This window comes from Pholis gunnellus, assembly GCF_910591455.1.
Source record: "Pholis gunnellus genome assembly, chromosome: 3".
NCBI classification, from domain to species: domain Eukaryota; kingdom Metazoa; phylum Chordata; class Actinopteri; order Perciformes; family Pholidae; genus Pholis; species Pholis gunnellus.
Genome location: NC_136529.1, coordinates 18,728,191 through 18,872,369, shown reverse-complemented (window position 1 = coordinate 18,872,369; position 144,179 = coordinate 18,728,191). Strand labels below are relative to the sequence as shown.

Below are 144,179 nucleotides of genomic sequence, written 5' to 3'. Positions count from 1 at the left end.
AATACATGTCTATTCGTCTGCTTTGATGGTTTATTTGTTGTATGCTTGACACTTCAAAACAATGTGGGCTCGTAAAATGCAATGTGTTTTTGAACTTTTTGCATTGTTGGTACTTTTTCAGATCATTTCCTTTCCCTCCCACTAGGTCTTTCAGATTATCCTGTAAATCACAGACTACAGCTTTATGTCTGGCTTCACTATCCTGGTGGAATTACTTTTAGGGGGCCAGGCACAAAATGTGCAATTGACTGCCCGTCTTTCTTGTATCTTTGTTTGATAGGAATCTTAATATTCTTGATTACAAAAGACGAAACTGAATAAACCAGTTTGTCAACTTCTCTGACTATCCAAGCCGAGGCTGCACTTGAATGCTCTCCTGTTGAGACTGTTACTCTGTTCTAAGAGGGAACATTACCGGTTTTCTGAGATATATTGTCTGAAACAGAAAAAAGGTTGAAATGTCGAACAATAAGATCAGTGATTCTTTTCAAGGACAACCTGTCAGTAGAGCATACTATCATCAACACTTTGTGGTGTCAAGGCCAGTACATTTCCATTCATCTGATCCTCCCAATGTTACAGCTTTAACTGTGCTCAGTTACAGATGAATATTAAGTACTGCCTCTTACTCTATCAAGGGCGTCTTTGTTGACCAGATCGTTACAAGCATCAATATTGACAGTAATGCTAGTGCACAACCCAGGACTACAACAACAGGTCGACATGCCTTGTACTAGTGATAATAGGTTGGAGTTTGAAACTGCTGGTTTGTCAGTGAGGATTGATGCTGGATTTGTAATTACAGGAGTAATTTCCTTTCCCAGGGAAAAAAAGATGCATCACCCGTAATTGCCCTCATGGTGATGTAACTGCTTTTGAATGGTTACAACTTCAGAATGTGGTATGTGCGTATTATGACTCCACATTAATTCCTGTGGGACCAATTTCCACAATTAAATGAATGATGACCTCACACACTCGTAGCCTTAGGTGACGATGAAGAAAAGATCTTGTTTGTTAACCTGCCAATTTAAAAACCCACCACTGTGTGTGTTGAAAACGTAGTTTTTTCAGTTCAATCAAAATGTTTTTTGTACCAGAAGACACGTGTGATCAAAGAACAAAAGCATATGGTGCTATTTTTAGACACTTACCTGACTGAGAGTATAATTCTATGTGTCTTCCTGGCACAAGGAACAAGTTAACGTCAATTACGTTGTTATCCTACTAACTAAGTGGTTTTGTTGCCTAAACCTAACCTGTGAAGACATAAGTTCATTCCGAAAAGACAGTATGCGTGCACCATGCTTAAATTAATAAGCCGTCCTTGACAAATCCAAAACTGAGGCTAGAGGGGTACCTAGAGCCTCACAGTTCGCAGCTTGGGGCCATCTATCTTTCCATGGCGGCTCTATGAGTTTACAGAGCTGCTTGTGCCTCTGCTGGCCCGTCTAATGGTGGAATTATGAAGAGTTAATGCTAAATTCAGAGATGAAGCTAATGCTGCATCTATAAAACAACATTAAGTAACAAAGTTTATCGCACCTACTCTCCTCTCCTTCCATCAGTTTCCTGTTGGTGGCGGTTTCGATGTCAGCCAGCTTGACATTCATCAGCTCCTGGTATTCATTGTACATGTCCTGCTTGGCTCTATGCTGGCCACCTTTCAACAAATCATGATTTTCACACTAGAAATGACAGTATAGAGCTCTCACCCAGCAGGTCAAAGTTGATTCACGGGTCAATCAACATCGTGGATCAAGGTTGAATTACTGTCTTACTTTTTATGAGTGTATTAACATGTTGAATTCATGTTTACTGATTCTGAAACCGAATCAACATTGAAATTGCAACATCGTACTTTTCAACATTAAATAAACTATGGATTGAGTAACCATTTCATTCTACGCTCTACACGTTTGTGCATTCAATTATATTAGAACCAAGTTTGAAATTGCATCAACATATGACATTAATACTGACTGAATCAGTGATTTATAAATTCCATGTTTTCAAAATGTTACACAAAAATGAATACCTGTAAGTAACTCAGTGGTAAAGTTTGAATGTGATCAAATGAGACTCCTTGGGGAAAGATATGATGAAACCTTCATGAATAAATATAAGAAAAGCAGCTGTAAAAATGTATCTTCAAGAGAGATATGTATAGAGAGAGACGTAGAAAGAGAAAGAGAAAGAGAGAGAGAGAGGGACAAGTAGCAAATAGTTTGATGCAAAATGTAAGATTTAAACTTACTTAGGCACTTAAAATATAATTGTAATGACCGTGGGTCTTTAAGAGATCTGCACATGCATATCTGTTGGACAGCTATTCCAAACAGGAAGTGAGGAGTAGAAAAGTGGCACAGCACTGCCCTCATGTGAAATCTCAAAGTGGAAATTACAATAGACATGTTTATTGTAAGTGAAAACCTCCTGAGCTTTTTCTTTTTTTAACCACAACAATATTGAGAGTGATCCTTTTAGTTCTCAAATTTGCTGCAACATTCATCAGTCATGTTGGTAGGAAGGCTTTTACAAAATATATCTGGTTTCAACATGATTTTATCTTGAAGGAAGGGAAATGCAAAACTAAACATGGAAGCATTTGACAGAATGGTAAGAAGAAAAAACCAGTAGCCAATCAATTCAAAGTGAAACTGTTATCATATAAAGTCAAACCATTTTTTTTAAATATTTCTCTGGTGATCAGATCTTGTCAGTGACTTGCTCCCCTTACCTATATCAACACTTACATGTAGGAATGACGACTTCAACCGAAGTCATTAGCATTAGTCATCCTGAACATGTCAAAACAGGATTTTATTTCAGTAAAACCTACAGTAAAAAAACATCGAAGTAGACAAGATTCACGAGATTCGCTACTACATATTTTTCTTATTTGTTACATGTCAGAGCAGAAAGAGCTGACCTGGCCCATGCTTGTCTAAGGCCATGTTTACCTTCAGAAACTCTTGTTGAATGATGTCAGGAAGGAGTAGGATCTTTGAAACACAACTGGTAGCAGTGTAACACAATTTATTAAGTTGTATCATTGGTCATGCTGAACAGTATTGCATAGCACCACGAGCGGGTAAAGATTTAGATGAAACTCAAGGGTTTTCTGAAGGAGATGGCTCTCCTTTTTAATAGGCTCTCCTGGAACTGGTTGATGAGACTGTGGACTTGGTAACAGTACCACCATAACCGCCAGACAAGCCGCTGCCACCGTAGCTGCTGCCGCTACTGAAGCTGTTGCTGCCACCGTAGCTGTTGCTGCCACCGTAGCCGAATCCACCGCCGGAGCTGGAGCTGGAGAATCCTGAAGCAAAACAAATATGTAAGTGTTATTTAATCAATCCATCTGTCAGTGAGGTCTGTTGACTCAGGTATCACTTATGATGATGATGTATGAAATCTGAAACTTACCACCACCTCCAGAGGTCTGCTGCACATGGATGGTGGCGGTTGAACCTCCGCTGTTCAGTCTAATGGTGGAATAGTGACAAGTTAGTGCTTAATTCAGAGTTAAATCTAATGCTGCAGCCATTGAAATACATTAAATATTCAAGTTCATCCCACCTGCTCTCCTCTCCTTCCAGCAGTTTCCTGTAGGTGGCAATTTCGATGTCCAGGGCCAGCTTGACGTTCATCAGCTCCTGGTACTCGCGTACCTGGCGGGCCATGTCCTGCTTGGCTCTCTGCAGAGCATCCTCCAGGTCCCTGATGCGGAGCTTGGCATCCTTCACTGCCAGCTCACCACGCTCCTCAGCCTCTGCGATCTGAGCCTCAAGATTAGCCCTCTGTGGAAAGGTATGTTGATGGATTAATGACTGCAAATCCACTGAAATAATGAAGAGTATAAATATTAGGGCATCATTCATGTGAAGGTCTTGAAATGTACCTGTCCCTTGACAGACTCAATTTCATTCTGAAGGCGGGAAATCATGCGGTTCAGCTCAGAAATCTCAGTCTTGGTTGAGCGCAGGTCGTCACCATACTGTCCAGCAGAGCTCTGCATCTCCTCATACTATTATGAAAAATAAGATAATAAGAAATCAAGAGCATGATCCACACAGTTGGAAGAAGTGTTGAAAGTGTTAAAAAACCGAAATGTTTCACTTCACACACCTTCTGTTTGTACCAGGTCTCTGCTTCAGTCTTGCTGCGGTTGGCAATGTCTTCATACTGAGCACGCACTTCAGCCACAATAGAGTCCATGTCCAGGTGACGGCTGTTGTCCATTTCCACGACGACGGAGGTGTCCTTGATCTGGCCCTGCAGTTCACGGAGCTCCTACAGAACCAATGGTTGTTGCACATCAGTTAACTCTTTGTCCTTTATAGCTAATTTACACGAGGAGTGGATGATAATCAGCTTGAACTGAAATGGTGATTATAGAATCATGAAGTATTAGACATTATAGATACATACAGCCTCATAGACGGCCCTGAGGAAGTTGATCTCATCCTGAAGAGCATCAGCTTTGGCCTCCAGCTCCACCTTGTTCATGTAGGCACCATCAACATCCTGGGAAGAAAATCAAATAGAAACATGAAGTTTAACAGCTGGCCAGATTGTCTTAGATGCCAGGATAAAAGAGAAGCACTTCTTAATGTTTTCACACCTTCTTAAGGAGCACAAACTCATTCTCTGCAGCTGCACGTTTGTTGATTTCATCTTCATACCTGTTCGGACAAAAGCCAAAGTGTTAGAACACCTGCTTCCTTCTGAACATCTGCTCACTATATCAAGGTATATATTATAACTAGTGACCATGTAATGCAAGCACTCACTTATTCTTGAAGTCCTCAACCAGGCCCTGCATGTTCCTCATCTCTCCCTCCAGCTTGACCTTCTCGTTGCCCAGCCCGTCGAGCTGTCTGCGCAGGTTGGCAATGTAAGCCTCGAACATGCCATCGATGTTGGAGCGGGTGGTGGTCTGGTCCTGTAGGAGGCTCCATTTGGTCTCCAGCATCTTGTTCTGCTGCTCCAGGAAACGAACCTGTGGAGACACAAAACCAAGGAAGATTGTCAGATGTTGTTTCACAAAGCATTTATCATGTATTAATTTGATTTGACTGCTGCTTGAATTGATTGATTCTCTCTGACGTTTCTGGGCTCAGTACTGATTTAAATAGTAATCAGTGCAAAAAGGTTGCGTCATTATGGTATTAGACTTTAACAGGCCTGAGTGCTTTGTTTCATGAGTTTCAACTAATAGTGTTCAGAGAGTCTCAGTCTTCATAAAGGACCTCCCCCTTTTTGGATTGCACACAAACATGAACACAGTTGTATCTTCGTTGCATAAAAGACAAATGAAAGTGGATTTACTGTTGTGCACTAAGCATTCTTGTTGCCCATAACAACCAGGTGAAAGGTGTAATATGCAAAGGAAAGACTTTGGACTCTGGGGGCATAGTGTAGATAGATCCCTATTGTTTCTCCCGCTTTGGTTACTGCATAATAAACCTCACCCATGTTTAGATAGAGGGCAGAAAGGCTGCCACTGGCTCAGAAAAGGACTTGAGGCTAACTGATTAAAAGTAGAATTAGGATGGAGTTGCCAGTGGGGTCACAATCCTTTGACAGACTTTGATATCTTTGTAAGCTTTCTAATCTCAGAGGCTGTAACTCATTGAGTGATTCAACATTACACAGATAAGATTCACAGCTTTCTTGCTTCATCAGCTTTGCATCTAGTGGGCAGATTGTCTTTAACTCAACAGTACTATCTACTAAAGTTTTGAAAGCTACTAGAAGTAAGTGGAGCCCAGGGAGGGTATACGGGTCGTCAGCACAAAAATAAGGAGGCCTAGAGTAAATTGTACATAAGAAAGTCACACAGAAGGCACAGGAACCAACCTTGTCGATGAAAGAGGCGAAGCGGTTGTTGAGGGTCTTGATCTGCTCTTTCTCCTGGGTGCGGACAACCTGGATGGATGGGTCAATATCCACATTCATTGGAGCCAGCAAGCTCTGGTTGACCTGGACAGCGGTGATCAGTGGAGGAATGCAGCCGCCTGCTTGGCTCGAAGAAAAGCCATAACTACCACCATAACCTCCACCATAACCACCACCACCACCACCACCACCGCCACCAAAACCACCACCACCACCCATTGAAGACATACCAAAACTAAGACCACCAGCCCCAGCTCCACCACCAACACCATAACTGGATCTTTGTACGGAGTAGCTGCTAGTTGGTGCAAGGGACCTCCTGGTGCTGCTGCCATAGCCAGAGACTGAGTATGCCTTCTTCATTATGTTTGCGGTGGTTGTCAACTAACTGAGAAGAGAAAAACAGAAGAGGAGCAGTCTTCAAAAGGAAAGCGAAGTCCCTCTGAGTGTCTGACTGTAGACACTGTCGGCTTTTATGACTGTGTGGAGCAAGGGGGAGGATCCTCTTCAGTCATTTCAAACTGGACTCTCATGTTGCTGTCCAGCCTCCCTTTCTACCTCAGGCTGCATGCCTCTAGAGCTGAATGACAGGAGTGGCCTGTAAAACAGGTAGGGAGGGATTGTCAGAAGATAAGACGTGTCACACCCTGCAGTTGGACAGGCTAAAGGGGAAGAGAGCGAGAGATAAAGAAGTTGAGTGAAAGTGTGAGTATGTAAGGAAAATAACGCCTTTTCAAGAATGTAACCCCATAGCCTGCTTACTGGTCACAGTGCAGTGAAATTAATATTGGAGGCTAGTAGGGAGGGGTTGGATGAGTAAAGGACAAAAAGGTAAAAATGTATTAAAAAAAAGAACATATTACAACATAAGACAACATTAACAACTTTCAAAAACAAAACTAGAAAGGTGCACTCAATAGAGTGCCGATCTCCTCCAAGTTTCTGCAATCAGTACTGCTGAATTTTGTGATTAAATAAATACAACTCACAATTGGTTAACCCCTTTTTTGAGTCTTTGTTTGAGAGGAATCTCAACATTCTTTATCATTAGGAAACAGGTAGTCACCAAAGACAAAACAGAATAAACCAGTTTATCAACTTACCTGACTGTTCAAGCTGAAGCTGTACGTCTAAAGTTTTGCTTAAACATTTTCACTACATTGTTTGTTCCTAAACATCCAACATATAGTTTTGTTTGTGGTCACACAATAAGCTAGCAGAGACAACAGGAATGCGGAGTCCATACAAGTTTTCTGGCAGCAACAGCAACAAAGAAGTACATACTTGACCAATGACAAAACTATTTAAACAATTTGGCCATAACAAAACTAACACATTCAACAGAAATAAACTATCCTGGGTTTATTCTGAAGCAAGCTTCTTTTCTGACAGCTGTATTCTCAGTCCTGTCAGTTTTCAGCTGCTCCTCAGCAAGGATTTGTTTCGCCGCCCTCTCAGTCTCCATGTTCAGCAGGTTTTCGAAGGAGTCGTCATTGTCTGCATGCCGCTTCTGGCGCTGTTGCTTTGACCCAAGCACTTCTTCCAATGTTGTAGTCGTACCGATGCTTGCACATGGCTCAGCCTCCCTATGATCAACCTCCACAGTTGTGAGGAGCACAAATGTGCCACTTAAGGAGAGGTCAAGAGGCTGGGACGTCTGATTGTTTGCCTCATTGATCTGTTCCCCAAGACAGGCCAAATCCCATGGAGTGCCTGGGAACTCTCTTGTCCAACAAAATTGAGGACTTCCTTTGAGAACTCACCCATCTTGAAGGGTTTGTTCTCATTTTTGAGGTTCCTCGTTTCCCCATGCTCCCTTGTATCCTTCAAGTTCTTGCACCAAAGTCGATTTATTTGTTCATTCTTAATTGGCCACTGCCAGTTGCTTCACTTTCTCTGTTATGTCAGCTCAAATGTTATTATTGACGTTGGCTGACAGGTTGCCCCAGCCAGGGCCACTAAAAGTTTCAAGCAATTGCTGATAATTAAGACGCACACCTCCCAGTTGTGTACACGTCTCAGCACTGCTGAAGTCCATAACCTTTCTATTTTGGGCCTCCTTGTTTTTTGCAGGTTGGTGAACAGTTTACCCTGCCATCACAGTTGAATTCAGGTGTGACAGTAGCCAAGACTGATTGTGAGTACCTTAAATTGGGTTCTCTAAGCAGGAATTGTTTTTTAAAAAGGCCTTGGTACACCGTATGTTACACCGAAGGAGAAGAAACAAGACAAAACAGCATGCTGAATGCCTACTTGAGCATTACTCCGATAGTATTTATGCACAATCAAAATTTGGGCAAGAGGGCATCGCTGTCATCTGCAATATTATTTTTCAACATTTGGAATGTGCCACTTTCAGGATCAATGTCAAGACTGTGGAGGAGTAGGTGCTGATTGCATTGCTTTGTGGATCGTTTTATGAAGTGATTGTGGATAGACTGTCAATGATTAAATCCACATTGGGCTGTGTATTGCATAAATAACACAGACTTAACGTGATAGCGGGTGAGTTTACGACTGAGGAAGAGGAATTTGTTCTCATTGGGCAGGATGTCCAACACCATTGGCACCATCTATTGAACACATACAGGCACCTGATGCAAGAGAATGAGAGAAAATGTGAATAGAAAGGGCCACCACAGCATCAATCTACAGCTTGTCATGTATCCCCTTCTTCTGCTCCTCCAGTTGTGCTGCAAAGCACAAAGTTACAGATGTCACTGTGCTCAGTTACAGATAAATATTGATTACTGCCTCTTATTCTGTAACATGGGCATCTTTGTTGACCAGATCGGTACAAGCGTCAGTACTGACAGTAATGCTGGTGCAAAACCCAGGACAACAGGTCGACATGCCTTGTAGATCGTGATTATAGGTTGGAGTTTGAAACTGCTGGTTTGTCAGCGAGGATTGATGCTGGATTTGTAACAACAGGAGTTCAATCAGGAGAGACAAGTCAGATAAAGAAAAGATAATTGGTTATTATTAACATAAGTGATGATAAAGTCTTGACAGAGTCTTTGGTGCTTGGACTCAACAGGGAGATTTGCCCTGAGCAGCACCAAGATAAATCCCCCTGTGGAGTCCAGACACTGGTGGTGGTGGGTGATGAGGCTGATAGAATGATGAGTTGATGAAGCAGATGATGCTGATGAATCTGCAAAGACTGGGCGGCGATGGAGAGGTGGGGAGGGGCGCGTAACAGCAGCCAGCTTGAACGTACTGAAGGTAGACAATCATATTTAAAAGAGACAGCAGCAGGATGATAGGCTAATGATTTAATTGTTTCGTTATGCTATTGGATAGAGGAGACCAGCTGATCAGAACAGCTGGTATCATGATTGACAGCCCTGAGCAATGACAGCAAGGAAATTATGACTGAGCATGCATGAGGAGTGATTGGCAGATGTATGAGAAATAAACTACAAGCCTAAGCATGCAAAAGTATAGTTTTCCGAAACTGAATTTATGCTATAACTTCATTAATCTCTCTCCGGGAGAAAAGATGCACTACCCATAATTGCTCTAATGGTGATGTAACTGGTATTGTGGAAACATGAATGGTTACAACTTCAGAATGTGGTATGTGTCTTGTAATAATATCATGACTCAACTTTGGGACCAAGTTCAACAATTAAATAAACGATCACTGCCAGCACTCGTAGCCTTAGGCGAAGATGAAGAAAGGATTGTGTTTGGTAGACTGCCAATACAAACTTTGAGTGCCCAGGGCAAATTTTTAAATACACCATTGAGTGAGCAGAAAATGATGAAGTTCTATAAACAAAGTCAATTTTTTTTTACCGTAGACGTGATACAGGTCTAAGCACAAAAGCATACATTATGCTTTTTATAAACACTATCTCTGATCTTATTAAGCATATTAGGGGGCTTTTAGTTTGAAAGAATAAGCGTCATTGTTAATTGGGTTTCTTTCTCTATATTGTGAGCGGAGCAGTGTGGACTAGTGCTTACTCTGTGTGTCCTCCTGGCTGTGTTTGTCCACCTGTGCATGGGCAGTATCCTGTCTGCTTGCAGCAACAGTACGCACTTGGCTTGTCTCTGAATGTGAAGCAGGTAGGGCTACGAATTATCTTTAAGCTTAACCACGTTGATATCTGTTTGACAGTCAAATGAGTTTCTGACTGACTCAGGAAGTTGCTCTCAGTTTGTTGTAGTCATGATGAAGATTGTACGTCCTCAGCCCATGTCCCTCCCTCTTCCCAGTCACTTTGCATGTCAGCCATGTGATTAGAGATCCAGTCAAAACTCACCTGCCCAACAGGGTGTGAAAGATTTCCACAACAATTTTTTACTATTTTATATCACCATATGGTACACATTTTCAGCCAACTGAGAAAGCGGTTGTTGTGTGGCAAAAGCCTCATTCAGCATTTCCCTGCTATCATACTTACTTCTCTTGTGCTCCTCTTCTATAAGTGTCCTGTGCTCATCAGCTGTTTTGCATACAGTACATTTAGGATAGAGAATGACATCTCTCAATGGCTGTTCTGAGAGTTTAAAGAGCTGTCAACATTTGCTGTTTGAACTGCAAAAGCTCTTAAGAACAACAATGAATATACTGTCAAAGTTTATTTTTCCATTTTTTGTGTGATCTCTGAGTAATCTAGTAGTGAGTAAGGTGTTGTGGATACAAGACCTTTATCATGTTAACTGGAGAGTTGTCATGCTGTACATGCATATCAGGTGGAAAACAGTTGAGTAGTAGAAAACTGGGACCGCCCTCACGTGAAATCTCAGAATGAAAATTACATAAAAACTTTTTATTGTAAGTAAAAAAATCCTATGCTTTCTCTTTCATTTATCACAACAATATTGAGACTTAGACGCAATCATTTAAATTGTCAGATTTATTTTATTTTCATTCATTTGATGTAATTTGCTGCAACATTCATCAGTCATGTTGGTAGGAAGGCTGAAACAAAATAAATCTGGTTTCTACATAGTTTTATCTTGAAGGAAGGGAAATGCAAAACTCAACATGGAAGCATTTGACAAAACAGTAAGAGGAACAAGCCAGTAGCCAATCAGTTCAAAGTGAAACTGTTAACATATAAAGTCACACCATTATTATTTTTTATATTTCTCTGGTGATCGGATCTGGTCAGTGACTTGCTCCCCTTACCTATATCAGCACTCAAATGTAGGAATGACGACTTCAACTGAAATTTGGTTAGTCATCCTGAACATGTCACTACAGGATTTTATTTCAGAGGAGTTCATCAGTGCACTACAGTAATAAAAACATCTGAGATTGAGTACATATTTTCAAATGTCTCTTGCTTAGTTTTAACACTTCATCAAAACCTTTGTGTTTTTTTTCTTATTTGTTACATGTCAGTGAAGAAAGAACTGACCTGGCCCATGTTTGTCTAAGGCCATGTTTACCTTCAGAAACTCTTGTTGAATGATGTTAAACAGAACAGAGTAAGAAAGCCACCAAGGATCTTTGAAACACAACTTGTAGCAGTGTAACACAATTTATTAAGCTGTACTGTTGATCATGCTTAACAGTATTGCATAGCACCATGAGCCTGTACAGATTTAAATCAAACTCAAGGGTTTCTGAGGGGGAAGAGGGATGGCTCTCCTTTTTAATAGGCTCTCCTGGAACTGGTTGATGAGACTGAGGACTTGGTAACAGTATTACTACCATAACCGCCACCGTAGCCGCTGCTTCCACCGAAGTTGCTGCCACCGCCGTAGTTGCTGCTGCCACCGCCGTAGTTGCCGCTGCCACCGCTGTAGCCGAATCCACTGTTGGAGCTGGACAATCCTGAAGCAAAAAAAATATGCAAGTGTTATTATTCAACCATCCATCTGTCAGTGAGGTCTGTTGACTCAGGTATCACTTATGATTATGATGATGTACGAAATCTGAAACTTACCACCACCTCCAGAGGTCTGCTGCACATGGATGGTGGCGGTTGAACCTCCGCTGTTCAGTCTAATGGTGGAATAGTGACAAGTTAGCGCTTAATTCAGAGTTAAATCTAATGCTGCAGCCATTGAAATACATTAAATATTCAAGTTCATCCCACCTGTCCTCCTCTCCTTCCAGCAGTTTCCTGTAGGTGGCAATTTCGATGTCCAAGGCCAGCTTGACGTTCATCAGCTCCTGGTACTCGCGTACCTGGCGGGCCATGTCCTGCTTGGCTCTCTGCAGAGCATCCTCCAGGTCCCTGATGCGGAGCTTGGCATCCTTCACTGCCAGCTCACCACGCTCCTCAGCCTCTGCGATCTGAGCCTCAAGGTTGGCCCTCTGTGGAAAAGTATATTGATGGTTTAATAACTGCAAATCTACTAAAATAATGAAGTGTATAAATATTAAGGCATCATTCATGTGAAGGTCTTAAAATGTACCTGTCCCTTGACAGACTCAATTTCATTCTGAAGGCGGGAAATCATGCGGTTCAGCTCAGAAATCTCAGTCTTGGTTGAGCGCAGGTCGTCACCATACTGTCCAGCAGAGCTCTGCATCTCCTCATACTATTATGAAAAATAAGTTGCATCAAGAGCATGATCCACACAGTTGGAAGTGTTGAAAGTGTTAAAAGAACAAAATGTTTCACTTCACACACCTTCTGTTTGTACCAGGTCTCTGCTTCATTCTTGCTGCGGTTGGCAATGTCTTCATACTGAGCACGCACTTCAGCCACAATAGAGTCCATGTCCAGGTTACGGCTGTTGTCCATTTCCACGACGACGGAGGTGTCCTTGATCTGGCCCTGCAGTTCACGGAGCTCCTACAGAACCAATGGTTGTTGCACATCAGTTAACTCTTTGTCCTTTATAGCTGATTTACACGAGGAGTGGATGATAATCAGCTTGAACTGAAATGGTGATTATAGAATCATGAAGTATTAGACATTATAGATACATACAGCCTCATAGACGGCCCTGAGGAAGTTGATCTCATCCTGAAGAGCATCAGCTTTGGCCTCCAGCTCCACCTTGTTCATGTAGGCACCATCAACATCCTGGGAAGAAAATCATACAGAAACATGAAGTTTAACAGCTGGCCAGATTTTCTTAAACCCCAGGATTACAGAAAAGTATTTCATGGCCATCTTGATGTTTTCGCACCTTCTTAAGGAGCACAAACTCATTCTCTGCAGCTGCACGTTTGTTGATTTCATCTTCATACCTGTTCGGACAAAAGCAAACGTTTTTGTACATCTGCTCCCTTCTGAACATCTGATCACTATATCAAGGTATATATTATGACTAGTGACCATGTAATGCAAGCACTCACTTATTCTTGAAGTCCTCAACCAGGCCCTGCATGTTCCTCAGCTCTCCCTCCAGCTTGACCTTCTCATTGCCCAGCCCGTCGAGCTGTCTGCGCAGGTTGGCAATGTAAGCCTCGAACATGCCATCGATGTTGGAGCGGGTGGTGGTCTGGTCCTGCAGGAGGCTCCATTTGGTCTCCAGCATCTTGTTCTGCTGCTCCAGGAAACGAACCTGTGGAGACACAAAACCAAGGAAGATTGTCAGATGTTGTTTCAAAATGATGAATTGTTTTTGAGCTTTATATAGATATTTCTTTTTTTAAAGTGTAGGATCAGAGCAGTTGGGCCACAAAGGGTGTGCAATTGTGGTCTCACCTTTATCTACATGGCTCCGTTGATAGCTACATATCCAAATTGCCACACCCATTTCACAACAACTGTAACTCATGATGGCATATCTTTGCTTGCTTGTTCAAGCTATTTTAATACTAAAAGGTGTAAAAGGGAAAACCTTTCTTTCTTCAAACTAAATATATATAGTATGTTCAATCAAGATGCTTCCTATGTGTGTTTCACCTATCGTAACTCTTCCTTGCCCATGACTCATCTATGCTCTGTTGGGCAATGGAGGCCGCACAGTCACTCTTGCCAAAAGAAAAAAACTAGGCGTGGCAGATAAAGAAGACAAAGCAGAGCAGTGTTGTAGAATGAGTGTTTTGTTACGCAGGTTTTTGTCAGAGTGCCAACTTATAGCGTTCAGAGAGTCTGACTCTTCATAAAGGACCTGTCCTTATATAGCTTGCACACAACCATTAACACAGTCGTGTGATCGTTGCGTAAAAGACAATTAAATGATGATTTACTGTTGTGCACTAAGCATTCCTGTTGCCGATAACAACCAGGTGATAGGTGCACTGTGCAAAGGAAAGACTTTGGACTCTGTGGGCATAGCGTAAATAGATCCCTATTTCTTTCTGCCAGTCTCCCAGTTAAGGCACTGCAATATAATCCACACCCATGTTTAGATAGTGGGGAGAAAGGCTGCCACTGGCTCAGAAAAGGGCTACAGGCTAACTGTTACCGTAGGTAGATTTTGTAGATGGAGTTGCCAGTGGGGTCACAATCAGTGACAGATTCAACATTACACAGATGATATTCCCAGCTGTCTTGCTTTATCAGATTTGCAACTAGTGGGCAGATTGTCTTTAACTAAACAGTGCTACAAAATACAATTCCATTTTGACAGCTGCTAGCAGTAAGTGTAGCCCAGGGAGGGCATACAGGACGTCAGCACTAAGATAATGAGGCCTACACTAAATTGTACGTAAGAAAGTCACACAGAAGGCACAGGAACCAACCTTGTCGATGAAGGAGGCGAAGCGGTTGTTGAGGGTCTTGATCTGCTCTTTCTCCTGGGTGCGGACAACCTGGATGGATGGGTCAATATCCACGTTCATTGGAGCCAGCAAGCTGTGGTTGACTTGGACAGCGGTGATCGGTGGAGGAATGCAGCCGCCTCCTTGGCCCGAAGAAAAGCCATAACTACCACCATAACCGCCACCATAACCACCACCACCACTGCTTCCAAAACCACCACTGCCACCAAAACCACCACCACCACCCATTGAAGACATCAAAGAACCAGCTCTAGCTCCACCACCACCACCACCACTGCTATAGCTGGATCTTTGTACGGAGTAGGTAGTTGGTGCAAGGGACCTCCTGGTACTGCTGCCATAGCCAGAGACTGAGTATGCCTTCTTCATTATGTTTGCGGTGGTTGTCAACTCTCTGAGAAGAGAAAAACAGAAGAGGAGCAGTCTTCAAAAGGAGAGCCAAGTCCCTCTGAGTGTCTGACTGTAGACACTGTCGGCTTTTATGACTGTGTGGAAAAAGGGGGAGGATCATTTCAACCTGGACTCTCATGTTGCTGTCCAGCCTCCCTTTCTACCTCAGGCTACACGCCTATAGCACAGAATGACAGGAGTGGCCTGTAAAACAGGTAGGGAGGGATTGTTAGAAGATAAGACGTGTCACACCCTGCACTTGGACAGGCTAAAGGAGAAGAGAGCGAGAGGTAAAAAAGTGGAGTGAAAGTATGATTATAAGGAAAAAACGCCTTTTCAAGAGTATAACCCCAGTAGCCTACTGGTCACAGTGCAGTGGAATTAATATTGGAGACTTGTAGGGAGGGGTTAGATGAGCAAAGGACAAAAAGGTAAAAACGTATTCAAAACAAGCACAACAACATAAGCCAGCATTAGTACCTTTCAAAAACCAAACAAAGGTCTTATTCAGAGAACTCAAAGGAGTACTGAATTAGCAGCCAAATTGAAAGAAATGAGATACAATTTACATTTAGTATTTTTCCATTTAAACAGTACAAAAAAAGGCAGAGTAACATCTCACAGCAGTATGTGACAGCCACAGGGCCTCTGCCAGGACTTGTGTGTGTAGTGTTGCTGTGCTGTGTGTCTGTCTTTTAGTGTTCCTGGTTCCTGGTTGGTTGGAGCTTGAGGTCATCAAGGGATTGCAGTCAGCTGGGCACTATACTTCCAGTCTATAAGACCCGCCCCATCCTGTTGGAATGTGGGCTTCTTTTCCCCTGGCACACCTTGTGCTATGTGGGACATTTTAGTTTAGTGTATACTTTAGTTTAACATTACCTCCGTTGACTTGGCAGTATGTTTTCCTGCCAGCATCAGAATTCTCATTTTGGTTTATATTTTGGTAAACTAATTTCAATCTTTCTTGAATAAAAATCTTTTTTTAGTTAATCCCCTGTGTGTGCTTTCATTATTTGCTATGGTCTTAGAGCCGGACCATGACAAGAACAAATGAAACAGTTTTAGTTCACAGTTTGTACCAAATGTTGGCTGTCACACACTGACCTTACTGTTTCTTCTCCTGCTGTCCTCGCTACAATCGGTCATCATGGTATCAACTGAATCTCAGCTAAAAGTTTCCACCAACATAACTTGCCATTTAAAATTTCTCACAGCAGTTGTATTTATCCGGTGCCCACGCTGGTCTTTGCTTCACCTCTTTTTAGTCAAAATGTTCACGTTTCAAAATGTTTCTTAAATTCTTACATCTCTTTCAGTGTAATTGATTTTTCAATTAGTTGGAGGGCCTAATTTTACCTTTTACATGGGATAAAAAGGCATTCTATGATGCAATTTTTTTTTGAAGAGACCCATACCAGACAGAGGTCTAGCTCTACCAGATTTCAACTTATATTATTGGGCTGCTAATCATTCTGTACTGGCTACAAGGTAGTGAGATATCCCCATCCCCAATTTGGTTCGAGATGGAAGCTGCCTCATCTATACCTGTATAATTGTCCTCCCTCTCAGGAACCAATCAGGAACCAAGATCAGGAACCAATTCAGACACCACTTTGGGTTTCAGACAACCTCTTTTTCTGTTCCGGTCTCAAACCTCAAACCCTCTATCTATGTTTGATAGTGTTTTGTCATTATGCTCTTGGCTCAGGATTAAACCATTCAGAGATCTCTAAATATCCCATACATTTGGCACGTTTGAGCAACTAGCAGTTAAATATGCTCTCCCCTGACATAGTTTTTAGTTTTTTGCTGATCTAGAGCTATGTCCGCAGCATAGACCCCCTATTGCCCACCCTCCCCAGTGAAACACTTTTCATACTCAAATTCCTACACCGAAAGGTACCTTGACAATAATCTATTGACAAATCTGTTCTTTACAAGCCATCTCAAGAAGCAAAAATAGATTATCATGTGAGGAGGAACTGGGTGTGGAAATATCTGATCAAATTTGGGAAGGGGTGCTCAAAAGGGTGTGCACTCCACATGGTCTCCTCCATTGTAAACTCATTATAGGGATCATTGGACCAAGGCAATCAAAGTTACTAGGATGTTAAACTGTAACTTGTCTCCTCGAAACCCCCTCCCATACTCTTTGGATTGAAGCTGTTTGAAATTGTGCAAGGTTGGCAACATTTAGACACCCTCATAAAGGGTCTAAGAACAAATTTTGCGCAATGTTGACCCCCTTCTTTTCTTATGTTAAGCAACTACATTTCCCTGCAGTTCTTGAGTGATTTAAATTTATTGTCATATATTGTTTTCATTAGATAGAGAGGCGAGGGCATGACACATTGAGACTACCCTGTTCTGTACTTTGTAAATGTTGATTATGTTAAAATTCCAAATATATCTAAAAAAAAAAAATATATATATATATATATATATATATATATAAATACTACCTAATAATATATAAAGTAGTTTAAGTTGGCTACACAGTAACCAGCTACAACAATAAAATGCTGCTTACGTCTTAATGCATAAATAATAATAATAATCTGCTCAACTGACTTGCTCACCAGTCAAGCCACACTACAGCCAACAAAATGTATGTCCAAACTTGAAAGGGTGTTTAGAGCAGTTCCAAAAAACATTTTAAGCAATTTGCAGCAGTAGTATTGTAGACAACATGTAACAGCCAAGCATGGATTATTAACAATCAAATAATTAAATTACAAGCATAAAGGATTATTAAGGATTATCCAACCAATTGCCTTCGGCAAAATAATGACTCATTCGATTTTTATTTTAACAGACATTTAAAAAAAATTGTTATTGCTGCCAGAAGGTTGCGACACCAATAACATGCTTCAGGCTTACAGTAGACTGAATTGGTATGGAGCGTCCTTGTTCTGGTGAAAACAATCCTGCACATACATCAATTGAGGGCTTGTTTTCTCACTTGATGCATTTCACCACACCAAGTTGTTCCATACTCAGACACTACCTTACTTCTTTTTTTTCCTCTGTAGCTTTGGCATAGATGAGGCCTGCATTCTTTTTCATTCTTCCCCAACTTTTCACATGCACATGCCTTTAATTTCTACCACGGTGTGGAACTTTACTCCAAAGCTCAAATATCTGCTCTCCGACAGCTACTGTATGTGGAGAAAAATGATGTGCTAGTCTTGCCACTGATTAACTTTGAAGAGATGCGCCAAACTAAATGATAATCTGAGAATTGTGTGACCTTTTGCTTATAAATAACCACCCACACACCTACATGCAGATACCTGTACAGCATCTCTCACACTGCTTTCTCATAATCTGCCAGACTTAAACACCAGTAAAGTGGCTCCAAGAGTCCCATTATCCATTATTGAGAATTTTCACTTGAGCAACAAAGATGAAAATCCAGAAAAAACCTTGTTGCTAATGCAATCTGAAGAAAAGGTTGACGCAGATCACAATCGTTATGAGCTTTGTCTGTGCTTGTCTGAAAAGTCATCGGTCACAGCTGTCATCAATCGAGAACTCAAGCCTTGTCAAGTCTGGATTATCTGAAGCAACGCAATATGAAAAACCTCATTCACCAAGTCAAAAGTTCATGTGTTAAAATGTATGAGATGATGGTGTGCATGCTTTTGCATATATGTTTATGAACCTCCAGTAATAAATTGAAATGAGGCCATGTGTGTCAGTAGGAGGGGCAGGGTGAGGGTAATTAGTTCATGCTGAAACAATGCTGCGTCCATGTGTTTGCATTATTTCTTATGGGAATGTGAATTCTCTTAAAACGTTTGTCAAGCATGTAAAAAATAAGTAATTGGCCTCATCATGATTTGATTTGAGATAAAAATATTGGAACAAACAATGGGCATAAACATATGCAAAAACACAAAAGGCTCACACACACACACAAAATATGAATGAAAAATGTAATTTCTGTGAATCCCATCAAAGAAAGTCAATCCATAACTTGAAATAAAAAGCTGCAGATCAAATTGTAGCATTTACTTTTTTTAACTTTTCTATCTCCCTTTTTGAAGTTTAAATCTACATTTACTTGACCGATCATTTCTATCAACCTTTTCAGTTGATTCTCCTAGTTATTGTATTGATATTTAAGCCCAAAGAAAGTGTCCTCATCTCCACCTTCTATGAACACACTACTGCTTTCTTCATACCAAATCACTTGGTGTAACCTACTTACACTTTCCTTTTGTACCTCAGCAGTATATGTAAACTGGGTGTGGGCCCTCTACAATGTCTGAGGTGTAGTTTACAGGCCATGCTTCTTTATACCAACTATGTGAATGAGTAGCCATTCAGAAAACTGAAACAATACAGACTGATTCAGTGAATGCACGAAGGCAGAGTTTGCAGTGTGAATAAAAGCGATGTTCAATCTGTGAATGGATCAAAAAACTGCCGTGACGCATTTCTGTATTTTATGTAGTCTGACATTCCTTTCCTCACAGTTTTACAGTGCGGAAACAAATTAAAGGATTACGTTCAGCCTTGAGGAGTTTATTTTAAAAGTTAGGTCAGATCAAAGGTCAAAGAGGTGTAGCTAGCACCTCCATGTCATATTCATGTGACATAATGCACATTTACATTCGTGTTGCAGGAGACTAGTATACTACTTTTAACAGTGAAATGCATTTTTATCGGGTGCAGATGAAGAGACTGAGTTTGTCTACGTTGAGTTACGTGGAAGCATTACCAAACACAGAAACACACACACCTTTCACAATCTAGCTCCCGTAATCCGTCCACACCTGCTCATAGTACACACTATTGACTAGAGATGACAAAAAAATCCAGTTAAATAAGGATGTTGGAAATATAAAGATTATTTTGTTGCTCTTAAAAGTAAGCGGTGCATATTGCGAAGCATGACTTCAAATATATTAGTATTTCGGAAAGCAATGTACATGATGGATTTTGTTACAGCACTTAGATTAATCCAAACAAACAGCTGAATATAGTTACACACTCACATACTCCTTAATATTCATTCATTTATTCCTTTTTATTGGCAGATTCAAAGTCAAATTATTCAGCGTTTTTCATGAAACATGAAACCAAGGCTCCTCTCTAGTCAATTATGTTGTTTTACAGTGCACATTTCTTGACACCCAAAGGCTACTGACTGACAATGATTGCACATGTCAAGTGTTAAATGGCTTTCTGTCTTTGGCTTTAGGTGCTGTCATCTTAACTTTATTGTGCTGATTGAACAGCTTTGCCTCTGGCTCCTAAAACCTGTAGCTCCAGCCTCATGTTGCGGGGTAATTCACTTTTCTTTCTTGTTTGTTTAAATTCAGTTGTTCAGTAGTTAACACACATAACATAAAACATACTCCGTTGTTGTTCTTGCAGCAGTCTGGTAACACATGAGTGGCCTTTGGTTACTGTTCAAAGCTATTTCCATTGCTAATTAATATACCACTACCTCTGGTGCTACACATTTCTTATCACAAGTGCAGATACATACTGTAAGTGCATCATTTTAACATTTCTTGAGAACAGCTTTTGCAAATCCTCTTAGATTGTTGATCCAGTCACCTTCATATTTGATGTGCATCATCTCTGGGTGGAGCACTATCTTGTCAAGATAAGCCACAGGTTGTGAAAGCCTGAAAGTCATGAATTTTTTAAACACCATGGGACAGTGACTCTCGCTTCTGAAAAAGTTGAGACATACTTGAACCCTGTAAAAGAGTAGACCAATCCTAGTGAACATGACATGCTTTTTTATTATCATTTTCATAATTAATTAGCTAATAGCAACACTTACATTTGGGCTTGAAACATTGGGTGGAAAAAAAATATTATTTGGAAGCACTTTACCGATATATAAATGAAAGTATACAAGCATGTTTATTAGTATAAGCATATATGCATGAATACACTTTTCATAGTTATGTACAGTATAATCAGCTACTTACTAAACTTTAACTATGAAAACATTACATCCCTTGATTCTTAATGGAATGTTAGGAATTCCTTTGAAAACAAGCTCAGATTGACTGGTTAAACTGGTAACTGTGGTGCATTGCTAGAACCTTTTGCTGCTTGACTGTGGTATAATAGTCATATATACACACATATATTTACAAAATTGTTTGTTGATGGGAGGTATCATTTGCACGGACACTTTTACTCAGCATTGACAATCAGACCCAGATCTGGAGGAGGATCAAGTTACTTCACGCCTACCTCCAACTTCTTTTCGATCCTGCGTATGTTCAGCATACACATTAAAGCACACTTTAGCCATGCCGTGTGCTGCCATAAGTGTTTGTATTTTCCCTGTAACATCAAAGACAGCAAAGTTCAGGAGGTTAAGAAGGCCAACATTTTTATCAGATCTGAATGAGTACAATCAAACTATTCAATGACCATAAGAATAATAGCATACACAAAAGAGAAAATGTGAAGCCTTTGGACACACAACCACACCCCTCCATGTTTGTTTTGGCGTCCTCTCAAGGTTGTGGGTGTGTTCATCATGAGGGAGTGTTGTTGGATTGGATTTTAATCTGAGCCTCTCAGTTTCACCACCTACAAAAAGGTACACGCCCTGACAACACAGCAGCTGCAAGTCAAGCATGGAAATATCTTGCAGAGGCCAAGTGAAGAGAATGTGGTTAAAAGAGGGAAACAATGAGTATGTCATGAAAGTCTCTCAGAGAATGTCTCACTAACAAGCTAAGCTGCATTGCAGAGTTGCCAGTATTTACTGGTTTTACACAGGGTTGTAAAGTCAATAGTTTGTTGGCAGGCTAACACATTTCCAAACACATCCAAACTGTTTCCTTGAAAATTGTCATGAGAGATATTACTTTACAATTCTGGACTTTAACACCTTGCTTATAGACCACACACACCGCCTTCCTGTAATTATGGGAAGATATCAGGCATGGGAACTCTGGCACACAATTGCATGACTCATTCTACAACAGACAGGGAAGATCATGCAAGTTGTCTAGCCAAATGAAAACCTAGCAACAGAGTCATGCTCTTGCTTGTGTGAGTGGGCATTAGACATTAAGTCATACACAGTATGTAGCTCTGATTCAACAGTTTATTTGTGGTTTTGTGTTATTGTTCGTTTAACAGTTGAGCTACATTAATCATCAACAATTTTGTCTATGCTGACAAAGAAGTATTCGGTCAGTTTCAAGGATTGGCTAATATCAAACTGATTCTTATTGACTGATCGCATTTATAAAACCAGCAGATTTACTTGTTTGTTAGTTTTTAGTTGTGCTAGCGATGTGGCTCTTTGTTTGAAAATGTTGGTCCAATAAATAATAAAAAAAAAATGTTGGTCCAAACTGAAATCTCATAAACTGTTGGATGGATTGCTATGATGTTTGTACAGGTACTCAAGGTCACCAGTGGATACAATCAATGATCTGGTCATTCCCTAATTTTTTTTTTTTTATAGAGCACAATCATCTGGTCAAAGTTTCAATTTGCACAATACTTTACGACCAAATACCCACCAAACTAATGGCACTCCCGTCAGCCTCAACTGTATCTTTTGTTTAATGCTTATTAGCATAATAGCTAACAGGCTAAACTAAGATAATGAAACTGCTAAATATTACCTTCTAAATATGAGCATGTAAGAGTCAGCATTGGCCAATCCAATGCATGAAAGCTTATGTTCCTGGTGGATTATTTTGTAAGTTATAGTTCGGGTGGCTGTTACTCAGGAGGAAGAGCTGGTCGTCCCACATCAGCGGTTCGATCCCTGACTCATCCAGTCCTTGGGCAAGGTACTAAACTCTAAATTGATGTTAGTTACTGTAAATTCCTGATGAGCAGATGGCACCTTGTAGGGCAGCCTCTGCCATAAGTGTGACTACAAAGCATAGACTGTATATAAAAGGGGGGCGTCACCATCACATGGACTGCCGTTTTGAAGTCTCAAGCATTTTGGCCGTCGCCATCTTGGTTTTTTGCACAAGACAAGAAAGGGTGGTTCCATGCTGAATAAGACATTTTAGGCAACCACAAAGGTTACAATTGAAACTGAAAACACACTGTGAAATGGTTGAAGTTGTAAGACGAAAACACGGTCCTGGTAGCAACCTGTCAATCACAAGGTAGCCTGTCCTAAAGCACTAAATGAACATCATGGTGTATTGAAGAAGACTTGAAACTAGCAATTAAGACCAAAACTCTTGTTTAAAATATGTACGGAGGCCCTAAATCAAGTGAGAAGTATTATCCCATAGACTTCTATACAAGCAGATGTCTTTTTGCTTTCAGAGGAGTGGCAACCTGATGGCCATTAGAAACAATGCAAGTTAAAGGCACTTCTGCATTGGCTTCACTTTTCAGAACCTGAGTTTACCCTCTGCTAGAAAGGCTCTATATAAATGCAAATTAATTTACTATTTACTTCTGCTGAAACTTTCCATAGTTTTTAAACTCCAGTCTCTCATTATTAACAGCTTTGGAGTGTGTTGCCATCTGATAACCCTTTAATAAACTTGATATCTGTCCAACGGGACTTCCTTGATAATATTTTACTGTCACACCAGTACCTCAAGCTACATGTCCCCATCATTGTTTTAACGCAGGGCTGGTTTTGGTCTGATTTCTTGCTTAGTCTTTTTGGAACAAAAGTGGCACAGAAACTGTCAGTACAATATTCTTTTATTATTTTTAGTAATGTAAGTCATTCTGATTTCCATTCTTTGAGTGTGCTGTGGTCCTGGGCAGTCATAACACACAGACAACTTGTCTAAGCAGGTCTGCAGTGAATGCATTCCCTCAGACACCATCCACCCCCCATCAGTCACAGCAGCACTAACTGGCCTTACAGTGACACAATACAGCATACAGAGGAAGTCATCAACTTGCCTCGGTCCACACATCCATCACTAGTTTCAATGTAAATTAGTGGACTTTTACTGCTATATGCTGTTTACATGCAAAACAATCCTAGAGGATCTGTTTTATGATAAAGTCATAAAAGGGTGTGACTACTCAGGATGCTCAGTCAACACAGTCATGGGTTGAAGGCCCCTAAGCTGTGAAACCTGTTTGTAACTCAACCTCCCATTCATAAGACCTCAGAGAGTTTTATACATGACACTGTGACTGTATCGCAATGACATGGAGGCTGTTTGTAGGCATTTGCATTTCAAAGCTTTCACCGAAACATGTTGTCTCATTGTAACTGTACTGAGTTGTATCTTAATATTCAGTTCAATGTTTGCATTCAAACAGGCATTTTTGGGGTCAAGCTGATTAAATGTGAACTATCTTAATATCCTAAAACAGAAGAGTATATAGAGATGTGTAGTCACCTTTTGTTATTGTTCCTACAGTGCCTAGCAATCAATTTCTTGCCATTACATACTTATTACCTCCATAACTCCCTTTATTGTGGTTGTGTGTGTGTGTGTGTGTGTGTGTGTGTGTGTGTGTGTGTGTGTGTGTGTGTGTGTGTGTGTGTGTGTGTGTGTGTGTGTGTGTGTGTGTGTGTGTGTGTGTGTAGCAGTGTCCTTTTTGTGAGAATTTCTGAAAGGTTTGCCAATTATTATTTAGTTTACTCATGTAAATATTGTGTAAAGGATCATGTTAAACAATAGTGCCTCTGCAGACTACTTGGCACATACGTACAGTACCTGCATACTTGCAAGCTTGAACAGATGAAAGAAAAGTAAGAATGTGTCATCAAACCACCGCACCCTTTTAGTCTCCAGGACGCCACCTATTTAATAGGAAATTATTAACTTGTACTCAAAAAACAAACTCTGCCAAGAGGAAGCAAAAGCTTTGCTGCTGACTGATTTTCAATACAGTAACACTTGATTGACACAATGTTAAGTCAAAGATAATTAAGGAACAAAGTATGACTTCTAAAGAAACGGCACGGTTGTTAGAGAGAAGAAGAGTGACAACCCTCTCCGCCCTGTCGGCCTTTTATCGTACTTGGTATGTGTGGCTGATTTCTTTGGAGGCACTGGAGGGGGGGCGTGGCAGAGGGTCATCAGTAAAATGGCAACACCTACGCTCATCAGCAAACACCTGCGTCCTGTGTGCCAGTGATCTTTCAAAAACCCTCATGGAGCTCAGTTGTTGGTTCTCTCTCTCCCCTGAGACACCAATTGAATGATTGGTTGATTATAATTTGTGTCGCTGCACCATACAACATTGCACTTACATACTTTTCCACTCATGCACTTACTTTACAATACTTACTGATTCCACATGCCACTGTTAGTTCTTCTCTTATTTTGTTTTTTATATTAATAAATAATTGGTTAGTTGGCTTAGTTGGTTGCATCTCCCTCTTTTGTCATGCTCTGTGGCCCAGTACCTGACAATTACGGTATGCAAGGGTTAGCATAGACATTTATACGCTTTTCTTTTTAACGTGTATTTCAACAAGGGAATAATTGAACCATGTTAAACTTCATCTAATAACCCACTGAAACTTGTTATAAAGTTTCTCCCCAAATAAAAAAATTGACTTTGATGATGCCTGACTTGAACACTAATTATTTGTGTTGAACATGGATCGGCGTGGACTAGGATTAAGACACAATGAAAAATATGCAATGCAATAGTAAAGCTCTGCAAGCTTCCCCAGAGAGGGTAATTCCCTTTATAATGAAAATGTTTTGGATGGATGGTCAAAAAATCAAGACGAGTACAATATCTTCATCCACACATTCATTTAGGGAGCTGACATCAAAGTGCACCCTGTTTATATAATATTTTCAGCAAGTATTTTGTTTGTGCAAATAATATAACTTTGTAACAACATATTTTAAAACATTTGAATTATACTTGGATTTTAGTCTAAAAAGGTAATAATGAAAATGAAAATCTTGCAAGGAAACAGCATTTTCTTTTATTTCAACTAAAATGTTTCTGCTGGACCAAAAGAATTCAGTCTGACACACCCAAACATTTTCCAGGGAAAGTAATGTGTGAGAAAACGAGAGAGAGATTGTTTGTGTTGTTTGTGCACACCCATAAGAACGTCCATCATTTTGACAACGGTGATTAAGTCTGCAGGACAGACCCACACCTCAAATATCTCACTATGAGTGTTTTGATGACAGATCACAAAATGACAGAAACACACCTTTTAATACAAGTTGAGCCGACAACACCCATGACCGCTTGTTCTCACCTCATTGTATTAATGCCACTTTTCGGCCATATATATAGAATATAAATAAATGTGTACCTCTATTGGAATAGGTGAGCAATTAGGAAGGAAAGCATAAGATCTTTAGTTGTGCAGATAAGCTTGTCTTTTATAATGACTCATTCGGATGGAACAAACAGGATTCCTCTTGCTATCTTGCCCAGAACAAGCAAAAAACAATCTAAAAGTAATATATTTAAAAACAACCAAAACCCAGACACAAAGACATAAATTCAAGAGTGAAAATTTCTTCAGAAGAGCTTTTAAGAATTTGTCTTATATTAGATTTAAATGAGTGCAAGATCGACAGAGAGGATTGGCGAAGGAAGCATGGTGCGTTAGAAGTTGTTGGATGATAAAGACAAAACAAAGACAGAGTCTGACAAAATGAGCTGAATATATGGCTTCAGTGAGCCTTTTTTTGTGAAGGGAGATGTGGATCTGAAAAAAAATAATCAGGTAACATGTTGAATTTAATGATAGCTTTCGATATACACTCACTCGCCACTTTATTAGCTACACCTGTACAACAACAACTCTGCCATAAATTCTATTTTTACAAAGCCTATACATGTTCTTTTTTGTTGAAATACATTTCTCTTGATACTGTCAGAGAGGTGATAATTTAACTTTTTGTTAATTATTGGAGTTGTAGTGGTTTTCTACTAAAGTGTGTCATTTTGAGCTTCTAATGTTTAAGACATCTTATACTATATTTTAGATTAACTTGAACTCTCAAATGCTACTATATTGTGAATTGTATTTGATGTAATCAATGCTTTATGTCTGTTGTTATTTCACTGGTGGTCCACCATATCCTGTACTTTATTTTATTGCATCTAAAATGCAATTTTCGTGTATAGCCTATAACCTAAAATGTCTCACTTCTTCATAATTCAACAGCGGTTTTGTTGTTGCATGCTTTGGTTTTAACACAAGAAAAGTGGCACACCTCAATCAGGCATCAACGATGGTAAACACTCTTCCTTACTACTGTTGATCCTCTATCTGTCAGCAGCCTACGCCCCAAGCCTGCAGAGGAATTCAGACCTGTTACTCAAGCATAGAACATAGCATCATTCACACCTCATTGTATTGCCCCTTTTTGTCATTTTGACACGAAGCATTTCGGCTGGAGTGTTTCTGTTGACATCAATCTGAGCTGAAACATATTTGACATTTCAAAGAGTAGACAGTTAACAGTAGTTTAATCCTGCTGCAAGCAGAAATTATTGACGACTACCCAAGAATAGGCCTTTGCACAGCAATACAATAGAAACAAATGTGTATCTCTATTTGAATAGGTATTATGCATAAGATCTTTTTTTTTTGTTGCGCATAAAGCTTCTTTGGATTCAGATCTCATCACAGCACAGAAACCGCCCTAATCAAAGTCACCAACGACCTCCTCCTCTCCTCAGATGACCACTCCCTCAACATCCTAATACTACTGGACCTCAGTGCAGCCTTTGAAACCATCCACCGCTTCATCCTCCCCTCCCGTCTTGAGTCCTCCCTCTTTATCACTGGCTCAGCCCTTTCCTGGTTCAAATCATACCTCTCCGACCGTCAACAGTTCATTGGCATCAATAAGTTCAACTCTAACACAGTCTCTCAAGGTGTCCCCCAAGGTTCGGTACTCAGCTCCCTCCTCTTCATGCCTCAAAGACTTAAACACCTGGATGCAAGCCAACTTTCTCAAACTCAACAGTGACAAATCGGAAATCCTCATTATCTGCTCCAAATCACGAAACAAATCCCACCACAACTTCTCCCTCTGCATTGATGGCACCACTGTTCCTGCATCCACACATATCCATAAGCTTGGTATCATTTTTGATCAAACCCTCTCCTTCAAACGCCACGTCAATCACAACACAAAGAACGCCTTCTTTCATCTAAAAAACATTGCCCATCTACGCCTCTCCGTCTTCCCTTCCTCAGCCGCTGAAACACTCATCCACGCCTTCATCACCTCTCGACTAGACTACTGCAACAGCATCCTGTACGGCACTTCCACCAAAATCATCAACAAACTACAATACATCCAAAACTCAGCTGCCCGTCTGCTCTCCTACACCAGAGATCACATCACCCCAGTCCTTCAAAACCTCCACTGGCTCCCCATACAGCAAAGAATACAGTTCAAGAATACAGCTCTTCACAACCTAGCCCCTACCTTAACTCTGGGACCTCCTGCACCGACACACTCCCACCTGCAACCTCAGATCCACCGACGCCAATCTCCTTACCCCCCTCTGTCCAAGCACCAAACCTGGGGGGACAGGGCCTTCTTCATTGCTGCCCCTCCCTCTGGACCTCTTGTTTCTTTCTTTACCATGCAAAGTGCCTTTGAGTCTCTTTTAAAGCGTTATACAAATAAAATGTATGTTTGCTATTAGTATCATTCTCTTTTATAATGACTCACTCAGACAGAACAAACAGGGTTATGCAACTTTGCCGCTGTTTTTTTTATCGTATCTGTTGAGTAAAAGGACTGTTGGTCTTAAAATGTGTGATTGGCACACTGTTGAGTTGTGACTCTAAGTAACTCTGTAAACATCTCCCGAGGTTGGATACCATCAATCATTTAGAGCTACACACCCTCGAGGCAGGGCAGCTTAGTTCTGTCAGATCATAACTTAGATACGTACACGTACCAACCAGACTGGTTGGTCCAGCTGTCAGGTTCCCCTGACTTAAGCAGTAATTTCATCAAAGGTTCCCATTTTCTCCCTCAAGAGATGCCCTGCTGTACCTGTCAATCAGTTTTAATGGAAGATTGAAAGGTCAAACAAAAGGTTGTTTGGAATTCTTGAGAGGTATGCAGCACTGAAGTTGTGAATAACATACCAGTTTGTACATACATACAAGGTTTGTCCCATTAACCTTCATTTGTTCGAATCATTTTTCCAAACCATTTTGTATCTGCTATGGCCAAAATAATCTGTATAACTGCATCTTGTCACCTGCAAGTTGCTATTAAGTACAGTGCGCAGGACAGACAGCACATGGCAGGATCATCACCAACCAGTACTCCTATGATGGAAAACATGGCCACAGGTTTTCTGTTTGTCAACTAGATTATTAATTCTTTTTTTACACAAAGTTAGTGAGCCTGCCAACTAAGGCAGGTTGCTCAAGTTGCATTGCTGCATTATGACATTTTACAATGCACTGTTACAACCTGGCAGTCTATTCAAGCTTTTGAAAATGCCCGGCTCTTCTCCCTCTGCCACTTCTCTTCCGCTCCATTATTGCTGCTAATCTTTAATCAGGACCAACCTTACTTGCATTAAATGCAAACATTTTTGGATGGTGAAGATAAAATGAAGACTGAAATTATGATTCAAACCTGTGTTACAGTCAGACAGAATGAGCTGAATATATGGCTTCAGTGATCCTTTTTATTGTGAAGGGAGATGTGGATCTGAAAATAGATAATCAGGGAACATGTTGAATTTAATAGCTTTGGATATACACTGACTGGCCACTTTATTGGGTACACCTGTACAACAACAACTCTGCCATACATTCTATTTTTACAATGCCTATACATGTTCTTTTTTTTTTTAAATGTCAAAGAGGTGATAATTTAACTTTTTGGTTCATTATTAGGGCTGTTGTGTCATATTGAGCTTCTAATATTTAAGTCAACATTTTACTTTATTTTAGATTAACTTTACGTCTCAAATGCTACTATATTGTGAATTTTATTTCATTCTTCAGAAAGCAACAGCTGTTGTAAAAAGAAAAGTGGTGCACCTCAACCAGGCATCCAGAACGTTAAATGCTCTTCCTTACTACAGATTTGTATCCTCTATCTGTCAGCAGCTTACGCCCCAAGCCTGCAGAGGAATTCAGACCTGTTGCTCGAGCTTAGAACATTTTTCATGCTTGAAAACACTTGTCAGTCTTGTACTTTTGACATCAACGTGTAAATCCTGCATGAGACACATTGACAAGAGGATAAAATGTATTGCCGCTGGTGTAGTTTTAATGCATTGAGACAATTAAATCTGACAGTTTACATGACTAAATCATAAAACCCTGGAAGGATATCAAACATTAATGGTTTTTTAACAAGTTAGTCATCATGTTTCTTCATTTGAATTTAGTAGAAAGTGAAAACTGATGTGTCTTGTTATTTGATGAGCTCACGGACTGCCTCACAGACAACTCACCTGTTCTTTTGTAATTACACTGTATGTGTGAGTGTTGTGGGCCAGGTCCTTGAATACAGATCTAAGCTAAGACATGAATGAAAATAGTAAGCATTATTAAAATAAAGCTCCTTAAACAATAGAAAATATATTATTATTAATAATATTGAACAAATAAAAGAGCAGATTAACAAAAAACATGCCAGTAAAGATAACCTCTATAAAGGACAAAGGGCTTAATGTTAAGTGTCCAACATCTGCCTGCAGGCAGTTGGATGAAGGGATAAGAAGAGCATTCCATTGATTTTCTTTTCTCATTGAGGTGTGTACTCTGGACTCTAACCTACTGCACAGGGATGTATTGTTTAGATTAAATTCTGAGGAATGAGGAATGTGATGCTCATAAATCAGTCACAGTAATGCAGCCAAGGTTCTTTCAATGTTCTTGTTTTATTGTTTCGGTGTTTATTTGTTATGTATGGCTTATTTTTTTTTATTCTGTACTTGCCACTTCGACAAAGGTTTTATTCATAAGTGCAGATTTGGAAATGGTGCAACCAGCGAACACCGAGGTGGGCTTTTGACAGGTTTAGTTCAACACAGTGACCTGCAGCATTGACAATTCTGCCTGCTCCAACAAGAACAGTGCACATTAGTTCAGCAGCACTGCAGAGAGGGGAAGGCTGTGTGATCAAGGTGTGTCATCTCTAGAGTAGTAGTAGAGTAGCTCCATGCCTCCTAGGGGCAGTTCGGACAACAACTTGAATGAATAAAGGTTGAAATGTGTTTAATAAATGCATTTTAATGAATGAAATAAGATTCTGGATCCAGCAATTGGTTTGTTTATATTGTAACCAGCAGACCTTCATGCAGAACCACCGGCAGCTGCAGCAGCATAGATAGGTCTGTGTTACAGACCAGTATGTTTGTGTAGCAGAAGCTGTCAGAGCAGATTCCTCTGCAGGGCAAACAGACCGGCTCCCAAAAGACACTCAAAGGTCTAAGTCAATAACATACAGATAAGAAGAAGTTAAGAGGTTACTGCAGGGTGTACACCTCATGCCAAACTATACATTTTTATTTGTACCATCGTAAAGCGAATCTGTGGACACCGATTGCAACCATGCATTTTATAGCCTTTGAACTAAATATTATTTCCATGGAATGATCAGTACTGTTCATCTGCTGACCATGAAGAGCAGCTCAAAGTTTGAATGGGATTGAGCAAATTGACTTCATTACACAAAATTAGTCAGAACTGCAATCTGAACAATGGCTTCGAGGTAATCTTTGCTTTTACTTGTAGAATCTACACTTTGCTTTTAATTACTCTTAATTTTGAGTTTGGACTAGTACTCTTTGTTCCACTACATTTATTGTCTCTGATAGCTGTAGTTACTTCAGTTACAATTTCTTGCTATGGCTTGGATGCAGCTCCTTCAACGTTGAAATACTGAAGACACATAGTAGCGTTTTTCAGAATTATTATTTCTACTTTTGATACCTTTAGTTTTGCACCCTTACTGTCTTAAAGCACAAGCTCACTGATTAACACATTATATCTTGTTTGTTTTATCCAAAAGTGTAAAAGAATTAGTATAATGTGCTGGACTTATTGATTGGAACTAAACTGAGCTATCTAGCCTTATATTTAACAGACACATTTTAACAGACACAGTTTTCCCCATTCTTAACTAAGCTAAAAAGCTGACTAAGCTAAGCTCAAAGCACTGCAACTTAAGAAAACATAAGTAAATGAAGAAAAAATCAGTTTGACAACATTTTGAAAGAAAGCATGGCAAAGTGAGAGAACACAAGCAAATACAGAAACATGCTACAAAAACAGAAAACAACTAGAAGGGTGCTTTCAGTAGAGTGCAGATCTCCATCAGGTGAGTCTGCAAGGACAACTGCTGTATTGTGCGACTGAATGAATTCAACCAACTCAATGGGAAACAGAGAAACATAAAAACACACCCGGTATGTGTTGCCATTGTTTGTGGCTCATGAAGCAAAGTTGTATCCGTTTTAACATTCTGATTGCATGATTCAGATATTATAGCAGATATTTGCTATTAATCAAGTGCTGATTAGAGGCCTATGAAATCAAATAATGGTAGCCTAAATATTATCTGAATCATGCAATCAGAATATTTGATCTTAAACGAAATGCAATAACGTTAGCTTATTTTTAGTTCATTTCTATTAAGTTAATCATGTCACGTGTATTCAAACACAATGAAATGCTTGCGCAATGTGGCACTCTCTGCAGTACGCAATGTGCACACATTCCCAGACAACAGCAACAACAAAAACACATCACAACAGTATATATTATAGAGTGATACAGTGAGGGCATTGCATTTGCGGTGCGTATGGGTGCGCCAACTGCTTAGCAACCTGACTGCTTGAGGTGAGAAGGAATGAGAACAAAGCGGGGTGGCTGGTGTCTTTGTAAATTATTTTGCCATTTTGCTCTGTGCCACACTGTGATGTTGCTTTTAGCTTGTGCATCATTTTGTATGAGTCCTTCTTTTAGCTCTGATGCCAACACATGCTCTATTTCCTTCAGTAAAAGCAGAGTCAGTATGAACCACCACAGATTTGAATACAGGCACAGTTTGTGTTTTGAGCAGGTGATTTTTAAGCACGATAATACTCGAGGTGGGGGTTTTCTTATTAGGTCATCTCTTACAGCTATTGCTGTGAACATATTTGTGTTCAGAGAATAATCTCCATTCTGCCTGAGTGTATGTCAGCAGCCACAGTTCTGTGAGGAGCGATGAACGGTGGGTGGTATTGTGGGATTTGTGCAGTTTTTTGTCTTAAACTTCATGAAAGGGCCTTGGGTGCGGCACCACCACCCAATTCATGTTCAAACCTGTTCTTCCAGGGCTGCAAAGGCCTCTTAAGTAAGCATTTGCTGAGTGAGAAAAATACCTTTTACCTCAAATAAATCACATGTTACTTTAGCCAACACACACACAGAGACTCTAGTCACAGTTTGCATGAATTGCTATTGCTATATTCCTTGATACAACTCTTGTCGTATTTTAATTAGACTGCATGTTGGATTCGTTTGTTTTGCATGTGCTTTGTTTGAACTTAACATTCATACTTTTTTACAGAAAGGTCCTAAAGGGGTTTGGACCATTTGCTGACATTTTAAAGGAATACATGACCCTCAATTTTGTGAAAGAGAAACCTGTGGAATTAGCCTGTACCAGGACTGAGGCAGGCGGGGACTCGTCAGAAAATTGTTTAGACTATCATATAAGATTTCATTTTTGAAAGCTGTTAAAAGTACAACTTACTTGTGTATGTGTGTGTAGGTGTGTGCGTATGTGAGTGTGTGCGTTTGTGTGTTTTTGTGTGTGTTGACACACCAGAATGTCCCTTCAGGACACTTTTAAATGTGTTTGCCAACACACTGTCTTTCATTGTGTCTTTAAGTGATTCTTTTAATATTTTTGTAAATATTCTCCTCATTTTGTGAGGTTTGTCATGTTGTAGTGCAACTACATCAAACTTACATGGAACCTTCCAATTCAACAAAACACACAAACACCATGTACAATATAATTTGAAGAACATTTATTGTCGGGCAAACAGGACTCCAGGTGTTGCCAACACTAGCACCAAAAAATGTTTTTTTGCGAAGCAGAAGTCATGAAAGCTTTTGTGACAGATTTTGAACTGTTTAACTACAGCAGGTTTAGCATAACAAGTCCAGCACGGCGATGGTTTATTTCCCCAAATTACTCCTATCAGCAGTATTGACGTGACAGCAGTGCTCAATCGAGATAAAAGAGCAGCAGACAAGATAGAGCAGCAGAGGAAAGCACATACAACAGCGCCACTTGCTGGCCAAACAAGTGTGGTGCAGTAATCTCTGAACCAGCGCAGTGGCGGGCTGCAGTTGACAGTAAATACAACCTGAACAAATACTCATCCAGTGTAACCTCTTCATTAAGGATATCTGTAGGTAAGTTGCTTACAGAAGAAACATTATTTGGTGAAGGCACATCAGTAAAGAATTGAATCTGTGTGCTTTTTCTTAACTTCCAAGACCAAAATCATTAATCATAAATCTGACAAAACAGGAATAAACACATCACTCCTCAGCCACAGCTTCAGCCTCCCCCTGCTCCTGCTCCTGCTCCTGCTCCTGCTCCTGCTCCTCCTTCTTCTCCACGGCCGCTGGCTCCTCGGTTGGTACCTGCTGGTTCTCCTCCTCCTCCTTCTTCTCCTCGGTCTTGACCACCACGGTTTCTGTCTTGGTGACTGTGGTGCTCTTCACTGTTGCGCCGCTGAGGGCGTCGACAGAACCGCTGCTGGCCCTGACTCCACCGAAGGAGCAGCTGACGTAGGAAGGTGTTCGAGAGCTCTCCAGGCCGTAGGCATTGTAGTTCATAGCTGCACATTCAGAAGTAAAATGCAATCATTAACACAGACATGCAGTTGTTGCGGAAAGGGATGTCAATGAGGAGATATTTGGATGAACACATATGTTTGTGTCTGCAAAGGTTTGGTAGGAGTGCTTCTTTTGCATTGAGAGCTTGCATGTGGTTTAAGTTATCATTTTACTTTTCACACACCCATCACATTGAAACACGATTTGCCGAACGTATATCATAAGTTTTGCAGGTGTAATGAAGTGATGTGTGGTTGAAAGTTGTGGAAAATATGTAAGATGTGATGTGGATGACCTGATGTCACCCTTTTAGATACCAGTATGCAATGTTGATGATTGTATAAAGAGTTTTGATGAGTAGTTTTAATAGTTTATTAATAGTTTTTCATGTGTTGTACTGTAACATGGCTAAACCACTTTAAATGTTTGCACCAAGGTAGAACATGAACTCACAAGTCTGCTTGGATATAGTGGTCTTGATTCCAGTTGCTAACCTGTAGAGAAAAAAGAAAAAGAAAGGAGCAAGAGGAATATCATGAGATATACACAACGATATTCATGCAAAAAGGTATTTCTCATCAGCTCCACAAGGTGGTGCTTTCACAGCAACATCTTACCTGTACTCCTCTCCTTCCAGCAGCTTCCTGTAGGTGGCAATCTCAATGTCCAGAGCCAGCTTCACATTCATTAGTTCCTGGTACTGGCGGACTTGAAGGGCCATGTCCTGCTTGGCTCTCTGGAGTGCTTCCTCCAGATCTCTGATGCGAAGTTTAGCGTCCTTCACTGCCAACTCACCACGCTCCTCAGCCTCTGCGATTTGAGCTTCCAAACCGTTTCGCTACGGAAAAGGCAGAGAGTGAAGTGTAGTTCAAACACCCTATAGTCTTAATAAGACCAAGGAGTTATCAAATCAAAGACATTAAAGACTAAATCATACTACAGTCAAATGTGTATAAAAACACAAAATTGAAATGTGTAGCTCTTACCTGTGATTTAACCATGTCAATTTCAGACTGCAGCCTCATTATCCTGCGGTTCATGTCAGCGATCTCAGCTTTGGTTGACTTCAGGTCATCACCATGTTTACCTGCTGACTGCTGCATCTCTGCATACTGGTACAGACAGGGACAAGTCAAGAGTGACACATCAAAATGCACCGGGTATGGTTTAGTTGTTGATGTTTGATTTTATCCACATTCTTAGGAAGGTTTTGTTTTGACATGAATAGTGGTCTCACCTTAGTCTGGTACCATGACTCAGCCTCGGCTCTGCTACGGTTGGCGATGTCTTCATACTGGGCACGCACTTCTGCAACGATGGCGTCCATGTCAAGGTTACGGCTGTTGTCCATCTCCACCACAACAGATGTGTCCTTGATCTGGCTCTGCAGCTCATGGATTTCCTACTCAGGATAATACAAAAAAACACGAGCAGAGAAAAAAATGGACATGGGACAACATGAAAATGCTCTTTGTTTTAAGGTGACATATGGCTAAATCAATGAATCATTTGTGTGCCACTGAAAAGTGAAATAAAGTCATTACTGTTTCATAGATCTGCCTCAAGAACTCAATCTCATCAGAGAGCCCATCCAGCTTGGCTTCCAGCTCCACTTTGATCATATAGGCTGCATCAGTGTCCTGCACAGAAAAGGCTACACTGAGAATATTCAGCGTTCCATGCGGCCCCGGCCTTTAGGTACAAATGACTATTGTGTGGGCTCGTTCTGCCCAAAAGCTTATTGCAGATTCAAGATCAAGAATATGTTGGACCTAAACTGACCTTCTTTATGAGGACAAAGCTGTTCTCACACTCATTGCGCTTGTTGATCTCATCCTCATACCTGGAAAAAAAAGATCAGAAAGAATTCAAATTATTTACAGAATTGTATTCTAATCTTTTCAGTCTCCTTATCTGATCCACATGTAGCACATCTATGTATATGCACAAGGTGAAAAAAGGTTTAATCTGCATTTACTAAAACCTGCAATAACAGTAGTTGTCCCTTGGGGGTAGCTTAAACAAGCTGTAAACTCAGACACTCAAACACTCAGGATATGAAGAGCAACAATATAATTAATTAGGAGTGATTCTGATCACCTGATGAATCACTTCATAGCTCTCCTTTTAGCTCTGGTCACTGCTGAGGGAATTATCTCTTTATCTGCTATATGCTCCATGTTAACCAGCTAGCGGCTAATTTAGTTTTGTCGTTTGATGCTGGGAAGTTTGCGTACAGTGAGTTTCTATAGGTTCTTCGCTGAAAACTGCTGCAGAAAATGTCACTGATGAAAGCGGCGAGAGTAAATTAAGCCATAAAGTTGCGGAATCAAAGCAAAGAACTGAAAAACACTAAAATTCTCGGTCAAGCTGAGAGGTACACATTTCACAAGTATTTTTTTCCAAATAATTTTGTCTTGGAATAGAAAAAAAATACATATAACAGTTTTGATTAGTGCAGTTTCAAAAGAAAAATGGAATCAAATAGATGTGGTTTCCTCCAAAGCTAAAGGAACAGATGGAAACAAGTTGAAAGAAAACAATTTGAGTGAGTGTACAGATAGTTGTTTGTTAAAAACATCTGCCTGCTGCGACCGAAAAGAGAGCTGTGAGTGTGGGGTGTGTCTGGGGTGTGTCACGATGAGCAGCTACTGTACTGTACAAGTAGTCATTCAATCCATTGTTAACAATATTGATTATAGCCACATTAAGGAAAAGTGTAACACTGAAGGTTGAAATCCTCTACCCCACTCACTTGTTTTTGAAGTCCTCAACCAGGCCCGTCATGTGATGCAGGTCGGACTCAAGTTTGAATTTTTCGTGACCTAAGTTGTCTAGCTGCTTACGCAGGTTGGCAATGTAGGCTTCGAACATGGCATCCACGTTTGAGCGAGACGTGGTCTGTTCCTGCACAAGTTTCCACTTGGTCTCGAGCATTTTGTTCTGCTGTTCTAGAAAGCGTACCTGCAGACAGACGACAATGAATGATCAATAAAGAAGAGGTAAATATTCAGAAATGACTTGTCTTGATGGTTAAATAATGGGGAGCTGGTAATGCACTACTTGTTTTCTAACGGCAAAACAAAATACATAACTTTGTATAACGTATTAATGTACAGCGATCACGTGTGTGTGTGTGTGGACAGAGAAAGAATGCATGTAAAAAGAAGGTGGGCAATACATGTGAATGGATTCACTTTGTTGTTTACTGATGGACAAAGAACCACATAAAGTTTGACTGAATAAAAATGACTAATTGAGCTTCTCTCTAAATGTCACATCAATTAGTCCTCACTCACTTCTCACCCATGGTGCCACTTTTCGACACAAAGAGGCACTGTGTCCCAGTTTCCCATTTACAACTCTGCTATTGAGCGTCTAGTGCAGGGTGGGGTCCCGCTACCACTTGGCAAACATGATGAGAGACACAGAGGTCTGCGTGAGTGTGTGCAATATCACGATGGTATGCAAGCTTTGTTTTACAATGTGAATAATTAGTTTCAGCGTGATTGATTTACAGCTTAACTTCTATGCTCCCGAAACAAGAATGTCTCAATGAGCGATTAAAGAATCTGCTCAATCTCAGGGGGTTAAGATTGCCCACCTCTGTTAAAATAACTAATAATCATATATATATATATATATATATACTGTATATATACATATAATCATATATAATCAGTAAACAAATGTATAGTGAGTGCATAACAAGGATTTATGCTACTTTCAAGAAAATTGCTTTAAATTATACAGCCTCATTAAGAGGGCATTATTGAGATAACTGATGGTGTTCTGTTGAAATGTCTTTCTTCAGTGATCTACTTCACTCGATAAGCTTCTCTCTCGGCCACGCCCACTCTTTTTTTCTTCTGTAAGTGTTTGTACAGGCTGTACAAACACTATTATTCAGTAAGTTTAATTTAAAAATAACACAACAAATATGACTTTGCAAAAGAGCACACCTGGCATTATTTTCACAACCACTAAATCTCTTTTTATTCAGGATATTGCTCATATTGGAATGCACCCCTTCAAGCTAAATTTGTTCTGCACTTCATCCCAGCCCAATGCACTCTGTGTCCAGGTTGATCCTCTTATTAAAGCCCTATGATCTCACCTGAGAGTGAAAACATGTGAGGAAGCTATGGCATTACTCCAAACAGTTGGTATCCTCCACATCACCACACATGGCTTTTAGCAGACGTTATTTTGTTACACAGTTTTCACTGGATGATAAATCAGGCCTCTTTCACGTTGAGCTATTTCTGCTTGCAATACACTGATTTCCTCAGAAGTTCATGAGTTTTTTTTCTACTCTGTGTGGAATTTAATAGCTTTATCCAAACAGTCCAAAACCCTAGAAAGCGACAAACTGTATGTGCCGTTTATTGCTATTGTTGCAAGGACAATGGTGTTTATCTTTAATATATCATCTCAGTCCTGAGCTGACTGACCTTGTCAATGAAGGAAGCAAAGCGGTTGTTGAGGTTCTTGATCTGCTCCTTCTCCTGGGTGCGCACCACCTGGATGTTGGGGTCAATCTCCAGGTTCAGGGGGGCCAGCAGGCTCCTGTTCACAGTCACTGCAGTGATGGGGGCCACCACTTCATTGGCCATTCCACCTCCCATACCGCCACCGAAGCCCATGTAGCCAAACTCTACTCCACCGCCTCTTTGTGCAGACCCCCCGGCAATATACCCACCGGCCACTTTAAACCCCCCAGCGCCCGCAGCAGCACCACTGCTGCCCAATCCCCCATAGGAGCTGCGGGCAGCGTAGCTCTGCCTGCCAGCACCCTGACCACCGTAGCCGGAGAAGGAGCGGCTGCTGTAGCCCTGGGATGGGCACCCGGAGGTGGACCGAGTGGAGTAGGTGGTGGTCTTCATGGCTCTCATAGACATGGTCACAGAGGGAGTCTGAAGCAATGAGGTGGCGTGAGAGGAGAGACTCTGCAGAGGGAAGGAGAGCCAGGCAGATAGACCCTCCCTGATCCCCAGTGCTATTTATCGGAGCAGGGGAGGGACCCAGCTGAGGTGCGATTGGCTGGTGTCCTCGGCAGGGGAGTGAAGGATGAGGGAATGTTAGGGAAGAAAATCTCATTTGTAGTGTGTTGGAGAGAGCACAAGAATGACATAATAGTCACTATGCCAGTTTCTATAAAGCTACTGCAGAAAGACCTTTTTATATCAAACTGAAAACATTGTAGTCACGTAACAAACACTGCCAACCTATTTTTGATTCATGAAATTATACTGTACTGTCCTGTACATGTTAGTTGTATCATCTGTACAAAACCACACGAACACACACACACACACATATACAGACTCATGCAATCAAACCCTGGGTATAATGAACAGGCACATCATTTTATGACCTCCTCTTTACTTTACAACAGTTCTCATGGATGTGACATATTGCAAAGTAAATTGTGGGTGTCCAGTGTGATGTGCTTTGTGGGCTATGTGTATGTCTCATAATTGTGGGAGAACCAGATTTACCCACTGAATATATTCCACTATCTATATGTGTAAAGTGTTTTTGAGCAGACTTGTTGCATCCAATTCTTGCAAGAAACATTTATTACTTTAACAGAAGATAATGAAATCGAAAAAGGTTAACCATAGACTTTTACAGGTTCCATCTCAAACTTCAAAGTGAAAAAGCTTGTGTCTAAGCCTGTGTGCTAAGGTGCAGCTGGATGTTTCCACTATCAGCTGTGATCGATGGACAGGCAACACACACACACACACACACACACACACACACACACACACACACACACAGGGACTGTTGGTGAACATTCCTTTCATATCAGCCAAGTGAAGAGTAAACAGAGGTTTTTTTTTTATTTTATTCTGAACCCCACCTTAGTCCCATAAAACACACCATAAAGTACTGGATCGATGGATGGAGCAAGATAGATAGATAGATAGATAGATAGATAGATAGATAGATAGATAGATAGATAGATAGATAGATAGATGGATAGATGGATAGATAGATAGATAGATAGATAGATAGATAGATAGATAGATAGATAGATTGTATTGATTAGGGATTTTGTGTGTCTCTGTTTCCATGGTTGCACATATTAAAGATCAAAACACAAATTTTTGCTAAGGCCTTATCATTTCATAACAGTTGTATTGAAAACATGAACCCCAACCACCATCTCGAACTGTAGAAATCATGATTCATTTGTCACGTATAGCAGATTTATGACTCATGATCTTTTCTGAGCGGTTTGATGACCGTTGCCTAATTTTTACCAGAATAAACCCATGGCTCTCTCAATGAACATTTTCACCACAACCCTTCTCTTTTGTTTTTATGGTTATATATAGTTATGAAAAGACTTCGCCAGCCATTCCCGTGGTGGAAATTACAACTTAACAACCTGAAAGGGACTTTCAGGCTTTGGACCGATCAGAAAAATGCATGTTTTGCTTGGCTTGTCTCAAACAGTGACGTGACTCTCTACAATGGAGCTGCTGTGCTAAACTTGGAGGCAACCATATATGTACAAGTCAACCAGTTTTTGTCGCTTCATTAACTCAGCCTCTCCGGCATCGACACCAACCGGTGAGCTGTGTTTATTTCATGTTTGATGACATAAACCTGATTGAATAAAATCTCCTGCCTCCAGATAAGATCGTTTATTCTGCATTAAGAAGGCAATTTACGAAGCTAACCCTCTGACCTTAAAGTCTCTTGAGAGGTCAGTGATGTTTTGGTTTGTACGAAGCTGCTATATGACACACCAAGTCAGGAATGTGCTGATAGAAACACGTACATGCTACAAGACAGAGAGGATGGGTGGGGGTGTGTGTGTGGGGGGGGGGGGGGGATGAGCAAGTGGGGGGGTATGAGAAGACAATTAGCAAAGAAAAAGAAACAAACTATTCCACACATATGATAGATTGGTTGAGATGTTCCGTGAGAATGGGGCCGGGACGGTGTACAGTAATCTTAAGCAGGCTGGAGATGCATGCATCACTATCATCCAATGTAGTTAAAATAAACGTAATATATGCAGTGCTTTATGAGCAATATAAACAATACAAAATTAGACTCAAGTTACGGGCTGGAATTGAGGAAAACGTATAGAGCAGGGTTATGCAGGAACTGAATTCAAAGGCAAAGAAGACAAGTACTATAAAATTCTGAATGTCTTTTAAGAGTCAGTTTCTGGCTGCGGTCTTAAAGTTGGACTTTGCTGTAAAGAATTATCAGTAAAAGCAGTTATAAAACTCCCTTCCTGCCTCGCCCTGTCATTCCTGTTCAAACAGAGAGTCTCCAGCGCAGACGTGAAGCTAAATCTACACCAAGGCATAGTGCATGGAGTTGAACAATGTGAGCACACATGTGCTCATTGTATGCAGGGAGGAACAGAACATGCTGTTCCATGAGCTTCTTTGCTTTTCTCTCACTTGGTTTGTTTTCCATGGGACTCATGCCCCCTAGTGACTGAAGGATGGAAGTGTGGATTTTAAGGCCAGGAATTGCACAGGAGGTGTGGCGTGGTGTAGTCACATGTTAAAGTCACTGTTCCTCATTGACCATGTGCTTATTTGCTGCATGAAACTTGATCCATGGGTCGGGTGTGGCTGATTTGTTAACTATAGTAGAGGCAGAACACTCAACACAGACATCAATGTTAGTCTGTCTGCCACCACTTTGATCCAGATGGAAAACTCCCAGATAATTTCAAATGGATTAACAGCAAAATATGCAACAAACATTTATAGTCCCAATGAAATTTACTGACTTTAGTGACTCCCTGATTTTTCCTCTAGCGCCACCTTGAGGTTGATAGTTTATCTTCACAACTATTGCTTTCCATAAAATTTGCTCCAGTTATTCGAAGTCCCAAGAGCCTAATTTAAAGAAAATGTGGTGATCGCTTAACTTTTCATCTATACAATGTAAAATGTCATTCCCATCATCCTCAGCTGTAATTTATTTTTACTGTTAATTAACAATAATTATGATCAAATGATGAGTTATTTTACTTTTCATACTTGAAGTATATTTTGGTGGTAATACTTTTGTAACACAGGACTTTTACTTGTAACAGAGTATTTCCACACTGTGGTATTACTACTTTTACTTAAGCAAAAGATCGAAGTATTTTTCTATCCACTGGTTTAGCCTGTTGCATGCTGACATTTGTTAAATAATGTGTTTGATGGGGTTAATTTCAACTACTTCATATTGAGACTTCCTCTCCTCATCTTATCTTATACAATAATACATCACAATTTATTTGTTGTCTTAATATAAAAAGCAACTATTTAACGTGGAGCATAAATGGAAATACTTAAGTAAAATACAAGTAGCCTACCTCAAACTTTACGATTTACAAAAGACAGATCATCTCTTTCCTCAAATGAAATTACTCATTTGTGCCCATATGAGGAATGGAAACATAGGTGACTCACCACTGTGACAGTCGTATCACTGCTCTTTCTATGTCTACCTGTGAAATGTCTATGCGCTAGAAATGGACATGACATCCCACAGAGAAAATGTCTCTTAGTCGACACATTTCGCTAATCTCTGATGTGTGACCCCTGCACTTTGATAACAATCCTGGCCATAAAACTGGAATATAGATATCCATAAAAAAGATAAACTCATTTCCTCTTTTGGTGTCTTTTGATCATCTTGTGCGAATTAACAAAGAAGTGATCAAGAGAGGAGGGAAGGATGTGAGAAAGGGAGTGTGTCACACTCTCGTGTACGTCCGCATTCCTTCATGCATCTTTCAGGGTGCACACACACACGTATGCATATGCATCTATGTAAATACACGTTTTGGACTTTGTATATAAGCATGTGAGAGCTCTCATTCTGCACTGCAGCTTGGGTAAAGGAAACCAAAGAACAAGGGAAGCGAAGGTCATTTAAGGCTGCACTAAACTGAGAGCAGTAATAATCGGAGACTTGTCCAAGATTCTTGAAGCACATAAACTCCTGGAGTAGTTTCCGGATTCCTGCTGTGTGTTAGTATGACTCACACACTCCGGCTTCTCCTCTTTCCCTCTGCTTTTTTCCTGTCTTATCTGGGAAAGAAGTATCCAATTCAGATCAGATTGTTGCATGTGGGAAAATGAAATCTCTGGAGTTATCATTCACGGAAAAAAAATCCTCATACGGACACATGATCCAAGCAGAATATGTGCCATAAATATCCATTATACTAGATATTTCATACAAAACTATTGATTAAGGTATGTTCTTGTTTTTATTTGTTTGTGCCTTGGACGAGGCAAATTGTTGCCAACACACACATTCAAACAAACAAGATAGTGGAGACACTGTCACGAGGTATGACTCATGCTGATTTAATTCATAGTTCCTCTTTATATCTGCCTGTCCTCGTCACAGGGCACACTCATCAGTGTTACCTCTGCTTTTTTTATGCTTTTACTTCTCTCTTTATGCTGCTTTTCCCCATTCTCATTGAGTACTGCTAAAAGAAATTAGTAGATAAATGAACAGCAAGGGGCTGAAGTGAAGTGTGAGAAACACTGAAACTTGATCAACCATGACGGTGAGGTAAGATCGGGAAAGAAAAGAACTGGGTTGTATGAAGCTCAGGAGGGTGTTTGAGTCTCCCCCGGGGTGGTTCAAGGTTTTATTATCCAGTTCTCTGGGGCCCAGTGTGATATCCGCTCTGAACAGAACTTTAGCCCATATGAACATTTCCAAGGTCCTGCCAAAACAATGCACATTGCAGCTTGTTTTTTCGTAAAATGATCCAGTTTCTTTCCTGTTTTTTTGATAGTTTCACGACAATTGTGTAGTTCCCAGGGACGGTATAGGCTCTATGGCATTTAGTCACTTTGATGCAAAAAAAGGATTTTTCCCCCCTGTGGTAAGGATATATCTTACTCAGATATCAAATGCAGTTCTCATGACACACCATGCTTCAAAGATAATTGTTCAATACTCTCAATAGAGCTGATTTGAGCAGATAATCGCCTACTGAGGGCATCTTTTCTTTCCTTTTGATTGTATTCTGAACAATGTGCCATTAGCTTACTTTCATTCTATAGTCGTCTGATCTCTTCTCGGGTATTCTGGGTATAATTGAAGCTTGGGTGTCCTTAGGTTTCTTCTTACTGTGTGGCGTGTCAATACTGTTCACCCTATTGTTTGTATTGAAATGTGATTGTTATAGGAACTGTGTTTATCAGTAAATCAGTTCAGTTTTCATTAGTAGGAGATTTCTGACGGCAGTTACTCTGACAAACATTCCAATGCCACCACTTCATTTTGTACTTTAAAAGTAAAATAAGAGGTAAATAAGTATTCCCCCCCCCCCCCCCCCCCCTTCTGTTAAAGATACAAGAAGCAGCACTGCAGCTGTTACACAGTATCTCACTTTATGTTTAGTCTAGATAAGAAGGTAGTCAAAATATATTTATTTTGGGGCCAAGGCTGACCACAAACTTAGAAACTATGCAGCGAATGGTAGACAGTATGCCTTTTATGGGCAAACCAAAGGAATTTGGTTGCATGCTTCCAGAGTAAACTTCATTTTGAAAAGAATATTCTACCCTTTAACTTTTAGCTTTAACTGTGTTAAAGTACTTTACCCATGGACAACATGTCTAGTACTTCTTTCTATCGTTTATTGTGAACTGTGGTTTATCTCTTTTAAATACATTTGCTCTAGTTGTTCAAATGTGCATGTGTGTTTTGCAAAATGCCTCGGACATTGCCATGGAGACAGAAACTACTGTCGGTTCAAAAAGGGGAAGATGTGGGTGAATGAGAGCACAAAGCAGGGAGGGGGGAGCAGGAAAGGAAAACTAGGGTGATGTTAAAGTGGGCAGGGTCTGAGAGACCAGCTGTGATTGAGGGAGAAAAGCAGGAGTATAAGTTCCCAACTTCCTACTGCCAGCGTCTCTTTCTAAGCCGGCCAGCGGTGATTCTCCACATCTCATTTTCCACTTCAATCTCTGCAGTGTCTAAACTTCTCCAAAATGAGCTTCAGAAGATCTACCGTGCAGTCCCGATCCACACCTAAGTACAGTTCTGCCAGCATTTATGGCGGTGCTGGTGGAATAGGCTCCCGCATTTCCTCTGCCTCCGTGTCTTCCCTGCGTTCTGGTGCCCCAATGACCTCTTCTTCCTCTGCCTACAAGCTGAGCAGTGGAATGGGTGGTGGTATGGGCTCAGGTTTTGGAGGATCCGGTGGATCCTTTTCGGCTGGTGGTGGTGCCGGTGCTGGGATCATGGGCAACGAGAGGGGAGCCATGCAGAACCTGAACGACCGCCTGGCCAACTACCTGGAGACGGTGAGGAACCTGGAACAGGCCAACCAGGACCTGGAGATGAGGATCATGGAGGCTTTGGAGAAGGGAGGGCCCAACATGAGAGACTACAGCAAGTATCAACCCATCATAGATGACCTACGCAATCAAGTAAGCATGACACTGAACGCTGACCTCTAGAATTAACAGGGGGAGGTTGAGTATGAATTGTTGAATACTATGAAACAGTCGTTGTTGGATGATTACTTTGATACAGCTAGGTGAGACAGACAACGACGGAGGAGACTGAGAATAAATGTTGAAATGCTTAAGAAGTGCTTAATGTGGCCTCTACTATAAGATTCAATGAGTGCATGTGATGGCACGATTCAAACCTACTTGTGTCAGTAACTATTATCAGTGTGTTTCTTCTTCATCTTATTCCTAATGTTACAAATTAAGATTGAGAATATTCATGGTGAGACTGGCAGCATTTTCTTTGTAGGTTATCACATTTCTCGCAAGAGAATGAAGGGTGTGGTTGCTGAGCTCTGACCCTCCCCCAAAAACTTGTTTGTGCCACAAAATTGTCCAGAACTTCCTCTGATGACTCACCAACACGAGGGCATCGTCATGAGAGACAGACTGAAAAGCTCTCAAACAAACCTTCAGCAGAAAAAAGCATTTCCAAATGGTCCCGCTTGTAAATGGTGATTCTACAAGCATTCTCTGGTGTAGGAGGGCCTCAATGTGAAACAGATGTGTGGTAATGACACACACACAAAGGCACTCGGACTGCCAGCGTGGGTGTGTGTATGTGCATACAGATGAGTGTGAGTGCACTAGCTTTACAACAATCAGCTTCAGTCTGCAGAGTCAAATGTCACATTCTTGTACAGACTCACAGTCTTCAATGGTACAAAATGACACATTGATGGTGGCACTTTTTCTTTCTTTACACATAAAGGCACAAGTATTCCCCCTTTTCCTCTGAGGCAGTTTAGAGTATAAACTCCAAAACATTCACGCATAAAGAATTTTGCAATCTCTGCACACATTAACACACAGAGATACAAAGAAAATGACAGACAGAGAAAGTGCATCTGGGTGAGAATTGGAGAGAAAGAAAATCCTCTCTGTATGAGTTATCCAGACAGGAAACCCATGTTTCCAACAATGCTAAAACAAACCAGATTCTGTTCTGGCACGGGAACATCCTCTTTTCCTGTCCTTCAGTTTGTGGTTCCTCTTTTCTCTGAATGTTGCTATGGATTCAATCATGTTGTGTTTAATCGGACTCTGGGGTTTTTATTGTTTCTGAAGGGGAAATAGTGATTCAAATCACATCTTTAATAGAGCAGCTGGGCATCGTATTGCATCTCATGACTGGCGCGTTGAAGGGAGGGGCTTCTGGTTAAACAATTGTGTTCTTTTATAAAAAGCAAAAACACTTAAAAAAACACTTTATTCATTTTTCCTTTCCAGATCTTCGATAAGATTGGAGAGAACGCTCGTTTTGTGCTCCAGATCGACAACGCCCGTCTTGCTGCTGACGACTTCAAAGTAAAGTATGTTGATATTCGTGTTGTTTAATTACTTAAGCTCATATATCCTGCTCGAAGGCAGAAATGCTTTGGCGTCAAGAGTTATAGACTTTACAAATGGAAACAAGTGCAGAGTTTGTACAGTGCATATAGAATATCTGAGAAAAGGATTTCAGCAACTGCAGCTTTGAGTCTGAAACACTTCTTTGAAACTACAGTCATACCGTTTCGTAACTTTATACGATACACCACGATGTGAATAACAGCTGATATAACAGCTGATATCTGTGACAGGGTTTGTTTGTGTGAACCCCTACAGGTTCGACAATGAGATGTCAATCCGCCAGTCTGTGGAGGCCGACATCGCTGGGCTGAAGAAACTCATAGATGACACCAACATGACCAGGATCAACATCGAGAGCGAGATTGAAGCTGTCACGGAGGAGCTTTCCTTCCTGAAGAAGAACCACGAGAATGTGAGTTCACAGTACATCCAGTTCAACCATAACACTTGGGGCAGTGGCTCACGAGTCACACACCTTTTGAATGCGTTGCTTAATTTCTCTCTTGCTGTTGGTTCTATAGGAGGTGATGGAGCTGAGGAGTCAGATCTCCCAGTCAGGCGTGCAAGTGGACGTAGACGCTCCCAAAGGTCAGGACCTGGCCCAGGTCATGGCGGACGTGAGGGGCAACTATGAGAAGATTGCTGTAAAGAACGCGGAAGATCTCAAGCGGTGGCATGAAAATCAGGTGATGCAACGCTTTACAAGGGAGACAATACTCTTACAACTCTCTTGTTTGTTGGCTCACAACCTTTCTCCATCTATCTCCCTTTCAGATTGCGGATGTGCAGGTGGAGGTATCACAGAACACAGAAGCCCTCCAGGGAGCCCAAATGGAGAGGAGTGACTCAAGCAGACAGATACAAACCCTGGAAATTGAACTTGCATCTCAACAGAGCTTGGTAAGCTACAAAAATGTGTTTTATATCCTGTTTTCATTCATTTTCATTTTAATGACAAGCATGAAATAATCAAATTCTATCATCAGATTATAAAGTCTTGTTGCAATATTCTTCTTTAAAATACCATGACCGTTACTTAACACCCTCTTTTTCTAAAAGGTTGGAACTTTCCCATGTTTTCCTATATTAGATTTGCTGGCACACTTTTGATTTCTCTTTTTCAATCCTTTATCAGAAAGCCTCCTTAGAGGACACATTACGCAACACAGAGCAGCGAAACAACAATGAAATGGAGAGATACAACGGAATTATTATTCGTCTGGAGGAGGAGCTGACCAACTTGCGTGCAAATATCCAGCATCAGACCCAGGAGTATGAGCAGCTGCTCAACATGAAGATGAAACTGGAGGCCGAGATTGGCACTTACAAGAATCTAATGGATGGTGGAGACTTCAAGTAAGAATTAGGTGGTGGAGAAAAAACAGATCCAGAGAAGGTGTTGATGGTGGTGGAGGTGAATACTAAAATCACTTATCATGGTTTGCATGATCAAGTACAACCACATCATGAATCAAGGCAATAGTTCCAGTCAGTTATAGTTCAACATGAATCTTTTGAAAGTCAAAATGTTTCCTTTGTGTTTTCCACAGGCTCCAGGATGCACTGGAGGAGCTGGCGGCTGCAAGCTAATTTGGAACAAAGAATCTGGGACCATCCCAACAATGAAAGCAGAAAAACCCACAACTATGCATTATGAAAAAAAAATACATGCTGGTCCAATTATCTAAAGCCAAGTTTAAACCAAGAACACATTCTGTGTAAACCATAAAAGATTTAAGCAGTTCTGAATAAAGGCATTTGACCACACCACTGTGAAACAGGCAGGGCTATTTGAAAAGCAGCTAAAGCAAATAAAAATAAAAAGGAATAAAACCACTTGTTGACCAACAGTCATGTCTCTTGTGCATTTGCTATATTTACATGATGTAATAACATGCATGTAATGTTTTGTGATAGGTTTTGTGATATGTTGTTATATGATTTAAGTTGAAAGATATTTATAAAAGTTCTGTTCACAAAACAACCACACCCCAAAAGACAAACGGCTGACAAATTACATATTAATGTATTTCTGGCTTAATTATGAAAAATAATCTGGGTGCTTAAAGCTGCCGTAATCGATGTTTGGCCACTGGAGGGCAGAGGAACTTTAAAACAAGCCAGGGGACACATCTGTTTTAGTATTAATGTGCAAACACATCCAGCACACATGGAGCTTTCCATTAGAGTTACGTTTCTGGTTGAATAACAAATGCACATTATTAAATGGCCTTTTAGCTTTGCTTTGGTCTCAATCCACTATTCTTGTCTACAGCTTGTTTATAATATGAATAGTGCAATTTGAATTAAAATTTTAAATCCTGTTCTTATTCAGTTGTTGAATAAAGAAAAGCAGAACAGACAAACTCCTCAGTGGATGTCCATGTAATGCTACTTGTGTTTCATAGGAAGAACTATATATTTTTACTCCATTACATTCAGTTGAGAACTACATGCTAATAGTTTCCAGATAAAGATTGTACATAGAAAACATATGATGAATTTATAAAACATAATGCATTGTTCTAGATTAACAATGCAACAGTACTCTTTTGTTGTAGACTTAGCATTACCTTTAGCAGCTTTAACAGAATGCTGCTCACAAATAAATGCATGCAGTCCAACATAGATACCATCAGGGAAAAAGACCCAGCAGAGAATGTACATTCTGCATCAGCTCAGGAAGTTCAACCTGCCTCAGGATCTGCTGATCCCATTCTACACCGCAACAATCCAGTCTGTTCTCTACACATCCATCACTGTGTGGTCTGGATCCGCCACCAAACAGGACAGGAACCGACTACAGCTGGCAGAACTGCAGAGGAAATCATTGATGTCAGGTAGGAATCATCACTGCAGACCCTTCACACCCTGGACACAAGCTGTTCCAACTTCTCCCCTCTGGTTGACGCTGCAGAACACTGGATGCCAAAACAACCAGACACAAGAACAGTTTCTTCCCGCAGGGCATCACTCAAATGAACAGTCAGCATCACTCATATACTGTCAATAACAATGTAACACCATAACATCCTTGCTACCATTATAAACGACATTTTCACAGTTTGCAATGCACGTTTTTTTCACTGTTGATATAAATCTTGTGTGTATAAACTATATTTTAACACGTACATTCAGTAGTTATTTTTTTGCATTATTTGTACGGTTTACAACATAAACACTTGACTTGTGTGTAGACATTTTATCTTATTTTTGTTGTTGGTCATTTGTGCCTTTTATATTCCTTTATTTATACGCATTGTGTACTGAACAGTCTTTCTTTTTCTTCAGCTTTATTTGCTCAGCTCTGGTGGTCCCTGTTCTTAGCTGTTAGGTCTATTTCTCCCTGAGTGTCATGACAAAAAGTCAATTATTTATTTTTTATTCCTTGTATGTGTACACATCGTTGGCCAATAAAACTGATTCTGATGAATATGAAATATTTAACTCTCATAGCAACATATTTAACATACAGGACTATACCTACTGACTATATGCTGACCCCAAGAATAAAGTAAGAAACAGCCATTTTCTTCTCCAAACATTATTAATTATGTAATTAATGTAATCTGTAGAAAAAAAAAAGATCATGTTACTTTGAATATTGGGTAAAACAAGAATAGACTGAGAGGAAATCTGTGTCTGTCTACTTCAAAATGACTGACAGAGTGCCCTTACCCCTGATAGTGTGTGATTCCTTAAATTAGGACTCATAGCAAACATTTTATCTACCCTATTGTATCTATTAAAACATCATAGGCTGCAATCTGGTGCTTTATGGTGTTCGGCAACCAATACATTCATATTAAGATTATTATTTAAAAAGCATCAATTATAACAAAAAACAATTATACAAAGTCATCAGAAACACATTTATTGACAAATTCATGAACATTTTGAATGATGGATTAAAGCACCTATGACATATGACAGATATAAAAGTAGGCTTCCTCTTGGGAATCTGTGGGGACCGAAGTTAGTAGAATGAGGATTAAAGCTGCATTGAGAGCTTTGGGCCATGGATTTGAAGACTGCTATAAAAGAGAAATAAATGAAAAACCGTGAAAGTTACAGCCAGAATGAGTTGTCTAGTAGGCAAACAAGAGAGGACACATGCCCGTGAACGGCGATGCGCGCTCCCGACAATAAACCTCTGACGCCTTCATCCGGGAACTACTACGAACTCGTTCTCCAACATGGCGGCGTCAGGTGAGGCTTACGAGGGTGAACGATCTGGGCCGGTTGGGTGGAATTTAAGAGGGTTTTACCGCGATAAAATAAAATATGTTTAGTTTTGGGATTGTATAAGTGTCGTCTCGTTGATTGGCGTCGTTGTCCCGCGTGTATAAATCGGTTCGTCGGTTGTTTTGGCCCGGTAAATACGTAACTGCTGGAGGAAGGCGAACGAACGATACAACGATTTGCACATTTTAACCTCATGTTACAGACCACATGTGGTATTTTCCTATGGAAAAAATGTTATTTCGATGTGTGGGCTATCCTCTCTCGGGTCTACATCGTATTACACGTATTGGGCATTGTGTGACCTGTTAGGAAATGTTGCTAACTGCGTGCAGAGCTGGCACATTGTATGCTCGTAGCGGAGCTCGCCGTGGCGCTCACAGCAGATAACCATCGGGCGCAAGCGCGTTTCCGTGGAGGAGGAGTTGGGCCGAGAAGTCCGTGCAGCCCGAGGAGTCTCCCCACGTGTGCAGCCTGGCTCCCTGCTATCGGTGTTTGATGAAACGGGGCAGCTGGGCCTGTCGGATCGACTCCTAAATACTTCCCTGGCAGCTTCGCAACTTTAGCCGTCCCACCCGACCGACATAGTCTTGCTCCGACGATGGCGCACTTGGATCCTGGCGCTGCGACGTGCACTAGGCCCTAAAACCTAGCCTGCTTAACAGGGACACTTCCCTCGTCGGCACTCCTTTGCTGACTAAGCCCGTAAAGACAAAAGCGATCTGCGTATATGGCAAACTAACAACCTGTGTGTTGGCCCTCGTAACTGTTATGCTATTGTTGCGTTAGCTGAAGTCAATGCTGCCCAAAGTTAACGTTACGCAGCTCCCATGTGGCTAATGTCACAGTAGTGAGGAGCACACAAAAAAAAAAATCTATTTTGCAGTCAGGGTATTACTATTCAGTTCTAGTGGGTGTAAGCAGTCGAGGCCAGTTGGGCCCGTGGATTGTAAACAATGACTTAGCATTATGTACTGGGGAAGAGTTGGTAACAGTGTGTATGTGAGCAGGTTTTGTAAAGATGTGTGTGAAGAATGTCCTGACAGCTGGGATTTTCACAATAAAGCTCACAGACAGCTTTATTGTATCTCCCCTTTTTTTTTAAAAATCAGACCAAAACAAGCCAGACCTGCTCTGAGCTGTGTGGAGCCCCCATGTGCAACAGGAAACTGTTTGCTATTCAAACACACTATGCAAGACTCCAAGGTGTATTCCCTAAAAAAAATAAAAATGCAGCAAACATGCGGTCCTGTGGTCACAATTATTGATCCTCGCATTGCATTATTAGGGTGGAACCAGCAGAGACAAACCTTTTGCGATCTGTTGACAGACCACTCCCTGTGTGTTTACTTTCCCGTAGGAAAATAAGTCAGACATTGTCTCAGCAGCTGTCCACATGAATGGAGACGCACACAAACCCAGACCGATGTTGTGTTGGTGTTTAAAAGATTTAATGTCACAGCATTGCATTTCACTGCTTTAATGAGTATTTTGTCTATTGAAAGCCAGTGAAGCAGTCTGACGTCCCTGTTCTTACGACTAATTATCATAAATGTACCATTTAGCCATCTTTAAATTTATGAAGTGAAGGCGAATTTAGGCTTTAAAGACTTCTTTTGACAGATATACGTATAGACGACCAACCCATGGCTGACTATGTACTCTTGTGTTCATCTCCCCTTCAGCTAAGAAGAAGAATAAGAAGGGGAAGACCCTCACTCTGACCGACTTCCTGGCAGATGACAAGGGAACCAGCAACGCGCCCCCCAGCTACCCAGCCAAGTCCACTAGCTGGGCCGATGAGACTGATGACTTAGACGGAGATGGTGAGCAGCGCACACTGAAATGCACACAGGAAGTTTTTATCTGGCAAACCTTGGATCTGTCTTGCATTTTTCCATCTAGCGAAAGAAAGATCAATATGAGAATGCAGACACTGAATGTAATATGATGTGTTGTTGCAGAGCGTTGTTGGTCTTTTTAAAGCTATACAGCAGTGAAGAACAGGTTGGGCAAGTTGGCGAATCGTGTATAATCACGATCATGTCGAGATGGTTTAAGTTTTCCGTTCAATTACTGCAACATCGAGTGTCTGAGCTCTTAAATTGTACACGGTAGCTATAAAAATGAATATATTGTTACATTATTTAAGACTTATAATACTTCTAGATGAAAACATAACTCTGCAGGTTATGAAACTGTTCAGCCTGCAGTGCTGCTTTTTTAATGTTTAACTTGAATCTTTACAGTTTTCTGTCAGATCTAATAATGAGATTTTGAAAGGAATCCACTAACTCTGTGATAGACATTCAATTTATCATTAAAACTTCATCTGATCACAAACACAATAGGGTTGATCAAGTACATTAATTAATCTCTCTATGATCTATTAGCTATGAACTATCGTTCTCTGGATAGTTTCTTGTGCACCCCCGCTCATATTCCATTGTGGCTTTTATAACATCGTCATATTTCCTTTGCATGATGCATTTAAGTGTTTTTTTACATTATTTTCCGAAACGCCAGAGGACGTAAAAACAAAATGTACTGTGATGAATCAAAAACACGACGAGTGTAACCCATGGATGTCCCCATAGACTGACTGTAGGTGTAGCTGGCAAAAGCCATAAACCAACCTTCATAATGCCGAGGCGGGATTGTAATTATCCGTAAACTAATATCTCATGGTCGTGGACTACTTCATGGCCTTTGTACAAGCCCTGTAAAGAAAGAAGTCAAGTATAACATGCATTATAAGGAAACAAAGGTTGAATATCCTGTAAACAATTTGATTTGGCTGAGAAAATAATCAGTTGTTGGTCAGTAACTGAAAGTAAGTTTTGTGTTATTTGTTTCTCACCCTTCCAGTTTCGACCTCGTGGCACACGGAGGAGGATTCATTCCGGGCACCGGCCATTGACCGGTCCATCCTGCCCACAGCACCTCGCTCGGCTCGTGAACCCAATGTTGACCGGTCCCGACTGCCCCGCAGCCCACCGTACACGGCCTTCCTGGGCAACCTGCCCTATGATGTCTCTGAGGATTCGATCAAAGACTTCTTCCGCGGCTTGGCAGTAGGTGTAGCACACACACACACACACGCACACGCACGCTGCAGGGCATATAACACATAACACATAGCACTTTCGGGGGTCTATTTTTGCCGTCTGAAAATATGGAAAGAACACGTACTGATATTCTACTATAAACAATATGAATTATATATATATATATATATCAGTGTTTCCTATTAATAACCTAGACTTTGGTGGACGGCAGACTGTCCTCAGTGCTGATCTGCAGCAAACTCGTTAACCCAACCGACACGTCTTGAAAGAAAAACCCCGTCTCGTTTGTAATGCTTTGTGAGTGTGACTCTTTTGCTGTGTCATCACCATTCATGTTGATACAACCAATGTGTTTCACATTCCATTTTTTTTACAAAAGCACAGTGTAGAAATTGTCAGTTACAAGTAAAAGTCTTGCATTCATTATGTTACTTAAGTAAAAGTATCAACATCAAAATCTAATTAAAGTACCAGAAGTGAAAGTACTTTTTATGCAGAATGGTCCATTTAATATATTTGCCGTAAGTCTATATCATTGAATGATAATCACTGATTACTTTACTTTACTTAGGCTAAGTACTACTTAATATTACATCATTATTTATTAGTTGATTTATATTTTGTATTAAGAATCTGAATCTAAATTGTCACATGTGAAGCTAAAAGTACCATATTTTCCTCTGAGATGTAGTGGACCAAAAGTAAAAGAATCGAAATGCTTCCACGCGTCAGCCTTTAATCTATGGGGTGCCGGTCGGATCGTATCCTTATTCGGCTGCTCAAGCTCAATCCGCCCACCAAAACGCCGCTAGTATTTAGCCAAGTTTAGACCGTAAACAAGACGCGCGTGTACTACGTCTGTTGCGGTAGGGAATAGACAGCCCGGTGTTGACAATTCAAGTTTGAAATTTCCGATTGAGTTTTCTGCATCGAGTCATAATCGTTAATGAGAGAATAGCGATGCATCTAAGAATCACATTTCTTTTCCCGTCACGCCTACTACTGTCTGTCTCCTATTCGTAAATGGGTGAACTGTACAGTGCTGGGCCCAGATCAGTGCATTCTCTGTTTTTATATGTTATTCTGTCACCATCTTCACCAGATCAGTGCAGTGCGTCTGCCTAGAGAGCCCAGTAACCCAGAGAGGCTGAAGGGCTTCGGCTATGCTGAATTTGATGATGTGGACTCCCTCCTGAGGGCCCTGAGTCTCAACGAGGAGGTGAGAGGATGCAACAAAAACTTGGTTTTATAGTAGTTGCATTTTTATTTGAACTAAACATGAGTGACAAAGATCCATAGTTGTACCAAAGATGCATACGGGACAATGACTACCTACTCAATTTGTTCATGCCAACAGAACCTGGGAAACCGAAGGATCCGTGTAGATATTGCAGACCAGTCGAATGATAAAGGTACATCGCTCACTTTTTTTTTTTTTTTTTTGCTGCAATGTCTTCTGGTCACTAGGTTGGGAATATGTCCTTTAACCTTCATTCTATGATTAAACTTAATATCTCCTCTTCTCCACTCAGAGAGAGACAATGGTATGGGAGGCCGAGACAGGGGTGGACGGATGTCGGACATGGGGCCCGACAAGACGGACAGTGACTGGAGGGCTCGTCCCAGTTCAGATGCCGACGATGGACCTCCCAAGAGAGAGGAAGCCTTTGGAGAGAGTGAGTCACAATTGTTGTTGTGCGTGCTTTGACATGAATACATGCGTTTGTGGTTTTGGACAGAAGGGACCTATGTAACGGCAAAATTCACTATTCGGAACATAGTTGCTCATTGTCCATAATTCTTCCTGGTCACATATTCGCAGCGATACTCTCTTGCGTTAGCTACTTAGGCTGCTGAATCTGCAGTGGGAGGCTGTCTGAACGACGCGGAGAGGAGGAGACTCCCTGTCCACTCCGGGTTTTTTTGCGACACATTCTGGTGATACCGATGTAAATTAAATGTTTGATATGAAATATTCAACGCTTTAGTTAAATTGTCTGCATACAGCTACTGAACTGGACGTCCTGTACTGAACTGGACGTCCTGTACCGAACGGCACACACACCGTTACACCCCTAGTGGTAAACCAATCAACTATTCCAAAGTGTTCAAATTCACTCTCCTTGAAAAAGGTTTTCCCTGATTTTGCTTCAGAGTTGTGATAACAGCTTTATATTCTTTTTTTATAGTGCTATGTATATAGTTTTTGCTAAATGTTGACTTGAAAATAAGTGTGTGTGTGTATATATAAGTGAAATGTCATCGTTCTGTTACAATTCTTGCAGGATCACGGGACCGCTTTGGTGAGTCGGATCGTTTCAAAGATGGGCCACGGCGGGACAATGACCGCTTCCGAGATCGCTATGATGACCGGGACCGTAGAGACTTCGATAGAGGAGGTGTGTCTTAGTGCTTGTTGGGATTCAGTGCTACCTGGCTGTATAAGCAGCTCTTTGGCTTCCTAATCATAAATGCCCTTCCTAATGAAGTAATTGGCTCACACGACTCCCTGATTGCTCTGCTGCAATCTTGGCTGTTGTTAAATTTGTCTTTTCGATGCAACGTCTGTCATCCAATCATGGCAGGACGCATTAACCGTCAATGCTCAGAGATAAGATATTGCTCGCATTGGGATCCAATCTGCCACTATGTGGTTCAGAGTTCGGGTCTAGTTGAGATGTGGACCGCTTGTGGGCACAATCCGAACAATTTATGAAACATAGGTCTCGAATCATCTTCTCCTCACACCGAGAGGAGGGGAGGAAAGCCGGGGCTTGAGACCCACTGGATGAAAACCCAACGTTTCCTGATTTTGCTGCTTCAAAATAAAAGCTTTTAAATAACAACGTAACAGGACTTTTGTCGTAAAGAGCTCTTAATGTGTTTATTAACCATTTTACAGACGCTCCTTTACCATCAGATATCACTATGCGATAAGGCAAGCCTCATTGAAGTATCAAGTGTGGACACGCATGTGCAGACAAAACTGAGTTCAGATCTGGCGCATCACAGAAGTCTCATTGAGAAGAGTGAAAACACGGCCCTTGATAAAACTGGACTTGTTTATAAACTAAACTTGGTTTTCTCTCTTGACATCCTTCCAGGTTTTGACTCTCGTGGTGGTAGTGCTGGTCGTGACGGAGGAGGAGGTCGTCGTGCCTTTGGCACTGGCTTCCGCCGCGATTATGACGACAGTCGAGGTAGCAGTGATCGTTTCGGGGACCGGGAACGTTATGGGGAACGTGAGGACCGGTACGAGAAAAAGGAGGAGAGGCGTGATGGTAAGAGCTCAACGCACAAATAGTACAGTTTGTCAGCATTATTTATGAACTGATCACAACAAGTAAGGTTTTTGAGTAGTGTTGTTGTTTGCTTGAGTTATGTTCAACGGTAATTTAAGGATTCTATATTAAGCACTAATTAAATTAATATAATCTAAAGAAAGCTTTTAAGAACTTAAAAATGATGTTAATATTTTCACACTTCCCTCTTTAAAGAGTACAGTGTCTTCATATATTTTCAGCCATACAACTCCATATTAATATTATGTTTTCCTGCTCTCACAGGAGCTCTGGAGAGGCCCAAGCTGGTCCTTAAGCCCCGTAGCATGCCCAAGGAGGAAGAAAGTAGCGGCGGTAGTGCTGGTCGTGACGGAGGTGGCGGCGGCGGCGGCGGTGGCGGTGGTACTTCCGTAGCTGCACCTCCGAGCTCCGGCAGCAGGACCTCGTCCATCTTTGGTTCAGCCAAGCCGGTTGACACAGCAGCCAAGGAGAGGGAGGTGGAGGAAAGGCTGAAGAAAGAGGAAGAGAGACTGCAGAGGCAGCTGGAGGACGACAAAGGCCGGGGACCCGACAGAAAGATGCGAGACAGGTCAGGGGTCGATATCAATAGTCCACACCTTAGTTTTGATGAGATGATGACTCTATTTGGGCTAGTTTTCAAATACTCAAATACTTGGAGTTTAATTATGATGAAATATATTTCAGGAAGATTTTAAGGGCGGACACATTGCACTTAAGTTAAGCTACACATGAATTTTGTCAGAAGAATTACCTGCGTTAACATCATATGATACAAATAATCTATGCGATTGTGTTAAGTAAGGAAAAAAAAAAGTTTTGTTCGGGCCTTTTGTAAGCTTTTTGTTTTGTTTTGTTTTGTTTTCAGGGACCCAAGCTGGCGTACTGAAGAAACTCATACTCAGCGTTCTCGCACAGGAAGTGAGTCTTCACAGCAAGGAAGTAATTCTGGAAGAGGTGAGATACATCTGCATTTAATTCTGATGGAGCTTGCCTTCAGATATCTGGTTTCTCCTTATACGCCTGAAGGGGCAGCATTGTCGGGAGCGTATCCTATTTTGTGTCCTTTTTTTTTTTTTTAACTGTTTTTTTTTAAACTGTTTTTTAGACTTTTTTTATTGTCTAAAGAAATGCTGCCATCTTCTGTTCTGGTAGTGTTCTTTAAACAAAACCACCAAGACAAACTCAATTTAGTGAATATCTTATCAAGTGGTAAAAGAGTTGAAAATATTATTGTGATATAAAACGGTAGGAAACAACGTGCTCCTCTTTTACTCCACCAGCCTCCCGGTGTCGAGATGGTGAGCGCTCTGGAGAGAATGAGGTTTTCAGTGCGAGAGAAGGTGAGCCCTCCTCCCCTGGGACCTCACCGCTGCCCCCCCCTATCAGCGCCTCCAAGGAGCCGCTGAAGGTGATGCCTGCACCTCCTCCAAAGGAGAACGTCTGGGCCAAGAGAAGTGCAGCCAGCACAGGCTCTAGCGAGGGTGATGGGCGACCTCCAGTTTCTCCCGTCTCTCCGAGTGGTTCAACTCCTCCCAAGCTCAGGTGAGAACTCAAATTCAACATACGGCATGTTAGGAAGACTGCTCAGAGTCAAAGTAAAGTGAGTGTTTTGTATGCCTGTCCCTGATTGTTCTTACTTTCTCTTCAGCTCCCCAAGTTCTGCAGATGAAATAGGATCTGGAAAAGGTAAGGACTACTGATGAGTGGGAGATTTTACCCAAACCAAACTTCAGTATAGACTATAAATACAATCGAGCAAACTATGTTAACTATGACTCAGCAAAAGCAAAGGACAACGAAGAAGGTTTTGTAACCACTTTCATACATCCGCAATCCTATGTGATAAAGACATGAATGTCTAGAGCCATATTAGCAACAAAAGTCCCAAAACAAAAATAGCGGATGGATGAAAATGAGCATTGCTGTTCTTAAATTCCCATTTACTAGTGAGGCAAAAATGCAAAGTTTGGGACCAGTGGAGAGGTCACGTTATCTTAATCCAAGCGGCTTAGCCTCTGTAAGGTGGCCATTTTAAGGCTCTTCTTATCAAGCTCAGCGTCCTTTAAATCAATTACAATTAAATCAAAGAACTGATGGGAACTCAGTCATTAGTTTCAGACGTTTTTAGAGGTTTTATCATGAACGGAAGTGCTTAAAAAGGGTAAAGTGTTATTTAGCAGTCCATCCAACAGTTTTTGCAAACTTTTAAAGAGTTCCTTTTTGTGATCATTGATGCTGAAATGCTGATATATAAATAGTTTCAAACTCTTCTGTGGTCAAGAAAAGGCAACTACGGTTTGCCTGTAAGCTGATCTGTGATCTTTCAGTTCATGCCATAAAGTCCATTAAAGGTCAGACTTCACTCTACAGACAGGGAGTCCAATCCTTACTGTACATGCAGTGTTATTACGTATCTTCTTGCTAAGAGTGTATTCATTACAAGGGGAGCACTGAAATATTTCTCACATTAGTCTGCATTGTACATTGCAGAATAATATGCACATGCACCACCATTCTGATTTGAGAAAGAAAATCTTATCAGGTTCAGACTCGAGCAATCTTTCCAAATGTACAAACACTGAATACCTTCATTATTAGCAGTACTCTGACTGGTTTTTCATTGTTTTGGAAACCTTTGGCACAGCTTTCGAACCAATTTCAAATTTCTATGAAATGAGTTACACTGTACAAGCTCAGCTTGCATTCCAGCAGCTGTGCACCTCTCATCTGGCCCTACATCAGTGACTTACACTTCATGAATCCAACCCAGTGGCGTTCTTATGCTGCAGTGTGTTGTGAGTGTGGTCTACTGTAGAAAGTCCAACAACCTCCCTTCACTCAACTGTCTGGCTTCTCTTTTAAGATGAGAACAAGGCTGATGGTATGCGTCAGGACCGGGGGCCCCCACGGGCACGAGGGGGGCCTGCAGGGCGGGGCCGAGGAGAGGGTCCCAACAGAGACCGAAGAAAGGAGGCGGACAGGTCAGCCATCCGAAGCTAGGCACTCCGAAGTTCTTAATGCGACTAGGAGAACATTCACTGGGCATCTGTAAAGAATGGCCTCTGCTCAGTTTCACCACATTCTGGACATAAGGGTTTCTGGTGTGCACATGTAATGCTTTACCTTTTCTACTCCAGATATCCACATGGTGTAGCACAATCAATTATTAATTATAGAGCTAAGATATTAACAGTAAAACATAAATTTGAGTGTTATTTGAGGCTTTTCTTCTGAAACTGAGCACAGTGTGAACTGGGTGCCAAGCAGCTTTCAGATGATGAAGCAGAGTTTTTGCTCCTTTTGGTTTGTCTTGTAGCTGTGTGTGTGTTTGAGGATTCACAGCAGAAGTCAAGCACTGAGGTTTTCCAATAGATTTTAACCTCAGTGTTCGCTCTGATTGTAGAAAGGATAACAGAAGAGACCGAGACTCCAGACCACCCCCAGAACCAAAGAAATTTGAAGAAGCCCCAACCCCTGTAAGTCCTTCACTGCCAAGGATTAGTCAGACTTCACCTAAATTATACTTCATTAAAGGGTTTCCCTAAAGCCGTAAGTTGTTTTACCAGTGCTCCCCCGTACATTGTAGGCTTTAAAAACATCCTTTTTTTTCCCCCCAGTGCCCATCAGCAGTCATAAAATAATTTCCCCTAATGATGCATCCTCCTTGACAACTTGTCTCTTGTATACGCTCTTATTTGTTTAGCATCCAAAGCTAACTGTTCTGATCCAGGTTCCGTTTTTGTTTTGCCTTCAGAAGTTCAGCTCAGCCAGTAAGTACGCCGCTTTGCTAATGGACGGAGACCAAGGAGACGACGCAGAGGACGTAGAATAGAAAGAAGATAACGAGACAAGGCCCGAAAGCGCAAGAAGAAGAGGAGAAAAAGACGACCGCTGAAAAAGTAATCTCACATAGCTTATGAAAAAACTCCTCACATGGAAGAGGCTCCTGGGAGGACATCAGTCCCTCCTTCCTTTCCTCCTACAAACCTGTCCTTTTTCTTTCAAAACACCCACCCATCCTCCCTCCCCCGCCCCAACTTCAGGACTATTCAGCTTCTTAAGAATAGTCACATACTGGACTTGTTTTAAATGGAAAAGGAGTAGCTGACACATGGAAAAGTGATGGATAACATTGAATTAATTGTAATAAATAAATGGAAAAAGTGGGGAAAAAATGAATTTGTATATTTGTGGATCACAGATGTGGTAAGGTTGGATGATATGACAGATGTAGTTTACCAAGTGGAACCTGTTTTTCAATATCTTTTTATCAATTTTTGATTCATTGGCTGGCATAATTACTAGATCAAATGCATTACTAGTCATAAGTCTTTTTATTCATAAGTAAATTATTAGTTACTATAGAATTATTTTAAATCAGATTTATTCATGAAAATCCTGTTTTCCAATCCTGCATCATAAATGTTGAGACGGGTTACTAGTACAAACACATGTGTCATGTGTGCAGCACCATGTAGCATGATTGAACTGCTTCCAAGCTGATTCACAGTATTGCAATAGAGGACTGTGTAATGGACTGAAGTATTGCAGGAGTGACTAATGTGTTGATTTAAAAAAAAAAAAAAAACAGCTGCTGCACGATTCTCACTGAATTTCGTGCCATTACTATTATCCTCAGTCGTTGCATTGATGAAAACCATTAAAGGCTCATAATGGTCGTTTCAAGCTGTCTAAATCATTCACTCTTTCAGAAGTGAGTAATACAAAATATTTGGGGAAAGTCTGGAGTTGCCTAGGATGTGAGGATTTCCTTGAACATGTCTTCCAATTTTCAATAAATTGGGGTCATCATGTGCGTTCAAATAGTATGTGGTCATTTCTTATGTATGCATTTCTGGATGGATTCGGTGGTTTGGGAAATGTTCCTACACACTTTTGTTACCGCGTGTCATTTTAAACTTCCCATCAAACCGTGTCAGTCACATGATGGTGAGTTGCATCATCAAACGAATCATTTTTACGTGCAACAGCAACAAAGTATTTCTCCTCCGCTTTCTGTTCTCCTGGTGTGGTCTGACAGACGGAACATTTTACAGTATTTCTTCAGTCCCAGCCCCCTGCTGAGGTCTGGGCTCCTGGTGGCAGCTGGTTTAGGATCCTGCTGGGCTTCACATCCCACACAGACACACACACAGGGCACCCACTAAGCTGGAAGACAGGACTCCTCTAGAGCCCTGAGTAGCAAGCCATTCTCTTCAGCATATACTAGCGCCTGGCAGAGGGAATGGGTCCCAATATCAAATCAATTGTATTTGTTCACAGAGTACATTGATTTTAGAGTATATTGTTCCTATGAAGTTGCCACTCATGTAGCATAAAGTGTGTGGATGTGAGACAGAAAGATGCTGACTCACTTAGTGGACAATTTAAGAGACAAAAAGGCTTTTTCTTATTCTTATCTACGTCTGTTAATGATGGCGCTGAAAAGGGAAACGGGTAAGATAAAGTATTGTACCTGAGTTCAGGTGCCATTCTAGGAGATAAAACATCTGGGTAAAGTAAAAGGATGTTTCATGTAGTTCTGCATGATAGCGAAGTGAGCAAAGGATTCCTCTTCATTGTGAGGTTGCAAAGTGTGTGTGTGTGCCCAGTGGTGGAATAACTTGAGTTACTCAAGTACTGTAATCAAGCACACTTTTAAGTACTTGTAATTTGTACTGATATTTTCATTTTATGCTTTTTATTCTTCACTGCATTTCAGTGAGAAATAGTGTGTTTTAGTTACTATTTACATATAAACATGAAATGCTCATAGTTTTAACCACCCGACTGTGTAAACGGTGGTTATTAGCTTCACTTTTACTGGCAACAACATGAAAGGTTTTTTTTAATTATACTCATTATTACCTTTTGTTTGTTCTCTTGCTCTAAGCTTCTGTAACTGTAACGCTGGGATTAATGAAATAATCTACCCATTTATATACCCATTTTACCTGGTACAGATCTGAATACTTCTCTACTGCATGTGACGGTAAAAAGAGACCTGCAAATGTGGGGTATATATACGTGTGTCTTTGTGCGCCATTAGCCCCCACCCCCTGTGGCCCATGTGAATCAGCAGCTGGTCCACACAGGAGGGTCCTTCCATCCACTTCAAGCCACAACATGACTCAGGTTTGCGTCAGTCAGGTCCCTCGATGAAGTATCAAATGAAATATGCCATCGTGTTCTCTATTTAAATCTATAATCCGTCATGACTGTGTCTGCTGATGTCGAGACTGTAATACAGAGACATGAACATTTTACTTGTGCACTTACTAATGCATGTTGATGGTTTCTTCGGCTAATTTAGCTCGCGGCCACAGATTTGTCTCACTTTAAACCAATGACTGCTTTGCATGGTCTAACCAGAGGCCTGAAACATGGTTTTAGAAAGAGCTTATTGTGTGAGAGTTTTCCTTCGCAACCCTAAAACCTCCAGCTTGAAGCAGTATTTTGTCTGGAGATCCCGGTTTGGAGAAATACAGTTGTGTATGTGTGTTACAGAGAGAGAGAGAGAGAGAGAGAGAGAGAGGGAGAGATGCAGTCTGAAAGAATTTAACTATTGGAGTAGCAGATCTAAAATTTAAGCACAGAGCCTATCATTGTTTGGGGAGCAATAGACGTTCATTCATGTTGTCACGTGTCCTATTAAACAGGGTCTTGGGATTTATTACATCTGAGTATGTTCACGTCCAAGGGAGATGCAGAGATCCTGTTTTCTAGCAACGCAGGCACGCAAGTCTTCACTTCCTCACAACAAGCTGACAGGAGGAAGATGTGGGATCGATACAGTATAGGTTCTCATGTGCAAAGTTACAGAGTCAAGAGGGATGACGTTTGTGAAAGAGGCTCTATCTAATCACTCCCCCATGAGGAAGAGGAGGGTTAGAGGAGCTGAAGTGAAGCCAAAGGAAAGAGGAAGGGCCTGACATCAACAAGTCAAAACAGCTGCCCCCTTCTCCCCCATGGAGAGACAGCAAGAGGAGCCTGATGGGGAGAGAGAGAGAGGGAAAGAGGGAAAGAGTGGAGGGTCTGTAAGTGTGGAGTGGGAGAGAGCGACGTATGAGACATTTGAGGGTCTGTAAGAGACGAAGGTATTGGCAAGTGAAAAGGGGGGAGGGAAGAGAGAGGTGGTGAGTGTATGCGTGCATGCTTTGCACAGTGAGGATAGCCAGGGAGCAAGGGACAGGGAACAGTGTAAGAGGAGAGGTGGGGTTGGGGGGGGAAGAGTGGAGAGTCTGTGCTTGGTGACACTTTTTTGGAGGGGTGAAAGAGAGGTTGTAAGAGGAGAGGGGGGGAAAGGAGAGAAAAAAAGTCATCTGGGGTGGATTTCAAGGCAGGGCAGGCTGTCAGAGAGAAGGGCCGAGGTGTGAGGAGTCACTGGGGAAGAAGGAACATGTTGGAGAGGAAGACGTTAGCCGTCGCAGAAACTTAAGGAGGCCCTTCAAAACATGAAGCGCTGAGAGGAGGAGAAGAAGAAGAAGAGGAGGAGGACCTTCTGGAGCAAAGCACTTGTGTGAAAGGAGCGGATAAGAGTTGAGGAAATTAAAGATACGAGGCAAAAAGAGGCGTCTTCTGGAAGTATGGGGTGCGTTCACAGCATGAGCACCGGCAGGATGAAGACACATGGACCTGATACTGACCCAGGAGGAATCCCCATAAAGGCAGAGCCTGAGGTGCATCCTGACATCCTTCAACTTGCTGAGGTAAGTGAATAACTGCTCTTTAGGGAACGGTGAACATTGTGGTTGTGCATGGCAGGAATGCCGCGCTTATGATCGTACAGTATGTAGAGTCCATTAGGAGCTGAAGCTAAAAGATAAAGATCATAAAAGATCATGATAGAAGTAGAACGTTGCGGTTCTGTATGTTTGGATGTGCATTATTGCTTCAGTTGTTTCAAATAGCCAGAGATACTGCTTAGTGTTTTATCTTTTGACTCAGAAGAAGAAGCTGAACTGACTGTTTAATTATTATACACTACATTCACCACATACTAGTCAACAGACATCAACCAAAGAAATCCAAAGAATTACCACTACGTTTCCAAATTAGATGACACCAAAGTAGTTCTCTCTCTCTCTCTCTCTCTTTCTCTCTCTCTCTCTCTCTCACGAAATATTCTTCCTCTGTGGTGTTTGAAGCATCTTCCATACCGATAGATAAACATGTGTTTTTCAGGTCCCTGCATCAGACGCACAAATTTGATGCAATAGTATAATGTTAATGAGATTCTTCAAAACGTTTGATTTTTGAAAGCCTCACGACTTTGTCATTCCTGCTGCGTAAAATGGGACCGTTGGCGAGGAACGATGGAAATAGATACAGAGAGTGGCGGACGATCCACTTGATCCCTGTTAATCATGTCTATCCGGGTTCAAGAGGAAGTGGTATAGGTTACTGTTAGGTTCTGACCCGCCGTCTGCCTGGCTGCTGGCTCTATTTAGCAACATGTATGGATTTAGGAGCAAGCCACTTAAAGCCTCTGGAGGACTTTTATAGAGACTAAAATAAAAAAGTGTCTGTTGGTTGAGCACCAAGGCTATGCACCAGAATGTGTGCGTTCTTACATGTCAGAGTAAATCACTCTCCGGCATGCTCTATGTCGGACTAGATGGATAAACAGAAAGAAAATTAATTTCAAGTAAAGTCACTTTACTTTCACGCGGTGCTGCACAGTGAACTTCTGGATCTTGCTGGAACAAAAAACATTACTCAGATCACATGTGGCTGCAAATCCCCTAAAGACCTGATTGTGTGTGTCTGTACGAGTTTGTGTCTGTGTGTAGGTATGTGTGTGTGTGTGTGTGTGGGTGTATCTGAACGTGCCATATTATGATTACATAGTCCCAACTGAATGGGTGGACTCTGCAATGGAGAGGAATGAAATATGTCATAGAGTCCAGGAGTTCTCTGTGTTGTTTGTAGTGTCTGTCTCTTTTTTCTCTGTCTCCGTCTCCATCTCTTTCTCACACACACACAAACACACACACTCATTCCCGCACCTATTTTCAGCCTTTTCGTGGCTGTTTAGAGGTGACAGCCCCTACTCAAGCAGGTTATAAATATCCTGCCAGGACTAGAGCATACCCCTGACTCGCCACCTGCTCCTGTCCCTTCCTGAGAGGATCGCGTGTGTGTGTGTGTGTGTGTGTGTGTGTGTGTGTGTGTGTGTGTGTGTGTGTGTGTGTGTGTGTGTGTGTGTTACCCAAAGCTAGCGGTTGTGGCTCCTGCTCTCTGGTATGTCATCACTAGTAAGGTGTCACTGAAAAAAACACTCACGCACAACCGAGGAATTTAGTGCTGAGAAGGGGGGGGTGTGTGTTGCTGTACACTGTATTTATTTACTGTGTGTGCCGTATCTGTTTTTGTTTATTTTTATGAATGAATTAGCACAATGTGTACATTTCATAGAGCCAGAAATGTATTGAAAACTCAGCGTTCGATAACTTTCCCGAGTTGTTTTGGAATAAGATCCTTAAAATGCTACTACTGCTGCCGTCCTCACAGAAAGAAGAAGCCCGTGCTGCCACACTCATTAAGGAACCCATTATGCTTCCCTTGGTGCCTGACCCTCTCCTCATCTCCATGTTAGAAGTGGAAGTGCTTCGGGCTCTCTGCAGTGGCCCGACATGCTTGTGGAATGACATAGGCTTTGGCTGCAAAAATGCAAATGGGGTGGGGTTCTTTAATACTGCAAAGCAATACTGCAACACTGCCGATAGTCATGGAGGCCACTGGAGACTGAATGTCCACTCAACTGAAGTTCCTGTTTACTTGCACTAAAAGTACATGAATGTCACAAACATCTGTAGAGTCCAATGCAGTCTCTCTTCAGTCCAAATTCAAAAATCCTCGACATTCAAATTAGACATTTGAAGGGTTTAAAATGCTCAGTATGATAGAGCATTAAACAAATACTATATTGTGATCGGATTGAATTATGTGACACATGTTCTTAATGTTGTGTCCACCCTTACTGTTGCTTTCTCCTTCTACTGTTGGCTCGTGTCCTGATAGAAATAGAGGGAAAGAAAAACAACTGGGAGAAACGCGAAATGGCATCATTTTAAAAAGGCAACCCCACGCTGAGAGATTCATGAGCCATTTCATTTGTTAGTGTTAAATGTAATGACTGCTCTATGATCTCAATTGTCACAAATTACCACACGATTTGCTTCAAGTTAAGTGCTAACTCACCAACATACTGCAAACAACTATTTTGCTTGATGTTAGCACCGGAAAGAAAATCATATTACAATGAACCTGAAATAAATAAATAAATAGTTAAAATATATTTTACATTATTATTATTATTTATTATTATTATTTATATATATATATATATTTTATATTATTTATTTGTATATATATATATTACGTATCTACTGTATATTTGGCATAGTCATCCTGTAGTCATCCTGTCCCCTGAACTTCCAAAGTATGGATATGGAATAAAGGAATATAATGTGTTGATGGGTGTTTGTAGATTAAGATATGCTTCACGTATTTTAAGTTACATTTCTCTAGTTGCAACACAGCCAATACAATAGGTCTGCATTCATCAGGTCATTAAAAAGAAAGTTATAAAGTTATACTACTCTTTGTCCACCAGGCGGTGCCGTTGACTCATCCTGCGTTGTTAGTTTGAACTTCAAACTGACACACTGGCATCAAAAGTTGAGTAATTCACGTGAGGTGTCAACATGGAACTGATGAAAATGTGTTCATCCAAGATGAAGTGTTAAAATAGTCGTTTGAGATGTTTTTCTCTTTAAAGAATGGACGGACCTTGAAGAAGGAGAAGACACTGCTCTCCAAGTGATTGTCCAGTGTCGGCTTCAGTGGACCTCATTCTGCAACTCACTGCTGCACTGACATTGTTGCCTTTTTATGATTTTTTTTATGTCGCTTTACTACAACTTAGCTCAGATGTGCAGCAATAAAATCTAAATAAGCCACTATAAACATGGAAAAAACATGCGTAATTTAGTTAAACCAATGACAAGTCAATGTCTAGTCACATTGAGCTATTGATACTGTTTTGGTATTTTTAAGTAATGTTACTTATTTAACCTAATATTAAGATTTAATGTTGATATTTTAGATCTTGATATTGATATATACAGATTATATTTTGTATATCTTTTAAGAAATAATATGTCATTATTAAACATTTCTTATGTAGAAGAAGATTTTTAAGTATTTCCCTTATTGTGGAATTTCATTCTGCTGAATCTTTCTTTATGTATAAAGAAAGCGATTCTGATAAAAGTTGTAGCTGTCCTTGACTAATTCGTCAGTGTGATCAGTCACAACCTTTTATTCTGCAGGTGATCTCTTGTCGGGTTTATGAAGGGACACGGTTACACATACAGTGCGCCATTACATAAGTGATTCAAGCTCCAAAATTCACGAGTGTAATGTTATTACATTTAAAAAGTAAATGGCTGGAGGGGAGGATGATGCCCTCCTTTTGTCAGGTTCACCGGCCTATCGTCTCTCTTCCTAAATCCCCCTGTACAGACACACACATACTATACTACACACACAGATACCCAGATTCAACACATTAAGTGGATTCCATGGTTTAAAGCAGCTTCCATTCATCATAACAGCAGAGGACATGTGTCAATAGTCCAACGTTACTCTGCTTCTCTGAGATCAATACATGCAGCATGACGGTTATGTGTCCCATCTATGCCTGCGAGCTTATGATCAGTACAGGTCAGTGAACAAAATAAACACTGTTTTTCCACCAGAGAGGGTTATTGTTGTTATACAACAGTAATTTAATTATTTTTAATCCAACAATTTTAAACACACTGTCCGACCCCTGTACCCGACCGGAGGACATCAGACCCTCATTCCAATAAAAACACAGTGCAGTCTTCAGGAATCGCAGCACGCACATGTTATGGTTTATGGTATTGTTCTCAGGGCATTGTTCGTCAAATAACCATCAACTGTAACTCTCGCTAGTGGCTAACAGGATCAAACTCAATCCACATTATTTCTTTGTTTGGTCACCAGTGCTTGAAGGACCTGATTTGTTGGCTGTATAATTCAAATTACATTAATTTGTTCTCTTGCTGAGAGTTAGATTTGAAGATCGATACCGCTGTTGCATTTGAATGCTAAAAATTAAGCTACTGGCAGCAGCCAGTTAGCTTAGCTTAGCTTTAAGACTGCAAACAAGAGGAAACCGTGCCAAAGAAGGCAAAATCTGCCTATATCAGCACCTCACTTATACTTAAAGCGGGTATAATACATATTGTTATATACTAATAATGTATCAAATGTGGATGTGAATAAAATGTGTAATGTGAGAGGCCTTGCTCATAGTGATGAACCTACAGAATCTGCAACTTTACAGGGCTTTACAGCAAGTTTCAGGTCATTGTTCAGCTGTCCGGACGCAATTTTACAGTTTTGGTTCAAGCTATCTCACCGCTCTCTGTGGATTTTCAACAAAAAAAGCTCTAAAACCCCTCTGTACACTAGCTGCTCACCACCAAACAGCAGACACAGTTAGCAAATAGCCAACTGAAAAGCATTCACAACTTTTAAAGAAGCATGTCCCAAATTCTGTGGATTTGTTTTGTTGAGGGGTTGTGAAGTGAATCAGCTGCATTCACGTTCACATTAGTAACCACGCTCAGGGCAGGGCTCCATAAAACATGAATTATACATTTCTAGTCATGAAGGATTTAGACTGTGTACCCTCTTCTCAGGAGACATGGCTGTTTTATGGAGCATTGTGGTTAAGAGAATGAGTTTCCTTCCACTCTTTCTCGGGCGAAGTGAGACTCTGGTGTCGGATAGTCAATAAAAAAGTGTTTTAGAGTGTGAGTCCAACACCTTCATCTTCCAGAGTTGAACTCAATGCCCCCCCCCCCCCCCTGTTTGGAAAAAGCCAGGCATCGGAAAAAGTATAAAATGCCTGAGCTGAGAAATGTTTTTTCAAGACCAGAGAAAAGCATCGAGTCATTTAACTGGAAAATAAACACCAGTGTGTGCAGGTACGCTGTTTGTGGCCCTCCACCTCTCCTATTGCCTCTCTCTCTCACTCACACTCACACACACACACACACACACAGAAGCAGTGCAAACACCCACTCCCTCCTGATGTTTCCAGGCACCTCCTCATTCTGTGCTCAAGGAAAGTTTTAAGTGTTTCACATGCTGTAAAAAGGCATTGCTTTGGGAAAGCATTAATAGTTTTATATAAACATTATCCTTCTTTTCACTGGGACACTTAAGTGTTGCTTTATAGAAAGCTAAATCCTTGGGTTATGACTCAGGGCACTACTTATTTGCTTTAAAGCAGATACCCTCACTGGGACTGTGTGTGTGCGCAAAAAAAAATGTTCTCCAGGGTCAACGCTTTATTTTTATATCTCCTCTATCATTTAAATTGATGTTACTGAGAATCATTCAGTTCATTTAGGGTATTTTTAGTACATAAAACCTTTGCCCCTGCTTAAAAATAACATGCCCAAAATGACTAGAGTGTATCTCTGCAACTACAAGGTCTACTTGAATGATCCTGGTATCATCGTAAAGGTACCACTTGTGAGATTCCTGCTGAGGTGTAAGCATCAGTTTATATGTTACCGGGTCAGATTAAATTAAAATGGGGACACGGCATAATTTACAGATTTAATTTCCGCCAAACGAAATTTTACACTTCACTATCCCTTTAGAATGATGCAGTAGTTGCAGCCCGAAACCTTCAGCAAAGCATGTCACAACATCGGAACATTACTTCGTCACAGAAGTATGTTAATAAAGTGAAGCAAATCAAAGTTGGAGAAGTTTTAGTAGAGACAGAATCATCAAATTGGCCTTTTGGTTACATTTGGGTACCATCTGCTCTCGGGTAACTGTACAACTCAATTAAGTTAATTTAAATGTCACTATGGGTTTTAATTATATTTAAATACTATTGCAAAATCAATCAATCACACCTTTACACATGGCCAATGCCTTTAGGATGAGTGCAGTATGCAATCCCGATTCATCCACCAGATGGAAACACAGACTCTGTTTTCCCAGTAAAGGCTGAAGAGAGGCTGTTCGATGCTGGAGGAGTGGAAATTCTCCTCCATACAAATACATACGGCTGGAATCGACTCAAAATTTGTTTCGCAAGAGTTTAGTTATAAACCAAAATATTGGACAAATTCTACACCGACAGGACAAGTCAGGGTATCACCAAAGTTTTTACAAACGATCCTCTGGGGCACATGAATGTCTGTACCAAATGTTATGGTAAACCATGTGGCAGTTGTTGAGATATTTCAGTCTGGAAACATACACCCAGCCCAGCAACCTGAAGAAAGCCAACAGCATCAAAAGGATACCACTAAAACAAATGAAACACTGTGTGCATCTATTCAATTACATTGAGCCCAGCACATTAGAGGAGGATGGCAGCACAGGAAGCTGTTTGTTTTTCATCATCTCAGCTGCTCCACAGACGAAGACAGAATGAGGACAAGTTAAAAGACGAGACAACAGGATTCCTCAAAACACAGCGTGATATGACAGGAGTCTTTAGTGGAGGAAGCTGAATGTACAGCAGGTATAGGACATCATGGGCTCATGCTGGTGTGTCACCGAACCAGCGCACATCTGCTCTGACAGCAGCCAGACAGGGGACAGTGACCGTCCAACGCTGAGATAAAATGCTCGAGACACGTGGGAAAACTGATTAAAGCTGAACATATTACAACCGCAAATGCAGATGGCTTCAGTCTGATCAATGATTAAGCGAATGTCTTCCTATGAGCGGAAGCGTCTCTCCCCTCGACTAATTGTATTGATTTGTGTGTCTGCAGCTCGTCAAAACGGGGAGCCACACCTTCACAGAGAAGAGCTTCAAGAGGAAAAGGGTGTGCGACGTGTGCAAGCAAAACATTGACAACCCCGGGGCTTTCTGCAAGGGTGAGTCCACGTCTCAGTCAGGTCAGCTATACAGATACAACTGAACCAGTGTGGATGCGCACCTAGATCTCACATAGATGAGGTCACCCTGACTGTCCTCTCGCTCGCTGACTCTCAAAGCTCACTGTCAGAATAACACATGCACTCTCCTTTCTGTGTGCAGAGTGCAAGGTTGCGGTACACAAGACATGCGAAGCCAAGGTAAGCCAAACCTTTCCTCACTTTACCTTCCTCCTGTCCTGAGCAAGCTGTGCTCCTGTGTCAGAGGTTCAGATGTGAGTTTTAAGTGGAGTAAGCCATGTGCACTGACCTAGATGTCTGGTTAAAGGAAGGCCACCCCCCCCCCACCCCCCCAAACTGCAACCAGCCAGGTTGCTATGAGTAATTCAGTCATGTGTTAACATGGCATAGCAGGAGCTCCTGTCCTCAAACACTCTGGAAGTCTCTGTGAAGTCTCTGTAATACAGCTTGATGGGAAGCATTTGTGCTTATTAAATAATAACATTTTACACAATCCATTATAATAATATAATATAGATGTAATAATTCCATAAGTGTTGTCTCTGAGAAGTGCTCTTAGGCTGATCATAAGAGGGCATTAGCCTGTGAGCTGTCTCAGTGGGGGTCAGGAGAAGAAAAGCATAAGAGGCAGCACAGCTCAGGGAGATGGCACCTTTGAAGAGGAAAACTGGCTGTGTGCCTATATCTGTCAAGCTGTAATAGAGCAGTAGCTGTGCACCTTTACTATAGTAATAAGAAAGTCAAGTACATAAATGAACTGGCTCGGGACAACTGGAAGCTACTTGTTTGCAAGAACCGCTGCTTGCTAATGCAAAATGACAATACTCCAATGGCCTGGTTTATTGGGAATAGGAAGGGAAAAACCCCGGGGAACAATTTAAGTCACCGTTTTGAGCAATAGAACATGAATCATGACATTTCTTCTGGAAGCAAGGCAAAAAATGTAATTATGTGTTTTTTTTGGAGTCAATAAATTAAACTTGCGTTAGTGTTTTAGTGGCAAAACTGAGTCTGAGAAAATAAAGCTTGAAGCCAGGCGAATTAAAGGGAAAGAAGTGAAATTACCTCCCATCCGTAACAGATTATTTTCACTTGTTTTAGTGTTTGTTAATCCGTTGTATAGCTCTTTCTGTTCATCTCATTTCTCTGTATTTGCAGCAAAGGTGTCAGGCCATCATGGCTTTACGTTTGAAACTATATATGAGGTGTTTGAAATATATGACATAGAATTTAAGATACCAAAGAAAGAAAAAAATACCTTACAAAACAATGCAGAACATTTCCATGCATTACATCAGTGGTGAAAGTGAGGTGTTGTTGTCACTCCCTCAGAATCAAAAGAGAAATAGCTTCTTGTCACCATTTTTGCACTGCCATCATAAACAACCCTACGAGGTAAAAATCCATCATAAAGGGGGCCCGGGACACAACTGTCTACACGGATAGTGACCTCAATAGATAAGACTGCCATGCAAACGACTGTGTTATGAACAAGGAGCCTACTCTTTGTTGTTTTTGAGTGGATTATTTCATTATAAGAGGATGTGTTTGCGTTGAGTGAGAGGGAAGCACTCTCTCTCTCTCTGTCCACAGCTTATGTCAAACCGTTGGCAGTAGCTGCCTCTGCTCTCCCGTGACCCCGCTCACAGCAGCTCAGTGTCACACACCACGGAGTGAGCTCATGACCTTGCTGTAACTGTGCTGTTGTGCCTCACTGTCCAACAGCACGACCACACAGACTTCGGGTCAGGTTGGGGGGGGGGGGGGCTTTGCCTTCCTGCCCCTTCCTCCTCCTGCACACACACGCACTGTAACAGTGTATAACTGGGCACAACCAGCTGTTGTGCCCTCGCAGCATGTATTAAAAGAGGATTATTATTTGTGTCATACCCGTCCCCGTGGTCACCACCGCGATAGCCAAAAACAACTCTTGGTGGCTGCAGGAGAGGCAGGCGCCGTGGACGAGAGTGGACATCGTCACACGGGACAATGATCAATCTGCATAGGAGAAGTCTGAGTGGGTAAATATAGAAAATAACAAGAGTGCCGTAGATGCCTGCCAGTGAGTGATCGTGTAGGGGGGGGGGGGGGGGGGGGGGGGGGTGACGCAAATAAGTGAGAGGCAGCTGGGGAGGCTGACCGTGTGTGTGAGTGTGTGTAATCAGTCCCGTTTGGGGGTATTCATAAATAAAGGGGAACATTGGGTCAGGGCTACAAATTGCTCTCGGCTTCATGTCACGCTATGCTCCCACTGTGCTTCTCATATGTCAACATATTGCTTCCTTTCTTTTTTTTTTCTTTCTTCTTTTATCTCTTGCATCTCACTGTCATCATCTTTTTTTCTTCTTTTTTACCTTTCATCTCCGTTAGATTTCTCCATTTCCTGATGTTTTAAAGTCACAGCTATAGCTTCTCCCACCTTTTCCGTGGTATTTTTTGTCTTCTTTTCAAGTCTTAAATGCTTTCATCAGTGTGTTATGCCAGCTTAGTACCATCTCCATAACAGTCACAACTATTTTCAGCTCCAAGGTTGCTGGGTTTTTTTGTGCATCCTTTGTGCAGTCCATCTACTCCTGCCTCTTTGTGCTGCTGCCACTTGTCATCTCTCTCTCAGCCTCAGGCCACTGGAGAGGTCACTGGACATCAGCACTCTGCAGGGCTGCCCAGCACGTATTGATGTGTGTGTGTGTGTGAGTGCACGTGCAAGGGAAAGCACTTGCACAGTCGACGTGCTTTACTGTCTCTGTACGTATGACGCAGGCATAGTGAGAGGGAAAAGCTATGTTGCATGTGCTGCTGGCACAGTGGGAGTGTGTGTGTGTGTGTGTGTGTTATCGTGAGAGAGAGAGGGAGGGAGGCAAAGGGAGTCGGTGAGAGAGAGTGAGAGCTTGTTTGAGAGAGAGAGAGAGAGAGAGAGAGAGACAGGGAGGTGGTGTATCCCAGTCTACAGACAGGACTGCTCAGAGGCAGAGGGGAAGACTGAAGCTGCTTGTTGAGAGGTAAAAACACTTACTGAGTAAAGCTTTGGGTTTAGTTTATTCACTTGTATTCTGCACACGAGTTTTGACTTTTCATTTCTGTATTTTTCTTTTCTATTGAGTAGCAAGCTAACAACCTTAAAGCCTCTTCACAGTGTTTGCTCTGATAATGCGGCATGTGATGCATGTGTGCACATAATTCCATTAAGGAGCTAGAGAGCTCTTTGCTTTGCCCAGAAAGAGGATTTCAATGACTGTGATTAAGGCGAGTGCAGAAAATATAAGCGGAGACTCCTGCTGTGACCTACAAAAGAAAAATACACAGATTTTAATTTTTAATACTCGAGAGTGAAAGATTTACTTTTTAATGAGATAGTTCAGTATGCATGCAGGTTAGCAAATTACAGAAACTGTAACAAAACCTGTTCTATATGCTCCTATACATGCCCGTAAATGTACAATATTGTCAAACTGCTGTGCCAGACTGTTTTGGCGATAGATTCATGTGTTTGAGGGCATGCATGCCGGCGCGTGTTTTGCATTTGCAAGTGTCTGCACACACCAGCATGCACAACTTTTCCTGCTTTTAATTTCATCAACATTTATACTATCGACTCTGTGTAACTTATGTATGCTGCTGAAAGAATGCAATTTCCCACAGTATCCATCAACTGAAGGATACTTCAACACTGTGTATACATGTCTGTGTATAGACAACCATCTATGACCAAAGGGTACCTGACAGAGACAAATGTCTGCATCCCAGACTCAGCTGTCCTAACACAATCTGATGGATCCTAATGTTGCGTAGTGAAATACAGATGGTTGTTGTGTTTAGTCATACACAGCAGCTGTTCTGCTAATGTTCTAGCTGATATATGAATTGATATAGCAATTATGATGCTTTACGGAATATGCCCTTGTGTAATAAGAAAGTGTTGTACATATTAGTGTTGTTAGTCCTAATTAATGCAAGTGGAACAGTTTCATCTTATCGGGCGTTATTTACGCCGTTACCGATGTATCTGCAGTGTGCTAATAGCGACTCATTTATCGGTCTAGCTATTGTCCAGAAGTTGTGAATTTCTGTGGCTATCTCTCCTATCGGGCATTTTGAGCAACAAGTGCCATGTTTTCCCCACCTCTTCTGTTCCGTTTGTGTCTCACCACGGGAGACCGTTTGGAAATGCTTTCCTGTGGCAGCTCGACGTGTCATTGCACATCAATGGGAGGGTAGAAAGAGCTTTAAGTCGATACAGATGGAGAACTCAGTGGGATGGTGGTTGAAGTGGATCTATCCTGTCAGATGAGCATCTGTGTTACTTCATTAAGGTGGCCACACTGTGGCTGCTATTTATAACCAGCATGATGCACTGTGTACAAATAATTATCATGGTTGATTTAATGTGACTGCTTTGCTAGTCTTATCAATAATTAAGTTTTACAGACACACACACACACACACGGATCCATGCACTGTGTTTATATTTACCCATTGCTTTTCATTTCCTGAGAGCCTAAGCCAAGCAAGACTTGTTTAATATTCCAGGAATTGTACAGCTCCTATATATGTGGAAAGGCTTTAAAACAATTGAAGCTTATTTGAGCATCATTTTACAATATATTTATTTTGATATTCATGTGTTGGATCAATACAGACAGTAGGTTGTGATGAAAGTGTGTTATTTTTAATTATTGGATGTTAAATGTTGTTCGGAAAATGTAAATGCATCTTGCCGTGATGCAGTAAGACAGAGTTATTGTACAGATTCATTGCCGGGTCTCTTTAAAATATCACTGCTGCTGCTGCCAGAAATGCAAGTGGATTTGTGTGATGACTGATGGATAAATAGACAAAATGAGCCTTTAAGTGACGGACGTATGGTCTAAACTAAGCTGCTCTATCAAAATAGCTCAGTGAAATCTTTCTGCTGTGTGTCAGTGGTCAGCGTGTTCAGCTGTTGACAGTTCTCTCCAGTGCTCGCTCTCGCTTTCTGTGTGCCTCTCCTCTTTCCTCCATAACATCTTCCTCATGGCTTTTTCTCCCCCTTCAAAGCTTCGTCTATATCTCCACTCCCTGGACAGTTTGTGTTTTTGCTTTGAGTTGTGCTACCTCTTGTTCCCTTCTTCCCCGGGGCCGGTTAGTGACTTGCCCCGGCTATGAGTGATGCTTATCGAGGTGTCATCTGATGTTGTAGCTCTTGGCAGGGATGAGTGTGTGGTTATCCTCTCCCCAGGCACTAAACCTAGAGAGACGCACAGAGTGTGAGGTGGCAGGACAGGGGGGAGTGACAGACGGCAGGGGCTCAGAAATGCAGAAATGAGAGATCAAAGATGAGAGAGAATGGAACACAGGCAGAGAAGAAAGAGACTTCACTTTCATGTGAAGCCTCTTATAACAGCCACTCCTAAATTTGCCCTCTGAAAGCCGTGGGTGAAATGTTAACAGTCAGTGCAAGAAAACAAATAGCCTCAGCGTTTTAGTTTAGACTTTGGCCTTCGGTGTCTTTTTGTGAGACTATGGAACTTGGAATTAGTCATGGTTACTTTGGTTTTCCACTTTCAAATGGTAAGGCTTACTCACTTCTCCCTCTCCAGACTGCGATGTCAGCTCTGAGTCGACTGTCAGAATGAAACTCGCTCCTCCTGGACGGCATACAGACAGACACCCCTGTCTCAAACACTTACAGTTATCTCCAGCTTCACCGTAATTGACTTCGCTGCTCTCCCGGCAGATCTCTGTGTTGGGTTTCCTCTCACTGGAATAGGAGTGATGATTCAAGGTGTGGCAGTGACACACTTTTTTTTAGATTTGAACCACAGTGACTCTGTTGTGAAGCAGCCAGGAAACTCTTAATCAAGATTCACTGTTGCACTGCTGGTCAGATGTACAGTACATGTCAATAAGTAGTGAAAAATGCCCATCACAATTTCCAAGAGCCCAAGAAGATGTCTTAAAGGTACATCGTGTAGCATTTAGAGGGATCTATTGGCAGAAATGGACTTTAATAATATTAAGTATGTTTTCATCATTGTTTAATCACCTGAAAATAAGAATAGTTGTGTTTTCGATACCTTAGAATGAGCTGTTTATATTTAAATACGGAGCACGTCCTCTTCACAGAGCTGGCCGCCATGTTTCTACAGCAGCCCAGAACGGGCCAACCAAACACTGGCTCTAGATATGGCCCTTCATGTTTTTGTGTTTGAGTGTCGGACACCGTACGTCTCCTATACGCTCTTGGCACACCGACGAAGTTTCAGTTGGTTGCAATCTACAACCTCACTGCTAAATGCCGCCAGATCCGACACACTAGACCTTGAACAATAGTTAGACATTTTGGAAAATATATGTATTGCACTCGTTCCCAGAGATAGACGAGAAAATCAATACCACTTCCATAACTCTCAGTTCAATATGAAGCTGGAGCCAGCAGCTAGTTGGCTTAACTTAGCTTAGCTTAACTTGAAAACAGGAACCAGCGCATAACTGCTAGTCTGGCTCTACCTAAATGTAACTACATCTACCTACCAGCACCTTTAAAAGCTGTAACGTGTTAATAAGTAAGTTTAAGAGGTGGGGGAAGGAGGACTTTTTAAACTTCGGACAAAGTAAAGCCAGTTGTTTCCTAGTTTCCTGTCTATGTGCTAAACAAAGACAAGTGGCTGCTTGCAATTACATCTATCCCACCCCTGGCAAATAAGCAAAATAAAACAGAGAAAAGAAGCACACTCTCCCATTTGAGAAGCTGAAACTGAAGAATGTTTGCCAGTGTTGCTTTAATAAATGTAAAAAGTGTTAATTGATGAACAAGGCAATTTGAACCACTAAACTGACCAGACATCCAGTCCACTCTAGATCCAATGAGTCAGTCCCTGAGGACGGGATCGAGTGCTGTCACTGGCACCTCAGTAAACACTAGCTGATGAACAGGACAAACTGAACCAGATGGCTCTGATCCCAGTGGCTCCAGCGTACAGGCCACATGCATTAATGAAGACCCTGAGGCTGGCAGAGCCACCAAAGACACGTGTATACACTTTGTGTGTGCGTGTGTGTGTGTGTGTGTGTGTGTGTGCGTGCACGTGCACGTGGGAACCTGGTTGACCCGTGCTGACTTCCTGTTGCAAATTGCTTCCTGTTGACTCTGGTGTGCATGCCAGTTCAATAGTAGTCGTCTTCTGTGCTGGGTGTGTGTGCATGTTTGTGTTTACACACACATATATGTACATGTGTGTTGTCTCTGTCTCCTACTGTTCCTTCCTGGAGCCACTTTATCCACTTAACTACCATTATTAAACCTATTAAGAGAGGAGTTCTCCCCTATGGCTGTCTCTCTGTGCTCTTTCATTTTCTACTGTAGGTTTTATAACATGCTTGTGATCTGTCATTGCACATTAACACACAAGAAAGTACAGATTATGCTTGATCTGTGGTGGAATGTGAAAATAACTGATTGACTAAAGATCCAAGAAACTATGGATTTATGGAAACAAAAACTAAATAACAAATACAGAGTTTTTAGTCTGTTTGAGACGTGCATGACGATAGTCACGCAACGACATAAGCTTGTCAGTTCAGCAGTTGCATATTTTGTTGATTGTTCCCTGCCATGCAGTAACCTATTACAGCATACCCCTTTCTCCTTCACTCATTCCTCCCTGGATCAAATGTCCATATATGTTTCCCTCCTTTTCACACCGTCCCAAATTCTCTGTCAGTCTTTGTCTGTGTCCCCTCTGTAATGTCGTTTGCTATCTCCTGTCTGTGTGTGTGTGTGTGTGTGTGTGTGTGTGTGTGTGTGTGTGTGTGTGTGTGTGTGTGTGTGTGTGTGTGTGTGTGTGTGTGTGTGTGTGTGTGTGTGTGTGTGTGTGTGTGTGTGATGAAATAAGAAAGCTGCCACTTGCGTTTATACCATGTAAGAGAAAACCCATCTTCGGTCCTCATGAAAAATCTTTTTGTATTATTTTTAAAGAAACCAATCAAATCAAATGGAACATTCCAGGATGCCATTGCTCTTATCCTGGAAATGTGCAAACACCTAAATGAAGTGAAATTAACTGAATTGTGTAAGTTGTGTACTATTTCTCTGGAGAGAAATTAAAAAAGTCGATTCAACAACAGCATGTAAACGACTGCAATGTTTTCCAAGATTTAGAAAATTAGCAACTAATTAAACAAGTTGTTAGTGTTAATTTCGAACCTCCCAAACAGTTAATAAAAATACAGTACAGTAGTTTACTACCACACAAATCAAATCAGCTAGCCAATTGTTTTCTATAAGTCACATCAGTACCATGTTCTACATTATTAATGTAGTCAACAATGTTGTTGACATGATATGCCCACGAGACTCGCAGCTATTCTGAATCTGAACAAAGACTAAATCAACCTCCACTGTGTCAGGGACCAAAATCAAATAACCTCACAATCAAATGTCCGACGGTTTTGATCGTACCTCGGTTTCTTCTCATGGATTTCTGCATGGTCGCCGTTGTTCTTCTGAGTTGTAGATCATTGTGATTGCAGGCATTTGACTTGTTGACCTGTTGCCTGACACCTGTCAGCACTGCCCAGCACTCAGCCACCGAGGGCAGCTCAGCTGTCAATCAATCTCATGGAATTGTTCAAAGGTCATAAGTTGACAGGGGTGTCACCTGCCAAGGTTTACAGTCAGAGCCCGTAGATGTGCTGCAATACTGACGTTTGATTCCATTTGTCAGCTCATTTCCTTCATTTTCCTTTTGTTAGGTTGCGTTATAAATACGTTTCTCGTTGTTTTTAATCATTTGATGTGATTTGAATTGTAGACCATCAAATGAGTCAGAGAGATAACACATGCACTGACATAGCATGTTTCTAGTAGCTTGTCACTTCAGGGTAAACTGTTATCCTCATAAGAAGCTATCTAAAGGTAGTGGCTGTAGTCGGTTTGAGTGACCTCAGCGTCCCTCTCTCACTCTTTCTCCGTGCATATGTGTCTTTGTTGTTTTGGCAATTTACTGTTGGCTAGAATACAAGGACTGCACGCCACATGTAGAGACTTCCTCCAGTAAACTTTATCACTCCCATTCCTCTCATTCTTCTTTACAAGGCGAAAGAAACTAAATCAATCAATTTTATTTGGTGTCTCTTATTATACTGAGCCGGTCAGCTCAGTAAACACCATTTATACAGTGTGCAAAAGAAGAACTCAAAGATGTCAACACAATATCCTCAAGTTCTTTACATTTCTGACGCTTTTTTTGTCTTTATCTGTATGTGTCTGTTAGTGTGCACCAGTATGCGTGAGTGTGTGTGTGTGTGTGTGTGTGTGTTTCTGACATCGCGCATCACTAAGCCTTCATGTGGAACAGTCAGATCTGTGCTGACAGCCTCTTCCTCAAGGGAGCTGCAGCAGATGACAGAAAGAAAGTGAGAATAAATCTTACCATCCTCTTCATCAGCTCTTCATCCTTTCTCCTCCTCCTTCCATCCCTACATCTGCGCTGCTGGAGAAGGACCAAGAGCGTTAAAACAAACACATGACTTGGCATGTGCTGGTTTATTACAAGTGTGTATGTGTGTGTGTGCGTGTGTATATGGTTATGTGGCCGCTGCAAAAAACAACCATGTGCTCATTTTCTTTCAGGTGACTCCCGCCTGTACCTCAACACCAGACCTGGTGAGTGTGTACATGTAGTTTTATACTCTGTAATCCAAACAATCATTGCAGTAGAGTTACTCTTTTCTAATTGTTTCTCAGCACGGCTCCACTAAATCTACACTACAGAAGAAGAGAGGCTCCATACCGAGGTACCAAGAACCCTGAATCACACATTAAACAAAAGGAAATGATATTTGATCTGTAAAGTGGATCCACAGAAATAAAATGCACAGTATAATCAACATTGAGGAGCTTGAACACTTAATGGATGTTTTGCACTAAAACAATGAACTCTCACAAATGTCCAGGAGTAAAAGTGTGGAACAAGTGATGGAGCATGTGATGGAGCGCCACTATGACTTTGACCTCACCTATATCACGGAGAGAATCATCTCGGTCTTCTTCCTGCCGGACCTGGAGGAGCAGCACTACCGCAGAAACCTGCAGGAAGTGGCCTCTATGCTGAAATCCAAGCACCAGGACAAGTTCTTGGTTAGTCATAGAGCTGAAAACATAAAGAAAAGTCTTCTTAAAGGACTGAATAATGAAGTCATGGCTGCTATTAAAATTTGTATTAAAACAAATTAAATTGAATTGCATATTAGAGTAACTATCTAGAAAGGTTATTGCTTTAAGTCCTTATTTTGCATTGAGTTTGCTCAGTTTGTGGTTGTTATATACAAATAGATTTGTGATATATTTTGTATCTCTGCCTTTTCCAGCTACTGAATTTATCAGAGAAGAGACATGATATCACCAGACTTAACCCAAAGGTACTAATATTTACACCTACAAAGATTACAGATCAATAGAGTGAGAACTTTGTATTTTCAAAGGTTGATAGACAGTTTGGACTCATTCGAAAACCAGAATTTAAAACATCTTTCCTCCTCTGCGGTTCAGGTGCAGGACTACGGCTGGCCTGATGTTCACGCCCCACCCCTCGACAGGATTTGTGCTGTTTGTAAAGCCATGGAGACCTGGCTGACCTCTGACCCCCACAATGTGGTGGTCCTCCACTGCAAGGTCAGTGCAACCTAAATCCACATCTGCTTGCTTTGCTGTGAAAGTTTGTGGGAAAAGCTATTTCATCATCACTTTGATCTGTGTTCTGACAGGGCAACAAAGGGAAGACGGGGGTCATTGTGGCAGCCTACATGCACTACAGCAAGATATCAGCTGGGTAACCTGCATCACTATCAATCTATCAGGGCACTCGTTATACCAGCATGTGTAAAGATTAACTGTCTGTTTTGTATTTACGCAGCTTTGTGTCTCCATAATCTCTTTATATTGTTAGATTTTGTTACCTTCAGTCAATGTAATCATTGGAGGGCTGCAACTAACGATAATTAGTTTCGATAATCATTTAGTCTATATTATAATATAAATAAAAATCAATAATGAAAAACTGGCATAATAGAGCCCCAGTCGACTAATATCTTGTTATTTTGTCCAAACAACAGTCCAAAACCCAAATCTATTACTTGTATATCACTATCACTATCACAAAGGCTCAGAAAACTTGCAAGTATTCCTTTTAAAAATGACTTATTGTTACTTGATTATCAAGTTTGTTGTTCGACTTCTCGATTCATTGACTCGTCTTCACAGCCCTAGATGCTGTCGTTTGTGCATTCGCATCTTGGTTTTTGTTGGCACACTTTAACCAGAGAAAATGGAAATGTCCATGAAGCCTATTTTAGAGGAGATTAAATTGGTCGGCAAAGTCACCAACAGCAACCATGATTTACTCTCGGCATACACCTTATTACCTCCAGACACACCAATACTTCCTAATTTTTGCTTGCACAGATCTGTATTAAAGCATTTATTAACACATCTCTGGTTGTGTCCACAGAGCGGACCAGGCTCTCACCACTCTAGCAATGAGAAAGTTCTGTGAAGACAAAGTCTCCTCTTCCCTACAGCCCTCTCAGAACAGGTGGGACACACTCATACATCTTTGTATTTCTTGTGCTGCTCGCCTCAGTCGCTCCATGCTCTCATCAATACATTTCCTCACCTCTCTTTTTCAGGTACATCTATTACTTTGGCGGGTTGCTGTCAGGTACCATCAAAATGAACAGCAGTCCCCTGTTCCTCCACCAGATCCTCATTCCATCACTACCAAACTTTCAGGCCGGAGGAGGTCAGTTTTACACAAAACTAACGTTGCATAATAGCATAATTCTCCGGGTTAAAGCCTTTGTCTACATTTTTCACCAACTTCTTTCTGTATATGCAGGTTTCTATCCATTCCTGAAAATCTATCAGTCCTTGCAGCTCGTCTACACCTCAGGCGTCTAGTAAGTACATGGCCAGTTGTCCAGTTACTGCGTTTTACTCTTTTCCTTCTCCTGTCCAACTGACAGATATTGTCTATACAGGCTGCTGTCTGTGTTTAGGTGTAGGCTGGTCTGTGCTTATGTTAAAGTTAAATGTTGTCTACCACCGTTGTACCCAATTGAGACATGTTTTGACTGGTTTTATGTGTTTGAGCTGGTGTGGCCGTTTTTTATTCAATGTATGTGTGTGTGTGTGTGTGTGTCCAGTGATCCCCAGAGCTCCAGGGCAAGGAAGCTGAGTGTGACTATGGAGCCAGCGCTTTTATTAAAGGGGGACATTATGGTGAGCCATAGCTTTTTGTGCACTGTGTGTCACGAATTGACAACCTTACTTTGATTTAAATCCAATCCACATCCACACATACAGTACATCACTGCCATAAACTGGTTTTCTCTTTGATGCATTTTTGTAACTTTTGTTTTAAAAACTGCTTGCTTATTTTAGACCACTTAAGCAACACATCCTCTGTAGACGATGAACATGCATAATTATTTTCTTACCCTGTCTTGCATGTCTCTTTGAGAGGATAAAAACAGTCAGAGTACTGGATTCGTCTCGAAGGGCAATCAGTTGCCACAGCAGCACCAACGATATATGATCCAACTAAAAAGAGCATTGTAACAAAGCAAACATAACTTGGATTTACTGCTATTTCACACTTTGAGATATCACCATTTTCAGACGGTTCGTGTGAAACGAGCCTCCGTAGTTGCACATGGCTTTCATACCTAAATCCGTCTCTGCAGGTGAAGTGTTACCATCGGCGGAGTCGAGCAGCAGAGAGGGAGGTGGTGTTCAGAGTCCAGTTTCATACCTGCACTGTCCACGGAGCCCAGCTGTGGTTTGGCAAGACTGAACTGGACCTCGCCTGCACAGGTATAAAACAGAAGCTCAATAGTTTCTTAGGAAATGCATGGAAAAGAAAGTTGGGGGCAGTTTCAGTTTTTGGACAGTCATGAATGCTTTACAGAGTAAGAGAGAGAGAGAGAGAGAGAGAGAGAGAGAGAGAGAGAGAGAGAGAGAGAGAGAGAGAGAGAGAGAGAGAGAGAGAGAGAGAGAGAGAGAGAGAGGAAAACTATAGTACGGCATCACTTTTGGGAGGTTGTTTAGACTACACCAGTGCTTTACTGCACTAAAATGTAAATATGTTTTATACATATGAATGAACACATGGAAACCTCCTTCTATATATTTCTATTGCTTCCTTGAAATGGTTTACACGGCTGTATAATTCAAGACCCACTTATCTTTCAGTCCATTGCGGTGTTTGTGTGTACTCTGATACAAATCTCAAATGACAGTGTCAGTTTTAAATGGAACAGAAATGCTTGTACATGGCTCAATAAGCAGCAGTCGTCTGACAGTTGCTCTAAGTGCTACATGCTGTCGCATGCACACAATTTATAAATAACACTACCCATACTCATGCATGAAAGTAAATTCAGATACAATTCTTTGAAGTGTTATGCTCTGTTTGTGATCTTTTTTTTTATTAACTTTTGGTGTTTCCACTTCACATATCACTTTCTTGTGAATGTTATTATCAGTCTCTGTAGTTACACTCTGGATATTTTAGTCACTGCCTTCATGCTCGTCGTTCTGTAGATGACAGGTTCCCTCCAGATGCTACAGTCGAGTTTATCTTCTCCAATGGGCCGGAAAAAATGAAAGGTGAATATCATCGGCTATCTGTCTGTCATAGCTTCTCTTTCTTTTCGCATGTTCGTACGCTTCATTGTAACAATGTCTGCTTTCTAAGGTCGAGAATACCGCAAGAATGATGCCGCCATCAAAGTGGACTACAACATCTCAGACCCTGTGATCAGATGGGATTCTTATGAGAACTTCAACCTGCACCACCAAGACAGCATTGAAAGTAAGAAACATGCACACACACACACACACACACACACACACACACACACACACACACACACACACACACACACACACACACACACACACACAGGTGTAAAGGGGAAGCTTTGTGTTAAAAGCATCAGACATCACATCCCCTTCTTGTTTCTTGCAGATATCTCTCATACGAGGGGCCCTCTGGACGGCAGCCTGTATGCCCAGGTGAGGAAGCGTCGTGGGCCGGGCTCGACCGCCTCAGCGGCATCACCCAACGGGTGCCTCACTAGCAGCCCGACAGTCAAGCCTCAAACTCCCAGCCAGCCCCAGCCTCTCACCTACACCTCCGACTCCTCAATCCCCTCTGATCACCTGGAAGACCCCTCTCCGTCCGTAAACCGCCCAGAAAGAGAAAACCCTGACTGTCCGTCAAGGAGAGGAGACGGGGAAGATGGAGCAAAGGAGAAAAAAAGAGGCAAAGAGAAAGACAGAGAGACAGCGATTTTAGATGACGGAGACCCGCCAAGTACCGGAGGTCTGAGACGAGAACACTCGTGTTGCGGTCGAACGGGTGTGAAGTGTGGCGATGGTGGATGGGAGAGGGAACGAGAGCCCTGCCTTTCTGACGGTCACTGTCTCGGCCGTTGCGTCATTACTAAAAAGAATCCAAAAAGCCAAACTCTGCCGGCCTTGCCATCCAAATCTGTTTCCCCGCCTCCTCATTCAACTCACATGGAACTCTGCCATCGACATAGTGCCCATCCTTTACAAGAGTTACCATGGGAACGTCCACCCCCGCCCCCGCCCCTGCCCTGTCTCCTCAGGCCCTGCTACCCTTATTCCACCCCTGATCACACCCACCCACACAGCCACACGCTCCCAGCGTTAAACAGACTCTGCACTGGGGAAGAGTGTCACCTCCTCCATTATTCCAGCCACAATCCAGCCTCTCATCTCTCCCATCAATCACTGCCCTCTAGCCCTTACAGGGAAATGTTCTTCAGCTCCCCAACACCGTCCTCTGGCTGCCCCTGTCGAGACTGCTCCAGCAGGCGAGAGCACCAATCAGCCTCAGTTCGATCATTCCACCCGTTGCACCCCGACCAATCAGAAAACCCACACTGGTCCCAAGGAGCCGGGATACAACGAATAAGAGAGGCGCCTCCGCTATGGGAAAGTGAAAATCCATGGGAGGTGGCGAGAGAGGCAGAGTTCTGGCAGTGCAAATCAGCCGTGCCGGCATTTCGCGTCTGCCACTCCACTTTGGATCAGAGTCCAAACCCAGAGCCTAGATATGTCATCGGACCTCATCAGGGCTACCCCAGCCCCCAGTCTCTGATGGATGTGCGGGATGGAGCCAGCAGTGGGTACCACACCCCTCCACAGCCCCGTCACTCCTGTCCCTGCTCTCCTTATCAGTCATCCCCAGCCGAGAGCCACGAGAGCCGGGGTTACGCCTCAGGGTACCACTCTGGATCAGCCTCGCCTCTGCCCGCTAGTAGCCCCTCTCCTGTGAGAGGCAGGCTGCCCGAGACTCCCTCTGGATCTGGAGACCAGCAGCACTCTGAGCATCACAAAGGTGACTGAATAGATGGATGGATGCAGTGGGGATTGTCTCATTTTTCTTTATATATATTGAAATGTTAATAATGAGATGCTCGTTACTTCTTATTTTTGTAATGTCTTTGTTATGCCTTCATCTCATCTTGTTTTATCTCACTTCTCGAAGGGGAACAAGCCAAGGCTGATGTGGAGGACGACATATCCCAGGGTTCAGAAGCTAAATCGGACTCCAATGGACAGTCAAGCACCCCTGGATTGGACTCTGATCATGACTACACAATCATCGGCAGCAATAGCCCCACACACACAGAAGACAGGTGGGTGAAACATTTTCCTTTTTGACATGCTCTAAAGCTGAGAGTAAAATTACATGAATACAGATTTGTGGATAATTTTCTTGTTTTTTTCCATACTTTTCCTTAGTGTACCTGCTGATAGCCCTCCTGAAAACCAAGAACCATCTAGAGATCTGGAGTCCAGCACAAATAGCGACAGAGCCATCACACCAGTACCAAGAGAAACACAAACGCAAAGTTCCAACATACCCATAAACTCCACACAACCATCAAGTGAGCAGAGTCCGAGCTTTGACGGTAAACTTGGAGCAGCCAACATCACAGGAAGTGCAGAGGGATCGAACCAATCACAGACTTCAAGCTATGCAACTGTCATCATCACCCCGGTCCAGGTGCAACTGAATGGCTCTGCCCTTCCTAGCGATACCCCATCTGACAGCATCAGAGGTGCATCCATGAACCCCTCTGGTAGTCTCAGTTCTAGTCCTTCCACCACTTCCCCCAATTCTCCTATTGGCTCCCCAGACCTTCAGTCTTCTACCCAGCCCTCTGCATCAGCTACAGACGCTGCAGGACAAAGATTGACTCCGGAAAAAGACTGCTCGACCGACACAAAACCACCATCCCCTGTGCCCGACGGATATCAAACACCAACCTTCCCCTTAGCGTCCTATTACTACCCATTACTAAACGTCCCTCATATACCATACACTGGGTACACTGCAGTCACCATCCCCGCCGTCCAGCCACCGCTACCGGAGAAGAAGCGGCTTTCGTCCTCACCGGGATACCTAAACGGACACAACTCTCTTCTCCGGGCCTCCTCAGCTCCTTCCCCCATGCACCACGTTACTTTCTCCCCCTCTGCGGGAGAGCAGAGACGGGGGTCTTCACACCACAGCTGTAGGGAGGAGGCAGACATCAGGGTCAACGCTAAGTTCGTCCAGGACAGCTCGAAGTACTGGTACAAACCAGGCATCTCCAGAGACCAAGGTGAGGATGATGAGGGATAATGCAATGTTTGTATTCATCACTACCAATCTTGTTTGATCATCGATGATCAAGTCATTCAGTATAGTGGAACTTAATACACCGAACTAGAAAACAGCAGGGTGAGCTTAGACATCATGTAACCAATATGTGGCCATTGTTGCATTTCTGATTTTACACTACAGCACTCTAATGCGTCTTCTCTACCATAGCCATAGCTGTTTTGAAGGACAAGGGACCAGGAACTTTCCTCATCAGAGACAGTAACTCCTTCCAGGGGGCCTACGGTCTGGCCCTCAAGGTGGCCACACCTCCTCCGAATGCTAACATCACTGTCAGCAAAGGTATCCACGATCCTGGTGTCAAACTTGACACTTGAACACAACAGCGCCATTGTTCTTAGCTACTCCTGTGCTTTTCCTAGTGCGGTTTATGACTGAAGTCTGCTGTGAAAAAGGCTTACGGTTGGTGTTTTTCATGGCATCAGTCAAGTCACGTCAATAAACTACATATAGAAATGTAATGCCGGTATCATGTTCCTCAATGGTTGATTAGCTACATGATTTTGAATCATCTATTTAGTATTGTTTTAACATCCGAAATGACTGCTGGTGGGTTTGCAAGGAAGATAGCAAATAAGTGTACAAAATCACAGAAAACATCCAGTCAACTGAAGTACTTATTGGGAAGTTTATGATAAAATCAATTCGTGCTTTCCTTTACTTTGTTAATGTGCATTTATTCAATTATAATGAAGAATAAACATTTCATAGTTGAGTTCAAAGGATGTATATGTAAGCACGTGTTTACTATTGTCAGATTTAAGGCACAGGTACTAAAATGAATAATGTTTTTTAACCACTCCTAATTATTATTCTTGTGTGTATTTAAAAAAAAATATATTGTCACTAGATTAGTCTATAGGCATCAGAATCTTACATTTTTTTGTATCTTTTTCGTTCATGCCTGCTTATAGAATAGGCTCTTCAGCATGACAGTCTGCCTCATTTTCCATCCTCACTTCTCACCCTCCTCTCCTCTCCTCTCTCTCTCCTCTCTCTCTCCTCTCTCTCTCAGGAGATCCTCTGGAACAGCTGGTGAGACACTTCCTCATCGAGACTGGGCCACGGGGGGTGAAGATCAAGGGCTGTCAGAATGAGTCCTACTTTGGTCAGTTATGTGGGAGACAACTGTCGCAATACGTTTCACATACTGTACATAGTTATGGATGACTTACTGAACCTGATCGTTTTAACCTCTCAACCTATAGAAAGACATTTCTCATCTGTCAGAATCATAATCTGTTTTACCTATTTAGTCTTTCCGTCTTTGCCTCAGGAAGTTTATCTGCCCTGGTGTACCAGCATTCGATTACGCCCATATCTCTGCCGTGTGCCCTTCGCATCCCAGAAAAAGGTAAAACGACATATTTATTATGAGAGAACAATCAAACACTTCAACAAATAGGAGGCCATTACAACAGCTACAGACTGGATCCTCAATAATGTATACAGTATTGTTATGTAACTGAAGACTATGATGTTTCAGATCTGGTTGGGGAGCTTCAGGAGATGCAGAGTGCAACAAACACCAGCACGGCGGCTGACCTCCTCAAACAAGGAGCAGGTAGTACATGGGCTTTTTTGTTGTTTTTTGGTGATTTCGCTGCCATATGAACTTCCATAGCGGACCTAGCACATGCAGTGCAATAGATTCAGTTCCTAATTTTGACCAGCAGAGACTGCTCAAGCCTCATGTTTTCATAGCACCAAGCTATAAGAGTACACATGTTTATGATGATCCATATTTTCTCATCTCTCTCATAAACAAGCTTGCAACGTGCTCTACCTGAACTCCCTGGAAACCGAGTCATTAACGGGCCCTGAGGCAATCTCAAAGGCAACCAAATGTACCTTTGCACTGAGTCCACGTCCAGTGGCGACGGTGGTCCACTTCAAAGTGTCTTCTCAGGGCATCACTCTAACCGACAGCAAAAGAAGGTACATCTTGCTTCATAGCAACATCATGGCGTCTTCATTTCAGTGGAAAAACAAAGTGGTCTGACACAGTGTGTACACCATAGTTCATAGATCATTCAAAAGACAAACAAGTCATGATATTGTTTGTGTGTCCACAGGCTATTTTTCAGGAGACACTATCCAATCAACAGTGTGACATTCAGCAGTCTCAACCCACAAGACCAGAGGTGGGTCACTGAGACATATCAGAAAAAAACAGACAGTATTATTTATTTAAAACTATATATGTATGCTTGTACATGTTACTGCTGATTATCTTTAGTAAAGGCAGTAACATCTGTGTGCTGGCTGCTGCACAAGTACTTCCTGTATTGGCTTATATTATAGATATAAGATCTCTGTGATTTGTCTGCTTTTTCTTACTCTGAGAGGTGAATGTAGAATGCCAGTCACTGTCTATAGTCTTTATAAAACCGCCTCCATGTCTTTGTTGTTCACGTTTTTTGACTAAATGTTGTCTCTGTGTCTCTATTCGTGTGCCCGTGCTTCAGGTGGACTAATTCTGATAGCACGTCTAGCAAGTAAGTGCTTGCTTCACTGTGTGTGTGTTTTTCTTGGCGAGTGATACTTTGCATGGCAGTTCATCACAATCAGACGTGTTACTCTGACCTCTTGAGACAAAACTGGGTTTCTTTCAAATTGCATTAGTTCTCCTGTCTTTTTTCATCTCCTTTTCGCTGCAGGATGTTTGGATTTGTGGCGAGGCGGACTGGGAGCACGACCGAGAACGTGTGTCACCTGTTTGCAGAAATGGACCCGGAGCAACCAGCTGTGTCCATTGTCAACTTTATCAACAAAGTCATGCTGGGACCACAGCTACGCAGATGAGAGTGCAGGAGAACGTTAAAACTCTGGACTGTTGGGGATCTAGTGGAGAGTGTGTGTGACTACATTTGTTCTTGCATTTATACACAGTGTTTTCATGACAGAATCCAGTTCTGACAGATCATGGCTCTGTAGAGCTAATGATGGTTTATATGTCAGTTTACAGAGCAAACAGATAAAGAGGAATAGTTTGATAAGCCAAAGACTGATTTTGTAACCTTTGCCAAATAAGATTTAAATAAGAGTTGTGGTTTTGAGTGGTTGTTTTGTTTTTATGCTGTTGCTTAAGTTGTTGCTTTTTTATTTGTAATTCTGTTTCGAACAGATCACATAACGTACAACAAACTTCACAAGCTGCGAAAGTCACAATCCATGTACCACACTGTTATTTGTATAAAAGTTTCCCGAAATCAACATTTAAAACTATGGAAATGGTTAAGAGGTCTTCAACATGTAGAAAAATAGTCGTATTTAATGGTTTAAAGTGGCAAAATGCAATTTTGGTCTTTGTATTGTGTGACAAAGAGTAAAGTAAAGAGTAAAGACATCGTGTATTTTGATTATCTGATAAGAAAGTGCCTTTGGGTACAAACTCAGTGGTTACGTACATATTTTTTAACATCATCAACATTTTGTTAACCATGCAACTGTACTATTAGAACTGTATAACCACAGATGTAGTAGTATATTCTGCTAAAGCTGCCTAGAATATAAAACACAGACGGATTGATGATTTAACAAAATATGATGTAGCTACTAACTACACAATATTTAAAAGAGTGTGGACAGGACCTGAATATTTACAACATTACTACAGCTACTAAAGCCGACATGGACAGCCAGCCTTATTTTGTGAAGTTGAAAATGTCATGAAATCAAAGGATTGTTGTTGATATTATAGGGATCCAGTACCAGAAAAGTCTCTCCACATCACATATAAGTCTAGGTTTATGTTTGTGTCCCTATTCAACTAACCAATATCCATGGCATGAGGTTTAATTTTAAGCCAAAGACTTCATTATTGTGTGAAGATAGTTTGAAAATTCAATTTCTTTTTTATCAATACATGTTTGTTGTTGGTATTTGTGTGTTTTCTATAAAGCTGATACAATATTTGGATAACTTCAGCGCAGTTATTATTTTTCATAATGATTCTTTTATGTAAAAAAAGTAATATATATTTATGCCTCTGAGAATAATGGTGTATGTGATATTTGACAAGAAATTTAAGTAATAAAATCTAATCAAATGCAAGTGTACGATTCATCATTTAAAGGTTTCATGAAAAACATATCTAAGACCAAGTTCATGAATTACTTCTCTTATTATTCTCTTAGCCTTGTATTGATTTCCTGATATTGTCAGCATTTGTACTTACCTGTCACCATTGAACAGTTAACTACTTTAAAAGTACGAGGTCCCACCGAGATTTGAACTCGGATCGCTGGATTCAAAGTCCAGAGTGCTAACCATTACACCATGGGACCAAGGATGTCATGAATAGTCAGAGTACTGGATTTGTAGATGAACCAAGCTGCACATTTCTGCTCTATGTTGCTGATGTCGAGGAACGTTAATTCTCCGATTTTATATCTCGTCATACGGCACGCTATAAGTGAGGTTAAACGGTCAAACTCGAAATCAGAGTGCCAGCTACCCCGTGTTTTCCTTCATGCTAGTTAGCTAACGACAGCTAACCTAACGTTAGCTAACGTTAGCTAAGTTGATAGGCTGTGTGTGATGAAAGACAGCACCTACGGAGTGTGAAATCAGAGGTAGCTTCTTATAAACATACGCATCCATCTACAAGTGCAGACAGTCGACCACGTCTGGTCTAACCGAGCCCTAGAGGAACTGAAGATTTGAGGGTCACGTCAATTATTTTCAATAATGTTTGCAAGCTGCTAGCTGGCTAGTCCTTAACCGATTTCTCCTCTTCAAAATAAAAGCTCTGTTTTCAAAATAAAGGTTTAGATTGTGTAAATACTTAATTAAAGGTGTCAAACTATTTTTCGGATAGTGTTAGTTTTGTGTGAGTATTGCGCAGCTATATTTTTACAAAAGTGTTGTTACATATTATTTTTCTTGAAAGTAACAATCAACTGTAATCATACTTAACTGATTGCATAAACATTAGTAAAGAAAACGTAATTGCACCTTATGGTAACCAATGAAGAGCTGCTTCTATGACTGTTGTCTATGTTACACATTCACTGACTGTGAATGGCCAGACATACAGGACTGGATCTGTGCTGCCACTAAAAACACAGTATCATGGGAAGCACTTATTTGGTCAGATAAATCATGTTCTACCCCAGGAGGAGAAGTTACTCTTTCTTATTAGAGTGCTTGAATTTCAGTGCTTTGATGAGCATTTCTATGATTCTAGATTTTTAAATAAAAACGTGTTGAAATTCAACACGAGTCATTTTTAACACACCCTTCTTAGAGTGTATATTGCTCTTCTAATTGTGATATATCATCTGATTGATTGGGGTGATGAGGCACTTAAAATTAACCTATACATTTTCCCAACACTTACGCATTAAACTTCCTCATATGCGTTCATGATCATCTCCTGCTCATCAGCGGACAAAAAAGAGGCTCTTTCTTTGAGTTTATTTGCCGTTGTACTGTTAGAAAATCATGGTTTCGGTGATCAACGCTTCCCCCTTTTGAAGTAGGACGGGCACGCGCAAGGATCATGATTACTGACGTCTGGTTCGAATTAACGAGATTGTTTGAGCGCGGATCAGCCTTTGAGGAACCGAGATAGCCTGACATCAATCACCGGGTTAATTTAAGCTGGATAATAAGACATTTGATCGACTTAGTTGAACCACGTACGAGGAACGGGGCCCAAGCCAGAAGGGGGCGATAGGCGGAGCAGCTGATGTCACCCACTCTAACCTCCAGATCTTCTGCTTTAGGCAAACATTTCACACTTAAGTCCTTATAAACTTCACAAATGTGCCTTCTGATACAAAATTGATAACTTAAAACAGATATTTAGTCCTTTTACACATTTAGGAAATACAACTTAGCTCCAAACACTAAGAGAGCCCTAAAGCTCTCTCATTCATTGTAATGTTATTTAGTTATTTCACATCTGAAAGTCTGTGACACATTCCCCTGCACCTCAGACAACAGTATGTTGGTTGATATATCTTCTCCTAAAGACATCCAACCAACATGTTTCATTACAACGGCTTACTGACACTATACTCATCTCTACATTTCAGGTTCTTTGGACTTTAGTTGGCCAAGACTAATATTTAAAGGCAGTTTAAGATGTTATTGTCATGAACACTTGTATACTAAAAGAAGAAAAGTTCTAAACAAGTTAACAAAAAGAAACATGTTTAATAAAAATAATTTGATGTAGATTAGTTCAGTAGACACATCATATGTTCTACAATAAGAACATTTCATATCATTATGCCTTCAACACAGAAGCAGATCCACTCTGCTCAGTTTCTGGAGATTCTCCACGTGAAGTTGCTTTGCTTAATTAAAGTATCTCATAATTCTGACTTCCCATCTCATAATTTTGAGTTTATATAGCAACTGGAAACATGTGGTCAGTGTTATGGTTACAGATGGATGCACCAAAAGTGTTGGTGCATATTATTTATTTTTTTGCAGGCGGAAATGGGCTTCCATAAACATCTGACTGGGAAAACAAAATAAGAAAGTCAGCACCTAGGTGCTTTTACGTAACCAACACTGCTCCAGTGGAGCTGCTCAGTGGTCATGGGTAAAAAGGTTGTACCTCGGTTGGTTCGTTTGCACTGAATACACAACGAACTGGTGAATATTAATAGGTGTGAAAAAGCACCTAACCAGGTACAAAATGTTTTCCAAGCCCATCTGTTTTGCAGGTCCTCAATCCAACTCTACCCTAAGCATTTGATCCAGTTGACTGTGTTGGAAGATATAGCCTAATGAGTTAAGTGTATAGTCACTATATTATCTTTCTTGTGTTGCTGAGGAACAATAAAGACTCTACTTTGGTGTGATTGCTTGTGACTAGCTCAACCAGTTGCATAGTAACACATTTCATGTGCAGGCCCTCTGGCATAGTACATGGCTGACTTCCTCTTTGCACTTTAGAAAAATGTGTGATAGTATAGCAGTGTAATGGATGATCAGTGGCCATGTTGTCCCTCATTCTCCCAAAAGAGGGAACTAGAGGGACTTTAATAGAGCATGTAGGCCTAATCCTCTTGTGTACTCAGATCTCCATTTTGCAGCTCGCGGTGAGCCTCTGGAGGAAAATGGTATGAGGTTTCAGATTGTTCTGTTTCTGAATTAAAGATCACTGTCAGTCTCGCTGCATCACTAAATGTCAGAGCTGGCTCATGTAGCAACTGCAATATCTGTTTTCAATAAGTCCTGTTAGTTTTGTGCTTTATGAAGTTGAAGAACTGTAGGAGTCTGGGAACACCCACCCTCTCTTGACTAGCTTCTGACTTATTAAAAAGAAAAATAACCTTTGTCCCTTAAGTCAATATTGGAAGAAGAAAAAATAAATTCCAATAATGCTCAATATTTGCTTCTACGAAACCACAAGTCACACATACCGACTTGTCTTTTTTGACAATTTATATATATTTTTTATTAATGCCATTGGAAGAAAAGCATGTTATGATACACTGCATTACTTCACTGATTATTTTATTGACGCCACTGATTATTGTATACTAATAAGCCTTGCATCACAGGTGAAAATTAAATAACCTACAGTGCAATAGTTTATTATAGTCAATTTTACAGGTACTTTATTTCAATATTTTGGGAATTTTATGGTTTTACTCCACTACATTTCCGATGGTAATAAACTCACTACGTTTATCTGTTGCAGATTGAATTTAATTAATCCAATTGAATATTTAATATCTGAACCTGCTACAGCAATACAATAAAATAATTATATATATAATTTAATTGAATATGATTTTATTGTACCTTCTTATCAAAGAACAGAACAGGACAGCAGAATACAAATCTGTATCTCAAACTATCGAACAATCAAAAACAGTAAATACAAGAAAAAATAGAGATATTACAAATGGTACAAAACATTACAACAATATTTGGTAATAAATTAACAGTGTGATGGCATTGAGGACAACGCTGTCCTGATCCTGTTGGCTCTGGAAATAAAACTAAAATAAAAGACTGCATAGTTTGTGGCTAAGATTGAGTGTAGTTTTGGATGCATTTGTGGGCGTCTCCTGTGGTTAATGGTCGTTTATTGCCTGTGAGAAACTATGCTGCTTACATCACCTGATGTAAATCTTTACAGCGGTGGTGCAGCTTGGAAACCACACGGTGATGCAGCTACAGATACACTCAATGTAACAAATCTATATGTAGAGAGGGTGTACGGAGCCAAGCTGAATTTACATGTCAACATCACGCAGCATTGCTGCTGATCGAGAGGAACTTGAAACTGCTGACTGTATCGATTTAATGATGTATCGATTTGATGAGAATGAAGGGGTTTCCTTCTTGTCTTTGCTGCTTCCTGAAGGCCACAATTATCTCTTTTACTTTGTTGTCCCGGCACCCTATTTATAAGTCTCACCTATGCCTCATTTGCAGACTTCTCACTGTCAGATACAATGTTTGACCAAGTTAGATTTCAGAAGAAATAAAATATCATGTTATTCCAGACTTTGGACATGGCTCTAAATGTTACAAATAATAGTAGATGATATTTCAGAAATCAGGCTATTGTTGAAAGTCAGAAATAATCCGATTTTCTTTCTCCCTTCATAAAAAGGTAAGCAACTATGCTGATGGTTGAGGTGTTATTCTCAAAATGATGAAAGCGTGGCTGTGATGTGCCTCACAGTTAAATGTGATCACAGAGTAATGGCGCGAGCGCAGCACACAGTCTTGGGTGTCCGCAGTGCTGATAATGATAGGAGGAAGTGTCAATCTTCATCTGCTTTTCAGCCAAAGTCCAGGATTCAATTACTCATGGTGACCCTCAGACGTAGTCCCTGAGGATAAAGACAATCGTATTGAAGGCCGTGCTGTTATCAACAGCATTCTCACGTATATGCACTTCATGTCCAAATGTCACAGAGCAGTGTGTTGTGAAGGGGATGACAGTTGATATTTTAGCTCAATGCTAAATACAGACTGTAGATTGCCCGGGGGAAAGGAGTCTATGTGGGTTTGACCAGCAGCCCGAGGCATCCCATGATGACAGACAACAGGGTGGTACCCTCAGGCAGGATATCCTCAGTTTCATGGGCAACATGAATGCATGTTGTATTGCACTGAAACATGCGCTGTTATCCTATGCATGTTTTATTCTCTTGCTGCTGTGCTTCCCTTTGTGGCTCTGTGTTTGTCCTCAGTAAGTACGTGAGAAATTACAAAGTCAAGAAAGACTTTAGACACATGGTGTTGGAGGTGCACCAGCTTCCTGTTATATCTGATGTGCCTGTGGCTGCTGAAGCTGTGCTGTATATGCGTGCACGTGTGCGCATGTGTAAGCCTTGTAAAATCTGATTTGTGCTACGTTGATTTTGTGCAACATGACAGTTTTATATCACTGACATGACTTGTTTTCGTGAATGTTACCCTGCTACCTTACAATTTAGTTTTATAAATACTCACACTTGCAGTCCTGTGCAATTTCACTCTGAATAGTCCAGCAATTCCAAAAATGATTGTCTTAATCTTCAATGTTTTCATTCATCTTATTGTGGCGAGAATATAAAACCTCCTAATGCACCACAATGGACCATTGTTTCACTCTATATACAGTCCACAATAAATAAGTCTCATCTAAATCTGCAGCCACATTAATGCTGTGATGCGTATGTGTGTTCAACCAATGCGTACATGTCCTGAACTGACGCTTTACACTATAAAGCTACAAGGTATTTATGACCTGTGCCACAGATAATCATTCCTGTAGTTTTAGTGGGTCAAGAGTTTATGATCTCTGATTTCCACTCTCCTAGTTTCCAAACAGCAAGCCAGCTTACAGCGAAGAGCCGGAGCATGTGAGGACACAAAATGGCTGGACGAGGATACATGTCTGACATGGGTGTTGTGGAGCCAAATAAATCCCTGTTAGCAGAAAGGCTTGATCCTGTGCTGGTGCCAGACTTGGAAACCGCCCAAGCCGCAGGACAAGGATCAACTCTCCGTGAGCATGCACCTAACACCCACACACTTTATGACCAGTAACTGTACATGAATCAACAGTCAACACGCTTATGACACATGTCTAAGGTGCTGGATGACGGATATGTTAATTCTGAGGGACAGATTACAAAACTGTACACAACTAAGTTTATTTGGTGACATTGAATTTTGCACATGCATGGTTTGGCACAGAGGGTACACAATGTATAACTGTCTTATGTGGAGTGGACTATAATATTTAAGGAATGTTTGTCATGAAAATGTTTGTCCTTTTGGAGGCAAGGCAGTGCTAGCAGCGGAATTAGAAAACAGTGTACAACACTGGGGCCATAAACAACGGTGGAGACTGTTAAATGAATTCAGAGGATAAATGGAGGGCTTGTGAGAGTGCAAAATACCTGAGACACATTTGTTACCGAGTTGACTTTGTTGCGTATTTGTAGATTTTATAAATTGTAAAAAGGGAAAAAACTATAGTTTCTTTTCAAATTTAAAGACCAAAATAAAGATAATTTCAAAAACAGCACAAACAGATTGGATACAAAATGGGTTAGAAATTACCATAGCAAAACAAATTCTAAATGTATGTTAAAGCTTTTATTTTATACAAAACACATACGGCCAGCCCTTGTAAAACCTCAGAAATAATACTGCTTGAAAGGCAGCTTCCGTTATGCCATAAGATATATGCATTCCCTTCACCATCTGCACAGATCTACCCCTTGTTTTTAAGCTGCCGCAGTCAGAACGACTCGCTGGAAGAGGATATATAGAACCGGATGGGGCCCTTTCTCTCTCTTTCCTCTCTCCCCTTCTTATCTGTCGCCTTTACTGTGTTTACATTATAGACACACCCCTGACCTTCACCCAGGCCCCCTCTGCTGGCCCCTTCGCACACACACGCACACCATAACACCACATACCAGAGCTCCTATGTGCGTACAAGTGTGAATGAACAAATGCCACCTATGTGGGCGCACAAAAAAAAAACAGAAAATATAGACGTTGTCTCGGTGAATTGCACAGAATATCCGCATTGTTTGCCCATTGTGATCGTTCAATCGTCTATTTTTAGCATACTAGGTCATATCTCATGCATCACAAAGCAAATGTAGGAGTAGATCGCCACGCATCAGAATTGCTTTCCAGCCTACCAGAGTACTGCAGAGTAGACACACCCCTCCGATACACACGCCTCACTGCACGCAGTTGCGAAATGTCAAAAAAACAATGCAGCAAAATGCATAAAATGGGCGACTCGGGACCGCGCAGTGCTCATTTCATTATTTCAACTGCGTGTTATCGATGGTGAGGTTGTTGTGATTTATTTACATTTAAAATATAGGGCTCAAAGCCTGAGGCAGCAAAACAAAGACACTACGGAGGAAGAGAGAAATACGAGAACAACGGGGCGACTTCCACCTATGGAGACACCGCGCAGCGTCTAATGTTAGCGCGGTAATCCCCCACTCCGGGTGTCCATTGATTCAGAGATTAGACGGAAAACGATGTTGCTTTAAACCTCACGCGGTCAAAGTTGTTTACCTCTCCGTTACCTCTGACGTCGTGACACACCCCTGTTTGAGGGGCGGCTCCCCTCTTCACAGACACCGGAGCCAACCAGACAAAGCCGGGCTCGGCCGAAATGTCACCAACCACAACACGGGAGACACTCCGAGCGCACGTCTGATTGGTTACTAGAGGGGCTGGGGGGGAAATCCCTCTTTCCCGTAGAGGTCCTGGAGTGGGGGCGGTGCATAACAAAAAGTAATGGCCATCTATATGGGTCCTGAAGAAGGAGGGGTATTTCACGTCGGACTATCGTAGGTGCGATTGAGTTTTCTTCGTGTAAGTGCGTACGTTTTTCCCGTCAGTGAAATCCAGTTCGAGCCTCTGCCATTTTTCCCGTTGGACGTTCGTTGGAAGCGGTAAGCAAAACGGTTAATACGCTGGCTGAACTTGGTGCTGCGTTTTAGGGTTAAAAGCAGCCAGCTAGCCACGCTAACGTTAGCTACCACCAGCGCTGCTGCGAGAGACAACGTCTGGAAAGGGCGTACGAGTTTGACGTGTTTCTCCCCCAAAAGTCTCCTCGCATTTTTTTTTTTCGAGTTTTATTGCAAAACGCAGTCATCGCTCCCTCACAGCTAACCCGCGCAGTCAACATGGAGGGGAGGCACTTTGCAAGCGGTTGAGCACCTCGACGAACGGCGACTAAAGGGGATTAAAATCAACTCTGTCTGGATGGGGGAAAAAAGTTGAGCTGAGGTATGAAACTCGCATGCACAGCAGGAATGCTAAAAGTCGAAACTTGAGTTTATTGTAGTTTGTGTTGCTCAAGACCACACGAGAAGCATGTTTAGCGCAGTTTAAGTGTGTCTTGTTATCGACGTGTTTGCCTACATACTTGCCTAACTGTTAAACGTAGTATGGTTACGATTGATTGAGTGTGTGTGTGTGTGTCTGTGTGTTGCTGTTGAAGTAAGTCAGTGTTGCATAAACAGAGCAACTGCAGGTCAGGTACAGGCCCACTCAGTGACTTGCGACATGCCATTTTGCTTTTTGTATTGAACAGGATTAACAACTTGGGATAAAGTGAAGAACGGTTTCAAGTCTTTCCTATTGTACAAGGGCATGCTAAGACCTCAGGTGAGACGTTTTTTTTATTTTACGTGTGTGTGTGTGTGTGTGTGTGTGTGTGTGTGTGTGTGTGTGTGTGTGTGTGTGTGTGTGTGTGTGTGTTAATAGGGTGCTGTCTTTTGAAAATATTCTCTGTGACGATGTTGCTTTGAAGTTACACATGTTTTTTTGCTATGATCTTTGCACATTCCCTGAGATTGTTGCAGTCTCGCGATGTGACACCTATGATACTTTTAAATACATTTATTCTCATCATGTACACAATATTTTAAGAATAAGGTAGTGAGTAATTAAATCAATATTGGCATTAATATGACTGCTGATGTAATATCAGCATTTTGAAGAATGAATTGGAAATGTCAGTACTTTTTCAACCCTGGTTAATATAATGTGATTTAAATCAGTGTTTTTCTGTCTAAATTGGAGCATTATTTCATTCAGCTATAGAGTGAAAATCCCCACCATAAAGAACATTAATGTTAGTCGCCTTTCATATCACAATCTGATATCAACTCGCATTTTAATTGTGTTGATGAACACATGATAAAAAAAAAGTACTCCCTGCAGAATGTAGCCCTCTTGTCATGTAGCATACAGTTAGACCACGTCCAGCAATTTACCTGAGCATGGAGGGAGTTCTCCGTCACTTTCTTAAACACACACACACACACACACACACACACACACACACACACACACACACACACAGTGGCGTCTTAAATTCAAACAGCCCCCAGCTCTTCTGTTTTCCCGGTGACCTTTGTGCTAATTCTTATCCATTTCTGTTTGTGAAACCGTTTGACGCTTAAAGTAGCAGGTAGGATGTTGTTTTTAATGCCAGCTGCTTCATCTTGTCTCTTCTCAACAACACGGCGCACTTGAGATCAACGTTCACACATGTTCTGAATTTGTGGAAATTCACAAGAACGGGATACTCGACCCTAAATGAGGACCACGTCTGCTTAAACCTTTCTTTCAGTCGAACTCGGTGCTGACATGCTATGAGCAGATACGAGATGGGCTCAGTTGGTGTCTTTATTGACTTTAACTGCAGCAGGCTGTTCATGGTGCTGTGGTGATGGTACAGTCCATTATGGCTCCTGTACAGTGAAGTACCCCGCCCCCCCCCCCCCCCCCTTTTTCCTGACTATAGTAATTGGTTGCTTCCTCTCACATGTAACCCTATAGAAAGAAAGAGGCTGCTGTACTTAACTGTAAAGACCCACTTGTATGTACCCGTACATGCGTGCTGTTTGCCACATGTGTTCAGTTGCTTTTGTGACTAATGAAGTGTTAAGTTCCCCTTAATGTCTTTTGGCCCTCAATTACCTCCCGTTGTTAATGGTTTTTATATTTATTTGTAATATTTGTTGTGTGTGTGGAGAGTGCAGGTCATGCAGAAAATGTATCTACCAGGAAAGCAAAATATATGTCACAGTTTATATATCCAGGGCAGTGGATGTATATTCAGATGTCTCTTCTAATTCATTGCAGTGTATAACTGGAATATGGAGGACATTTGAGTATTGATTATTTGTTTTTAGCCTTTCAAACGTTTTCTGTCATTTCTTATATTTAATTTTGTCAAGTATTTCCCAAAAGAGAGACGGCCTTTCATGGAGGTTATGTAACTTTGATTTGTGGGCTAACTTGCATTTGCACCCACCTCACCCACATGTCCGTTCGTTGCCTGTCCGGTTCTGTCCAGTTGGCTCTCCGCGCGCACGACTCTGTGTGCTTGAGAATGTGCATTCTCTGTCAAATTCGGCATAGACATAAACAGGACTTTCGGTGTGTGTGTGTGTGTGTTTGAGTGGGCCTCTCCCTGCCTCGTCTCTTTCCCCTCTCCAGAGTCCAGCAAGGGGCCCAGCATAAGGGGGCAGTTCTGCCGTCACTGCCTCTCTCTCTCTCTCTCTCGCCTTGCAGGCCAGCACTGGGGCCTGGGCGGGGGTGGGGGGGCGGTTTGTGCAGAGACCATAGGGTCGGACATGTGACCCCCCCCACCCCTTCCACCACACTTTAGCCCATCCCGTGTGGGGCACAGGTCACCTTGTCATGTGCTATTATGACTGCTGTAACATACTCCCTGTGATTGTAGGAAAAGAGCATGAGATAGACCCGTGGAGGCTGAGGGAGAGACAGACAGATCGGGAGTGAAGGGACAGGACTGGGCTAGTCTGCTCAGCCAGTTGTTTAGCTGCATTACAGACTCAGCGTGTCTTCTTTGTTGTTGTTAGGTCCACATTGTCTCTTTTTGTCCATTGTTCTCTTTCCCCTATCTGTTCTCCTCATGTACTTTTTTTTTTTTTTTTCTCAAGCAATTCGTAAACACCAACCATATTTGAATTAAACTTCTTCAGTCACATCATGATCATATTTTCTTTTGAATGGTGCTTATTTGTCTTCGGCCCCCACCGTCCTCCTCCTCCGTTTCGTTTTTTCACCGCTCGGCCATTATTGTGGGTTTAGATGTACTTCTATATGTGGGAATCACACGTCCATGTTTTTTTTCCCAGTGTAGCCCAGCTTACTCTGCAGCCCGGGTCATTCTAGATCTGATTTGTTTTATGTCTCTTCTGTACTCGTAGTGACCCAGCCAGAGGTATGCAGTAAAACACATCGCCTTATGTTTTCTCCCTCCAACCCTCTCCACAACTTCCCTCTCTCCCTCTCTTTTCCTTTAAGAGAGACTTTTGGCAGCATGGAACAATTTCAGAACCATTTGTGGGATTGCGTCATGTGATGTAGACGGAAGATGCTCATTGGATTGTCAAAACAGGGCCTCCTTCTCCCCACTCAGGCGTTCCACAGCAAGCCCTTTCTTTCCTCCAGTGCTGTTATAGGTCTGGATGTGATTCCGACTCTGACTCTTATGTGTTGGGATGTGGTCTGTAAACTCATTGCTGACATTCTTGGGACGTGATGCCAGAGGTTTTTTATTTCTCGCTTTCTCATTTCTCTTCTGCACGTCTGCGTGCAGTTAAAATGATCCCTCTTTGAAATCTGGATCCTCCTCTTTATCCACTTTGTTGTAACTCGCCCTGTCCTCAATCACATTTCATTTCAGCGCCCAGGCACTAATGGCACCACTTAATTAGTTTTGTTAGATGGTGGGCGTTAGTTGAAGGTGGGTATTATAATCACTTAATATTGACTTTGATGAAAGTTAATCCAACATCTGGGCTGCGGTCCAAGACCTTTTTTTTTTTTCTTTACAGCTGAGGTCTCACTTATGTCTTTTCTGTAGTAGCAGGGCACCTGAGAAAGAAAAGCAATGGCCCCTCTCCTGTTTGGTAATCGCATACTTGGATAATGGTGCAGCTTGAAACGAAATGGCGAATAGAACAGAAGGAAATAAGCTACTTTATGGGTGGTATTGGACTCCTGCCATGGTCCACCGTGGCACTTATTCCTGTCTTAATATCTCACAGCAGCTCAAACTGCAGCAGTAATACACAGATCCATGAATTGGCATATTCTAAAGGCTACGTTAACCGTTCAACCTCATCGGCATGACGTGTTACTGTTTCTCACATTAGCACTTAACATGTCACGACTCTATATCCCTGAGGTTCACACCATCTGCAGTTGAGACTTCATTTCCCACTGATTGACATGTGATGTCAACTAATTAGAAGCTGCGAGTTAGACGCTTTCATTTGGGCTGCTGGGATGCAGATGGTGCAAAGAATTTACACTGATAAAGTGACAAGTTGTGTCAATTTATGCAAACTTTGGTGGGATATTCCTTCAACTCCACCAGAGTAAAGAATCAGCCAGGTGTTCAATAATACATATTTAATCACTGGACTTTTTATGTAGTGCAGGTTACGTTCAGGTTATTAAAGATATTCTGTTATATGACAAGAGTGTCTATTTCAGACACGTTGATTTCAATTTAGTTCAGACCACCCAAGAGCACTAGACCATTAATCTGTTGAATTGATGACTTATCAAACATTTAGCATTAAGGCCTCTGCAGACAGTGTCGTGTCTTTAAACCCGGGGACAGTTCTAATGTCAGTCCCTGCATTACAAGACACGTGTGTGTCATTTCAGCCATAATGTGATAAATCAAAGGAGGAAAAGATGAGTCAGTGCTCCACGGCATGCTAAGTAGCACTTGTTCTCCCTCAACTAGATTGCTGGGTAAAAAGAAAAGGAAACTCCCTAGTCTCTCATCCAGCTATGCCACCAAAATTAGGGTAATGTCTTCATTTTGCAGCTTTCACCACCCAGTTACAATGTCAAGCTCGAGTCAGTTTGCGGTGCTGCACATAATTACAGCAGGCCTCATCTCTTGCTCCTCAACCGCTGCCGCTGTGTCTCTCAGACTCCCAAACCCCAGACGTCCAGTACACATCATTACCTCTTTTTGTTCCTTTATTTATCTGATAGATTCCATCAATTCCCTCTTTTGTAAAGAGTATTCAGCTGCGGAGCAATTTTACACTACGTGGTCAATTCTTCTCTCAACGTCTGTCTGTTAAGAGTTGTCATTTAGTCAATACTTTTATTAGAGATGAAATTATCAGTTAAAAGACACAAAAAATAAACTGGCAACTATTTTGAGAATTGCGCAGTCAAACTTTTCAACATTTCCTAATTCCAGCTTCTCATTTGTCGGAATTTGCTGCTTTTTTCAGGTTCATGTCATTGTCATTGAATATCTTTGGGTTTTGCATTGTTGGTTGGACAAAACAAGATATTGGGGTTTTAGGAAATGTAAGTTCCCCCTATTTTCTGCCATTTTAAGGTTAAACTGAGGAAACAATGATCAGATTAATCCAATGTCTCTTATAAACCCCCAAAACAGAATAACTGTCCTGATCTTCATTGTTATTACTCACCTAAAAGTCTTTAAGGCTCAAAGATGCATTAAGATTAAATATATCAACACTAGTCTTTATCATACATACAATTTTTAATTGGCATGCCAAAAGATTTTTCATTCTCGAGGACAACTGTACACACACACACACACACACACACACACACACACACACACACACACACACACACACACACACACACACACACACACACACACACACACACAACCAACACAAAACACCAAAATTAGCTTCCTCCTTTAACAAAAGGGAGTAAAGCAGCACCAACAGAGATAAATCACACTTAAAATGTGATTCCTGTGTGAACAGCCTTCCCCTCTGATACTTCTCAAAATGAGAAGCTGTCAGAAATGAGACTTTTATTCATATTTAGCCAGTAATTGAAGTGGCTTATGATTGTGTATTTTTAGCCGTCCTTTTTAGATAACAAAAACAGGCTGTTTGTGTTTAAGTTTCTTCTCTCTGGGCCACTGCCGAGTGCTCGCTCTCTCACATCTGCAACAGCCAGCCAGGGCATGGCTTGTGATGCAGAAAGTCGCAGTGACAAAGAGGTCACCCCTCCCCTACTCGCTGTATCAATGTTCATATCCATATCGGTTTTTACTCCCATCTCTTCAACATCCCATAAGCTCCGGCCTGCTTCTCCCTTGCATTCCCGTTTCCTCCTAAACTCATGTGGGCTGGCACTTCCTCTCTTTGACTGACGGTCACGCAGAGGGCAAATAGATGATCGTCCTCTCAACTATATGTGTAGCGAGGTGTGATGGACACATGGCCGAGTGAAAACATGCTTACCATGTGACGCACTCAATAACACGTTGAGAAGAACTCAGAATCCAGAGGGAAATTGTGCTGCTGCTGCAAGACAGTTTCTTTATATTTGGGAGACGTTCAATGTGAAAAATATTCAAGGTTACCACGATAAACTGGCATTTTTCTACTTGTTCTGAATTATGTTGTGGTTTAACTAAGGACACAGCTATGACATCACTTGTGTTCAAGGTTCCCACTGCTTTGAGGAAGAGGCATTCAATAAACAGCCCTGACAACCCAAGAGATTGAAAATATTTGTGGCGGCCATAATGCTTTGGTAGAAGTTGCTCATGTTCAAGAGATTTGTGAGCTTATTCTCCTACTAGTCATGTGGCTGAGATGAGCTTTCTTAATTACCCTCAGTAGCTCTCTACTTCACATGGAAAACATTCACAGACTGTGATTGTCCATGTTTTTTATCTTCCTTGTCCTTTTTTTTTACTTCAATGGCAACTGCTAACGTGTCAGTCCCTGTTCAAGTAAAATAGATGTCCCAAGATTGCAGTCATGATACAAATATAACGTAATAACTTTTTTTAATGGAAGTAAAACACAAGTGGAATAAATGAAAAATAACATACAAGTGATAGTTGTAATATACATGTAATTAAGACCAAAAATCTAAGAGTTTAAATAATCTAGAAATGCAAGTAAATCCAGAATTTATTTTTTTATATATTCAAGTGCATCTAACAAAAAAAAACATTAACCACATTAGAATGATAAGATTAAAAAAATGACAGTTTTGTTTTGAGACGCCAAGACAACAACGGAGTCATCAGTTATGTCTTTGTAAATATTGGATTCTTTAGTGCATAATCAAATTGACAGACATTCACATCCCAAGTCCTAATATTGTAAGTTTGTTGGCCATGGGAATAAATGCTGAATACGTCGTTCCAGTCTGGGAGCTCGTGTTTGATCAGTCGGTGATGTTTAGTATTATAAACTGCGCCTCGACAGTTTCTGAACCATTGCAGAGTGCCAGCTTGATAAAGATCAAACCAATTTATTAAATATCCTAATTAAAGTAACTATCTACATAAACAGTTGCACCCTAATGACTACTGTTTCACTGGGTTTATTATGAATTAGGTTCATTCTTTTCCACTGTTACGTCCTAGCCAAACAGAGATCTTGCATCCATTACACGGGCCCTTTTTAGAATACAATTATATTTTATTTCCAGCATTTCAGATATTTTCATGCTTGCAGCTGGCCGCCCACCCAGAGCCTGGTTCTGCTGTTAAAAAGAAGTTTTTCCTCGCCGCTGTCGCCAAATGCTTACTCATAGTTGGAATTGTTGGGTCTCTGTAAATAGTAAATATACAGATTACAGTCTGCACCTTCTCTATATGCAATTGTTAAGGTGCCCTGAGATAACGTCCGTTATGATTTGATTCATTAAATGGTGGAATGCTTTTCTTTTTGTTACCATTTTTCAGAGTAGGTGCTTTTTGAAATAATAGTTTCATAACTTTTTATGTTAACTTACCAACGCTGGTGTAAGTTTCATGCGTTAGTTTACAAGTTATCTTGACTTGAATGTGTTGGACAGAAGGCACATCCTAATAACAGCCGACCATGTTGAAAAGTTTGGAGAAAATGTGGAAAGAGTAAATCTGACCAACACGGAAAACTTCAAATAAAAATGTCTCGAACCTCAAAGCTCAGTGAGTTCTGATGCTGCTCCGTTTATGCAGGAAGCAACAAATGTGTTTACCACCTGAGAAGTTCAGCGGTTGCTCCAAAAGTTGCCGGACTCCAAGTTGTTTAACCTGATATACAGTCAGTGGCAACGCATAATAATGTCCCTCTTGCTGCAGTGCACTATTCAAAAGAAATGATTCTCTAGTTGGTAAAACAGTTACAATTTATAAGCACATCAATTCTACCCGATGGAAAAAAATGTCAAAACTTAGTTGCCCGTCACGGAGCAGGGACCGTAAGCTGATCAGAAATCCCAGTGTTACTCTTTTACCCTTAGACTTTTTGTCACTTTTTGTAACACATGACATGAGTAATATCTCACATTATTACCGCAATTACAGATTTGATTGATGCTGGCGAACGACACACACACACACACACACACACACACACACACACACACACACACACACACACACACACACACACACACACACACACACACACACACACACACACACACACACACACTCTTTGTATATCATTCAAGAGTTAGTAGTAGCCTAAAGCTCCAAACCTGTACTCTTGGCTTTGCGTGTCAGAAACAGGAATGAGTACAGATCTGGCCTAATAACCTCATGCATTATTTAGCTCTCTCGCTCTCTCGCTCTCGCTCTCTCTATACTACTGTGCGTTTAGTGTAATGGCCTGTCAGGGCAGAATGCAATCACAGAGGACTAGCTTCACCGATCAGTTGATGATATGGTATGGCAAATGGCTGTTTTCCCCTGTTGGTTTCACAGTGAGTGATGAGTGTGAATGCCTGCAGGGATTAGTTTTGCCTTCATGCAGTAGAACAGATTTAATGTTCGACAACCTGCTGGGCCATTTATACCGGTCAGTATCGTGTAACATGACATGGCGTCAATAACCCTATGCTTTTTTTTTTTTTTTTTCCTTCTGTTGGGTCTGTATGTTGATGGCGTGTCATCTCTGTCAGCGGGATTCCAGAATGTGTTGTTTAAAAAGATAAAGTGTGACAGACCAGCACACGTTTTCCCCCACTGAAGATATCTCGTATTACCCGACTAAGATTTATTTGTTCAACTGTTCAACACTACAAAGCCACCAAACTAGCATGTTTTAACACACTTCCCAGACAGATTACTTATTTAAATGACTTATATTGTCATTTTATGCCACTGATGTAGTGATCTAATAGCATAGTTATAAAAGTATACCCATTAAAAGAGCAATAATCTTTTAATTCTTTAGAATATTTATATACATATGTAAAATATATTCAACATAGATCAAATAAAATCAGACCCTACTGTTTGGCATGTTGACTAAAACATTGGTTACATTCTTATGTACGGGTAATATCGAGGTCAGCAAAAATGTTCTAGGTCATGTCCATACATCATACAAAAGGCTAATAACGGAAATATGGTGACAGGAAACAGCTGGAGCACAGGTTGCAAGGGTTCGTAAGTTCAGAAAACTTATCCTGAACAGAAAAATTGGCAATCATGTCATCAAGTGAGTGACTCGCCTCACATAGAAGCTGTGTTTTTTTGTTTTCCCCCCCCCCACAAAATATATTTTTTGTAATTAAAGAACCGTGACACCTCTACACTGGAAGATTAGTAAAACTGCAGAAAAACATCCTGTTCAAATGTGCTGCAGTTCGTTTTTTGGTGGCTTTCATTCACACAAACTCCAAATAGCTTTTCGAGTCTTGGCCTTTGACTCAACATGCGTACCTCTCCTCTGCATGGGGAAACGTGAGATGGTGGGGGGGGGGGGGGGGGGGGGGCAGCAGAGTTTAGGTCACACTCTAGTCCGTCACAGGAGGCTTCACAGTGTTGTGAAAAGTGACGGTAAAAAGGTTCCACTGAGAGCGAATAAAATGTTACGTTAATCAGACCGTGTGGATTTAACCCTGCTCTGCTTTTGAGTTTTCATTAAACAGAGTTTCTGTTCGGTGATGAGACGAATAGTTTTGAAGCGATTTCCCGTCAGCCTACGAGGTTTCTGTGTGGTCTGTTGTCTATATCGGAGTTCAATGTAACCTGATAGTTTGATTCCCTCCACAAATATTTGCTGTCAGTTGCCGGTCCTTCCAGTTGTATTCGTGTTTACTGTTACACTGTGTACCGTGGCGGCCGTTGTATCAGATGTTCCCGGTTGAAGCATGTGGTGCTGAGATGCAAGACGTCAACACACTTTGAGTTACCGCTGTCCACGATGCCTGCAGCAGAGAGCAACTGAAAAGGTCCTCTGTTTTCCTTCTTATTTGTGACCTTTTTAAATGTTAGGACTACATTTCCTGCTCGTGGACAGAATTTGGTTTAAAGGCACAATGTTCATATTGTTCTCAGTTGTACTGAGAAAAACAACATTGTTGCATTTCCTGGAGTGTGTGAGACGTTTAAGCAGGACCGGTGGTTTTTAATTAGACATGAATGATGAAGTGATCTGTCAAAAACATTTTAAATTATTCAGCTGGGCCCTTACCTCATTGGCTGTTGATTTGTGAGTTTGTTGAGATTTGTATCGGTTTAGTTACGCTCCCTTCGAGTGGCCCTCAATCTCCTTGCTTCACGTTTACTTTGCAGTGGATGCAAAGAAGAGAATAAGAAAGGAGCTTTGTGAAAAAGGACAGCGTCTGTTTGTTTGTTTATGAGGATGCTAGCCTAGCAGGGACGTGCCTATTTTTCTTCCTCTCACGAGGCTGTTAAGTGAAATAGATACTGGGAGCACTATGTAATCAAATGTAACCCAGATCCAGCATTTTGAAGTTTTTCCTACTTGATTCATGTGGCTCCCTGTTCCGCTCCGAAGGGGAGACGGGAAGGGAAGGGACTCTGTTTGGTTGACACGCAGACGGGTGAAAAGAGACGCCACTCACTTGGTGTCGAGTTTTTACAGCAACTTTGTATCACTTAATCGAAAATATTATTATGATAGGTAATTTTAAATTACTTTCATCATTTTGTTGTAAAGTGCAAAAATGATGTACTTCAGATGTTAGAATTTGGCAGACTAATTAATGTTTTTCCTCTTTTTTTATTTTTTTTATTGAGTTATTGAGCAAGTGAACAGTTTGTACAACCAGGAGCTGATTTAATTACTCTTTTTTTCCTCTCTTATTTGTCTTTCTCCTTCGGCCCTTTCTTTTCTTTTTTTTTCTAGTGATGGAGTCCACAGTTGGGAGTACGTCCACTCTGGCCCCTGATGAGTTCGATAGGAACGTGCCGCGGATCTGCGGCGTGTGTGGCGACAAAGCCACCGGCTTCCACTTCAACGCCATGACTTGTGAGGGCTGCAAGGGGTTTTTCAGGTACGCAAATGCACACGTGAGCTCACAGTTCTGCTGGAAATTGACATATTCAATGTACACACACACACACACACGCATACACACACTCGGTAGGCCTTTGAGCACATTTGCTCATATCACGCTGATGAAAGCGATGTGATGCATATCGACTGACGAGTTATTGACACATGCACGCATTAGCATACAAACACGGGTCTGAACTTGCATATACAATAGCCACCCAGATGCGTGCACACACACACACACACGCTAAATGTAATTACCACCCACAGTTACATAAGACCATGGACAACATCCGAGTTCACGCTAATGCCCGGGGGCAGGTAGAGAATACAAATGAGCTCGGTCCTATAGTTAATGCCTTGGCTGCTGCCTGCTCATTGATACACACACGCGCACGCGTTTCCAATTCCACTACAGACAAAACGAGAGCGAGTCATGATTGTGTGAGCTTGTGTGTGTTCGATGTTTCATCTGTTCCTCTCGGCAGTGTTGCTGTTTAAAGAGAGAGGATGAAAAAAGAAGGATGTTTAATAATCTCCTTCCTCGTCTCTCAGCTGGCCCGGATTTGAACTCTCCCCAAGTGTGCTTCTGTGTGTGTGTGTGTGTGTGTTTTCCTCACGTCTGTGTAGAACTGATCATACATACTATCCGTGACCGACTAAAGCACTACGCTTTGCGTCACCGTTTGTCAAGACTCTTCTTTTACCCCTGGAATCCTTGGCGCTCATCCATATTTATGCTGTTTCTGTCAGTCCCCGGCTTAAAGACCAAAAATATTTATCCAGTTCTCCCATGAGAACTATTTGTTTACAACACGGTCCAAGGCACCACGGTGCTATATTGATTCTAACAACATAGTTACAAACATGTTCAGACACTCGCATAGAGCCTTAACTAAAGTCTTATACGTTTTATAAACAGATGTGTGTGTGTGTGTGTGTGTGTGTGTGTGTGTGTGTGTGTGTTTTTTAATAGACTGTAAAATGTATACAATTGATTTAGGCGCAGTATGAAGCGTAAGGCCGCCTTCACGTGTCCCTTTAACGGCAGTTGCACCATCACCAAGGACAACAGGCGCCACTGCCAGGCATGCCGCCTCAAGCGCTGTGTGGACATTGGCATGATGAAAGAGTGTAAGTATGACGGCTGACCCGTATGTCCTCAATACTGTTAACATTACACCATGGGATTTACTGCATGTCTTTAAATAGGGACGAACCCTTTTGGGTTAAATGCACTTAATGATTATATGAATGACTGTAACATTTTTGTGGTTGCCCAACACTGTTCAATGTGGATCAAAATGATGTCCTGGACTCATCCAAGACCCCCAAATAAAAACAAATTATTATTATTATTATTATTATTACATTTAATCTACCTTTTTGTTTCTTTTCTCTTTTTTTTTGAGGATTTACACGACTGCTGTTTGCCGTTTTGGGGGCCTACTGTCCCTCTTGTATATATTATGTAATATTTGGACTGAGGTCAAGTATCTCTGGGTCTTTGCCCCCATTAGAGTGTTGACATTTTCCATTTGAACTCGTGGAGCCTCCCCACATTGTAGAGTGTAAGTTTACTCCATCTGAAGTTTTAAACACCTGCTGTTATGTACAATCTTGTGAGGCCTCTTCTTTCCACACAGTTGTTTATTTTCATGGTCTGTAAATAGCAGGTTCTTTTTTTTTCTTTTCTTGTTTTCTCCTGATATATCCGGATATTGTCCCCTGGCCGCTTTTAAGCAAAGGCCCTCTCACTTCCGGCTGAATGTTCTTTCCCCTGAGTGTTTCTGGGAACACCACAAGGTTGGTGGCACAGCCGCTGCGATTTACTGTACATGTTCGAGGAGCCAGTGGCATTGCTGTTGCAAAAACAGCAGCATGTTGTTGAGACCCAGCTCTCTCTCTCGCTCTCCCTCCCTCTCTTTTTCTCTCTCTCTCTCTCTCTCTCTCTCTCTCTCTCTCTCTCTCTCTCTCTCTCTCTCTCTCTCTCTCTCTCTCTCTCTCTCTCTCTCTCTCTCCCTCTCTGTCTCTGTGAGCTAATTCAGTGTTTAGAACAACAAGGAGCGAACAGAACAAAGACAATGCATTCACTTGTTCATTGCAGCAGGGGTCTCCATATGGACGCGTCTCCTCCCATTCTCTTCCTCCAGAGAATAACAACCCCCCCCCCCCCCCCCCCCCCGCCCCTCCACCACCCAACACCACGTTAACATGGCTTTTGTCACAATGTAAAACACAGGTACAAACCGAAAAGCTTTAAAAGCAGCGTACCTTTTACCAATTGATGATATAGCTGTATTCTGTTATATCTTAAACTCATTCTTCATTCTGCCCTGCTTCCACCTCACCTGTTTTCTGATTGCACAAAAGCTGTGTTCTCCATGCATGTATTTTCTAAAGCTTTGTTTTCCTGTGTGTTTTGTGTGTAATTCTAACACTCTCTCACCCTCTTTGTCTCTTTTATACTTTGCACTCTCAGTCATTCTGACAGATGAGGAAGTGCAGAGGAAGAAGGACCTAATTCAACGGAGGAAGGACGAGGAAGCACAGCGTGAAGTGGACAAGGAGGCGCGGCGGCCGCGGCTCAGTGACGACCAGAGTCAGGTCATCGCCACGCTGGTGGAGGCGCACCACAAAACATACGACGACTCCTACTCCGACTTCTGCCGCTTCAGGGTTTGTGTCTTAATAGTTAGCCCCATCATTATATGGACATTTTTGCAGTCGGACACATTTTTTTTAATGAGACTTCAAACTGAATAGAAATATGACTGGTATTGTTGTTATAGGGTTAAGATTGACAAAGATAGTTCCAGCTCTTAATAGAATAGGCAGTTTGTCACTTCCCAAAGGATCTTCAGATTACCCGGCACACTCACAGCATTTCAGTGATGTTGATTCCTCACATCGGAATATCTTTCTGCTTCAGCTCTACTCCACTGCCTGTCAGCGACGGTCATGTTTTGTATTGCTTACACACAAATCTCACACCAAGTGGGCCATTCCTCCTCCGAAAGTCTTTTCCTGAATCACCCTTAAACGCCTCCGTCCTTTCAGACATCTAACCTGTAGTGTTGTTATCCATTCTGTATCAGATATCAGGTATCACAAGATACACATACAGACATACTCAAGTCCAGTAATTCGACCCCATTTTTCAGCAGATATTCAGCAAAGCTGGATATTCTGTAATTTTTAGCGAGAATCAGAATAATGAGCACAAATTGGTCAGCTGTATGTTCATTTAGATGAAGATTTTTTACTGAATCGTCGTATGTAAGAATCCTTCGGTGTCTTTATTTGTGCCCTTTTCTGTTGTCCAGCCTCCTGTACGCGAGGGCCCGGTGACGCGTAGCGCCAGTAGAGCTGCGTCTCTCCACTCTCTGTCTGATGCCTCCTCTGACTCCTTCAGTCACTCTCCAGGTAAGAAACACACACTATGGCACGGTCCTGTGGCCTAACGCCAACACTCAGCGGGGAAAAATGACCCGGCAAGCTCTGCATGCTTCACATGTTGTCGTAGCTGTCATCTAAAGCTTTCATCTCACTCCTACTGACCTGCCGCTCGTGTATTTTCAGATGAGCCTTTCCATCAACAAGCACTATCTGTTCCATGATTTCTCTTGGTTATCTCAGCACAGACCGTCTATTCATGGCGGAATAGTGTGACATTGTCATGATTTTCCACTTTTCCTGTCTTCTCCTCTTTTCTCTGCTGGCTTTTCCTTTGCTCCCCACAGAGTCAGTAGACGCCAAAATGAACTTCAACAACCTACTGATGATGTACCACGAGCAGGGCAGCAGCCCTGACTCCAGCGAGGAGGAGGGCTCCAGCTTCTCCATGCTGCCCCACCTGGCTGACCTGGTCTCCTATAGCATCCAGAAAGTCATTGGCTTTGCCAAGATGATCCCTGGCTTCAGGTATGCGTGTGTGTGGGTGTTGGGTGTGTTGGGTGTTGGTTGTAGAGCATGTTTCTATCTGTCTGCTAGAGTTTTGACACAGGGACAGCCAGACAAAATATCTTTAGCCTTAACTAAAGAATTTGACTCCAAGACTGGTAAAAAAAAAACACATTCACAATGGCCAATACAAGACGGCATGAAAGCAAGTTACTTTACAGAAATAACTACTTTATGATAATGACATGCTAATTGCTAATCCAGTTTTAGGATGAATTGTTTTGCATACGACTGTGTGACAGACATTTTTCTGTGATCTTTTTTTTTTTCATATAGAACCGACTTGCTCACGTAAACAAATGTTGATATCTGGAAAAATAAAATGATACAAAGATACAGACAATGTATCTTGTATCATTGTATTTTAATGCCTTTGCGCCAGCAACATCCGTGATCAGAGGCAATATGTTTTCGGGTTGCCGCAGTTCGTCCGTCCATAGTATGGCCGACCGCCCGGTCCATTCTTTTTAACTCAATATCTCAAGAACGCCTGGAGGGAGTTTTTCAAATTTTATCCAAATGTCCACTTAGACTGAACTGATTAGAATTTGGGGGTCAAAGGTCACGGTGACCTCGCCAAACATGTTTTTGGCCATAACTCAAGAATTCTTAAGCTATTGTTGACCAATTTAACACACATCTAATATGAGATTATGATTAATAAGTGATTATACTTTAGACGGACATGGAGGCATACAGCCGTGATAATTCTAGTTTATTTACATGTCACCGAGTGACTTTTTACCTAAATGTGCGTTGAAGACTTTGTACACCTACTTGTTTTTCTGTCTGATTAGTCGATAATGTGCCACAGTGATGGCTGTGGTCTAAAGGGCATAGATTACTGATGGACTCTATATTACAGATAGCTGACACATTAAGGACAATCTTTTTGATGTTGTGTTGTTGCTTAGCTGGACGAGGTTATACATTTGCCATGTTGTTGGTGTGAAGTGCAGCCCTTTAAGTATGTTAGTAGGTGATTGTCTAACCTTTTTAGAGAAAGACGCACCGGTCTGTCTTGCATGCGCACCCTCAGGATGTCTGTCTAAAGAGCACACAACATTTTTAAAGGTATGTGGTAGATCTATTACAAAGACTCACTTTTGTTTTAAAAGTTTGAATTAAACAAAGAGATGTGAAGCACAATGCAATATCCTTAACCTTGAAAGTGGAACTTAATAAATGAATAGAATAATAAACGTGTGGAAGACACAAGCTAGCACATTATTTGTGTAACAATGGCTGGTCAGTGTTTCTTCCCCACCGTCTACACATTGCGAGTGCTGCCCTTCAGCGTGTTTGTCTCTGAGTGTGTTGACGGGGACAAGCGCATAGTGTCTCGGGGTCATCCCAAAGTTGAGGCTAAAAACGAGCCAGGGCCTGTTTTTCCTGAAAGTGATGGACGTGGTCGGATTACCTTTGGAATGTTTGTCCACTTATGATCTGCTGAAAACAACACCAGACCTCCCCTAAAGAGCTGCAGGTTTCAGCTCATGTCTCCTGCTAGTTCATACCTTTTCATTTTAGAGACAATTTTTAAAGACATTTCAAAACACCACTAGATGCAGGACTTTACCATGACGGTGAAAAGTTTGATTTATGGCAATGAATTGACTTGTTCGTGCTCAGGGACCCATGACAGCAGGAGGAAGCAAACGGAAATACATATTTTGATTGTTTTTGTCTTCCTGCACAGAACATATCTGATCAACTTTGAATACTTTGAACCTGTAGTCAGTAAGCCATTGATCAGAAAATTCCTATAAGATATAATTCTACAACTGATGAGCTGACATAAATGCGTAGAAAGGGCAGGTACTTGGTTTGGGTTAGATGTGGGGACGATTAATGTTTTTTTTTTTTTTTTTTTATCTCATTTGATTCTGAATCGACTCACAACTTCTAAACAATCTTTGTTTTGTTTAGTTTTTTTATTTATTCTTTAAAAATAAATTAAGGTTTTAGTGTCGGAGATCGTTGTTATATTTCCTGTTCTTTCACCAAATGTATCACCTTTGTGTATCTTGTTATCAGACGAAATAGCACTCTTTGTTTTGTTAGAGCTCCTCACGCATAACGTTTTGTAAAATAAGTCCATTTTTTTATTGTAATCTAAGGAATGATAAAACCTCCACCTTCTGACATTTTGGGATTCAGAGACAAATCAGAGACTGTATCTTTAAATGCTAAGATATTAAGAAATGTCCTTCAAGTTTTTCATAACGAATCAATTTTGTATTGGGAATCTTTTTTTAATCAAACCAACCCAGTGAATCAAAATTGAATCATGAGATATTGAAAGAGTTTGAATCTTGTTTACTTGTTGTTTATCTGATTCGACCAGCACCACATGATTAAGGTTATTTGAGGACCATTTGTGTAATATTGTACTATTAATGGTTTACTAACAGTATGTAATATCTATTCCTGCAGGGAGCTGACTGCAGAGGACCAGATTGCTCTGCTCAAGTCCAGCGCCATTGAGGTGATCATGCTGCGCTCAAATCAGAGCTTCAACCTAGAAGACATGTCCTGGAGCTGTGGTGGGCCTGACTTTAAATACCAGATCAGCGACGTCACCAAAGGTCAGTGTACCGTCTGACTACCGTGAAGACAAACTACTGTTTTCATTTTGCCCAGCTGAAGAAAAGACGCACATGTTACACATGTTACACCTCTATTGAGAGCTTGAAGGAAGCACGTTTGTGCATATGTAAGACTCCAAAAACGGTCTTTTATATCCGCAGAGGTTCCTGTGGGCAAGGCTTTCATTTGCCAGTTTCAAACAAGACCCCTCTCTATGGGATAAACCAAAGAATGCCACTCCCGACCGACTGACCACACAAAACATCCACTGTCTGGACCAGCAGAAGCAGCTCTGTTGTGCTCTTCTTAAAATATCACTGAATAGTTTACATGAACATGGCTGGAATTCAGATGTGTTTTTTCATCAATAGTATACAATCATAAATATAACTCTCACGTGGGATTTCAAATTAATTCTGCCCCTAGTTTCACAGTTGCAGTTCATTCATAAAACATGTATGTAACACGGCAGTCCTATTTTCTGCAGTGGATCATTAAAAAAAGTCCAGAATTTCTATATATCGATTAAAGTAATACTTTTCAATTCGTCATTTTGTTTCGTAAACACGTTTTTTGAGGAAAAAACGTTTTAAAAAACAAATCTTTAAAATGTGTCAGACTTCTCGTTCCACAATGGAAATGTAAAAACAAGCCCATTTGGTGGACTTCAATTGGCGGTGCCAGCTTGCCCGTGAGCTTGCCCGTGAGCTCAATACTGCACCAATTTCAGAAATTGCCGTCCCTATTAGTCAGTTAGTCAAGGCAAGTTTATTTGTATAGCACATTTCAACAACAAGGCAATTCAAAGTGCTTCACATAAAACTATTAAAAGCATCAAAACATAAGGCAGAATGAAAAAAGTTAGACACAACATTTAAGGGACTTGTGTGTTTTTTTTTTAAAGTGGTCATCTTGGTAAAGCTAGTGTGATCTTCTACTTTATTGCGACTGTTAATGAAAATAGCATCCAGGTTGAAAAATACCAAAGTTACCCTTTAATATTTTATCAACCTAAACAATTATACAAGAAAAAGAGAGAAGAAAACGTTAGTAATCATTTATTAATTACAAAGATTGAGTCATCTGGAAAAGCATTTGGTGCTAACACATCGCATGCTACAGGCACGATTTACACAGTGCTCAGAACGCATTAAAGTTCAGTACACAGCACCAGCCATAAAATGAGGAAATGGAGAGTCGAGATAATCAATGACTGCTTTTGATCATTATTTGTATGACTTCTCATTTATGCATCTACTTAAAACAACCCCCCTAAGAAATGCCATATACAGCAAATCTCAACTGGTAGTTCTTAGTGAAAACAATCGTCGAGAACGCATAGTATGCAAAAAATATCCTTACCAGAGATGATTTCAACCGACAATAGGACATATGAATGAATAAGCTTGATGGTAACATTCCCTGGAGGACCTTTTTGTTCCCCCTATGATATCGCATGGAACTGATTCTATGCGCTGCAAAGACGGTAATGATGTGTGTCGTCCTCTGTAGCGGGCCACACTCTGGAGCTGTTGGAGCCACTGGTGAAGTTCCAGGTGGGCTTGAAGAAGCTCAACCTGCAGGAGGAGGAACATGTGCTGCTGATGGCCATCTGCTTGCTCTCTCCAGGTACCGTAGGTCTGACTGTGTGGAGGAGGGAACGTAGAGAGGGTCAAAATGAATTGCTTGAGTGATCTCGTTTGTTCTTCTTATTTATTTTTTTTCCCAAGAGAGTATATATTCATTATAGCTTTTATTTTTATCCAATGATTTTAAGCATTGTTTATGTCTGTCAGTCAACGTATCACATTGAGGTGCAGGTCTAAGCTACTTGAAGGGTTTTGTGTGAGTACGTGCCTTGATTTGAACAGACATTTGTGTTTATGGTATGCATTTGCCGAGGATGCAGTGCATTTACTATACACTACCGTTCAAAAGTTTGGGGTCACTTAGAAATGTCCTTATTTCTCAAAGAAAAGCACTGTTTCTTTCAATGAAGATACCATTAAATTAATCAGAAATACACTCTATACATTGTTAATGTGGTTAATGACTATTCTAGGTGGAAACGTCTGGTTTTTAATGAAATATCTACATAGGAGTATCTGGAGCATCACATTTGTGGGTTCGATTATACTCAACATGGCCAGAAAAAGAGAACTTTCATGTGAAACTCGCCAGTCTATTCTTGTTCTTAGAAATGAAGGCTATTCCATGCGAGAAATTGCGAAGAAACTGAAAATTGACACGAAATTGTCTGGGTGACCCCAAACTTTTGAACGGTAGTGTACATGTGTAGTTATGCAAGCAAGCATGTGTAACTAAGTGTATATTTGCATTCCTGCACGTATACGAGGCCCCTCATTATTCATCAGATACGCTCTCCCCGATCTAAATTTAGCCAGCCACCTGACCAGAAGAGTAGGAATAAAAACACAAATATCATGCAATGTTATGTTGATTTACAATTAAGAAATTGTTTTGTGGGATAAATATTACTGATATTTGTATTCAGTCCTAATTTTTTCCAATGACGTTGAGATGTCAACAGTCAATTTGGGTTGCTATTTTAAGACTCTCCTTTTCCCCCTCCTGCAGACCGCCCAGGTGTGCAGGATCACGCACGGATCGAAGCCCTGCAAGACCAACTGTCAGAGACCCTGCAGGCCTACATCCAGCTCCACCACCCGGCAGGACGGCTGCTTTATGCCAAGATGATCCAGAAGCTGGCCGACCTGCGCAGCCTCAACGAGGAGCACTCCAAACAGTACCGCTCGCTGTCCTTCCAGCCGGAGCACAGCATGCAGCTCACCCCGCTGGTGTTGGAGGTGTTTGGCAGCGAAGTCTCTTAGAACCTCTGAACCTCAACGGTAGAGAGGAAGCTGGAGACGAGACGCCCGAGGGGTAAAAAATGGAGGCAGGGAGCTGAGGATGTGCTGGATGGACTCAGTGGAGGTGTGGAGTATGAAGCGAGTGGAAGAGAGAAAGTGGAGTGTGTGCGTGTGTGTTACGTGTGTGTTTGATATGTGTCTTGTCTAAAGAAGTCCCATCTTGGCATAAAGACGGCCAAGATAAAGACGGAGAGCAAGCAGATGTTGTGAGACGTAGTAAATAAGGAAACTTCATAGTCTATACAAATTAAACTATACATACATGTGTACATACAGCTTCTGCCTATCTACAGTGCTTCTGCCTGTTTTTAAATCAACAAACCGCTGCTTTAAATGCCTGGACATTTTGTGTGTGTACGCTACGTGCACACAACACAACAAACATACTCAGTTATTCATTTAGCCATTCAGTTGAGCTACCTCTTTGTTTTACATCCCCTATGTGGAACAGTAACTTTCACACGGAACAATTTAGATTCAGTACGGATGGCATTTTGGTTTATCAGTGCGAAAGCAGTCCCTGCACATTAGTTTATTCTGTTTTTCACCTGCTTCTCTCCATGCAGCGTATGTATATGACTGTGTATCCAATTCAAACACATGCCTTTTGCCTTTCACCAAAGGTATGGTCTACTTCTTTCTCAGAAGGGTTCCAGTACCTAAAAATAACCTTGCTGCTTCATGGCCTGTTTCACGAATGCAGCCACTCGACATGCATGCAAGTTGTCTGACTAGCCTCACAGCCCATGAAGGAAAAGCTCATATGTGAGGTTTATACTGCAGAGTACAGAGCGTAGTTTGTAATTTAGTGAGGCTCTGATTGGACCTTGGGGTGCCTGGTTTTGAGGTGAGAATTAGCCACTAAATGTGTTAGCTACTTTTACACTGCTAACTGTCAATCAAAGCAAGCCTGCATTGTGGCTTGTTGCTCTCTTTTGAATTTGTTTTTTTCATTATTCTACTCTTTGTTTAATTGTTTGTTTCCCTGTAAATAGTTAATTACTACCACATGTATCCTAAGCACTGTTATCACCCCTTTTACTCAACCCTATGTATTGATATACACAGTACCTATATTATCACACATTTTTAAGGGCTAAGATGCCAAATCTAACTGGAATAGTAAATTGAGGCCAAAGCAAGGGGCCTGTCTTGTAAATATATAGCTGCATACCATACTTGGAATTGGCATATATACTGATGTAATTGCAATGGATGTGTTTTTTTTGGGGGGGTTTGTTTGTTTTATACGTCATTTCACCTTTAAAAACAATTCCATGAATTGTTCCTCCTTTAGTACACAGTGAGCTCCGTGGGCGGAGAGCTTGGGAAGCTGCTTCAGACCTCCCCAGATATCAGACCCCTTTCATTTCGGACGGGGAAGTGGATTTTCTAGAATGTCGGAGGGCCCGGCTGAGGTGGTGGTGCGCACCTCGTCACCCAGGCCCTCCTGTGTGATGATGTATGCTGCGCAGCCCTCTAGTGGCTGCATTGTGTAAAAAAATATATATATATATATATATATATATATATATATATATATATATATATATATATATATATATATATAATATGTCCGCCGCTGTACATAGGGCTACATAGATCTTTCTCAAGGCTAATTTTTTCCACAAATATATATGCAAATACTATATTGACCCTTTTCTGTTTTTGATCTCTTATCACTATTCTCGTTTTATTTTGACTTGGATCATTTTATTTTTGGTAAGAATGGGTTAGAAATGCTTAAACAGGGATTGCTTGTATCTTTGACTCGGTCAAATTTGTATTTGTTTAGTGGTGGGTTGATATATTTGCCTAATTTCCAAGGTTCATTTTCGGTAAGAGGACAAGCTAAACATACCACGCTGCTCTCTAATATAAGCCATATAGATCACTAAGTATACACCTCATACATCACAACAGTGCATCGTAATGATAACTCCAGAGCCTTGGATATCCTCATTATATAATCTTCTAAACTCATATGCTATTTATCCATGGCTCTTGGAAGACAAGCTTGTATGTGATAGGAACTCGTATGCCTTCTCTCTGCTGTCAAAGTGCTGTCAGTCATCTTTGGCTTAGGCTTCATCCGGCGGCAGCTAATGGCTTATAAACCAAACTGCCAAGAGAATTCAAATGCTTTAGGTTTAGAGGCCAGTAATGTATGGCTTGCTGCATGCGGGATTATGGTAAAATTATATGAGATGACATGGGTTTTTCTATATATCAAGACAATTCCCCAAAGAAGGGTTTAGTCAAATTCTTGCCAAGTTCACACTAAAGCATCTTGGCATAAAAGAAGTCATTTGCAGAGATGACATGAGTGTAAAACTTTTTCTTTTTTTTTTGCATTTTATTTGCTGTGTGACAGGAGAGTGATCAGTTAAAACGGTTCCTGTGATTGGCCACAAGGCCTCGTGTGTCAAACCCGAGAGCAGACGAGGATTACTCTGTGATCTTAGAGGACGATGGTGTTTGTTGTTGAGCTGGGTGTGTTCTCTACTGCTTCCTGAGTAGTTGTGACAGTTGCTTTAAGCATTTATAGCATATAATAATGACAGATGCTTGCCAGATTTTGAAAGTTACGTTTCTCCTGAAAAAAGGAGCAAAATAATTTTCAAAAAGGACATTTTCTAACACATTTATTGAAGAAAAAAGACCAGGCGGACTTTCATAATTCTAGTATTATAAGGGTGAAGTTGTTCACCCCGCATGGTTTCAAGTCCATTCTCCGTCACTGTGGCTTTATTCCGACTCTTCATCAGTCACTGTGACGCTGCATATCTTTTTTTAGATGTTTGCATATTCACATAATCATAAGGATATATAATTCCATGCGCCCCACGAATCCCCCTACTGTGATTGAACTTTAAGGAGTTAAGGATTGAGTGTCTTTTGGCCGTACCACTCACATGTGCAAGTGTGTCAGTTTGGTGAGGGATGTGATGTGCTTGGTTACTGAACACTGACGTTTTGGAAGTTTTTGAAAAGTCTCCACGTTGATTTTCTCTGAATACATACTGTTGTATGCAGATATGGGTTTGATTTAGTTCTATATTGGGTTTTTTTCCAGATAGAGATGCATTGTTGATTTGTGTATGTTTAATACAGCGGGAGGTTTGATGAACATTGTAAGTGCCACAGGGAGAACGGGGAGTTCCTTTTGGGGCTTTGAAAACCGTTCAGGAAGAGTCTGGTGGATGTGTCATACAGTCGCTAATTGAACACGTAGATTTCGGTCAGTACTTGCTTTATGCTTCATCATGAGAAGGAAACCCTTTTTCTTTCCTTTTTATGTTTAAATATGTGATTAAATGTTGGTTTTGGGACTCTTTTTTTTTTTTTTTTCCTTTCAATTTCCCACCCAATGTACTCTACATAACATGCAAATACAGTTCAATCTGAATGTGGTGCATCCCCGGAGCTTCCTGTATGGTTTGCCCTCGGTAGGCTGCTTGGAATCCCTACTTGTTTTTAACTCTGCATCGCGGTTGTTAAAAATACTGGAATTTGAAAACCATACATCTTTGGAAATCTACCACAAATTAGATGGGTCCGTCTTTGGGGAGATTTCCTCTCCGCAACATAACACAGTAACACGGCCTGCAACATACAACTCATGGTACACTATCACCAGCAAGCTTTACAGTTTATCATATTAGTCGATATTTTTAAAGTTTTTTTTTGTAAAGCTATTGCCATTATAAATCCTGTCTGTAAAAACACGTATGACGTCATTCATTGAAAACAGTTGGCTATCTCCCACGTAAAGGCTTTAAAGTCTTTTTTTGTTTTGCTTTTGTTCTTCCCATTAGGACAGGGATTGTAATGGAATCAACTTAATTTAGCTCTTACAAAAAGGAGTGTTCACAATGGATGTACACCATAATCTACCTAAAAACCTACCTCTTTTAGCTCAGATTTTTTGCTTTAGCATTAAGCATTTGCCTCTGTTTTTACTTTTGTAATATTTGTATTCATGTTGGTATTTATTGCTGTCTAATGAGTCATACTTCAATGATTACCTCAGAGATATCTCACAGATTTGGGAGAGTCCAGCTAATGAAGTCATCGTTTTTAGTTTAGTTTTTTTTGTACAGTATTTTTCTTCTCAAACTTAGCGTTGCCTTTTTTATTTTCTTTCTTTTTTTTTTTTTTTGTACGCACAAAATACCGAGAGTGTTTTTAATATAGTGCCTGCACTCTGACCAACGGGGCTCAGACTGGCTAGGGTGAGGCTGTATTTACTCCAAAAAAAGTCACCCTTCTCTGCATCTTTGTCCTTTGGATATCTTGGTCATTTTTAGCAACCGACGCAATTAATCTGATTGCCATGCTGCTGATATCGACCGTATCTTTATAGTTCTGAAGGGCAAACTGGAGAGGGGGACTTTGTGGAGTGAATGCAGTTGCAAAGAAGGAACCTGAAAGACTTTGTGGCAGTAGGAGAAGCGGGAGGTGTTGTTTGCGCTCCACTAGGTACTGTTAGCATGGTCTTAGCTCTGTAGTACACCATCCTTCTCTTGTCCCTCTTATTTGCCCCCTCATTTCCCCCATACCCTCTCCGTGTCTTCACCTCTCCTTCTGTCCTAAAGTCTGCTCCCGCACCTTCATCATTCCCTGCCGATGTCTGGTCTAACAAGGGGAATTAGTAAAAGTGAAATCCTCAATATCCATGCAATGCTGCTTTTATCGTGAGCATCACCAAGTTGTGTGTTATTGACACTACATAATGCAGGCATCGTCCAAAACGTCAGCCCCCCTAGTGGTGCGACAAGCCTCATTGGGAGGTTGTGTCTTTTTTGAAACGCACAACTCAGTGGTGTTATTTTGGGGGGAAACAAATTCTTTGAGATCATAGTATCATAATAACGGAGAAACTACTCACTTTAGTGAATTTAAACCAAGTTTATTTTGTATTCATGTCAAACTGCTTCAGGTAAACACTGAATGAATAAGATAGTTTTTATTGATCAGCGAATACTGAGGAACAATGTCGTGCATAGTCACATCTACCCTGAGCTGTGTGCCATAATATTACCCTTTTAATGCAGGGAGGGTGTTAATGAAGCTTGGTTCAGATATTCCCCATCTTAATTTGAATGCAAAGATTACCCAAGTGTGAGATTGGCCTCTTAGTACTTGATCAGCCACGTGTGTTGATCTGTTATAAGAGTACATTTGAATTTGGCATTTAATTCGCACACTTTATTGTGAACCCAAATCATGCCACTTTCAATTAAAAAGCACTCAATGTTGTTTGTAACACATGCATACTGATCTCAATCTATTAGCCATAAACTGCCTGTGTAGGTCAGCGTGAAATGGCTCCAATTATCAGAAAGAATGTTAAGTTCCCTAAATTCTAATGTAAATGCCATTTATCTTTTTTTTTTTTTCTCAAAGATCTTCTTTTTTCTATTATAAATTGGTGTTTTATGTAATGTTATTTTTGTCAGATGTTTTGCAAATCAAAAATAAACAGTTGTAAATAGCAGTGGCCTTCTGTGTGATTTGTCTTTCATATATTAGTGAATCTTTAATATATATCAGTTGATCGGTTTAATGCATTTTATGGACATTGCTGATCAGATTCTTTTTTACCGTCTTTGAACAGCTTTTTAGAAACTTCAGTATATTGTTGGAAGCAACTCGTGTGCACAGTTCACACAAGAATAATTCCAAGTACAACCATGATACCAGTTACAAGGGATTCATGATAATGTATCAAGAAAATCTGCAGACTTGGTAGAGTCATAGCAACACTTTCTGAAAACGTTTCGCTTTATTGTAATGAAACAGGAGGAAGGGTTTGACTCCCACTAGACCAGCACCTACACATGTATTCAAAGCAACACAATTTAAGACGAGTTAGAACTTCATTCATCCCAAAGTAAATAGTTTTGTTCAATATGCTTGATATACTTTAGTGTATATACATTTTATGGGGTTGTAAAGCCCCTTTTAAAGGTATTTCAACAGGTGTCTGAGAACATCTTTGTGCTGAAGCTCTGAGGTAGGACATTTCTTCTCATTAACAGCTGCATTGTGTTTAATGTTGAAAGCGTACCAAATATTTTAAATTCAGTGGCCTCTTTAGCTTCATTATGACCTAGGAAATTCCTGAAATGATACGATATGGTCTGTAATAGACATGGAAATTCAGACATCACATAGTGTGATTTACACATTACATTGCAGCCCGTTTAAGGGGCTCATAGGGTAAAGGGGTGCTGGGGGGGAGGGGCAGCAGACTGGATGAATACGAAGACATCAAGGTGAGGAGAGGTGGACCTGGAAAAGCACTGCTGTCCGTACACAGCTGGAAATTGCAACAGTCAAATGACATGATTTTTTATATTTTAATGATGATGTTTCCGTAATGTTTATTGCGTCTCTGTCTGGAGGAGCAGCTGGACAACGGCAGGGAAGCTCATTGGCAGAAGCTCCGTCAAGATCTAAGAGAAGCAGAGGAGGCTGGATGACCTCAGAGTAACAAAACACCAGTGAAGAAACGTACTGTCCTGATACTTTGATTGTTGAATAGCATGCCATAAAATGTCACAATATCATAGAAGACAAATGTTTTTATTAATACGCCTATATCTTCCATTTTGAAAAAGTAAGCTATCGGGCAGTAACGCAACGCTTTCCCTGATAATCTTTAATTTTCACATCGCATGATTAGGGTGAATTTGACCACTGGGTTGTTTGTTTATTTGCCCCAAGCTGAAGCTAACTAGAAATGTTGTTCTTGTGGTCGTTTAGACTCTGACTGATCTCATAATTCACAAGAAACTTCATTTCTTCCTCCAGCCTCTCTTCTTTTATATCTCATCCGCCATACGTCTTTTCGTGGGCCACCTGTTCCTGCTGAATCAGAGACACAATAAACGATTTCCCAAAAATAAAATCCTGCATGTCGACCTCAGCGGGCACACATTGGTTGATTTGCAGCAGATATATCTCTGCTAACACTAAATGAATGCTGGAAAACGTTACAACTGAACTTTTCTTCACTTCCCTGGAGTCTACGAGTGGACAGCCTACAGGAACGGCACCACTCTGGCATTGCAACATGGGGCCCTGTAGCTTGTGCCTGTGAGTCCCCTGGCTGGGTTCCAATTCGCATACTAACTTATATACTACTTTCATACTACGGCATCCTACATACTCAATCCGTATGTACTGCATACTGCCAATCAAATGAACACTTAGTATGATTTTACCAGCAGACTGATCACACCATGGGTTCACTGGAGTATGCTTAAAGAACAAATGGACCTGCTTCAAGGCATTCAAATAGCGGCTCTTACAACTCTGAAAAAGACCGCAGCAAAACGGTGAACTTCATTATATTTCGTCATATTTTAATAGAAGTAACGTTGGGGGTATTTCTTAAGTTATTTTGGGGTACGATGAGTTAGATTAGTAACATAATTCAATAATCTTCATATATAAACATCATAATAAATGTCTAGCTGTTTGGGGCCCATTCAGTGGCCTACGTTTAATGTACCTATACACACATACATAATATTCATACATGCCAGGACGCCCACAAACATAGTTATATTATTTATTTGTTTCATATTCTGTTTTTGGACACATGACTAGTAAATCCTCTCTGTCTCCACTTTACTAAACGTTTTCCACGTTGGTCTTATTGATAAACTTTAAATATTTGCATGCTAACCACCAGAGGGCACTGTCTCTCATTAGTATGTCTGGACCATAGACTGCATATGCCCCACATTGACCCACATTGACCCACATTGACCCACATTGACCCAATGACCCCTCTGATTCAACTCTAACGATGACCAGAAACATTTAAGATCGTTTAGGTCGTACTGGACAAGCTCACCGCAAAGTTGTGGTGTGTCTGTAGGGAAATGCAACTGTGCTGCCGAACATCCAGAGAAGGCTTATTTGGAGATATAGCTGACATAATGTACAATATGTCAGAAGAGATTTGAGTTCACCTCAGCTCACATGGTTATGTACGGAGCAAGATTGCACGAGTGGTGATGTGTAGGAGGAACAAATAAAAGGTTATCAGAGAAATCCAGTCATTGCGTGACAGTTAATTGTCAGTCCTGTTTCGAAGCAGGGGCACTTCTTTTGCCTGCTGATAAGGTTGCGCCCGTGCGGTCTGCTGAGCCGTTGCGTCTGTGCACGAGGTTAAATGAGGGAAAAGAGGGACTTTGGTTGCAGCAAAATCCCTTAGGTGAGGGCTTTCTGGCTGCTTTATCTCAAAATAGGGCAATGAGAGTACATCGTGTACTTTTCCACAGGGGATGTATTTCTGGTGCTATACAATACCTACCGTAGATAATAAGCATTACTGACAAGCAGCAGCCTCGTGCATCATTCAGGTGTGTAAAGCGGAACCAGCAACAGCAAAGTTTTAGAATGTCCACATTACTTCATTACTTCAAACAGGCCAAATTGTGTTCATGTTATTCTAAGTTTTCAATCAAATGGCACTGATTTGCACTCTTTATGAGCCCACCCAACTTATTCAATACACTTACATACAGGTTGACTCGTACGGTGAGTTTTAAAACCACTCTGGACATTCTTTCAAAATCTAAAGGTTTTCTTCAGATCCTTCAGATGCTGGCATATTGCTGAGGGAATGTATTTCATTCCATATTTGCTTTGAAGCATTACTTATCAATGTCTTTGTATAAGCAATGGGTCAGAGGACTAATGTAATGTGAGAGGGGTACCTCAAAGTGACACACTCACAAAGTATTATCGCCCAAGTCTCCATTGACCGCCATCTCTACAGAGCATTTTTGCTAACGTTTCCACGTTTGGCCACTTCCAAGTGCAGCTTTTAAGTTCTTGCTCAATTATTTCTTCACTTCAGAATCTTATTCCAGATTCTAAAATGTAAACATGTCAAGGCCGTACATTTTTCTCTGAAGTACAATTCATGTGACAAAGGGTATGATTAAAAATAACGCACAAAGGCAAATTATAATTTCACCTCTGGACGTCTGTGCTCCTTCTTTGTAAACTGTGCACTCAGTGAGCAGGGTTGCACCAGGAGAGTTCGTTGGGTTTTTGGGTGAGGCAGAGTCTTGTCATGAGTACTAGATAAAGACATCCACACACACGCACGCACGCACACACACACACACACACACACACACACACTGCAGAGTGGCACCAGTGTACAAGCATATTAGGGTGGTCCTCAAAAGCATTTATTTCTGTGTATGGGGGTGTACGGGGTACCGGGTCATACTCTCATACTATCAGAGACTGATACTGCAGCTCTGAGCAGTGCATACTGATCGACCGCGGCCCAGTGACGGAAGAAGTACTTAAATCATTTACTTAAGTAAAAGTAGTAATACCAAAGTGTAAAAATACTTTGTTACAAGTAAAAGTCCTGCTATCCAAATCTTGTAAAAGTACAAACGTATCGGCATCAAAAGCACTGAAAGTAAAAGTACTCATTATTCAGAATGGGCCATTTCAATCATTTTCAAAATAATATATATTACTATTGATGCATTAATATATGTACACTGGTAAAGGTGGAGCTATTTTTAATTAGTTTATACTACTAGGTAGCTTAACCTATAATAATATTACATCATTTATTAGTTGAGTTATGTTTTTGTATTAATAACGTAAATCTGCAAAGTAAAGTAGTGGAGTAAAAAGTAACATATTTGACTTCAAAATATAGTGGAGAAGAAGTATAAAGTAGCATAAACTGAAATGACTCAAGTAAAGTACAAATACCTCAACATGTTACTTAAGTACATACAGTACTTGAGTAAATGTTCTTGGTTACATTCGACCACTTCTGCGGCCTCCGTATGAAATATAACTGTATGCTTTGCTAAGAATGCCCCTGGCATAATAAGGAGTGTTTTATTTTTGCGTCCCAGCTTGAGGTATGGCTGTTCAGTTGGCACATAGCCGCCGGCAGGGGGATGTCAGTTGTGACTTTCCAGTAATAACAAGGGTGTGTTGTTTTCTGTGTGCATATCTCTTCTACGTCTGTGTGTGAGACAGGGACAGAGAGAGAGTTTTATTTCAAACTAAACAGTCAGACACGAAGAGAAGACAAAGCAAAAGATCCGTGCAGTCGGATCAGTAATGTGAAGCTCATGCCATGCATTGAATGTCTCTGTGTGTGCGAGCCTACAGGGCGAAAGAGAGCGGACCCTTTTCCCCTCTTTCTATTGATTCCGTGCCCACTTATCTAGCCTGGATATTGGAGGACCCTTTATGCAAGTCATCCAGATATCATTAAGGTTCAACCCACCATGTGGTTTCGGTTCAGAATGTGAGGAACGCATGCATGGCCCGTGGATGTTTCTCTACTCTCAGGCCCTCCATGGGGCAAAATAACATTCTCTGCTCTCACAGTGCTGAATGTGGAGACAGAGAAAAAATACATACATACAGAACATCAATAAACCTGCGTTTTTGAGAGATTCTGAGATGTAGCACTCAAGAGGTATAAGTCACTCCTTCACTTTTAACGGTTGCATTGCATGCAAAGATTGACTCAGTGCAGGGGCCACAGAGTGAATAAACGTATTCTTTATTATTAAAAAGCTGTGTGATTTATGTAGAAAAGGGGGAACATCTCATTTAAACATATTTAAAGAAAATAATGTTAATTGAACAGAGAAAACAAACGTAGCTTTTTTTATCCTCTTTTTGAGCTGGACATTGTTCCAAAGAGGATATGAAAAACATCTTTTTTTATTCTGTTGTTCATGTGCCCTTCTTATTTCCAGGCAAAAGGAAGAGGGTTGTGTGTGTGTGTGTGTTTGTGTAAGGAAGTGTTCTCCTTGGAAAATAATGGCTGCAAAGTTGCATTAACAGCCAAACATTTCCTCAGTGTGTTCCCATGCCCTATAGTTATACTCTTACTGCAGCGCACACACACACACACACACACACACACACAGCACGCCACTGTGTTTATTCACTTTCTAACCACTTCAGTCATGTGGTTCCTATAACGGCCCTGATTTCATTATACATGTAGTTTAGGTGGAAAGTAGGAAAAAGTGCCGATTTATTTCTACGGTGTGCTCAGTAAACACAGATTCAACTTTCGTTCATTGGGTTGTATTTATTAAATAAATATATGTATAAATATCTAAACATATATAAATATATATATTTGTGTATAAGTTCAAAATGACTGAGGAACAGTGCACAGAACACAGTATCTCTGTCATCTAAAGCAAACAGATTTCACTTAAGTTCTTGTGTGAACACTATCATTGCTTGTCTTGGTTATTTGTTACTCTTTACTGGCCTTATTAATCATATATATTCAAAGCTATGTATCTTATTTAATATTATTTGTACTGCTGTTATTCAGACTTCTGGAAGTCCAGCAAGCAACACATCTTCTGACAGTAAAGCCAGCTGAAATCTAATGAGGATTCTAGTTTTAGTTTGTTTAAAGTATCACATTGGTTTCATTATACAGAAGAACTGGGGATATGTGACCGTGAACTCCTACTAGTGTGCCTTTGAGCGAGGCATTTAAGGCCTGAAATACTCTACTGGAGCAGTATTGGACTGTCTGACTTAAATCTGTGTATCTGTGAGAATCAGAAGTAGGACATCGCCCTGTTGAATTAACCTAGTAGTCGATCGATAATCAAGGCTGTTGTTGTTTGTTTGTTTTTTTCGGAAAAGGGTCACGTGATAGGGGCGTGACGAATCAGGGAAGGACACGTTGTGACTGCTAAGACCCAATGAAGTAACCAATGCGGGTGTCTACGTCATTGTTTTATAACTTATACGGTTACGCCCGTCCACACTACGATGTAACCCCAGAGTTTTCAAAGTTACCCGGCTTTGGTAGCGTTTCTAAACTTCGGACGCACAGGAATGATCAGCCTCACGTGTCTGAATGGAAATGACAGTAAATGAAGTGAGAAGTGTTTCTTGTTGACAGACAGATCATTAAAAGACAAATCTTTATAATAAAAAAAGTTGTTTGTGGTCCTTTTGTTCTTCAGACCCACAATTAACATATATATATATACATATACAGTATATTTATATAAACAAATAAAATATAAAACTTGAGCTGAGAACAATCAGATCAGTCTGATCGGCTGCAGCGTCCAATCAAACAACTGATGAACAAGGAGGAAGTGTTTAAGAGACTTCCTGGAAGGCTACTCTTGTGCATCCTCGCTCATGGCTCCTTGGAGATCTGTCCTTGAGCCACGATCCTCACTCCTCACAACAGAAATAAGAGCTTTGAGACGGCTGTCAAGATGGCGGAGCAGAACAACTTCCTGAACCCTCAGGGACGTACTGACGTCATCTGGTAAATGGTTCAGTGTGAGAGACTGTATGGGTTTGAAATGGTTTAAATACAAATGGGACAGCACTTTGCTGCAACATATCACGTTTGAAATACATTTCAAATAATGTATTTACTCGTTTTTGTCAAAACAGCTTCAATGATAAAAGGAAATGTTTGATGGATAAATCTGTGGAATATAATCTCTGCTTTCATTCCTCTGATTTCATGTGTTTCTATGTTCTTTTTTTACGTCTCCATGCTTACACTGGTAACCCCGTGTTTAACGTCACATTGCTGTGAATTGTGGGTAATTCCCTTGGGCAAAGTCTGCAGAAATGCGGACTTCTGGAAAGGGTTCATAAAGGGCTCAAAAATGTCTGCGAGAGAGCCCTCACATACCCAAAGATTTGATAGTGGGACAGCACTAAACCCTCACGGACTTTGTGGGAGCTCGCCTCAAAGTCCGTGAGTGTGGAGATTGGGATTGGGCCTAAGAGACTTGGGATGTGCCCCTGGTAGGCGATCAATAATCAAGGCTGCTGTTGTTGGTTTTTTTCCGGCGGCGTGATGAATCAGAGACGGACACGTCATGACTGCTAAGACTCGATCAAGTAGCGTACCCGGGAGTCTACGTCATCATTTTCAAAGGTAACCCCGGAGTTTTCAAACTTACGCAGCGTCGGTAGCATTTTCAAACTCCTTCGTTTTAGGTGCTCTAAATCCCCCGGAGTAGTGTGGACGCTCGGCCTAAACGTAGCAAAAGATATGCGTTTCAAAACGGAAACGTAGTGTGGATACAGCCTTAGTCTGAGAACAAGAGGAAGTCTCATCTATTTGATGTTTAGAAAAGAAGTGAAAGTTTTCAGTGTGACAAGATGAAACTGAGAACAGGAGTTAGTTGCATCAATTGCAGCAAAGTTCACCAGCTAGCTTAATGATTCACACGGTTTCCACTGCTGGTGAACTACCACATGATATGTTACACAGATCTCACAATACAGTACGTGTATAAAGCTGGTCAGTGGTTTTACAATAATCCTGTACAGACTTCATTCTAAAGGTACAGCAATACTTAATCACTCAGTTTTCTGCCTTCTGTTGCATTGTTGGTGAGTTTTTCCTTATTTAAACCACGAGTCTAAGGATAGATGGCGTCAGTTGTTGCAAATATTTGTAATTTGGGGCAATATAAATAAAATGCTCTGGTCCTTATGTGATCACTGTTTACATTGGTTGTATGTTGTGTACAGGTTTAGCTGCAAAGTGGCATGGCTCAAGGGATGGCACTGGCAGTCAGTCTACCACTTTGGTCCAGACTGACATATCATTATTGGATAGACTGCCATGGAATTTTGCACAGACATTCATGGTCCCCTGAGGATGAATGCTACTGACTTTGGTGAACCTGTAACTTTTTTTCCTTATCGCCACAGCAGATCAAATATTTTACCATCCAGTCGTTGGATTGGCACAGATATTTATTTTGCCTTTTGATCGGATTGAATCTCCTGACCAATCATCCAGCACCATCATCAGGTTAAAAAGTTTGTCCGTTACCGTGGTTTAAAATATCGTCAAAACTAATGACATTCAGCCGCAGTTATACTTTGTGTTTAGTGCTAATTAGCTAAAGTTAGCTTGCTAACATGCTAAACTAAGATGGTGAACATGATCATTATGATACCTGTTAAACATCAGCATGTTAGAATTGTCATTGTGAGCATGTTCTCATAGTGGAGAAAGGTAGCCACCTAGTATGTGCTCATTATTTGTGTGTGTGTGTGTGTGTGTGTGTGTGTGTGTGTGTGTGTGTGTGTGTGTGTGTGTGTGTGTGTGTGTGTGTGTGTGTGTGTGTGTGTGTGTGTCCATATGAATTTAAATGTCATTGTGTAGTGCTCGAGTCGAGTGTCTTTGTGGTTTCCTGAACATTTAACAACTCCGGCTTGACTGAGACACACAGATGTGAACAGCACAGAAAACCTTTTCGTGAGATGAGCCACATGTCAGATGAACAGCTTTGTGGATAAACCAAAAAGTGTTGTATTAAAGTGTGCCACAAGGTGTGTGTGTGTCAGTTATGGGGTTTTCTGCAGTGGGATCATGGCCGTGCAAACCAGGTCACTTCCAAAGTTGTTTCATGATGGTTATGTATCTGTGGGATGGAGCTGTGTTGATGAATGTATACCACTCCATTACATTGTGTAATATGTGGTTTGTCATTGACAGGCTATACATATATATTGTACTCACACAGTTTGAACTTCTTTGTGTGTAAAGTGAGCATCTCTTGAAGCAGTGTGTTCACGCCTCTGCAGCGAGGCATTTTCTCAGTAAAAACCACAGACAGTGTTTCTGATCACAGCTGGAGGCAGGGGGACACCTGTCGACCTCTTCATCAGCCCTGTGGTCACCCTGGCCTACATACAGAGAGGCAGACAGAGAACAGAGGATGTCAACAGAGAGGGGAATAAAACATTGGCTGTACAAATTCAGTATTATAGACCAAATGTGACTGGATCATTTTCATTTACATATTTTAAAAATCCATTTAGGGGAGAGGAGCTGTAAGTTCAAGCTCTTATTCTCTCATGTGTTTTCATCCTATCTAGATCTTCCCTTCACTGTCTTCTAAAGTTTCTAATTTCGTACATGCAGGGTGAAGGGTTCATTTCGGTTTTCTTAATTTTATAACAAAGAGTAAGAGAACAAAATTACTGAAGGAATGTACTGTTCCACTGCTCCACTTTAAATGAGACTCCAACGTTGGAGTCTCATTTAAAGTGAGTTCAAAACACTGACATCAAAAAGTTGTGTGTGTCTGCTTGAGTCTTTTGATGTCTGTGAGTGTGTGTCTATTCAGATGAACAATGAATCTGCAAACAAGCAACATTTCTAAACCTGTAGTCAATTGTAAATGAATAAATACTACATTTTTTGCCCATCTGCAGGCAGCGTAAACAAGTCATCAACACAACGTGTTGATAAGGTGAACTTGTTAGCAACCAGCTGCTACGTTACACATTCAACAAGGACAGAGTAACATGAGCATTCACTTGAAGCACCAAATGAATATAAGTCCAATAGTCACTCTCCTTTCAGCACCGGTTCAGTCTCTACTAACTCCTGAGGGAAATATCTGTCCCGTAAGCTGCTAAATGCTCTCCCAACAGTCTGCCGTTTCATGTTCGAAAGGTAGGCTAGTGTACAGTGAGTTTTTTTTTTTTTGCTTTTTCTGTAAAAACAGCTGTCTGCTGGGGCGAAAAACGACATGGATGAGAACGGTGATAGTGAACCAAAACAGTAAAGTTGCACCCCAGAAAATCTAAATAATGTATTAAAAACGGCAAATATGCTCTGTAGACCTGAGGGTGAAATGCAAATAATAATTGTCATCATTATAAGAGATACCTTTGACATGCATCGCCCTTTGATCTGTTGTTAATTGAAACAAATATTGATTATAGCAGCTTTGAATTTATTTTATTTCTCTTTCATTTTGCACAAATGTACTGAACAGAGTTGTAAAGCACACTCCTACTTACATACTCTCAGATCGTATCCTGATATACTTCAAATCCAACAACATTACAGTATATATTGTTGTAGAACTTATGTTAATAATATTAGGTTATGTATCATGTATATCTGAACTTATAACTTAAAATATCTGTTGTGATGTTTTTTCTCTACACCGGTTTCACGAAGACTAACAACTCAAGTGTTAAGGTTACAAGACAGACAAGAGACAGTACAGGTGGCTAATGTGTGTGTGTGTGTGTGTGATTGTGTATTGTGGTGGTGGTGGTGGGGGGGTTGCATTTCCGCCAGCACACAGGTGCATCGTGTAATATAGCCCCTGCACTACTTACACACACACACACACCAACAAACATGATACGTGAGATATGAGGAGGAGGGGATTTCACAAGAAGTGAAGGACCCTCTGAACAAAGTGTGTAAGTGTGATTCAGGTATGTTGTTAGCGTACATTAAACCTTTCTGGAGCAACATAAGGAGAGGAAATAAAAATGAGTGTTGAATGATGTCTTAATCAAAGTACTCCTGACACATCTGTGTTGTGTGTTTGCATGCGTCTCGGTGTGCATGCATGATTGTGCGTGTGTGTATTTACATTACATGTGTGGCACTGCGGTCTTCTGGCTGTATCTCATGATTGTTTGTGGTTTTGCAGTGCTGTTTTTTTTTTTTTTTTTATGCTATTTTCTCTCCCCTCGCTGTGCATACGCTGAACAAAAATGTAGCTTGTCTTCTGAAGAATGGGAGTGGCACAATAAACCACATGCAGATGCTTTCTAGCATAAAAATACAGAGAGTAAAAAAGACACAGAAACACAACTATACAGATGTGCATCTTCGCCAGGTCTCCCCTCAAATAGGTGGTTAACAGCTCATAAAAGTGTTGAGGTGTAAATTAATGTGGATAAGTATGTAGCAAATAAACACACAGTCATTTTTCCACCCTCCAGCTTTAACATATGAAGATATAGCACAGAGCCAAAACCGCATGGCCGGTACCCTCTTTGCCAGGGTGACTTCATGTTATTTCCACTACCTCCCACACACACACACACACACACGCAGACACACACACACACACACACACACACACACACATACACACATAAGGGATCTGCAGTTTGTCCTCCTTTGCATTGGTCTTGTTCATTCCGCATCAAGTTCCCAAGGCCGTTTCATTACAGTGAGCCCACTTAATCTGAGGCACATCCACCCACTAGTGGAGCGTTTCTGCAACAGCTGAGCAAAACATCTGCTGGGCCCTCTGTCCCAGCCAGGAAGTTCTGGGGTTGATTTAGACCAACGTTTGACATAAACCGATAAATTTGTTGATTCCACTTCCAGAAACGTCCACCCTCTCCACATACTGGAACTTGCAACTTATTTCCCCCCCTTTTTTCACCATCTCTTCTGCGGCTGTACCTCGCCCCTCTTCTATGAATCAACTGCCCCCCCCCCCCCCCCATCCTCATGTTTCCCCCCTCTATACAGCTGTTCCCTTGCCTCATGTTGCACATTCTTTCATTCTTTAGGGCTCTGGCTGTCAGGGACCCATTACTCTCCTTCCTGCTGTGTGCGTGTGTGTGTGTGCGAGTGTGAGAGAGAGAGAGAGAGAGAGAGAGAAAGAGGCAATGTAACAATATGAGAGAGATCTAGAGCCTGAAAGACAGACTACAGCTGCATAAAGTAGACCCCCCCACACACTCTCACACACACACTCCCCCAGCTGTTTGCCTATCGCCAATTACTGCGGGCCCTTCTCGTCCTGTCCCCACCATTCCTCCCCTCGGTCCCATAAGCACCTTCCTACTCCTGCTATTTTTAGCTTGAGAGACGGGGGGCTCCTTCACAGCCTAATCACGGCATCCACCGTGCAACCGCTGCCCCCATATTTTCAGCGCTCAACCTCCCCCTTCTTTGTCTCCCACTCTTCAAACTTCCCTCTCCATCCTCCACATCTTTTGGCCACAGGCTCAGGTAATATACTTGGGAATGCTAAACAAAGGCAAAGTGCAACACAAAAACAGGCACAGACCCGACAAACAACAAAGCAATTAGCCAGTGTTTGGTCTGCTGGAACAACCGTGACCTTTCAGGAAACCCCCCCTTCCTGTGGGAGACGGGTCGGCTTGCCACTCAGGCAATCAGCACAACAAACAGCCAGCATTCTTGGAAGTGTGTGAGCGCAATTGACACAGTTTGTGCATTTCTCTTAGAAGTCATCACAACCGACATATTAGTTTTTAACCTTTGTGGTCTAGACAGCAAAAGTAGTAATTACCGGTGTTTGTTGTTTTCGTATTGAACCTATCGGTATCAAAAAGCAAAAAAAGATCATGTCTTGCCAGTAATTCGTAATCTTGTTTATTTAAAAGAAAAGTCTGTTTTTATTCCATTTTTTCTCATTGTCAACAATTCCCATGAACTAAATAGTCCTGATATAACATCCTTTTAGCTACAGACCTCCATTGATTCCTTGAAAAACACAGAGTAACTGTTCCTTTATTACAATGAACAGGCACCGAAGCTTATTTTGAGTAAATCCCACATACACTGTCCTGCTGTTATCAACACTCACAAGACCACCAAATGTGTATTAATCGGCAGATGAAAATAGTCAATTTTTTTTTTATATCTTGTGTCCAGCTGTTTAGGGAACAACTAAGCCTGTTTGTTTTTTTACAATCAAGGTTTATATTTGTGACCTGCTTTACACATTTTCAATGTGAGACCATTTTTCATGGAAACGTTCTTGCTCACTCGAACTTGATTGGACAACAGTTAAGAACTAAAAAAAGAGTTGTGCAGAAAAGCATGTTTATGTTTAGTTAAGTTCAGGTTCAGTTGGCTCCTGAAACTCTGGAAATGCATTCGCACAATTATCAAAACTCTTAACATTTCAAATGATGCCAAGAACTAAAGTAAACATGAGGGAAATCATTTTTGGTGGCAACAATATTCTTGCAAATGCCATGATGGGCATTCAAAAAGTAGTTAAGTTTAAACGCATAATGGGAAAAAAGATGGTCATTCTCATGCTGATAAGACGTTTCCAGTTCTTTCCAGTTCTTGTGATCTGTCTCGACTGGTCTGGCAGATAAAGACGCCCCCCTTTCCTACTGCTCCTCCTCACGCTAATCTTTCGGAACTTTAAACGGCCTGCGTGCACCTCGCGTTTCCAGATGATACAAATCCCATTGTATTCCTCAAGGACTCCTAACCTGCTTCTTATCAGCTTTGACGTATATTTTTTGGTCTCCTTTTCCTCTCTGTGCTCCAAAAGGAACAGGTTAGCTATTTGTATCAAGAGTCAGTGCCCAATTCAAAATTGATTACACCAGATTGTAAAGAATTTGTGTCCACAGGGCTCGAAAAGTGGGTTCATCTAATGCAGGTTGTTTCTTTTACCATATTAAAACCCAGATGCTCTCATGTTGGCTCAGTGGAAATTCTGAGAAGTTGGATATCTGGACAGTTTATGTTGAAATTGTGGAAACACAGACAATAGCATTTATTTAAATCACGAGATACTTTGTTATTGTTCTATTAAGGCAGGGCGTGCATCCAACTGCAGCCATCAATTCGTTGCTTTTAAGCTTTTGTTTGTAGATATGAAATTTGCACATCAGAGTCCTTCACTTATGAGAACGTTTGTTTGAGGTGAAACTGAGCCCATGGCACGCTAACCTCAGAATCCCTCTCACTTGCCATGAGGACAAAGGTTCACAACCCCCAAACATGAGTTTCCTTTGGTCAGTGTGTTTTCCCAAAGGATGAAGTTACATTTGAACCCGAAAGCTAATCCATAGCTGCTAGCGCAGTAGTAGAGAGAGCCAGACCACACAGCCGTTGAGGTCAGAATGGCTGTCGACCTTTTTAGCTGCATTTCTTCCACAGACAGAGAATAACATGGAGCGTGCACTCCCTAAAGCCAACAAGGATAATTCAACTTAACAGGACTAATGTGTGTTGTGTTGGATGCAAGTTTGCTATTGACTTGTTGTGTCTGTCTGTGGCATTGTTATGTCTGCTGAAAGGTTTGTGACGGGTCAGATAAAAGACACATACCAAACTACACATACGTACATGTGATCCATTCTCATCTCAGGACTTATGTTACTTTGAATTTGAGCGTAGTGAACACAGGATTATTTTTGAGCTCTTCGATGTTGTAATTTTATATGAATGAATCTCAAACACGTCACGGCTCTCACAACATGCTGTAACTCGTCTGTTCTGCTCGTATTTCTGGGGCAATGTACAATTACCAGAACCCTTGTACCTGCAGTTACATCATTAAATTACAACCTGTGTTTGTTTTTCACATTAATCTGCAACCAAGAATAATCAAAGCGGGTTGTCATTGCGTTCGCAGAGATAAGATCACAATAAAACAAACAAAATTATTAGTTAAAAGTTCACAACACTGTCGGAAGGGTAAATACATTTAGTAGTGTAACCGTGTAAATAATCACATTGAATGCTCACATGTGTAAGAGCTTGGTTTTGATAAGCATGAGTCAACCGCTGCCTTCCAATTACTGGTAAAAAGAGTTTTATACACACGTAGACACACTGCATGTCATGTGTAGGAACATTTAAAAGATGGTCAACTACTAAATAGCCTTACAAATACATTTAGAAATGCACATCTAATTCAAACAAATTAAGATAATTCATTTAAAGAAAATATAATTATTAAAACGTTTTTTTGGTTTGTTTGAATGATTTACCTTCTGCTTTTTTATAAGCTGCTTTCTAGCTATTTCCATCCCCAATCACACATATCTGGCTGCAAAACTATATGTGTAAATTATGCTATGGTGTTAAATCAAAGATCTTATTTGTCACACGTTTGGTCAGGATCCCTTAGCGTCACTTTCTAATGCACTACGGTTACAGTAAACACGTGGTTAACGTTGTTAATTCAAACAAAAAAGACTTGGTTATGTTGCAGCAAAAAATTCAATTACTTGGTTGGAATAAGGAAAAGATCAACAAAACTTAAATTACTCTACATCAAGTTCTGGTGTCACATGGGACACGGACAACGGTCTCCTGGGTGAAAGTCCTGTGTTTGTTTGACTCATCCATCCATCCTCCACTCCCGGGCAACCCTGAGCGGACTTCGTCGCCAGGTATACAAATTCACCAGACTTCCGAAACACTACTATTGCCGCGGCGCAGATGGGTTTACATTGGAGTCACGTGAAAGTCTGGTGCGTCTCAAGCCTCGGTTATACTTCATGGTGACAAGGAAAACGTTTTGATCTATTGTAATCCGTGCAAGTTTCTCGCCGCAGCAAACCACCATTCTTAAAGTTAAAGTTCCATAGTTAGGTAACGTTGAATGTGTACAAACAGGCGAAAACCTGCCACATAGAAGCCCCGCAAAGGGCAGTGTCTGATGGTATGACGTGACTTTGACTGTGCAAGCCTGTGTGTCAAGCATGAATCACACTTAATACAGACGCTAAGGGGTGTCTTGTGCGTTGGTCAGACACGGACGGCTGTGACAAGTCATCATTTTATTTATTGACGCCCTGGGAATGAGATGACAGTGAGACACACCAACATCATACTTGCTTTTTTATATTTTTGTTTGCAGTATTAATGGACTGCATGTAATAATGTAAAACTACAGTAATAGGCTATGTCTTTTTAACACTTGTAAAGCTCGATGCAGCTTTCCT

The 144,179-nt window shown here is 41.3% G+C and overlaps 6 protein-coding genes across 9 annotated transcripts; 4 read left to right on the top strand and 2 right to left on the bottom strand.

The window, feature by feature from the left end:
• Positions 1-3,022: 3,022 nt before the first annotated feature.
• On the bottom strand, positions 3,023-15,030 carry LOC306715866 (uncharacterized protein). The gene is given in 19 exon segments (XM_079186344.1): positions 3,023-3,322; positions 3,430-3,488; positions 3,583-3,803; positions 3,905-4,032; positions 4,035-4,296; positions 4,435-4,530; positions 4,628-4,688; positions 4,797-5,005; positions 5,866-6,288; positions 8,400-8,477; positions 11,523-11,701; positions 11,814-11,872; positions 11,967-12,187; positions 12,289-12,414; positions 12,507-12,671; positions 12,810-12,905; positions 13,012-13,072; positions 13,181-13,389; positions 14,516-15,030. Coding segments are annotated over 19 exon segments (3,237 nt in total). The 5' UTR covers positions 14,924-15,030; the 3' UTR covers positions 3,023-3,146.
• An 18,857-nt stretch (positions 15,031-33,887) lies between these two features.
• On the bottom strand, positions 33,888-39,633 carry LOC306693868 (keratin, type II cytoskeletal 8-like). The gene is made up of 9 exons (XM_079156526.1): positions 39,167-39,633; positions 37,468-37,676; positions 36,495-36,555; positions 36,257-36,352; positions 35,950-36,114; positions 35,699-35,824; positions 35,330-35,550; positions 35,166-35,206; positions 33,888-34,714 (listed from the first exon to the last, which is right to left on the bottom strand). Exons 1-9 carry the CDS (start codon positions 39,611-39,613, stop codon positions 34,413-34,415), a joined length of 1,668 nt encoding a protein of 555 aa, XP_079012652.1. The 5' UTR covers positions 39,614-39,633; the 3' UTR covers positions 33,888-34,412.
• Positions 39,634-45,619: 5,986 nt separating this feature from the next.
• LOC306693956 (keratin, type I cytoskeletal 18-like) lies at positions 45,620-49,437 on the top strand. 2 transcript variants are annotated; one of them, XR_013767033.1, is made up of 7 exons: positions 45,620-46,150; positions 47,465-47,547; positions 47,843-47,999; positions 48,109-48,273; positions 48,362-48,487; positions 48,723-49,001; positions 49,138-49,437. XR_013767033.1 is itself a non-coding variant. In XM_079156645.1 (7 exons), exons 1-7 carry the CDS (start codon positions 45,710-45,712, stop codon positions 49,175-49,177), a joined length of 1,233 nt encoding a protein of 410 aa, XP_079012771.1. In that variant the 5' UTR covers positions 45,621-45,709; the 3' UTR covers positions 49,178-49,437. The 2 variants fall into 2 exon arrangements, 1 of the variants encoding a protein (XP_079012771.1); XM_079156645.1 differs by having other exon boundaries at positions 45,621-46,150; positions 48,723-48,943.
• A 2,322-nt stretch (positions 49,438-51,759) lies between these two features.
• eif4ba (eukaryotic translation initiation factor 4Ba) lies at positions 51,760-62,807 on the top strand. 3 transcript variants are annotated; one of them, XM_079186404.1, is made up of 15 exons: positions 51,760-51,796; positions 53,515-53,655; positions 54,698-54,903; positions 56,000-56,116; positions 56,255-56,309; positions 56,430-56,573; positions 57,183-57,296; positions 58,002-58,178; positions 58,464-58,767; positions 59,065-59,153; positions 59,480-59,741; positions 59,848-59,885; positions 61,063-61,180; positions 61,603-61,675; positions 61,954-62,807. In XM_079186404.1, exons 1-15 carry the CDS (start codon positions 51,784-51,786, stop codon positions 62,029-62,031), a joined length of 1,929 nt encoding a protein of 642 aa, XP_079042530.1. In that variant the 5' UTR covers positions 51,760-51,783; the 3' UTR covers positions 62,032-62,807. The 3 variants fall into 3 exon arrangements, with proteins under 3 accessions (XP_079042530.1, XP_079042531.1, XP_079042532.1); XM_079186405.1 differs by lacking the exon at positions 61,063-61,180; XM_079186406.1 differs by lacking the exons at positions 61,063-61,180; positions 61,603-61,675.
• A 2,737-nt stretch (positions 62,808-65,544) lies between these two features.
• On the top strand, positions 65,545-93,901 carry LOC306694100 (tensin-2-like). Its single transcript, XM_079156817.1, has 26 exons — positions 65,545-65,908; positions 73,046-73,151; positions 73,315-73,352; positions 82,783-82,815; positions 82,897-82,946; positions 83,106-83,289; positions 83,520-83,570; positions 83,701-83,823; positions 83,916-83,980; positions 84,659-84,742; positions 84,837-84,949; positions 85,046-85,106; positions 85,353-85,428; positions 85,893-86,022; positions 86,752-86,817; positions 86,906-87,022; positions 87,179-88,579; positions 88,730-88,880; positions 88,987-89,852; positions 90,062-90,193; positions 90,927-91,019; positions 91,188-91,265; positions 91,398-91,475; positions 91,681-91,849; positions 91,987-92,055; positions 92,572-93,901. The coding sequence occupies exons 1-26, from the start codon at positions 65,786-65,788 to the stop codon at positions 92,714-92,716; spliced, it is 4,602 nt and encodes a 1,533-aa protein (XP_079012943.1). The 5' UTR covers positions 65,545-65,785; the 3' UTR covers positions 92,717-93,901.
• Positions 93,902-101,764: 7,863 nt separating this feature from the next.
• LOC306714350 (vitamin D3 receptor B) lies at positions 101,765-124,046 on the top strand. Its single transcript, XM_079184356.1, has 10 exons — positions 101,765-102,151; positions 102,459-102,532; positions 113,038-113,185; positions 114,191-114,321; positions 115,670-115,866; positions 116,514-116,613; positions 116,931-117,111; positions 119,587-119,738; positions 121,252-121,368; positions 122,338-124,046. Exons 3-10 carry the CDS (start codon positions 113,040-113,042, stop codon positions 122,589-122,591), a joined length of 1,278 nt encoding a protein of 425 aa, XP_079040482.1. The 5' UTR covers positions 101,765-102,151; positions 102,459-102,532; positions 113,038-113,039; the 3' UTR covers positions 122,592-124,046.
• Positions 124,047-144,179: the final 20,133 nt, after the last annotated feature.

Excerpts from the sequence above, each read along its gene's own strand:
- eif4ba (XM_079186404.1), top strand. Across the intron at positions 56,117-56,254 it reads CCCTGAGTCTCAACGAGGAG|AACCTGGGAAACCGAAGGAT; the intron begins GTGAGAGGATGC and ends TCATGCCAACAG. Across the intron at positions 58,179-58,463 it reads AAAGGAGGAGAGGCGTGATG|GAGCTCTGGAGAGGCCCAAG; the intron begins GTAAGAGCTCAA and ends CTGCTCTCACAG.
- LOC306694100 (XM_079156817.1), top strand. The coding sequence starts at position 65,786 with ATGGGGTGCGTTCACAGCATGAGCACCGGCAGGATGAAGACACATGGA. Across the intron at positions 86,023-86,751 it reads ACTGGACCTCGCCTGCACAG|ATGACAGGTTCCCTCCAGAT; the intron begins GTATAAAACAGA and ends GTCGTTCTGTAG. Across the intron at positions 87,023-87,178 it reads CCACCAAGACAGCATTGAAA|ATATCTCTCATACGAGGGGC; the intron begins GTAAGAAACATG and ends TGTTTCTTGCAG.
- LOC306693956 (XM_079156645.1), top strand. The coding sequence starts at position 45,710 with ATGAGCTTCAGAAGATCTACCGTGCAGTCCCGATCCACACCTAAGTAC. Across the intron at positions 46,151-47,464 it reads TAGATGACCTACGCAATCAA|ATCTTCGATAAGATTGGAGA; the intron begins GTAAGCATGACA and ends TTTCCTTTCCAG. Across the intron at positions 48,944-49,137 it reads ATGGATGGTGGAGACTTCAA|GCTCCAGGATGCACTGGAGG; the intron begins GTAAGAATTAGG and ends TGTTTTCCACAG.
- LOC306714350 (XM_079184356.1), top strand. The coding sequence starts at position 113,040 with ATGGAGTCCACAGTTGGGAGTACGTCCACTCTGGCCCCTGATGAGTTC. Across the intron at positions 116,614-116,930 it reads CTCCTTCAGTCACTCTCCAG|AGTCAGTAGACGCCAAAATG; the intron begins GTAAGAAACACA and ends TGCTCCCCACAG. Across the intron at positions 119,739-121,251 it reads GATCAGCGACGTCACCAAAG|CGGGCCACACTCTGGAGCTG; the intron begins GTCAGTGTACCG and ends CGTCCTCTGTAG.
- LOC306693868 (XM_079156526.1), bottom strand. The coding sequence starts at position 39,613 with ATGTCTATGAGAGCCATGAAGACCACCACCTACTCCACTCGGTCCACC. Across the intron at positions 35,825-35,949 it reads AGTCATGGTACCAGACTAAG|TATGCAGAGATGCAGCAGTC; the intron begins GTGAGACCACTA and ends TGTCTGTACCAG. Across the intron at positions 34,715-35,165 it reads CACTATATCCAAGCAGACTT|CTATGAACTACAATGCCTAC; the intron begins GTGAGTTCATGT and ends CTGAATGTGCAG.